At 34.1% G+C, this 106,515-nt stretch overlaps 6 protein-coding genes, 2 non-coding genes and 1 pseudogene across 12 annotated transcripts; 5 read left to right on the top strand and 4 right to left on the bottom strand.

The window, feature by feature from the left end:
• Positions 1-14,741: 14,741 nt before the first annotated feature.
• Positions 14,742-19,819, bottom strand: LOC147394630 (cytochrome P450 734A1-like). The gene is made up of 5 exons (XM_086454562.1): positions 19,457-19,819; positions 17,807-18,027; positions 17,059-17,300; positions 16,218-16,575; positions 14,742-15,280 (listed from the first exon to the last, which is right to left on the bottom strand). The coding sequence occupies exons 1-5, from the start codon at positions 19,743-19,745 to the stop codon at positions 14,855-14,857; spliced, it is 1,536 nt and encodes a 511-aa protein (XP_086310688.1). The 5' UTR covers positions 19,746-19,819; the 3' UTR covers positions 14,742-14,854.
• A 1,647-nt stretch (positions 19,820-21,466) lies between these two features.
• LOC147394629 (hexosyltransferase GAUT11 pseudogene) lies at positions 21,467-28,711 on the top strand (annotated as a pseudogene). Its single transcript, XR_015181315.1, has 3 exons — positions 21,467-21,505; positions 25,027-25,183; positions 26,986-28,711. The product of XR_015181315.1 is annotated as a hexosyltransferase GAUT11 pseudogene (transcript).
• A 1,470-nt stretch (positions 28,712-30,181) lies between these two features.
• LOC147394628 (ACT domain-containing protein ACR4-like) lies at positions 30,182-33,363 on the bottom strand. The gene is made up of 8 exons (XM_086454717.1): positions 33,139-33,363; positions 32,494-32,566; positions 32,331-32,376; positions 32,126-32,240; positions 31,976-32,043; positions 31,305-31,898; positions 31,064-31,168; positions 30,182-30,828 (listed from the first exon to the last, which is right to left on the bottom strand). Exons 1-8 carry the CDS (start codon positions 33,140-33,142, stop codon positions 30,517-30,519), a joined length of 1,317 nt encoding a protein of 438 aa, XP_086310843.1. The 5' UTR covers positions 33,143-33,363; the 3' UTR covers positions 30,182-30,516.
• An 11,039-nt stretch (positions 33,364-44,402) lies between these two features.
• TRNAS-CGA (transfer RNA serine (anticodon CGA)) lies at positions 44,403-44,484 on the top strand. Its single transcript has one exon. It is a non-coding gene; the product is annotated as a tRNA-Ser (tRNA).
• A 76-nt stretch (positions 44,485-44,560) lies between these two features.
• TRNAI-AAU (transfer RNA isoleucine (anticodon AAU)) lies at positions 44,561-44,634 on the top strand. The gene has a single exon. It is a non-coding gene; the product is annotated as a tRNA-Ile (tRNA).
• Positions 44,635-45,039: 405 nt separating this feature from the next.
• Positions 45,040-62,344, bottom strand: LOC147394625 (UBQ, helicase-c and DEAD-like helicase domain-containing protein). Of its 4 annotated transcripts, none has more exons than XM_086454191.1 (27): positions 62,107-62,344; positions 61,340-62,011; positions 60,802-60,919; positions 60,593-60,666; positions 57,948-58,109; positions 57,586-57,654; positions 57,369-57,491; positions 57,135-57,284; positions 56,867-56,998; positions 56,689-56,768; positions 56,381-56,475; positions 56,209-56,276; positions 54,894-54,995; positions 54,692-54,762; positions 53,923-54,030; positions 53,650-53,725; positions 50,477-50,613; positions 50,225-50,384; positions 49,882-50,061; positions 49,640-49,756; positions 49,142-49,297; positions 47,224-47,388; positions 46,833-46,945; positions 46,069-46,192; positions 45,565-45,660; positions 45,411-45,473; positions 45,040-45,301 (listed from the first exon to the last, which is right to left on the bottom strand). In XM_086454191.1, exons 1-27 carry the CDS (start codon positions 62,263-62,265, stop codon positions 45,227-45,229), a joined length of 3,645 nt encoding a protein of 1,214 aa, XP_086310317.1. In that variant the 5' UTR covers positions 62,266-62,344; the 3' UTR covers positions 45,040-45,226. The 4 variants fall into 4 exon arrangements, with proteins under 4 accessions (XP_086310317.1, XP_086310316.1, XP_086310318.1 ...); XM_086454190.1 differs by having other exon boundaries at positions 60,593-60,690; positions 62,107-62,343; XM_086454192.1 differs by lacking the exon at positions 53,923-54,030 and having other exon boundaries at positions 60,593-60,690.
• A 5,292-nt stretch (positions 62,345-67,636) lies between these two features.
• On the top strand, positions 67,637-72,099 carry LOC147394624 (large ribosomal subunit protein eL8y-like). Its single transcript, XM_086454196.1, has 7 exons — positions 67,637-67,747; positions 68,806-68,853; positions 69,250-69,451; positions 70,435-70,604; positions 71,355-71,483; positions 71,590-71,682; positions 71,780-72,099. The coding sequence occupies exons 1-7, from the start codon at positions 67,745-67,747 to the stop codon at positions 71,909-71,911; spliced, it is 777 nt and encodes a 258-aa protein (XP_086310322.1). The 5' UTR covers positions 67,637-67,744; the 3' UTR covers positions 71,912-72,099.
• A 148-nt stretch (positions 72,100-72,247) lies between these two features.
• Positions 72,248-76,261, top strand: LOC147394623 (protein BREAKING OF ASYMMETRY IN THE STOMATAL LINEAGE-like). Its single transcript, XM_086454195.1, has 5 exons — positions 72,248-73,348; positions 73,859-73,988; positions 74,093-74,203; positions 74,871-75,013; positions 75,933-76,261. Exons 1-5 carry the CDS (start codon positions 73,284-73,286, stop codon positions 76,039-76,041), a joined length of 558 nt encoding a protein of 185 aa, XP_086310321.1. The 5' UTR covers positions 72,248-73,283; the 3' UTR covers positions 76,042-76,261.
• A 361-nt stretch (positions 76,262-76,622) lies between these two features.
• Positions 76,623-83,300, bottom strand: LOC147394622 (protein MICROTUBULE BINDING PROTEIN 2C-like). Its single transcript, XM_086454194.1, has 5 exons — positions 82,962-83,300; positions 82,793-82,876; positions 78,793-79,137; positions 77,379-77,597; positions 76,623-76,966 (listed from the first exon to the last, which is right to left on the bottom strand). The coding sequence occupies exons 1-5, from the start codon at positions 83,148-83,150 to the stop codon at positions 76,766-76,768; spliced, it is 1,038 nt and encodes a 345-aa protein (XP_086310320.1). The 5' UTR covers positions 83,151-83,300; the 3' UTR covers positions 76,623-76,765.
• Between the last annotated feature and the right edge of the window lie 23,215 nt (positions 83,301-106,515).

The raw sequence follows: 106,515 nt of genomic DNA, 5'->3' as shown, positions 1-106,515 counted from the left end.
AGTTCAGAATAAGCTAATTTTTTTGTGAGGATGATCTTTTTGGTGAGGGGGGTAAAAAAGTTCAAAATGAGCTGATTTTTTGTGAGGATGATCTTTTTGGTGAGGGGATCATTCTTGCGAAAAATCAGCAATTAAGAAACTTCTAATCTCATCAAAAGTGATTTTATAAAAATCAAATGGTCTACAACTCTTCAACTTGTAAAACTAGAGTTAGAAATTTCGAAATGAGCTGATTTTTGGTATGGATGATCTCTTCACCATAGAGATCATCCTCACAAAAAATCAGCCCATTCCGAACCCTTTTGCCCATATAAGACAAAACACATTGTAATTTTATGAGTAACTTTATGTGTCTACGGATCCTGACCCATACATATATATATAAATAATTAATTCTGAAAATTTTTATGTCCAACATCATTGCACCATATAATTAATTTTTTTTTTTTTTTTACTCAATTGTTGCAAAGAGAGGTAATTCATCATTAAAAGATCAATAGGTTTTGGGAAGGAGAATCTAAATTCATGAAGGTTTTGAGAGAATTGTTTCAACCAAATTTACGGGAGAATCTCTTAATAGCATTTGGATTTTTTATTTGCTCAGTAAAAGACTATTTAAATTGGAATAGCCTAATAATGACATGGGATTTAAATTTTTGTGTAAAATTGGGTCTAGCGAGTAGGTGACTTCTTGTCGGGGGTCTTATTTTTATATTATATTTTGATGATAAAAATAATTGTAAAGCCCTCTCAAAAGAAGAATATGTGACCATCTTTATAAAGTTGGTTTGGAAAGAATTTTCTGAAATTGTATCTTCTTTTGCTTTAAAACTCTGTAAGATTAAGGAAGAGAGCTTCTATTGATACACCAACTTTTAATAACACATCAATCTACATATAAATTTGTTGTATTTTCAAAAGGATCAGTGTGTTATAAGTAAAATTTATTGTGCCAATAAAATCAATCTTAAGATACTATGGGCTACTCTAAAATAAGCAAAATAAAGAATTTTTGTTTTTATGTAATTGTTTTTTATTTTAATTATTTTAGTTGTTAACTTAATGATGAAGCAACATGTGATGGGACTAAGAATAAAATTATTTCACACCTGTTAATTATAAAAGAGAAAAAAAAAATGTTATCACAACTCTATAAATGAAGGTGCCATCTTGGCGAGGTCGTAAAGTCCTACGTGGGTACTAGGTAGCATGGTAGAACTCGGATCAGAATCCTACCTTCAAATTAAAATGTCTCTATGATTTGGTTTAAGTTATTAAAAATTATATACTTAATAAGTATATATCCCATTATATATAAAGCTTTCGGATCAGGCCCTACAAAGAGTCAAAACATTTTTAAATATATAAGCTAGAAATTTCTGATTTTTTGTGAGGAGATCATTCTCACCATCACATTCCAAAACTTCTAACCCCATCAAAATTGGTTTATAAAATAAGACGATCCACGATGATCCACGATTTTTCAACTTATAAAGTAAGGTAAAAAGTTTCGGAATGCAGGTGCAGAGCTAGTAAGGAGCTTGTGGGGATAATTGCCCCCATAGAACTTTGAGATAGTCATGTATTTTCAACTAAATATAAGTCTCATTTGCCCCCACTCCCTCATCTCCCTCCTTATTTGCCCCCACCCCATCACCTCCCTCTTATTTTGTTCCCCAGTCCCCTAACAGTTTTCGAAGATGACATTGTCTCTTGATTGGGTCTTCTCTCATTGATTAATTGGAAAATACCTAGATAATTTTTCTTCAACTTCCAACTAAAAATCTTTGAATTTCTCTCTAAAACTATTCATATTCAAGCTTTTCAACTGTACCATTAATTATAGTTTGGCCTCACTACAATAAAATCCTGACTCCGCCTTTGCATGTCATCATCACAAATGACCATACATATTCAAGCTTTTCAACTGGACCATTAATTATAGTTTGACCCCACTACAATAAAATCCTGGCTCCACACAATGTGAAAAAGCCCAAATTTGACGGCCTTAGGCCATCAAATTTCATAAAATTCGATGGACCAAGAAGTCGAATTTTTCATTGTCACATTTTTTTTTAACAAGTCGAAACTGTCAAATTAATGAAGAATGGGAGAAATTCGACAGCTCTAAACCATCAAATCTGGGAACATCAAGAATTTTGACAGTCCTAGACCATCAAAATTCAATTTTTAAAATTCGTGGGCCTTGACCCGTCAAACTTTTCAATTTTCACATAGTGCCACCCCTGTCGGAATGGGCTGATTTTCGGTGAGGATGATCTCCTCACCATAGAGATCATCCTCACAAAAATCAGATCCTCTTGAGACTTCTAACCCATGTATTGAAAATTGATTGACTCTCTTTAGGGCCTCCAAACACTTTCCATATATAAAACCGTATACTCCATGAGACGTTTCTCATGTTTGCCAATATTAATTTTTTTATTTAACATTTTTCTTCAAAATTGACTTTTTACAGAGAACTCATAGCAATACTCTTATTTACTTATTTATGTCTTTCCAATTTTCATTTTTTCTTAAAATGTAAATTTTCATTTTTCCTGATTTTTATAGTTAAAATACCATGACTTTCAACCCCAAAGTCGACCATCTAAATATTCATATTAAATATAATTATTAAAATATTGTTTGCTTTTTTATCAAAATAGTGTTTGTTATTTACATTAATATATAATTTTTATTAAATAACAGTAGAAACTTTAACCAAAAAATTCCTATTAATTAGGATACTAGGCCCTTAGCAAAATTTGCCCTTTTGCGTTTTGTAATAAAATTGGTTTGGGTTTTTGATGGGCAATTTTGTAATTATCATCATTCTATGAATAAGTAAAAGTACTTACTAAAAATTGCTACTCATTGAATAGAATCAGGGTCCGACCAGGCTGGACTAATTTGATAAATATTTGGTCCAATCATTGTTTAAATAAAAATTGATTTAAAATATATGACTTATTGAAAGAAGAATTCATAACGAGTTTAACCCAAAGGGTTGGAGAAGATGCATGACTAGGACCACATCTCATGAAGCGGAGGTCTTGGGTTTGAACCTTCCCAAGAGCCACACTTAAGGATTTATCTCAGAAATTACCCGGTGAGGATGTGTGGGTGTACGGATGGGGCTGAGGGTGTGCAATGCCCGATGATTAGTTAGATGCTCTAAGAGGCCCGAACAGCTCGATTAAAATTAGAAAGGAAAAAAAATAATAAAAAGGAATTTATCATGAGTTGAAAAAGTAGAGCTTGAAGTGAAATATTGGATTTTTTAAGGATAAATTATACTTTGGCCCCCTAAGATTTGGCATAATTCTAGGTTGACCCCCTAACATTTCAACAATTGCACTTATCTCCCTTACTATCTAATAGGCTCATCGGCCCTTTTCCATCTAGTTGCAATCATCCAAAAAAATGATTTTGTACTTTTTATAAAGATCATTTTACCTTCTTTTTAAAAAAAAATTATATAAACAAAAAATATCCCAATGAAATGTGAATTGTTAGACGGGGATATTTTTATAGTTTTAAAATTTAATTTGTTTGAATAAAATGATAAATTAAAAGTGAAAAATAATAAAAGAGTCGTGATGAATGCATACAACCTTGGTACACGGTTGAAGTGGCAAGGTCACAAAATCATAGATCTTTTTTATGGGGATACACAAGAAAAAATGTGTGATTTTACGTCCTTGCCATACCAGCCAAGTACCAAGACCACATGCATTTATCATTATTCGTAGTAAAATAACATCTGAACTTTAACTCTGTCTGTGAAAAGGTGAGTAAGTGCAATTATCAAAATGTTAGGTGGTTAACATGATATTATGCCAAATCACAAAGAGTTCAAGTGTAATTTATCTTTTTTCTTTTATAACTTTTTAAACCAAAAAGAAGAATTAAGAGCTAAAACTCAACCATAATGTCTCGGGCAGAGAATGATACCAACATGACTCGAGCGAATCATTTTCAAAGAATGCAAAATGCCTTGGTTGTGTAGCCTTAGAGGACATATTGAACATGTAAAATAAAGAATTTTTAAAATTAATGTAAAAAAACAAAATCAAATCAACAGCAAAATATCTCAAACATTAATTACCATGTAAACTTAGATAAACAGAAAGAGAGAGAGTCCAAAAGAAAACTCAGAGTAGAGAACCAAAACAAACACTATGTACTTATACCAACATCACACCCTAGTAAAAACACTATGTACTTTTACTAAAATTAAAATCACACCCAAATACTCATCTCCCTCTCTCTTAATAATACTATAAAATATTAACCTTTGCGCAAGTCACGAAAATAATCTTTTGGGCTACGTTCAAAGTCTTCCCTGTACATATTGTGATCCCGTCCAGGGGCTTTCATAATTTTCTTATTGCTTTCGTGTCCCGAGTCAGATAGTAGACTGAATATGCCCCAACCAACAGCAGCCACACCAGCTACAACTGCCGCAGCCACACCAAGTGCAGAGGATACCCCAGTACTAGTGGTCACTCCTTTGTCCTTCTCTTTCTCTGCCTCCTTAATTGAAACGTTTTTTTTCCCTGCTTTATCCATTTGGCTTCGTTTCCTTTGCCTATCTGATGAACCTCACTCTCCAAATGCTTTTGCTGATTGAAAATGCGGATGAGGTGGTTTGTTTAAATAATGGACTTTGAGAGTGTGTGTGTGTGTGAGAGAGAGAGAGAGATGCCTTTTTTTTATCTTAGCTCTTAAGTATCGAATATTTGTTGCTTTTGAAAGTACTAGGTTTTCAATTCATGAGTCATAAAATGCTTTTCTCAGAGGGGAGTGTCATATTATTATGGTTCAACCAATAATGCTTGAATTCAGAACAGTAAACGACCAAAAAGTAAAGAAAAAACAAACAAATAAAAGAATACCTATGTAGAGATTGATCTTTTATCAACTTTAAATTTAGGAAAGAATGATGATTTTCACTTTTTGTGGCTGTGCATACAACCACAAATTTTATTCTCGGGATACACAATTGGACGTATCTAGAAAGATGGTGCAGTTGTATACCTCGAGGAAAATCTATGGTTCTAATCACAGCCACAAGTGGGGGTAAACAAATCAGGCAAAGAAAATGATGGACTGCCTTCGTTGGATATTGTGTACAACAATGCGCTGAGGTGGCAATGCATAAATAACCATTGATTTCTTAACTTATATCTCAAGGAAAGAAATTTATAAGAGTTGTGCTACATTGTCTTCGTAGGACATCGTGTTCAACGCTGTGTTGATGTGGCATTGCATAGATAATCATAGATTTCGTTACTATGTCATGTTAGCACAGTGTTGAACACAATGTCCAATGAAGGCAGACCATCATTTCCCAATTTTTTTAATCATCGGTGATTTGGAAAGCTAACACTAAAGCGTTGTATTCAACAATCAACGTTGAGAGACAAAATTTGTCCTATATGTGTTAGAAGTTTTGGAAGGAGTTGATTTTTTTTCTTTTAGGATGATCTCCCTGTCATAGAGATCATCCTAAAAAAAAATAACAAAAAAAAAAAAAAAAACCAGTTAATTCTTAAACTCCTAACCCCCCTGTCATAGAGATCATCCTAAAAAAAAATAACAAAAAAAAAAAAAAAAAAACCAGTTAATTCCTAAACTCCTAACCCTATCAAAAGTAGTTTATAAATTAATGGTAAAAAGTGAAGGTCCACAATTCTTCAACTTATAAATTGAGGTCCTCACAAATAGTTAACCCGTACTTCTAACTCAAATAAAACAAATTTTGACTTCCTAATGTTGGTTGGCATACATTGCCCAACATTAAAAGATTTAAAAATAATCAAGGAAAAAAAATAAAATCAAGTTAGGCAATTGCTTTCACACAAACACAATATGTATATGGGTAGTTTTCAAGGGCCAAGCATTTTGCCTACATATTTCGTTCCATATATATATATATATATTGTCTGATGTTTTATTAAAGTGTTTTGTCCTATGTGGGGTAGAAGTTTTGAAATGGACTGATTTTTTGAGTTCATCCTCATAAAAAATCAGATCATTCCAAAACTTCTAACCCCAATTTACAAATTGAAGAATCATGGACAATTAATTATTTATAAACAAACCACTTTTGATTAGGTTAAAAGTTTCAGAATTGTCTGATTTCTAGTGAGGATGATCTAGTCAACAAAAATCAGTCCATTTCAAAAGTTCTAACCTATATATAAGTAAAAACACGTTGGATAAAACATTGGAAAAATAGTTGGTTTTTTGTGAGGATGATCTCCTACATGGGTTAGAAGTTTCAAGCTAAGCTGATTTTTTTAGGATGATCCCTATGATAACGAGATCATCCTCATAAAAAATAGCCAATTCCAAAATGTCTAACCCCATACTTATGAGTTGACAAATTGTGGATCATCCATGTAGGATAAAACGTGGTGGCCAAATAGTTGGCACCCAAACAGTTTCCATATATATAGATCGGGATAAAAGCCAACTATCTGGCCAATGTATTTCATCTTATATGAGTTATAAGCTTTGGAATGAGCTGAATTTTTTGTGAGGGTCATCCCTTTCCTATGGAAATTTAGAATTTCTTTAGTATTGCTTTGCAAAATTCAGTGTGGATAACTTGATAGCACATTAAGGTCTCAGGGGATCTAGTTTCTCATGTTTAGGGGAGAAAATGTAATTTGTAGTAATTGGCTTTATATGCCTTTGGGGTAGTAGACCAATGGGAAACTGTTAAAAAGAATTATAAATCTAATATAAAAATAAAATTAAATCAACAGAAAAATATCTCAAAATTCATTCCACCATGTAAACTAAAAGAAACAGAGAGTCCCAACAAAAACTAACAGAGAACAAAAAAACCTCCATTTTTTTTTTAAACCACACCAAAATAAAATAATACTCTCTCTCTCTCTCTCTCTCTCTCTCTCTCTCTCTCTCTGTCTCTCTGTCTCTCACTAATATTGTAATTTAGAAGTCTTTGCGCAAGGAACGAAAGTAACCACTTGGGTTACTTTCAAAATCATCCCTGAAAATATTGTAACCCCTTCCAGGGGCTTTCATAGTTTTTTTAATACTTCCATGTCCCGAGTCGGACAGTAGATGACTCAACCCCCAACCAATTAGAGCCACACCAGCTACAGCAGCAACAGCCATGGCCACCTCTCTTATTTTCTTCTTCTTTGCCTCCTCAACTGAAAGGTCCTCACTATACTTACTTTCACAGCTTCCCATTAGGTGTCGTTTCGTTTTGGAACTTTAATCGATTTTTGTTTCGGTGGGTGGAAATGGAATAGAAAGTTGTTTGTTTAAATAGTGGATATTTTGAGACCTTGAGAACCGTAAATGTAATTAATTTCATTAATCCCTCCTCTAGATTTTCTTGATTGGATGAATGGTGATTCCCAATTTTTAGATTTTCGCTTTTGACGTTTCGACTTTCGTGAGAAGAGATTGTATTTATTTAACAAAGATACGGTGGAGATGGTTAAAATTCATCGTTCAAGAGGTCCTAAGAAAAATAAATATGAGTTTTGTTTGCTCACACACCAACATGTGACGCTGATGACATAACCAATAATTAAGATTAGATAGTAAAAAAGTATATTTTATAGTTTTGAAAACTACTTGGAGTGAATTTAGAGATATAAGATTGCAGTTTTTTTAATTTTTGACTAAAATGTCCTTGATTCTATTACGTTTATATGTTAAAGTAAGGGCATTTTTAAAATCAAAAATTTGGTGTTGAACCACTTCTACTCCGCCTTCTCTCATTATAATAGTAATAGTAAAGAAGTAAAGATTATATCAAGAGAAGGTGGGGTAGACGTGGTTCGAGACCAAAATTGGATTTCGAAAATGTTTGTTCAATGCAGATTATAGATATAATAATAAACAAGTAAGACTTTTGTAAGTAAAGGTCGATCCATAGGGACAACGACCGATTCGATACTTCTTTCAACTCAAAACCAATGCAGATTTTTTAATAACCAAATTAAAACAATTTTAGGAGAAATTACAACTAAGAAAGAAATGAAATGCAGTGTAAAGATTAGAGGGGTCAAATCCACCCTTGCAAGTTATCTCGATATCTTGACGGTTCTATTTTTATCTCAATCCACACAATAAAACTATTGCTTGTGGATTAGAATGTAAATCGATTAATTTTTTATGTCAATCAAATGTATGTGAATCCTTAAATAAGATGAAATTATCAGATTTTATCCCATGTTTGTCACTGAGTATGATTAAGCTTGATCTCATTTAAGTATGAATCATCAAAGTTAGAACACTAGATATATAATTTGATAATCCCAATCTTAAGAGTCTTCACAAAAATACAATAAAGCAAAGACAATAGAATTGATTAGACAAGATTAAGATAAACTCACTTCAACGTCAATGACCTCTCTATGGAGAATCTAGTCGATCATCGGGAGGAACAAATTGTAATAAAATAAAATAAAGAGAGCAAAGTGGAGAAGATAATGAAAGTTTCTTTGTTGCTCTTTGATTCCAAAAGTCAGTTTGAATATCTTTGATTACACAACTTTGAAAATATGCTAAGAACTATACTTCGATTATAAGAAGAAAGGAAAAAAAAAATGGGGAGAGAAGGTTCTTTAGCACTCACTCTACAAGAACTCTCTTTCTCACAAAATAGAAATTGAAAGACTAAAATTAGTAAGAAGGGAGATGGACAATTTCCTTTAAGACAACCCTTCAATTTATAGAGTTTTCTTTCGGATTTTCGGATCATATCCACTCTAGTTACTGTGAGACAGTTCCATTAATGTGAAGGCAATACGGCCAAAAAGTTCTAGCGCGAATCTCAAGGTTGTCCCGCCTGAGACTACCGCGGTGCACCACACCCTTATTGGGGCATAATGATTGGGGGGAATTTTGTTTTGCATTTTTGGCATCTAATCCCACTTGGCTCAAGTATTGTAGTATTAGTTTTGCTTTTTCCATTTGTCTCTGAATAATATCTTTTTACCTACAATCAATAGAAATTCTTTAGTTTTAAAATTTTTTAAGTGATTTATTTTTATTTGGGAAAACTAGCCATCAAGTGGAGATAAACTCTCTGTAATTATGGTTCCAGAAAGTCATTTATGGGACCTAATCAATGCCCTCATCTTGACATTCAAAATTAATATGACCAATGTTATTTTAGTAAAAACTCAATAAAATTGCAATCTCATGTCTCTAAAATCACCTTGGTTTTCAAAATCAGAAAAATAACCTCTTCTTTTACTAATGTAATCTTCAAAATCACTCTTTATAAATATTTAAATTATAAATTAACTTTTCATTGGCATGTGGGTTTGTACATGCCACCTTCTAGTTACCTATTACAAAGAGAAAAGGCGGAATAGAAGTCAGGGGAGGATTTAGAGTGGGGGTTGTGGGGGGCACTTGCCCCCACAAGAGTTTTCAAATTCTATGGATTAACATGCTATTGAGACAGATTTTAGCGGTAGATAAAGAAATCTGCCACTATTGCCCCCACAAATTTTTTTCCACTCGCAGTTGCCCTCACAACTATTTTTTTCACTCTTAATTCTCCCCCACAAAATTTTTTCTACTCTTGGTTGCCCCCCACACAAGAGCAAAATCCTGGCTCCACCCCTGGTAGAAGTAGTAGGGAGTAAAAGTGGTTTAAGACCGAGTTGTGGATGCCACAAATGCCTGCACTCTTACATTTAAAATTAATATAATTAAGGTCATTTAGTCGCAAACCAAGAAAATTGCCACCAAAGACCATAAAATCACATTAGTTAGTTTTAAATTTTACAAAAATATCCTTTAACTATGTAATATTCAAAAATCCTTTAACTAATATTTTAAGTTATAGGTAAGTCCTTTTGATACACACCCATTTGCACATGATACCTTCTAGTTCCTCTTAAAACAAATTTTAAATTGTACTCGAAATACCCTTTCTCATAATTTTTACCTTATATTACTTTTTTAAATATTCATTCTGATGATTTGTGATGGCAAATGATTAATAGAGAACACGATCATAATTTCAAATATATTGACTTAACTATCAATCCATTTTCATTTCATTAGACTAAAGGTTTCATCAGGCATTTCAAGTATTTAGGAAACTTTTATCCAGTGTAGAGCTCGTCACTTTTGAAAATTGCAAGCTCGTCACTAGATAGATCTTATTAAAATACTGAAAATTCATATACAATAATAGAAAACCAGATATTAAGATAAAATATTAATCAAAAAAAGTGTGTAATTGTAATCAATAGTGTTCATTTCGCCAATATAACATATACATTTCAGGAAGACTTTAGAAAATAGGCAATCTCGCTACTAGGCAAGTTATTCTGAAATACTGAAATGCATATGATATAAGAATTGTGATAATGTCACTTACCCACATGGCAAACTCAATCGGCACCCCTGACATGACAAGCTCTGGAATGGTAGATCTAATCTCCTCAGGATACAGAACTACAGTTCCCCATAAAAGGTGCAGTTTTGTATCTCGAGGAGAGCAGATCTATGGTTCCCGAGCCTGTCATATTATGGGTGTCGATTGAGTATGCCACGTAGGTAATTCAGGCTATCACGACTCACAATATAATGAAAAAACAGACACTCAGATCAAACATTATGTCTAAACCTTCAAATTTATAATTATATCACTGTCTGTTTATCATTCGTCATTACAAATCATAGAAATAGTCCAAAAGTTACGTCTAAATCTTTGAATTAAGAGTATGTTGTTCTCCGTCTATTCAACCTTTCCTATCATAAATCATTTGAATGATTTGCAATAGATATTAAAAAACTATCGTAAGGGCATTTTGAGTACTTTAAAATTTGACCAAGGTGAGGGGCATTTAGATAGAAAATGAAAACCTTATGCTAGGATCTATCTAGTAATTTTTTTCTCACAATCATGATCACGCCTAGCAACTTTTTTTTTTCTTTTTTTTTTTCCTTTTTTTTTTTTTTTTGTTGGGCTAGGCAAGCATGGGTTAGTGATTAATAGAGAAGGTGGGTTCTAAGGTCTGAACCGAGGAGGCAGGATCAACACTCCACAGTCCACACTTCTTTGGAACTTAGGTAAGTTTATATCGATTTTGTTGTTCACTTTATTACAACCAATCACAGCCCACAAACGTGCCACAAGTTTTCTTTATTTATGAGAGAGAGAGAGAGAGAGAGGGGGGGGAAGTGTAAGGAAGTATATGTTGGAGAAATTAAAGGAGATGAAAGGCGAGTGTAGTGCAGTATCTGTCTGAGAAATTGAAGGAAATGGAGGGAAAAAGTGTAAGAAAATATATGTTAAAGAAGTTGAAGGAGATGAAAGGAGAAAGTGCAATGAAGTATATCTCAGAGAAATTGAAAGAGATGGATGGAGAGAGTATGAAAAAGTATATGTCAGAAAAATTTCAAGAGATGGACAAAGAGAGTGTAAGGAAGTATATGTCAGAGAAGTTGAAGGAGATGAACAGTGAGAGTGCAAGGAATTATGTCTCAGAGAAGTTGAAGGAGATGAACCGTGAGAGTGTAAGGATGCATGTGTCAGAAAAGTTGAAGGAGATGAACACTGAGAATGTAAGAATGATGATTACTAAGTTGCACTATTTGTTCAAAGTGGGTGCACCTATAGCCTTGATCATAGTCTTTGTTCTCTTGTTCTTATGGTATTTTGGCGGATGTTGTTCTAGATTTTGCTTCTTGAAGTTTTGGTGTTGTTGGAGATGCTGTTGTATTTGTTGTTGTAGATGTTGCAGGAGGAGTTTTAAGATGATGAAGGCTCCGGGGAGAGGTTATATGATGCCTAGGAGTGTGTTTGAGGCTAATCCAAGATCCTATTTCATTGATCTCCGTACACAATAAAGAATACTTGGTTTGATTTTATTTCTTATGTTATTTGGTGGGTTTGATCTAATTAATAGTTTTTTACTTTGTTTCTTATGCTGTTTCCTATATTTGCAAATATGTGGGTGTTTTATTAGATTGGTTTGATATGTGTGGGATGTTGATGTTTTTCTTCTTCTAATTGGCACAAAATTATTTATTGGCTTCAAAGGTATTAAAAGTTTTGTTCATCTTATTCTTTGCTTAATAGTTCTTTTATTGGTTCTGATTTCCTTTGCTTTCATGTAAGTTTTTCTTCAATTCACATGAAATGTGATTCAATCTTTTTGGAGGTTTAAGGATCAATCCCACCATTGGCCAGCCCCTCCCTTCCTATCCTCTAAACTAAGTCAAGCAATATTCTTTAAACTTTTTATTTTATTTGTTCTCTTGAAATATTTTATATCTTTTAGGGTTAGTGCTTATAAGTTCTAACAGTTGATCAATATAAGTTTATCTTATTTTTTCTTTTTTTTCTTTTTTTCTTTTCTTCTTTTTTCTTTTCTTTCCTTATTTTATCATATATACCCCATACAATGTTTAGATTTACCGATTAATTCTATTATCTTACCCCAAGTGTCCCCCCATCAAGTCATCAACTTTATTAGCATGATTTCATATTATTCTCCATGGAATGACCCCACTAATACCTTTATTTTCAATCAAAAGATGCAAGTATCTATCCCAAGTAAAAAAAGTAAAAAAAATAAAAAGGAAACCGAAAGTCATTCCGATGAAGCAGCTTGGCCCTATTGATCATATAGACCAACACCATTACATGATGTTATACATTAGCTTTTCCTTGTTTTTTTACCCGAAAGCCACCGTCTTTAACTTCTTAGGTAAAAATAAATAAAAATACTCCTCATTTATACCTAAAATCTATCCCAAAAAAAATTTAATTTCTATTATCAAACAAGCTTGAAGAGATTTGATAGGTTAAAAATTATCATTTTCAAGACATATAGGAAAAAATATTATCTTTAAGAGGTATGATAGGTTAAAAAATATTATCTTGAACATAGTAGTTTCTCATGCAAGACGCAAGTCATTTGGTATGTAATTAGGTAGTCTATATTATTCTTGTGCCCTAGTGAGGGCTAATCCTTTCATGTAAAATAAATGATGTTTTGAAAGAAAAAAAAAAATTTAAGGAAGTTGGTAAACTTGGGTTTGTGGAGAGTTTATCAACTTTATCAGATAAAATGTAAATAATACTTGAGTTCAAGTTAGAAGACTGTGTTTAGGGTTTGTCAGTCTTACTCTTATAGACAATATCAGAATTTTGAGAATGAATTCAGAATTGCAAAAATTAATATATAAAAAATAAACAAAATTAAATAACAGCAAATCGTCTCAACCATTCATTGACATATAAACAAAGCGAGCCAAGGTTTTGAAAATTGACAGCTACCGAACTTCGACCTAACTCCTATATTTAAAATTAGGGTTGTTAGTGTGTGCCCTTAGGGCACACGTTAAAATGCAATAAATACGCTTAGGAAATTGAATTTTATATCGAAAATGCCCTCATATTCCAATTTCCAAAGTGTATTTATTGCACTTCAACGTGTGCCCTGACAAAATCCTTAAAATTAAATTCCAACTGTGAAAACAAACTTTTTTTGGAAAATAAAACTTTAAAGTTGATGGAATTTTATAATCTACAACCTTTTTGAGGGTGAAATGCTTACTAACTTAGAAAGATGCACGAGCAGGGGGTCATTTTGATCCCATCCCATCAAGTAACTTTGCACCACTTATATTTTTATACACCGGGATCTAGTGACAATCCTTATTTGACAGTCCAAGTTGACAATCAATTGTTTTGTAGGTTGAGTTTTGAAATGGGTTGAATTTTTGCAAAGATCAACACATTATGAAACTCCCAACCCCATGAGAAAATGGTTTACAAGTTGAAGAATCATTGACCGTCAATTTTTACCATTAAATTGTAAACAACTTTTGATGAGGTTAAAAGTTTCAGAATTGGTTGATTTTTTGTGAGATTGATCTCCTTGCCATAGAGATCATCCTCGCCAAAAAATCAGCCCATTTCAAAACTCCTAACCCTATAAAACAAAGGATTGTCAACTTGAATCGTCACCAACCCATTTTTATATCTAAATTTTAAAGACAAGAATTTGATGAGATAGTGATGATGGAATAGTAGAAAATTAAGACTTAAAGAGCAATGAGTGCAAAAATGGGTCGGATCCAGGTTGAATCCAAGTATATCTATATTTAGATCCTGATAAAAATCCAGATCTGGATCAGGAATTGAACTGGGTCATACTAACTAAGACCATATCCAAACCCATCATGTCTACCAATCAAATCAGATTGGGTTGAACTTCATTTCACATTAGGAACATCCCTAGATTCGTAAAAATCATACCTAGATTAGGGTTAGTCGATTTGGGTAGGGTAATGTCAGGTCAAGGGACATTACACTATATTTGACCCATTTTTATTCGGATCTACTCTAAGGCTCCAAACCCATTAAATTAGATTTTCAAATCACTTAGATTTCGGATCGAGTTTGACCCATTTTATACCCTAACAACTGATGTGACTCCCTGCAAGTGAATTCGAGTATTTAATTGGGCTTGGGCCATTGTTCTCATCTTTTTGGGGCGTATTATGAAGCCCATGATTAAAGAAGGGCTCTTAGTCATATCAAGCATCTATCTGAGGACTACATTTACCATGAACCAATCATCAATGGAGTTATTGGGCCTGTAAGTAAGTACACCCTTGTGCCTTTAAGCCAATGTGGTCTCTACCTTCAGCACAAAATCAATCTCTGGATTTTTAATTTCAAGTCAATTTTTATGAAGTTAGAAAAATTGGACTAAACAACTTTTTATTATTAAATGAGTAGCATAGTATAGACCCCAGGCATGGAAAAGTACAAATACGAAAGACCCCGTACGATAATATTACGTTTGATGTTCTTAAATCACAACTTATGAAAAATAATGTGCGCCCCATGTTGAGGAATTGTTAAAACCAAACAATCTGGCAAGTGTTTGTATGTCGGAGAGATAACGAAGGAGAAACGTTGTAGAATCATCACAAGAGCAATCTTAGCTTCCATCATGGCAAAATTCATTCCTATGCAAATCCTTGGACCTAACGTGAATGGCACAAAGGCCATGGGATGTTTCGATGCCTTTGAAACTCCTTCAGCGAATCGGTCTGGATTGAATTCGTCAACATCGTCGCCCCATTGTTGTGGGTCATGGTGAACAGCTATCAAGGGGATCTCTAAGTTTGTTCCGGCCGGGATTGTGAGGTCTCCAAGCTTTACTTCTTTCTCTACCACCTTCATGACAAATGGAGCGGGCGAGTAGAGTCTTAGTGTTTCGTTGAGTATCATATTCACCTACAAATCCATGTTTTCCATTAAACTCATTCTCACATTGAAAATCATTGTCAAAAAAGAAAAAAAAGATTCAATCTATTCTAACATTATTATTTGTATACAAAAAAAATTTGATTAAAAAAGAATGACTTTAAATTAAAATCCAAAATTATAATTCTAATATTAACCTTTTATTAGATCTTGATTGTTAGAGTGGATTGATTTTAGAGTCATGCTAGAATGACCTCATGATTGGACTCATATTGCACATCTTGACGTGAAAGTGAATAGGAACCATAGATGTTTTTTTCACTCGTATCTTGAGGAAAAACATCTATGGTTCCCATACACTTTTTAAGTCAGGGTGTGTGATTTGAGGTCCAATATTGAGGTCACTTCAGCATTAATCTTGATTTTGTTATGAGGATAGTCTCCAGTGAAAGAGTTATAAATGAGTCATCTAAGTGAGAATATTAATAGGGAGTAAGAATGGTGGCTCTCAAGGGTTTGGATGTTGGTAAGCCCTAGTCCGGACCAGAATGTATGGACTTGAATATTTCAGGCCTATTTCACTTTGGGGGCTCAAGATTAAGGTTATAGTGCTTGATTTTCCAGACTATGAAGGCTAAGTTAAGGTGCCAATTGTGCTACTTCTCAACCATCGTTTTAAAACTCATTGTGGTGTCTCATCTCGTCCATGAACTAGACCGAGTTGTCTCAGACGAGTTTTCAGATACTTTTGAGTGGTCTTGTTCAATCATGAGAAAAAATGAACTGTGGTATTAAATCTCGTCCGTTACGTTTGACTTATCAATCTGTCTCGTTGGTGGCCAAGACATATCGGACGAGTTGTCTCAGTCTCGGTCTCGGACGAGATTTAAAACCATGTTCTCAACCCATTTTCAAATATCAAACTTAAAAATGTTAATTGTAGAATATGAAGGAGAGTTGAGCTTACTATTTTGAGACGTCCAAGGTCTTCAAAATCAGGTACTTTTCCCTTGAGGACTTCTTCGACTTCACTTCTTGCTTTGTCCTGCCAATGAGTGTGGATTCCCAATAGAACACAGGCCCAAGTAAGAAACAAAGATGTTGTTTCAAAGCCCGCCACGAAGAAAGTTTTGCACTCATCGATCAGCTCTTCCATCGACATGGCCTTCTCCGTGTCTTTGCTCTTTGTCGCCGAAATCATCAATCCAAGAATATCGTTATCTATGTTTTCCATCAACTCTCGGCTTTTGATCAGATCTCTAAATAATTCATCCACCTCTCTTCTCAGTCTCCAGCTCTTTATATTGAAGGGTGTAGGAAGGAACCTGGAACCAAGTTTAGGCTTAGTAGACCCATATTTGTAAGCTTAGTATATTGGCTTAGGCCTATTCTAAGGCATCATCTGAAAAGCCCATCTAGTGTCTCAAAATGGGCTGTCGACAAGTTGGTTTTGGCTCGGTTCCATATATACCAAGAACCGAAACCTAAATAAAATATCGGTCCCAGTTTTTATTGGTATCGATTTTCATTTCAACCATAACCGACCTTACAAAATACCCATTACCCATCCGATACCCGATAAGATAGACAATCGTTTTTTTCAATTAAAATAAATGAAAAAAAAAAAAAAGAAGGTTACCTGAACGAGACCCAATTCTTAACAGGTCCCTAATAATTGGTCCACGATGGTGACCCAAAACCAACTAATCAATTTCGGAGATATATTGGGTAATCAGATAACTAGGTACCGATTGAGACTCTTTATCTCAAAACCATTATAGATAAACCTTAAGAAATAGAGCCATTACCTTGAACCTGGGATGTAAAACGTTCTGAGGGCTTGTGTTAACATGGACATTTGTTCGATTTGCAGCTCAACAATGCGATCTACTTGCTTGAAGCTGCTTCTAAATGCGGTTCGAGCAATAATATCTTTGGTGAGATTCAAGAATTCACGATGAACTTCGAATTCAAATCCACCTGATTGAGTTAAATCCTCCCACCTTTTGATCATCTCATTTGTACTACTCACTATAGTTTGCACATATCCCTGTTAAGTAATATTATTGGATCAGGATTTGATGATTATGATTATGATGATAATGAAATAATTTAATTTAGGGGTAAGAATGGGCTGGGCTTGGGCCTAAGCCCTTATGTTTCATATTGGGCTTTGTTGGCTCTGGCTCTGATCCAGGCCAACTCCAATCACTCTACACCCTCTAGGGATTGTTTGATTGTTATTATAGTTCAAGAATTGATTCTTTCAAAAAAATTATGAGACAGAACAACAAGCTTTTCCTTCTCATTCTATAACATTTCCTCAAATTTGGTTCCTCAAAAAACAACTTTCTTTTTTTTCAACATTGACCAATTTCTAAGAATTTAAATGTTTAAGATCTATATAAAATGAGACTTTGTGATTAAACAAACTCAATTTATGATAATAATAATTTTATTTAAATAAAAAATATATATTAACAAATTCACCGAGACAGAAAATCGACAATAAGACCATGATTACAAGAATGGTAAGAGAAATATTGTTGTAATTACCTTTAAGGCTTCAGTAGTAAAGAAAGGACTGATAATTCTTCTATGGCGAGCCCATTTTTCCCCTTCGGCAAAGATCAAACCATTACCTACCATCTCGAACACCGCTGGATGTGGTATGGATTTAAAGTACATTCTCGGGTTGTTCCACATCTCTTTGATCAGCTCTGGTTCGGTGACCACAACTCGTGGCGATGGACCAAACCAGTACAAGAACACTCTTCCTACATTCATTCCATATACATACCCATCAACAACCAATGAAAACTAATTTGGTCTTATGCCATGTAAATCAATCTTTCTACTTAAACAAATAATGCAGAATTATAAAGAAACGAAAACATATAGGACAACAATAAGCGATTAATGCCCGTAGGAAGAATGAAATAATTGCTCATATTTAGGAGTGTATCTTTAAATAGTTATTTACACTCAATGCTATAAAAAAATTAATTTATTATATTATAAGACAATAATAATTCCAGCTATATTAATTTATAAAACGTTTAAATTATAATTTTACTTTTGCAATGCCGAAATTTTGAACTTTTTCAAAAATGAAAACAACAATTATCTTTCGAAGGTCAAGGGTAAGGGTGTCAATGGGTCAATTCTTGGTCAGTTGCACATCCAATTCCCATTGATTTCGGTTCTAGGTACGAGATCCTTGGAATCAAAACGGACCAGACAAATACCTAATACCCATCAGGTACCCGTCGGGTGCCCACTAAGATGAATTATGTCTTGTGAATGAGAAAAAATTATGAATATCCAATAAAATAGACAATTATTTATAAATGTAACAATTTTTCTTGTAATTCTTCAATTAAAAGTTAAGATGAACAATAAATTCTTCAAGCAAATCAAATTTTTGAAAATAAAATCATACAAGGTATGTATAGTATGAAACATTTATTTGTCATTGGAATTATATAAAAATATGAACAATGAATGGAAGTATATGTAAGGAAAAGATAAAAATAAAAGACTTCACATTTTCTTTATATTTTTATTTTACTTAAGAGTCGTGATAATATGACTCACCAGGTGACATACTAAAATGACTCCATGACTTCGACAAGTTCGGGAACCGTAGATCTGTACGTCTTGGGATACACAATTCCCTCAAGATACACTTTTTATGGGAAATTACAATCATGTATCCCAAGGCATATAAATCTTGGGTACCCATTTCAGTATGACTCTTACTTTAAGACAGCTCTTTGCAAGCATTTAATTAGATTATTAATTTTAGTATATTATTATAAATTTATCGGGTAATCATCTGATGTACCCGATGGGTCTATCAAAGGAGACCCGATTATTATTGGGTCTTGAGATAGTTACCCAACCCAAAAATGATCGGGTCCATATTGGTTAGACCCAAAACCAACTAATGGGTTCAGGTACATCGAGCACCCTAGGCAAGGGAGGTGTCTCGACTCTCAAGCTAATTTTATTCCTCACTAATTATGGCTGATTGGTAATTAAGAGAACTGATGGATTCCCATCATCTGATGATCACATCTTACAAGTGGGCCTCACAGTAAAACTGACCATCCGATCTTCATGAATCATGATGGGCGAGTTTCTATATATTTACATCAAAATTAACATTTACTAAACATAAGGAGAGATGAAAGAAGAAGTTACCATATTTCTCTCTCCAAAGATGAAGGTGAGGTAAGAGATCTTGAACAATGGAGTGTTTAATGTTGTTTGTCACACTTTGTTGTGGAGAAGGTTTAGTTTGAGAGTATATCTTAGCCAACTCCTTGAAATTACCAACAAGAAACCTATATGGAGGACCTGTAATTCCTTGATTCCTGAAGTGTTTCTCTATCTTTTGAGGCTTCCACCAAGCAAAAATTAAAAATTTCTTCACTAAGAAAATGAATATAAACAATCCCAAACATAAACACACAAGATCTAAACCATCCATCTCTCTTTCTATTTGAGATCTCAATGGAACTGTTGAGGCTTTTTTTTTTTCTTTTTTTTTTTTTCCAGAAAAGCTGAGAAATAGAGGGGAGGGAGAGGGGGGAGGAGAGAAGATTGACTTCTTGAGTTTATGAACAGTCGTGGGTCGTTGGAATGTAGATCCACTGAGACAGTAGTTACTCACTTTACCCAACTCCATCCATGTCTCCTTGCTACCACGTGTCACACTCTTTTGACTACGTTTATTGGAACTAAGAAACAAGCTTACTAACAGCACCCCTATTGCCACACCAACTTTTACTAACGGCACCCCTAGATGTGTACTAATTATTTAATGATTTAAATATGAATTAAGGTTCAATTAGCAAAAGTTGGTGTGGCATTAATAGAATCTCTGTTTTAGATTATGGGTGAATCTCCATTTCGTGAGTGTTGAATATGACGAAATTTCGAGTTTAGTACATTATTCATTTTAATTCTCAAAACAATCGTTTGTAATTTTTATAACTTACAAACTTGTGAGTCCGTCATTTTAAATATCTACGAATTTATATAGATATACAAATAGATTCAGTGATTATAAAAGTGTCGAATTCATGCATGTTTTGAGAATTAAAATAAATAAACAGTATATCGAAATCAGAATTTGGTCAGAAGTTGTGGACGTTTTGGGACAAATCCTTTAGAATATTCAGATTCAACGGGCAGAAATCACCAATCAGACCTAAATTTGGCACCTAGATCCACTAGGTGAGATAACGCTACTAACTCCCGAAGTAGAGGATAGGCACTCAAATTAGATGCGATCAACACACGGCGAGGCCTATCGTTTCCACTGGTGATTGTGATGGTCTTCTCTGTGTGATTAAGTCATGGGTCGGTGGGCCTAAAAAGTATAACACGTGGAAGTTTGTGATTGGGTGTGGATTGTCCACCACTGTGGTCACTCCAACATGACTCAAATGAAAAATGGTGAAGTGGTGAAGTAATATTGAAATTGACATCGTTCCACACATTGGTGACGTGGATGTGTATATAACCACGGGTCCCTTTCAACAACAAACATTTTTCAAAACATGGGTTAGAGGTTTTGGAATGGGCTGATTTTTAGTGAGGATGATCTCCTCGGAATGGAGATCATCCTCACCAAAAATCAGCTCATTCCGAGGAGATCATCCTCACCTCCAAAACTTCTAGCCTCATGTGTACAAGTTGAAAAATCGTGGACCGTCCATTTTTTGTAAATCATTTTTGATGGGTTAGAAGTTTTGGAATGGGCTGATTTTTGGTGATGATGATCTCCTCACCGTAGAGATCATCCTCACTAAAAATCAGCTCATTCCAAAACCTTTAACCCATATTTTGAAAAATGTTTTGCCAAAATGTTTATCAAAATGTTTGTTGCTGAACATTTCCCTATAACCACATATGCATTACTTCCATATATGAGTGAGAAGTATCTATGGTTCTATGCACAAGTGTGAAACTATGTTAGTTGCAATATTGACGGAAATATAATAAGAGTTGAGCTAGAGTGCATCAGGAAGGAAACTCATATTACACTTCTTGACGTGAAAGTGGATAGGAACCATAGATGCTTTTTCACTCGTATCTGAATGAAAAGCATCTATGGTTCCCATACAATTTCACGTCAAAAAGTACAAATGAAGTTCTAGCTTAAAGTCACTTGAGCATTATTCATCAAATAAGGAAGGTGAGGCCATGAGGGCGCTGCATAGGAAACCATGTGCCATGTACATGGTATGTGTGTCAAAATGGGTTTGAGAGACATTAATAGCTCGTTTGGTTATTCGACCCGGTTAGACACCCTACTTGGGAGGTAGGCGAGTTCATTAGGTAGCCTAGCCCAACCTGAAAACTTACATTAAAAATTTATTAAAATATATTTATAAAAAAAAGAGTCGTGATAATTTGACTTAGGCACATGGCATACTCAATTGACTTATCTGACATGACACTCTCGAAAATCGTAGATGTGCTCTCCTCAAAATACAGAACTGCACCTTTTTATAAGGAATCATAGTTTCGTATCCTAAGGAGAGCACATCAATGATTTCGAAGCCTGTCACATTAGATAAGTCAATTGAGTTGCTATTTGCCTAAGTCAGATTATTAGCACTCATAAAAAAATTGTCATCATAAATAGGCCGAATACTTTTGAACTGCAGAAATATTTTTTAATTGGCTTGGCCTAATCATTAGTTGGACATGTTTGGACTTGGATTTTGAGTTCCAGTCAGGATCGGGTTATTTGTGACCCGACCCATTGACAGCCTTGGGTGCTTGCTGAAGATTTAAAAAAGGGAAAATTATTAAAAAGAATTTAATATTTTAATATTAAAAAAAATAAAAAAACTATGTTTTCAAAAAATTATCAAAAAAAAATTAAGTCACTAAAGAGTCCAGTGTTTTAGTAATTTATTGGATTGTCCAGCATTTTAATCATTAAAATGATTAACACATTAAAATGCTGAACAGTCCAACAACTTAATTTGTTTTTGATAATTTTTTAAAAATAAGTATTTTTCTTAAGTGTTAAAATATTTAACCCTCTTTTGATAATTTTCCCTTATAAAAACTAACGTAAAAGAGATCATCTTTTATAGTATTTGAAAGATAAAATGTCACTGCAAGTCTTGGAAAATCAAGACTTTTGGCGAATCACGACACTAGCATGGGCCTCATTTGATAAGATCATCCAATTGATTTCATTTTTTGTATTAATCGTGTCCTGAGAAATCATCCATCCTTATAATAATTTTTTGTACCCATTTGGATTTTTTTTTTTTTTTAGTGCAGTTTTCACTTCTCAAATTGCTTCTCACATTTAAATCGCTATTTGGGAATGTTGTGGATTATCTTTCTAGACAAATGCATGGATGTTTAAATTTTTGACATCTAAAATTAGTTCTCACATTTGGATCAACTTCACGTTTTCAACATTTTGAGGGAATCTGACGAAGCGTAAAATTACAACAACTTTTTTTTTTTTTTTTAATTAAAGAGGGGTTAGTCAAACCCCCAACCATAACAAGATCAATAGGAGACTAGGAGTTACACTCTTTCATTCGAATGTTCACCCCCTCTCAACAAACTAATATCATTGGGTTTTAACATAGAAATTGACATTGTAAGGACATTTCTGACGTGGATGTGTGTCAAAATCATAGATGCTTTTCATCGAGATACGAGTGAGAAAGCATTTATGGCTCTGACACACATCCATGTCAAAAATGTCCCCCATGGTGTCAGTTTCAATGTTACTCCAGCATGATTTGAATTTAAATTACAACATTTTTCCAATGAAAATACCTTTTTTTTATTATACAAAACTTAGTTAATGATTTAAATATCCCTTAAAATATTAATAATTAATATATATCAAATTAATGATAAAAAAAATTAAATCTTTTAATATAATTATCAAAGGAGTCATGCTGGGGTGACACAAAGGGAGACACAAGCGTGACAAAAAGCCGTGATATCGTGCACATTACCATAGATGCTTTTTCGCGAGATACGAGTAAAAAAGCATCTACAATTATGTGCACGCCACCACATCATTTTTGTTACCTTTGTGTCTCGGTTTGTGTCATTCCATCATTTTCCTTATCAAAATGTTAAAGTATGCAATTTTCCAAACACACCTCTTAAATACTTTCAGTTTTTAGAAGGGTAAGTAGTCTGCAATCTCGAGGAAACTTCGTATAAGTTTCAAAAGAACTTCAAGTCAAGATGTCTTCTAATCTGGTCAAATATTGACTTTGGAGATCCCAAAGATGCTAATGGTACTAAATGAGTGGTGGGCACTTCCCCAAACATCTAAGACACGTGTACCTCTGCATTTCCATTTCTAAGAGTAATTCAAGTCGTGTTGGAGTAACAATGAAAATGACATCATTTCACACATTAGTATATACGCAACCACATATGCTTCTGACTCATATCTCAATGAAAAGCATCTATGAAGTACACACTTGCATTAGCAATGTGTGAAACGATGTCAATGTTGATCTTATTTCAGCATTAATCTTTTCATTTCTATTTGTACGTAGCTGAAGTGATATTGAAATTGACATCGTTTGAAATATTAATATGCACAAAACCATATATAGGTGCAACTTGATTCAGTTCAAACCAAGAACCATCCAAACGATAGCTTTGGAGTGATTTGGTTCGGTTTGAAACAAATTGTGATTTGATTCCGAATTACAAAAATGGATTATAGATCAATTTGATTCGATTCTTAGATTAAGCTTGTATAGAACCGAATTAAACCGAGAACCAAACCCCTATGCAATATATATATATATAATAATTATTATAAATTATTATAAATTATTTTAGGAGTTAAGAAATAGATTAGTGATTTTTTTTATAGATAAATTAATGATGTTTTATAAATAGATTAGTGATTTATTGTATAAAATTTTATGTTAAATATATATTTATTTTTTTGTTAAAAAATATTACTTACAATTTATAAAATATTAGCATACGTAGAGTTGAACCGAACTAAACTAACTTGAATTCGATTTGGGTTGATTTGGTTCCAATGGAATTTGGTTCGGTTCTGATTCTCATTTTGTGGAATCGACCTATGTTGGTTTGGTTCCAATTTGACCTCCAACGAAACCAAGTTGCACCCTAGAACCAAAGATATTTCTCACGTATCTCAATGACTAGCATCTATTATTCTATAATCACATCCACGTCAGCAATGTTTCAAAGGATGTCAATTTCAATTTTACATCAGCATTTTTCTATTAAATATGAAGGAAAATGATGAACTGCCTTCGATGGACACTGCGTTGCTGACGTGGTAATATAAAGAATTATTAATTTATTAACTTGTATCTCGAGGAAATAAATTAGTGGTTACGTATGCACTACCACGTCAGCACAGTGTACAACGAGGACAGTGTAATTAGTATCACTCTAATATGAACTACTATGAGCTTCTCATACATAGTCACATACGAAGCATTTTTCAAGATCTTAAGAAATCCTCCATTTTCATCACTTCTTTCTCTCCCAACCCAATTCTTGATTTCCTCTATAAATAGATAAAGACCAGGCGAAACCCCTCTGTTCTTCAGCTCTTGATACAAAGGTTCTGGAGTTCATAAACAAGACCCAAGAAATCAAAATAAGCTGAGACTGTAAGAATTTATATTTCAACTCTTCTTTCGTACAATCTAAGAGCTGGGTCATTCTGAATTCTTGATTTGATTGTAAATTGTGGAAGAAATCAGTAATAGATTGAACAAAGGGTAGCCGAGCATCGGCGCCCCGCTTCGAAGGTGGTTTCCTCATTGGATATTTGGGCTTCTAGTGTTTATCTCTGCTGCAAGTTTAGTGCTTTTTGGTGTTCATCTTCACCATCAATACCAAATTGAAGTTAAACAGCCAATACAGGTGAGCTTAGAGAGAACCCATTTGTGATTTAGGTTCAATTTACTTTGGGTTTTTTTTTTGGAATTTAAAGGTTTTAATTTGATAAGTTCGAGTAGTTTTACAAGAAACCCATTAGTAATTGGAATTGGGGTAGCTAAACTATCTGAACAAATAATCTTTAGTTGATAGTTGTAGAGGACTTTCTCGAAAATTTTATTCTGATTTTTACTTAATTCTTAGATCATTATCTGTTCTTGTATGATGTAATTGCATAAAGGACTTTTCTTGAAATGTTTATGCGTAATGACACTTAGCCACTTAATTCTTAGATCTTTATTGTGGTCTTGTATAATGTAATTGAATCCGTGTATTTTAGGCAGCTTTCAAATTAAAATATCTGAAGAGTGCTCCAAGTTGAACCGTGTGTAGGACAGTGTTAAAGGTTTCAGTGAGCCTTACCCATGATCCTTATTTGACATTATGACATTTCTTGTATAAAGTGTAACCAAACAACAACAAAAATGACATAAAAGCAACAAAGAAAACAATGATCACACAGAAAAAACACAGAATTTACGTGGTTCGGTAGCGTGTCTACTGTTGCAGTGCAAAATGTCAGCCATTTGTTTTATGGGCTAAAGTCGATCACTTAACATCTTCGTATAAATCCACTTTTTATTGGGGAGCAAGAGTAGAGTTCAATTGTATTGGCCGGGAAGTGGTCCTAACTCCTTAAATACTAGGTTTCATTTCAACCAGAGTTGTCATTGTATGTTCTTAGGCATACAGATGCCCAGAATATTATAGTTTACCGTTGATTAGGGCACTCTTTATCTAGCGTCTAGAATTGTGTTATCATCCATCCGAGCATGATCTTATTTATGCTAAATTTGATTGTCCCAACATACCAAAAACAGATTGCCCATCTTTTTTTAAATGTGAAATGAGTGTTCATATTTAAGAAAATAGGGAACCCCAAGGGGTTGGCCTAGTGGCAAGCCGAGCCTTCATAAGCTCCTCAGGAAGTGTAGGTCAAGTGTTGTGAAAAGGCTGGTGTGAGAGCTGCCTCATCAGCTCAATACAAAGAAAAAATGTCAACAAATAGTAGCTTTTATCGTTGTGACGACCGTAATGTTGGTACTATACTTGTATTCAAAGATACACTCGTTCCTTTCCTTCCAAATGCACCCTCCCAGAAAGACATGAACATACTTACTCTGCTGTATGCAATGGAGGGCTGAGATTGAGGAATTTTCTGTCTCGGAGGGTTGGTCATTCTGTCCATTCCTATCTATCCTTATAGCTACTTGGATGAGGGGTGGATGTAGCTCGGTCCATGTCATTTTCTTTAATATTTTATTTACTGATTTCTAAGCAGTAGTGATTTCTAAGCCCCTTGTTTCCTACGATTAGTATCGTTGCCCTTTTGTTGTTGATGTTATTTGTTATTTCTAGTTTTGAATGTTATGTACATTTTGTTGTGTACCCATTGACAACAAACTGCTTCAATATTTGGTAGTCAAAGGTTTGTGTCCAAGTTCCACGCACATTTCCTGAAAATACAGCCAATTGAGTACAATTCAATTGCAGAAAAAGCATAACCCATATGAACCAATCCCCACCATTTACCATGCCTTGCCAACCATGTTAGTTTTTTTCTTTTAGAACTTGGGCATTTTCCAGGATTTAATTTCATCCGAATAATTGCTGCTGTTAAAGAATAAATATGTATTATATTAATTTGTCCGTATGTTTGCTTGGCTAGTCCATGAAAACTATCTTCATAGGACTTACTCAGATCCTGTATTTTCTCCTTTTCCCAGGAAAATATCATAAGGATCGAACAGGTTTCCAATACGACTTCAAATTTTGCCAAAGAAATTTTAAGTGCGACCTCATTTGCCAGACAGTTAAACAACCAAATGACACTAGCCAAGGCATACGTGATCATCACAAAAGAACACAATAACCTTCAGCTTGCCTGGGAACTCAGCTTAAAGATCCGGAGTTGCCAAATATTGCTCTCGAAGGTCGCCATGTCAGCAAAACCCATCACACTTGACGAAGCACAGCCCCTTGTTGAAGGCCTATCATTGCTTATCTACAAAGCAAAGGATACACATTATGATATTGCAACCACAATCATGACAATAAAGTCCCTCATCAAAGCCCTCAAGATGCGTGCAAATGCGGCGGCAGTGCAGAGTACTGTGTTTGGACAATTAACCGCTGAGGCACTACCGAAGAGCCTTTACTGCCTCAATGTCAAGCTCACGTCGCATTGGCTTAGAAACCCCATCTTATGGGGTCTTGCAGACGAGGGAACTCCCCTCGACTTGTAGACAATAATGTCTATCACTTTTGAATATTCTTGGATAATGTGCTTGCAACCTCTACGGTCGTGAACTCCACCATTTCCAACGTTTACCATCCAAAGCAGCTTGTCTTCCACATCGTTACGGATGGAATTAGTTATGGGGCCATGCAAGCATGGTTCCTTGGGAACGACTTCAAGGGGTCTACTATAGAAGTTCAAAACATTGAGGAATTCTCTTGGTTGAATGTCTCCAATTTCTTTGGCGATTCTCACGATACGGAAGATGAAGCAAAGTTCGAGAACCCAAAGTACCTCTCTTTGTTAAACCATTTTCGATTTTACATGCGGAATATACCCATTGTTGGAGAAGGTGGTCTTCTTAGATGATGATGTTGTTGTCCAAAAAGATCTAGCCACACTTTTCTCTCTTGATTTGCACGGAAACGTTGATGGAGCGGTGGAGACTTGCCTCGATTCCATTCATCGTTACTACAAATACCTCAATTTTTCCAATTTGATCATCAATTCGAAATTTGACCCGCATGCCAGCAGATGGGCATTTGGACTGAACATCTTTGATTTGATTGCATGGAAGAAAGCTAATGTGACTGCACGGTATCACTACTGGCAGGAACAGAATGCTGACCGGACACTCTGGAAGCTTGGGACTCTTCCTGTTGGACTTCTGGCATTTTATGGACTGATTGAGCCACTCGATCGGAGATGGCATGTGTTAATGTTGGGATACGACTTGAACATCGACGACCGTCTCATCAAAAGTGCCGCTGTTGTTCACTATAATGGGAACATGAAACCATGGCTAAAATTGGCTATCAGCAAGTATAAACCTTTATGGGATAGGTATGTAAATAACACTCATCCTTTCTGTAAATTTTGAAGTTTGAAAGGAAAGATTCTCATGGGGTGTGGGAGATTCATTTTTGGATTCTTCATTCTGTAGCATATTTACAATAGTCTCTCTGTTCAGTTGGATTATAATGTACCTTGGATTCAAAATTCTTTGTAATTCAATCATATAAATCAGTGATAATTGTGAAACTAGTTTTACTATCAGGAGTTGTTAGTGCTCTGTGCTTGTGTGAATTCTGATGGTGGCTTCTAGTTTATAAACTCTGACATGTCACATCTTTGGCTTTGGCCTAATCAAGCTTGATGTTGCAAACTACTTACTAAGTGTATCTTTGGCCTGGTTGTGCAATGGTTGTTATGGTTATGGGGGCTTTTTGGGAATCCATTTCTCCCATATGCCCTGTTTGGTACCACGCAAATCATTTGCAACTCATTTTGGGCTGCAAACTATTTGCTAAAATTTACGAAGGGCTTAAGAGGTCGAAGCAAATAATTTGCAATGCAAAAAAATTTCAGAATGGAACCAAGCAGCTGTAAATTAGATTCCAACAAATCATTTGCATTTTCAAATAATTTGCTGCATACCAAGCAGGGCAATAGAAACAAAAAAAGTTGTGATTTTTTGAGAAATATTCGTCTTGCATCTCTAACGATTAAAACAATTAAAAAAAGTGACTTTTTCATATGTGACAAAAAATGTCATTTTATTTCCGGGGTTTTTTTTTCACATAAAAAAGTTTAACACTTTCTTGTTTTTTCAATGTGGGATTTGATACATCATAGAAATTAGTGATTCATAAATGTAAAAATATGGGATTTGATGATAATAACTTGATTTTATTAATTTTCATTTATATATATTCATAACTTTTAATACATATTTTTTATCTTTTATTTTTATCATTTTTTTCCCATTTTCAATGTTTTTTTCGGAAGTTTTCCCTTGTTGATTTAAACCCGTACTCCAACTTCGTGACTATGATTTCACCTGCTCAAGATTTGTGTCATGAATGGTTCACATCATGGTCTTCTTCTTTTTTTTCTTTTTTTTTTTTTTTTTTTTATCTCAAGTTGAGTATTTATCAAAAATACTGTGATGCTTAAACCAAGTACGTGTTGCAAGAAAACAAAGCCACGGGGTGTAACTCCATGAACTCAATCTCAGGTACACGAGCCAATAATCACAAAGCCAATCACAACTAACTTGGATTTTTTCCTTTGCTTTATTTTAGATTAATGATTTTTGAACTCAACCCGACAGCCGGACTCAAAACTCATCTATGTGTCACGCGCAAAAAATCCTAGATTCTTTTGCTCGGGATACACAATTGCAGATGACAGGTCGATTGTGTATCTGGAGAGATAGAATCTACAATTCTGTGCCCATGCTACGTCAGTGAGTTTTTGAGTTTTCCTGTCAGATTGAGTTCAAAAATGAGCACTCTTTATTTTATTGTTATATTTCAAAAGTCAAAAGTGATGCAACTGCCTTTAGATTAGTTTCAATCCAACTAAGACATTAAACTCTTTTATTTGTTCTTGGTATTAAATGAACACTGTTGTAGTCAAAAGATCAGGATCTTTAGCTTCATCTAACAAAACATAAAACAAATCACATCTTTCTCAAATGGTTGTTCTCTGAAATCTGGTTGAATAATTCCTTCTTTATGTTAAATTAGAAATCTGTCAACTTTCACAAACATTGTGGAGAACCACCATGACCCAGTCAGTCAAATGCAGTTAGTCTCCCCACCAACACTGACCAAAGTAAGAAACATGATCTTATTGTCCAAAGAAACTTAAACGAAAACTTCAAGAGTAAGCAAGATTAAGATGATTCCAATAAATGAGATGAAAGGAGGGAATTCGATTAAATGCAAGGACCTTAAGAGTCTTATATACACAGTGAGAATCATACATGTATTACTTGGCCAGCCCAGTCGTCATGAGTAATCTAAATGGATTTGGATCTCTTAATAACAAGGGATTTGTACCATTGTGTTTTTACAGACTTCACTCTTTGTGTGTATGTGTGTGTATGCTTCTACTTTTGGTCATTCCTCTCTAATATGCTGATCTATGATGAAATTTACATAGTAGGTGTGTATGTACACGATCAACAGTGAGAAACCGACGTTGGGTCTTATAGCTTCCAACCAACCTGAAATTATAGAGACATGGACTTGAAGAGACCGCCAAAGAGGAAACTTGTTGGGGATTTTTGTGGTGGAGACTTGGAGTACTCAGGGCTGCCTTTCACTTGTAGGATTGTCTGGCCTATTGATTGCCGGATGGAATCAATTGTCTTGGCATCAACAGGATTTCCAGAAGCATCACTGACGTAGAAGTTGTTGATTGCCTTCCCTTCTCTTGTTGTCACTTCTGCCCTCGTAACAGTCAAGCTGTTTTCACGAAAGATGCGTGTAACATCAGACAGTAACCCAATTCTGTCATCCGTGCACAACTCTAGCTTCAATCCCTTATGGTCAAAAAATGGACTATAAGCTTAAGATATGGCATGATATTTAAAAACATAAGTCATGATCTAATCCTATTTAGTGATGTTTGGTACAGCTCAACACACTGTAATACAATACAACTTACAGATTCTCTAACAAGTATAATCTATAATACTAGTGTGAAAAGCTAATATAAGTACCCACTAGTATATAAATCAAACAAGTCGAGAACTATAAATACAAGACAACCCTTACCTCAGACACTCGTCTCTCTATAGCTGCCTCAAGACATTGGATCAATCTTTCTCTTTCTCCTTCTGAGTTGACAGGGAATCCATCTATATGCCTAATAAAGTATTCCTTCAAGATCGACCAAAACCCGATTTCAATCTTAAGGAAAAATATCCCTTCAAATGAAATATAAGTTTAAGAAAAACATATAGTTATACTTATGTACATACACAAGGATATAAATAAGAAAAAGAAGTTGAGATACCTGATAAGCTTCAGGCCCTTCTGCATCAATCTTTGCATGGAAAACCACATATTGCATGTCAGTTAAAGTGCAAACCGTGTCAAAGAGTAGTTTAGGCCTGTCTTTACAACGAATGGTGACCACCGAATAATCTTTGTCATGCCAATTGTCAACCGTCACATTGGGTCTAAGCTTCTCACCCAAAACATCATCATCGGATCGCTCATAGTCCCGATCCGCAAACATCATCTGGTGAAGCCTTCTCTCGGTGTGGGTCACACCGAGGGAAATTGCAGTCTTAGCTCCCCTAATTTTATTGCTACCTTTTAGTACATTGCAAAGAAGTATCTTAATCTTAGAGAGCCTCTCGGGATCAGTAATTGCCGCACCCGTAATCTCATCTGTCACATGCATCACGGCTGCAGCCCGAGTGTTGTGGCTCCAGACCTCGGCGTTCACCACATTACATTTCAAGTCAGTGAGAATGGCACTCAATTCAGAAAGCAGTCCCGGGCGATCAGTCCCGGTTAACTCAATTGACGTGTGGTCAATCGATGGTTCGACACCCACAGATCTTCTTATCGAGGGTAAAAAACATGAATCTGCTCCAAGAGACTGAAAATAAAGTCGAAATATAAGATGGGTTTGTTCAAAAATTGCATGAAAAGAGTGAGATTCGGAAAATGACCCACCTTACGAATATAATCAAGAATCCCTTGATCTCTAAGCTTGTTACCATCGCGGTCGACGACATTAAAAACTGCTGACAACCCACAGCATTAAATTTAAAACTAGATTTCTTCTAACGGGAAAACAAGGTGATAAATGGGAAAAGAAATTACCATCCATGAACCAATCTCCATCAGAAGATATATAAGCTTTGGTTATAATAAGGTTTAGATCAGTAAGAATTTGTACAACTTCAAGAAGTATTCCATGCTTGTTTGTACTGTCCACCTTCATCACAAAGTGAATAAAAATATCAAACAAATCAGAAACAAAGGTAACTGTCCAAGCCAATAAAAATGGAAAGAAAAAAAGACTTACCCTTATAACTGTTGCAGTCTTGCAAGCTTCATTGTCCATTTCAACCCTATAAAGGTAAAACAAAAATTGAGAAAAAAAAAAAAACAGAGTTGTAAAACTCTGGAATATCTTGAGTTGGGTTTAAAGTGACTTTCTGATACATTAAATGGAAGAAATTACAGACCTTGGTGGATTCATTCTCCTAATGAATTTCTCATACTCATCATCCATGTCCCATGAGGAGGTCAAATCAGCCTCTGGATAGAGCAATCAACAATCAACGAAGGAAAAAAAAAAACAGAGAAAATTAATTGAAACCCATGAAAGAAAACAAGCATTGGCCCTCAAAAAGCTAAAATGAAGACCAGAAAAATCTCCTAAGAATCTCAGAAGACGAAAATTTTCGAAATATCGTGATTTAAGATAGATAAACGGCCCCATCAAGCAAAAACATTAATTAAGAACAAAGAAACCAGATAAGGAACGAAGCCCATCACTCAAAACAACTAATCAAGAGAAACGAAACCAGAAAATCACCAATACCCATTAACCAAAACCATGAATTATGAACAAATGAAGAAAAACCCACACGAAACCATCACTAAGAATCGCCAAATCAAACAGAGAAAACCCACTCAAAGAAAAAAAAAAATTCCTCAAAATCACAAACAAATCAGGAAATGAGATAAAATCACTAAAATCACAAACCCCGGTATTCAATAAGTTAAATATTGAAAATTTAAACAAAATTAAAAAAAAAATTAAGAAAAAAGAAAAACAGAGATGCCAATCCAAGAAACAAGAAACGAGAAGAACAAAAGGACCGTACCCATTATATCTCTAGAGGATTCGTGTTTTTAGAGACCGAATTCCTTGATTCTCTGTTGCAACTAAGATATTTCAAAATCACTAAGAACAGAGAAAAATTTATCCAAGACCCTCTGCAAATTGAACCTTCCCAACAAAAAAATCCAAACCTGCAACTTCTTCAACGGTACAAAAACAGAGCTCTCTCTCTCTCTCTCTCTCGCTCTCTCTGAGCTTATATGAAATCAGCTCGTCTCACTTCTGCAGTTCTGCTGCTTAAATGAGATGCCAAAGACTAGCGCATGTTAGCAACAACTATTGCTAAAATGCAGCCTATGTTAGCAAAAAATTTATTATTAGTTGAAACTAAACACGTGTTATTAAACCTATCAAAACTCCTACATTTGTGGAGGGCCGTTACTTGCTTTGGAATCTTGTCTTACTCACAAACGGAAACGGTTTTATTTGGTTTGAACAAGGTAAAAATAAATAAATAATATAAAACAATTTGGGAAAAAAAAAAAGTTCAATATAGAGCTACGCTGCCTTCATTGGACAATGCGTTCAATACTGTACTGATAGGGTAGTGCACAGATAATCATAGATTTCTTTTCTCGAGAAACAAGTCAAAACTTCAATGGCACTGCCACATCAGCACAGTATTAAACGAAGTATCGAATGAAAGCAGTCCAACATTTTCCAATGTGCAAACTTAAATCAAATTATTTTATAAGCTCATGCACATGCACTATCGCTTCAACCCATTTGATTCGAGGCCCTGTCGAGGTAACCCAACACTCATCACGAATTAAGGTTCATTACCTGAAACACACCTAAAGAAATTTGATTTTATTGATAATTCTTCAATGAATATTACATAAATCCCTATATGTATTTATAAACATTACATATAAGAAAACTAGTCTAATATAAATATTCTAGAATATTAATCACAACCTTGCATTTGAGATGAGATGCACTGGCAATGGCAATGATACAGTGTATCTCATGCATCTTAATACAATGTTTCTTATTCTCTAACAACACTAAGGAATACCTCAATCTCATTATAGGTTCCTTAAATCCTTACAAATTTAAAAGTACTCCCCCTCGAGAAATCAAGGTACCTCGACTCTATGAGGGCTAAAACTATAAGGTCCCTTGCTTTGAAATTATTTAACCATTCCAGTTTGAGTTGCTTGTTGAGTAGGGAGACTAGCTTAACTAATTGGCTTCACCACCAAGAAAACCAAGTAAATGAGTCAGAGATTTCCCCATGAACTCTATTGTTTGGCCTCAAATACTTCAATAGCAATCATGGTTTAAATCTCATCCGAGACTGAGACAACTCACTCGAGTCATCTCGGTCCATTCAAGAACAATGCGAATAAACAAAATGTCTTACCACTCACATCATCTCATGAGATATCTCAAACGATATTTTGAAATTTTTAACAAATTGTAAGTAACACTTTTATCTTCTAATATATGTTCATTTTATATGTTTTTCTCAATTCTATTCAAATTTACGAACTTTGTCCAAAGCTCTCTTGCCTAATCATTTCCCCACATTGATACAATCTTCTAGATTTCATGAAAATGTTCATATTCAAAAAAATAAAAATAAAATATATATATATATATATATATATATATATATATATAGTATTTTTCAAGTTTGATCTAAATTTAAAAATAAAATTAAATGGTGAAAATAATTATTTTTTTTCAAAGTTCATATAATTTTGTCCTCTACAACTCCCTTGCATCGGATCATGTTTTTTTAGGTCACAAGGTGAAAAGTTTTCTTTTTTCATTATGGGCAGGAGAGAGAAAAGTACGTTAGTCAAAAATTACGTCAGATTATCAAAATTCTCCCCAAAATTCAACTTTGTCACTATGTTAAAGAATATCTTGTAAATATAAAAATTACTTAAGATTTTAATAAAATATTATTTAATGGGAAGCGTTCAAGGGACATAAGTAAAAAACATATGTAAAAACAATCATTTTTCAAAATATGGGTTAGAAGTTTTGGATTGAACTGATTTTTTGTGAGGATGATCTCTATGATGAGATGATTATCCTCACAAAATATAATCCCAATTTGAACCTTTTAACACCATCAAAACTGATTTAGAATATGGATCATAGATTTTTTATCAATAATTTATAAATCACTTTTGATAGATTTAGAAATTTCAGATTTGACTGATTTTTTGTGAGGATAATCTTCTCATTATAAAAATTATTCTCACAAAAAATCAACTTAATCTAAAACTTCTAACCCATGTTTTGAAAAATGATTGTTTTTACATATATTTTTACTTATATCCCTCGAAGAGCCACCTTTCTTAATAGACTTATCTATCATTAATAGACTTATACATTTAAAAGAAGAAACAAATGTATGATACGTACAACCGTAAATCATGAGTTGCTATTTTCGATATAGTGGCCGATGTAACATTAGATGTGAGTGTGACCTTAACAAGTGGCAAGTGTTACCAAATCTCATCCAAAAATCTAGCAAAAAAATATTTTGATAAATCTAAAATCTTTTGGGCCCACAGAATTTTATATAACTTTTCAATGTACTTGCACACCAAAAATACTACATTTATCCCTAGATTCAATCATTGATTTGAGTTTGTTTTTTATCCTAGAAAGAGGGCTTCTATAAACACACCATCTTTTACTCATAACACCCAATCTATATAAAAAATAATTGTTCAATTTTAAAGGATGGTCTGTGTATAAGTAAAATTTGATGTTCTAATAAAATCTCTCTTTAGAAATACTTAGATAGTGTTGGTCGATCACGAGAATCACACTCAAGGTTGTTAGTTGGGTTAGGGTACATAGAGTACTATAATAAATTTCTTGTCTCCCCAAGTAGTTAGAAGGTTGGGCCTCTCTCACTTAACAGGTGTATCTCGTGCTAGGAACATAACCGACACTCACCCTAAGAAAAAGTATAGTAAATTAATAATTAACTAATGATCAACTTATGCGTTAAAATGTATGTGACGATGACATGGCAAGTGCACATAATCGTAGATTTTTTTCCTAGTATATCCTGAAGAAAAAGATCTATGGTTACGTGCATTTGTCATGTCAACTTCTTAATGACAGTGTATATTTTAAGGGATGTCACTGGATCTAATTGAATTTTTATCGGATCAAGTTTTTATTGATTCTTAATATTAAGATCTAAATCTGATCTAATAACAATTGAATCAAACACGATTTAATGTACAAAATCTAAATAAAATTTATAGGTAAAGCAGAATACATAATATAATTTGTTTACTTATTCACATTTTATTGGATTGGGTCCCATTTTATTTGGACATGGTTGGTCCAATATCGATCTGATATATTATTGGATCGAATCCTTATTAAAAATCCAAATCCTTGACTTAGATTCAAAGTTATCATATTGGATTCCGGATCTGATTAGGTTTCTTTCACTGCGTTTGGATAGAGCTTCTTGACGACTTCTGCTCCTACAGGGAGCTAGCAAATGTTTGGATAGATTTTTGTTTTTGCGCAGAGAGGTTTTTGCTCTTGGGGGGAGAGATTTTTTAATCTTTGTTAAGAAGCTCTAAGGACCTGCTCTTTCACAGAGAGGTTTTTTGCTCTTGCAGGGAGCGATTGAGCTTTTGTTCTTTGCACAGAGAGATGTATCCACACTTTATTTATCAATTTGGGAAGTTTACTTATTTTAGGAATCTGCTTTTCCTAATTCATTGGAGTCAAAGTCCTTACATATTGGAGAATATAGTACATAATTCTCAATGAATAAAAATCAATAAATTAATTTGGAGGACGACCCTTTTGAAATGATCAAAATTGTTCATAGAATCAAATATCCAATCAAATATAGTGTAAGAATAAGATTGAGATATAAAGTAAATTATTTATTTGGATTGAAGTATAATGGGATTACAAAGTACTAAACCCTAGCCTAGTCTAGATTTATAGGGTTTGAGAATTATGAATTCATCTAATACCCAATCCACCCAAAAAATCAAGTGTTAGGGTCACAATTTTCCAACCCATTAAATCGGGACCAAATCCAACTCGATCCACTAGTATATTTTATATTTGTACAGTTAGGTTAAATGTTTAGTAGTTTTTAAATCAAATCTCTAAACATTTGTCAATTAGGATGAAGATGGGACCTTTATTTTGATGAAAAACAATATTAAAATAACTTCAAATGATTATCAAAAGTGCATAAATTTAATTTTATTTAAAAAAAAATCAAAAATCAAAAAATGACCCAAACCCATTGCAATCAGGTTATAGGAGCGGTCTAAGATACAACCTATATCTTAAGGATCGGATTATGGATCAACCAAATCTGACCTGAACCCACCCCCATTCCTCGAGAGTCAAGACCAAGGTCATAACAGGTTGGGTTGGCGAGTCAACCCGGCCCGTTTGAAAGTTGCACGTGCTTTGCCGCCCTGTCATCACGTTCGCGTGTCAGTAAACATATTTAAAGTAAAAGCACCGATTTCTGAAATAAAATTATAAAATAATATTTTATTTATTATTTTTCTTAAATATGACATTTAATGAAAGAAGGTACAGATGCACGTGACTCACGCCAGTCCGTGAGTAGACATACCGCTGGATCTGACCTGGCAGTGTCAACTTGCTTTTTGCTGTCTCATGCAAAATACCAAGAGTCACTGTAGAGTGTGGGGGCGCTGCCACGTCACATTCCAGCCTATGAGCCAACTGTGGGCCCAAAGTTGCTTTTTGAACTTTGCTTTAAAGAGCGGCAAAACGGATTCGAGACTTTGAATCCTTTACGTGTCGCAGAGATACTTAATAACGTTTGATAGAGATTGATCTAACGAGATGGTGACGTGTTGATATCCAACACTATTTACGTACTGTGGCCCACTAATACCCCCACCAATACCACAAAATCTTTCGAAATCTTTTAAGAGTGGTCCCGGAATCTCTATAGATTCGTTTCTGTCGGATCCTCTGTTCCAGGAGTTGGTAACATAACTAACTCCCACTTCCCATTTATTAACACGTGGCACGTCATAGCTGGACTGAAATTAATGACCAGCAACAAGTGGTACCTTTAGTGCCAGCTGGAAGAAAGAGCGGGAATCAGATTCGAAGAATTTTATAGTGTTATTATTTAAGAGAAATTATAGATCCGTATGTTATTTAACAGGAGACAACATCTTTTTACAATAGATTCCCACGTGGGTTGTTGATTCGAAAAGGTCACCATTGTAACGGCTTAACTGTAGATATCTTCACCCGATATTTTTAGAGTCAATATGAATTAGATATAGCCCTCCACGTTTGGAAAAATATTAGAGAAACTCCATGATTTTCAAAAGTAATGACATGCACCCCTTGACCTAGGTTTTGTCTTGAAAGACTAAGGGTATGTTCTTTACAGAAGTCAATTCCAGCTTCAGAAACTGGTTTCTAGAAAAAGTAGAAGTCCAGAATCTGAAAAATCACATCCAGTAGAAATTTGTTCGTTACAGAAGCACATAAGTTAGAAATTGATATTCGTTTGACAATTTTTTATTGCTGAATTCTTATACAATGACCAGAATATCTTTAATATTGATAATATACCCATAATATACAAAATTAGCAGAATACTTTAACAAATATATAATTACATTATATATATAATAAATTTATATTAAAAATTATAAAAATAATTATTTTAATAAATGTATAAATTTTATAATTCTATTGAAATTTCGATAGCATCTCCTCTTAAAAATGAATATATGATAAAGAAAATACCTGCATAATATACAATTTAACATCCACATAAAGATGAAAAGTATTTTGGTAATAAAGTAGTGATGATGAATTGCTTTTGGTATTTGTAGTAAAGATGAAGGGTATTTTAATAAAGATGAAAGGTATTTTGATAATTCTATTTTATTTTTTAAGGTTAAGTTTGATTGAAAATTTGATTAAAGATGAAGGGTATTTTGATAATTCCATTTTATTTTTTAAGGTTAAGTTTGGTTGGAAATTTAATTAAAGATAAAGGGTATTTTAGAAGATGAAAGGTATTTTAGAAGATGAAGAGTATTTTGATAATTAGTAAAGATGAAGGGTATTTTGATAATTTCTTTTTATTTTTAAGATTAAGTTTAGTTGGAAATTTGATTAAAAATGAAATGTATTTTGATAATTGGTAAAGATGAAAGGTATTTTGGTTATTTCATTTTATTTTTTAAGGTTTGATCAAAGATGAAGGGTATTTTGGTAATTCCATTTTATTTTTTAAGGTTAAGTTTGGTTGAAATTTTGATTAAAGATAAAGGGTATTTTGGTAAAGTCGAAGGGTATTTTGATAATTTCTTTTTGTTTTTTAAGGTAAAGTTTGGTTGAAAATTTGATTAAAGATGAATGGTATTTTGGTAAATATGAAGGGTATTTTAATAATATCTTTTCATTTTTTAAGGTTAAGTTTAGTTGGAAATTTGATTAAAGATGAAAGGTATTTTGGTAACTACACTTGAATCATTTTATGTTTTAGGCTTCCAACAAAAGTTTGAAGAAATCCTTCTTGGACGACTTCTTTTAGGAGCTATTTTTGGGCTTCAATTGAAATCTATAGGAACCAAAAAAAACCCAAACGAACATCATTTATCTGGTTTTTTGGCTTAAAAGCTAAAAAAATAAAAATAAAAAGCTAGCTCCTGAAACTGAAAAGAACAAGGTCTAAGGGTCTGTTTGTTACGATTTTTTGGACTTTGAACCAAAAAAGTCAGAAAAATATGTATGTTGATAACGATTTCTACTACAATAACTTTTGAAGGATGTCCAAAGCTGTGTTTTTGAGAAGTCTTGTTGGGATTGTTTTTGAGTGAGAGTCACTAATAAAAGTCAACACCAAAAAATATATGGGGTGAAATCGACATTTCAGTCCCCATTTTTCTTAACTCATCAATTAAACAACATAATCAATTCAACCTCTCTCTACTACTTTTTCGTTAACTTTTTTAACAAATAAGATTCTCTTGGAAGTAGCTTTCCAAACTCTGAGTTTTTTACTTCTCTTAGAGATAGAATCTTGAAGCAGAAACTAGAATTTGTAACAAACAAACCAATGATTGAAATGTCCTCGTCTTCAACCTTCTAGTCAAAAATATTGTAACAAAGTTCTGATTTGATGATTAATAGGAGGGGTTCAATTTGATTAACTTGAGAAAGTTTTCTAAAGAAAAAATAGGAAAACCTTTGAAAAATGTACATGTGATGTTTTTGGGTTTCTTAATAAAATCCATCATCTTCGACATTCCTAAAATCTCTATCTTGTTTTTGAGATTTGAAAATTGAAGAAAATAAAATTTGGGAAGTGAAGGGTAAAAATTATATCAATTTTTTTTTTTTTTTTTACAGGCTGCATGTACCAACCATTTTTCATGTGTACAGTAGTTAAATATAGTCACTTTATATGGAGGCATATAGAAATTCAAAGGTATGACTTGGGGAGCAAACTCAATCGCCCTTACTACCTCAACTAGCAATTAATTGATAAATCATCAATTAGTTTGTCAATTCACCAATTTATTGGACTAGTCTTTATTCAAAGAATATTACAAATTTTTGAAAAACTTCAAAGAATTTTGTGACTACTTTAGAAAAACTTTAAGCTTTGTCATAGAACATGCTTCGATTTCTCGGGATAACTTTCACACATATTGCGACACACATCAGATTCATATAAATTTGCCAGGTTATGCACTTCTTAACCGCAACCTTTCCTTGTTGACACGTGATATGATATCCCTTCTCAATATTGGTTGCTAACATACCTTGATACTTAGATTGTGTCTATGGTGATTATAGAGACTGATTTTCATGAAGGCATGCATTAAATTTAGGGTGGCATCCAAATCCCAAAGAGAGCTAAACATTGTGCCAAACATTTTTTCAATGTATGGGTTAGAAGTTTCGAAACAGACTGTTTTTTTGTGAGGATGATCTATATAATGTAGAGGTCATCCTCAAATCAGCACATTCCGAAACTTCTAACTCCACCAAAAATGGTTTACAAAAAATGGACGGTGCACGATTCTTGAACTTGTAAACTAGAGTTGAAGTTTCGGAATGAGTTGATTTTTGGTGAGGATGATCTCTTCACCGTAGAGACCATCCTCATAAAAAATCAGTCCATTCTAGAACTTGTAACCCCTATTTTGAAAAATGCTTGGGTCTCCGAATGCTTATCTTAAATTTATACCCTTTTCAATTGTTGTCAATTTTCAAGATTAGGACTTGAAGTCGAGTCATTAGTGTGCCTCTAATTGTGGTTGGTAAAGACCATTATTCCTAATATCATTATAATTTTGGGCCTTTTGTCAATCGAGGCCATTTTTCAAAATCAAACCTCGTAATAAAGGATTTTGATTTGGGTTCGAATGTGACCTATCCCGGGAAAGATTCATCCTCCACACCCTTTGACCTTGTTCTACTCCGAAAGACTAACAAAAAATGATCTAAACACCCTTTTAAATCTCTAGCCCAACCCAAAAAACCTTGACTTTTTTTTTCCTAAAATTAGACAATTTCAACCATAATTATTAAAAAATATTCTCTCATCTTAAATCTTAAGATTCTATATCAGAATTGGAATTTTGAAAAGTAGAAGATGATTGATTTTTGGACATGCCAAGGGTCTTTCATTGAGACATTTATGCAACCGACATCTTGAATTATACCACCGACCCATCATTGTATTTCATGCCATACTTTTGGGCCCACTACTCTTAGCTGTGTAATTCTTTCCAAAATGGGTCCAAAATTCATTGATGATTGGTCCCAAAGGAGTGTCAAATGGCTTACAAATGAGAGTTGGACCCACTATTCTTGCTATAAAAAAAAATAAAAAAAACTATTAACCTACTTTACCAGATTTGCTTGGTAGAGAATTCATGATGGGCAGATGGAATTAAATCAAGATTTATTTAATTTTCTTTAGTGGGTTAGTAAGATTTGTTAGTTGGCATTGGTTAGACAGATCTAGTAATAGATTTATAATACTTTAAAAAGCAAATCTAGTGAGAAGTGAGAACCCCACTTTAGGTTTTCTTGGAATAAAAGCAAGTTGATGGTGTTTGGTGGATCAATTATGTCATTTTATAATAGAATTGTTCCATGACTTTATCATGTTTTCAATCACCATAAATAGTCTAAATGTTCCCCCTTTCAACGGTTTCATAATTTTTCTAACAACCCTTAATTTTTCATAATTTCTAGTCTAGAACTAGACAAAGAGAGATTAAAAGAGGAAAAATGAGATTAGCCCCTAAGAAGGTACAACTACTATAAATTATTTCATAATGATTGAGTCATCCTGCCCAATTAGCATCAGAGTAAGAAACACGAAATAGTCTCTATGAAGTAAGAAAACGATAAATCAACACAGACCCCATATGTCCTTTAAGTAACGTAAAATGGGATCATATGTAACAAAGAAAGTGAGTTGCAATCAATGGATGCATGAATTGAGATACTTGATTAACCATGTGAGTAATATATGATTGATTTGAAAAATAAGATATTAAAGCGCACCGACAACCTTTGATACAAAGTATTATTGGAACCGTACTTTAACATTCATAGTAAATAGTTTCATGTAACAGTGACACTGTTGGCGTAAAAAGATGGGAAAAAAACACCACCATGAGAGGAATGATGGACAAAATATACTATAATCAGATCAAGCAATAACAGATGAGAGCTGAATAAGTGGACCACCGTTATGATCAATCGGTGATATTTGCGTGACTCAATGAGGTCGAGACACATAACTTTAGAAGAGGGACGACTTGACTTGTAAGGTTATTTTGTTTCGGAGCTTTACGCCTACTAAGTGTAACACAATTGATAATTCATCAATCGAAACTGTATAGAAATAAAATCCAAGTATAATTGGCATATAGTTTTAATATTTCCTTCTGAAAAATCATAATAGAAACCATTCTTTATCTTTGATGATCGATTAATGGATTGATTTGGTTATCTCAGACATCATGAGTTGGGTGTGTCTCACTAGAAATTACTCTGCGTTCCTAGTCAAAGTAGTGGTTTATGATATGGCGTGCGTTATACCATGATTCGGGCAATTTTGCACACTAGAACCTCGGAGATGGACCCTATATGGCACTATGAGCTCGTTAGGTGCCCGATATGAGTGACTAGTATGTTATACAATCCCTTGGTTGGTTAAAATTATAGGGCCATGACAACCTGGCTTGAGGTGTCCATTTAAGCCCATATAATTGTAACCTAACTTGTGCTCTTGATGTGATAAATCATAAATGAGAATTGATGAAACCGAGTGATTAACAGCATTGGCAAGCAAGCTTGACCTTGAAGACCCATTTTCCAAAAACTCCATTATAGAGTTCTCTAAATAAAAGTAGGATTTTTAAGTTCTCAATGGCTTAAACTTCAAAAAACTATGATGAACCAACATGACAAATATCAGGCTGAAACTCAATGGTTTAAGCATTTGTTCATCTGGAAGTTGACTTTGTACAAATAGTTATATATCATGAGCAACTTTTCTTTATATATATATATATATATATATATATATATATATATATATATATAAAGATAGTTTTCCTTCATTTTAAAAAAAAAAGAGAAAATAAAATTAGTTGCTTCTTTGAGCCTCACCAATGGAGTCACAATCTGGTACATCAGAGAATTGCGTAGCTAATTAACTCCATGTCCTTTACGTGAGTATCACACATACCAAGAACCTGGTTTCCAGATCTCTCTTGTCCAAGCACGGCTTTAAGATGGTCTTAGAGTCTGAGAAATTGATTCTAACCAGTGTATTTGTTGTGATATTTTTTTATAGAAATTTTTTTAAAATATATATTTGAGGCTTTTATTGTGAATTTGATACAAAAACAAGGAAAAATAATTGAAACAAATGGCTAAAATCACCAATCATTTTGATTTTGGTGAGCATGCAAATCCTGGGTGTGCCAAATATTCATGGGTTTGTATGGTTGAGTTTTCCATAGGACATGTATTGGATCCGTACTCTTTCATTGATAGTCAAAGTCAAATTTGCAAGGAAGGAACTAAAATTTTTAAATGTACAAGGGGAAAAAAAAAAAGATGTGCTTAGGCTAAAAGCTGTCACAATCAACAGAAATAAGGACAAATGTATCTATGATTTTAAATAAGTAAGAAATCATTTTAATAAATATAAATAAAATAAAAACATTAATCATTCACTACAAGAAGGTCGATATGTCCGAGTGGTTAAGGAGACAGACTCGAAATCTGTTGGGCTTTGCCTGCGCAGGTTCGAATCCTGCTGTCGACGATTTTCACTTTTACAATTACGAACATTTTAAAATATTCAATATTATTTTTAAAAATATCTTTCTCGCTCGTATATCGGCCTATTAGCTCAGTTGGTTAGAGCGTCGTGCTAATAACGCGAAGGTCGCAGGTTCGAGACCTGCATAGGCCATCTTCCCAATTTTTTTTTATTTTTAACATTTAATTCTTATACCACATGGTTGGCTACTTTTACTGGTTGTCCTTTTTTTAATAGAATTTTTTTTTTTTTTTTTTTTCAATATTTATAGAAATTTTGCTACATAGAATGGAGTTTCTAGAATCTCGCCATCTACCAAATTTATTTTGATTTTTGACATTTAGTTCTGATAGTAAGCTACTTCCACTGGTTTTTTCACCTTTTCTTAACATAGCCAACTATCAGGAAAAAAAAAAAAAAAAACTGGAGAATCACTTGCGGGTCCCACTACCCCTATGGACTAACAATCTACCCTTCATCATGGACTCACCATATCATTTACAGTAGCATTTTGAAGTTTGATAGATGTTGGTAAAAAAATTATGAATATGGAGGGTCTTCTCTTAATAGTTTCTATTAATTTTAAATAACAAGTCAGAACATATACATCAACTTCCATAAATCATGAAATCAAGAAAACCACTATGAATAATGAATCATATTCACAACAATGACTCAACACAAGGATCGATGATAACGTGATATGGGTAGGTTTCCTGTGCTCTAGCGATAACCTATCAATCGATTAAAGACATTCCATGTTTGCGGTCTCAGATGATTCCAATCTTCTTTCCAAGTATGATTCAGCTTCTATCACACTCTGCACGAAGAAAATCAATCCAGTTGCCATCAAGATGAAAAATATGGGTGCTTGAAGAATTCAATCCATAGGTTTCAATTACCACCAAAATGTCAAATGGAACACGAACCTGAAGAATCATAATGGCGGCATTCTTGCCTAGAACCTCATTGTACTCGTGGCAAGACAGACTCTAAAGCATACCAAAAAAATATATATATGAGAAGATCGGCAATCTTGAAAAGGGAAGGATCAAATTGAGGTGTAAGGTATTTGAAACTAACTTGGACACAATTAGGACAACCGGTGTCTCCAGAGCAACCGCACGTTGTGAGAAGTTCCAAAGCAGCAGTTAACAATTCTCGGAAACGTGGCTGCACCTATTACACAATTACGATACCATTAAGCGACCTAAGGAGTTGTGAGGTGTAACTGTTGTATTCATAACTATGTTAATCAACAAACAACCCTTTCTTTCTTTGTTAGGAAATTCAAGGATTAATGCATATCGACTCAAGAAAGAAAAAAAAAATGCTAAAGTGACTTTCTACGACACTGAGCTGACGTGGAGGTGTGCACAGAACCATAGATGCTTTTTGTCTAGATACGAGTGAAAAACATCTATGGTTCCGTGCATATGTCCACATCAGCTCAGTTTCAAACAGTGTCCTGAGAAGTCACTCTAGCATTACTCAAACAAGAAAAAGGAAGAAAGAAGAAAGAAATTCATCTTTAGATTTGACGACCCAAAATGAGATCACCATTAGCGGCACTAAGATGTAACTTGCCTGAGCTGAAATACCACTCCCTCCAGGATGCTGATCATACAATAGAATTCTTTCTGGGAAATAGCGGGTATCATGGGGATTCACACACTCTGAAGCCAAGTCAGAGGAGTTGCATTGTATAAACCTGTTGTATGCCATTGCAGTCAGATACTCAGATTCATGCCAAGTTATAGTCATATACGTAAGGTTTATGGAGAAATTAAACTTCTATGTAACAGATTTTATAATGGGAGGGGGGGCTATGAAAATAGGTAGGGTGCAACTGTACAAGGTACATGAAAACATCAGTTTTGGAAAATGCAACTATGTGTGCACATAGGTCATCACTTTGGTCCTTGGGCTCTTGTTCTTTTGGTACAAGATTTTTAACGAATTCAAAAGGGGTGTTTTTTGAGGTCTTCCTAGTCCAGTGGGACAGAGTTTGTAGTATCTTAGAGCCTTGGCTCGTGCTTGTTCTCTTTGATTTTTCTTTGTTTTTAGTTATCTCTTGGGTTGGTCACCTCGACCTTCCCTCCCTTTTTTTTTTTCCTCCTCATTAATCAAAAAGAAAAAAAAAAAAAAAAAAACCAATGAGATTAGCAGTGCCACGTCAGAACTCTCAGACCACAGCTGTAAAGTAAACAAGCAGGCTTGGACCCATAGCTCAGTTGGTTTAACACATTGCAAAGCAATTTTGAGGTCGAGGGGCTCAAGTCCAGCTTACCATAAAAAATAAAAAATAAGATAGATAGATAAAGTACACAGGCTATAACTTGAAGACTTACAAAGGAACTATATTACAAAGAGCATGACAAGCAGCATGAAGGCCTCCTCGAAATGACAAGTTCTGAATCTCCACTGCTTCTTTTATTGATTGCGGAACTCTAACCCAAACGGCCTGTTAATTGTTAAGATATGGAATCATAGGGATAAAATCAGCGAGCTTGGAAACAATAATACCATATAAAAATCCTAGATAAGGTGCATTAAATACACCTTAGGAATAAGCATTTGAGGGTATTTTGGAAAGAATTTTTTTTTCTTGAGGGCAGTTTAGGTACGAAAATCAATTCCCAAGGTGTATTTAATGCACCTTAACGTGTACCCTTAGGACACATGCTAACAAAACCCATGTAATTTATCCATTTGAAAAGTCAATCAGGCACTGGCTTGAACCTGTGATTCATAGGAGTATTGAGGAAGTGAGAGTTCCACTGTGTCAAAGATTTGGTTGCTTCCTCGCCAAATACGGTAAAAGCCGAACCAAGTAGTTGTTACTTTGCAAGTATGTGCTTGGGCAGTCGTTCTAGAATGTTGGGTCTCAACCTTTGCTGGATATGCCTAAGAACAGTAAAAAAAATTCCAGTGGCATAAATACAAATCAGATAACACAATATGATGAATGATGGATTTGTTACAACATGGACAAAACACTAAAACTGGGAAGGGACACACAGAGCAAGCATGCTGCAAACATTTGCATGCACATATTTGAAGAACGTATCCAACAAAATATAAGAAGAAAAAAATGAAGAAAAAGAAAAGTAGAATCCCAAAATAAAGAAAAAAAATGAAACATACATAAACAGGAAATAAAATGCATGCGTATATGCATATATATATTTTATATCTGTGACAAGCGTACTCCTTTCTGCTTTAGTATTAGGGTGGTGTTATGCTTTCTTAGATAGGGTAGTTTTAACAGTCTAATTGTCGCTTTTATTTGAGAGATTAAAAAGTTGGAAAGTTGGAAGTGTGAAACTATGAATGAGGTTCAATTTTAACTTGATTTTGATGAGTATAGAACTTATCCACGGATCAGAAGATGGTCATGAGTTTAGAATTTGAATATTAAACTTTGGAATGTGAAATTGTGAATCGTCTTAAAAAAAATTCAATAATTTTACCTAATTCTCTTTTATTTTTTGTTATTTATCTATTTAAAAATGCATAATTACAGCCTTGAGGCATTTGCCTCAAGGCTTTGGTAGTGGAACCCCTTGCCCCATGCCTTGAGTTTAAAACACAGCCATACATGTATCCACTTCTCAGGAGCATGCAAGCTTCTTTTTTTATTTTATTTTTCTTGTGGGGGGGGGGGGAGGCGAGGGTGGAAGAGGGGAGAGGCTTCCCTATGTTTACCTTAATTTTTTCCTTTTTAACCCTCTCAAGGATCCAAAAAAAAAATCTCAATGGTCCAAATCTTTCAAAGATATTGATGTTCATTATGCAACACAAACCTTGAGGATGGATCTCAAGATCAAAGACAATAAACCTATGAGTTATCTTATCACAAATGACCTTAATCGAGATCAGAGGATAGATAAAAGCAATCAAGACCACACAAGGAGATCAAATTTGATTGATGATGCCATTTGGGATCAAAAGATCACTGCAAGGGGCAACCATACAATGATGATCTACAACCCAATCATGGGTTGTGATGGCTAAAACACCTATGTTTGTTAGACAGAGCGTCATTGCACAATCTAAATGAGGAAAGATGTTTGTGTGATATTGTAAAGGAGACCAAGATTAATCATGATTCTGAGATCTAGGAACACAAGGAGATAGAAAAGAAGGAAAGAAAATGAAACACGGTTGATTAGATGAGAGAGAGAAAGAAAGTGTGAAAGGGAAACTAGAAAAACAGAGTAAAAGAGGACAGAGAAGGAGAGAAAAAGGAAGAGTATGCAAGGGAAAGAAAGTGAAGAGGAGACAAAAGGGGGGAAGAGGGGTTTCTCATATTTTTCTTCTTCATATAAACTAATTACTAAGAAAAGGTCAACAAGACCATAAATTCTCAGCCTAACAAAACCTCAAGACGCTAAGAAACAAAATTGTCCCTACATGCTTATTTCCCCAACCCATTAGAAATTAAAAAGGATGCCTAACTCCTTGTTTAAGCAAATCATTGTTGACATCAAAGAATGGAAAAAAATGATAGTAAAGTTTACAGTGGTGCATCAGGACATCAACCATTTCCAATATGACATAAACGTTATACCAAAATGTGTATCAATCTTGACATATAAGACTTTCTGAAAATAAAAGTGGTGCAAGAAGACACAAAATGTACAAGAGAAAAACATACAATATCTCCGCCAATGACATGTATATCTGTGTAATCACGTGTCTTTGTGTAATACTTCAAGTCAGCTTCTTGGCACAAAGCAATCTTTGCTGATAAATCCAAGACACTCACTAGATATGTTTTCCCTTGATGCATATAAACAGCACCTTCATAGACCTGAATGATGAAATAAATGATTAATTGTCAGGTATGAATATGAGTCAACAGAGATCATGATTTGTAAAACATAGTGATCTGAACTGCAAAGGGTGAAATTACTGCACATTCATTTAATCGGTAGAAATTATTATGCGTGAAAAGGCATTAAATAGTACAGTGAAACAGCAAGTGTTGAAAACTATGAAGTCTCCAGGTGTAAGAGAAAGAGGGTAAAAGACAAACCAGCAAAAGAAAAGTACTTTAAAATCCATGTAATGCAAAGTTTTCCTCGCTTACAATACCCATATAACAGTTACAAATACAGATTAAGAATTTATAAAGCAATCAAGACTCTACAACCTGAAAGAAGGCCCTGCTCTCCTCAATCTCTTCTAGTACTTCATTTTTTCTCTTGTCTATAACAGTAAATTTCTCAGTCTCTATTGCTCGAATACTAATTCCATATGAAGGCCGTTTCTGATAAAGAAGGGGAAAGAAAGAAAAGAAAAATAAGTAAATTACAACTTGCACATAGTCCATAAAAAATAGTACATTCCATTAATGAATGGATAGAGATTGTTCCATCTCTACAACTAGTATACCTCATGCCCAATATAACTCCATATTTTGGCAGTAGAATCATGGGATGGACTGGAACTCAGATATCCTTTATTCATTAGGGCCATCATTGCACTGTTTAGACCGGAACCAAAATATTTCTCATCGTAGAGCAAACTCAATGGGTGTTCAAGAGCCGCACAGACGAGGTGCTGTTCAAGCACCTACAAAAACATGGTGTCAAAAATATATTGGGTATAAACTTTTACCTTTTCAAATCCCACCATAGATCTTGTATTCAATTACAAATGTGTCAACCACAAAGTATCTGAGATTATATTTTGAACAAGTAGTAAAAAAACACCGTGGAAATAAAATTAACAAAACCTGCTTGTTTTGAGAATCAACATGACAACACTCGATTGGGCTTCCAAAGAGTTTCCTCGGAAATTTCATGAAATACTGATCAAGAGGCCCTTCAAATGCAACATATACTGCAAGCGATGGCCTTTCTCTTCTCCCAGATCTACCAGCTTGTTGCCACAAGCTAAATAACAAAAGAAACATACCCAAATTAACAAATTCAAGTACATTGATCTTACTGACAAATAAACCAAGCAGAAATGCTAGTCCACTTACCTAGAAACACTACCGGGAAAGCCAAGATGCAGAGTTGCATCAATGTGTCCAACATCAATACCCAACTCAAGTGCATTTGTTGCAGCAACCCCACGAAGCTTCCCACTGAAGAATTCACTCTCTATTCTCCTCCTATCCTGCTCTATCATTTGTGTAATATTAAAACCTAATATGTAAAATGTTTGTAATTGTACCAAATAATTGGCAGATTTGTGGGGGGTTAATAAACAAGCTTCAGAGTATGCACAGAATGTGACAAAAGGAATATTGTGTGCTATAAAACCTGGAGAAGTTGAACTACAACAGCATAAATATATCAGAGACCAAATAATTATGCATTTGATGTGCTGGACTTCTTTTTTTCCTTGTTAGTACATTTTGATTTTGGGTGGGGGGGGGGGGGGGGGGGGGGGTATGGCACTGCATCCATATGCACCAAAGAAGAGAAGTGAAGGCAAGCACCTAGAAATTAACATGATAAAGAGTACCCCTATCATAGATAAAAATGTGCAAGACATAGAATACTTACGACCATGCTGTAACGGTTCTATCATTAGGTAGCTATTATTTTACTAGCTTCATTTGTGCGAGGGATTTCAGCCAGGATCCTTTTAACTTTTAGGTCGTAATTTGAAATGAATTCTGGAATTAAGCTTTCTTTTCATAGAACAATGAACCTCAGTGAAGAGGTAAAGTTTGTGTGAGGTAATACCACAGACCTGGGATCAAAACCCTACCTTCACACTTAAACCTATCAAAAAAGAAAATAGAGCACGAAACAAAGAAAATTGAAAGCTTATGAAATGTTATGGAAGTCCTTTTTTATTAAGTAAATAGTATGGAAGTACAGCGAATAAATAGTTTTGAGTGACTACATTTAATCAGGATTAATCTTTAAATCTACTATTTGAAAAGGATAACCAATTTTTAAGCAAATAGTCAATCCATTGGCGGTAGAGCAGATTCACTAATACAATAAAAAGGAATAGATTAGTCAGAGTGGTTATTTTACAATCATCACTTGGTAAACCAACCCAATGCTTTAAGAGGTGTGTGAGGCTTACACCTCGAGGCGCGCCTCAGAATGAGGCTCATTAAAAACGTCCTAAGGCATTAGGTTGAAACGTAAAATCAGTTGAGGCTTATGCCTCAAACCATGAGGCACCTAGAAGGCATACACCAAGATCCTAAACTTTTAAGTCCATAATTTGAAAATGAATTCTGGAATTAAGCTTTCTTGTTATATAACAATGAGCCTCAGTGAAGCGCTAAAGTTTGTGTGCGGTAATACCACAGACCTGGGATCAAAACCCTACCTTACACTTAAACCTGTCAAAAAAGAAAAACAGAGCACGAAACAAAGAAAATTGATAGCTTATGAAATGTTATGGATGTCCTTTTTTATTAAGTAAATAATATGGAAGTATAGCAAATAAATAGTTTTGAGTGACTACATTAAATCAGGATTAATCTTTAAATCTACAATTTGAAAAGAATTAACCAATTCTTAAGCAAATAGTAATTTAATTGACGGTAGAGCAGATTCATTAATGCAATCAGAAAGAATAGATTAGTCGGAGTGGATATTTTACAATCATTTGGCATACCAAGGCATTTGAGGCTTGCGCATTGAGGAGCGTCATGAGGCTCATTAAAAATGTCCTAAGGCATCAGATTGAAACATAAAAGCAGCTGAGGCTTACACCTCAAACCATGAGGCACCTAAGAAGCATACGCCTCGATACAAGTCGTACACCTTTTGGCCGAGGCATACGCCTCACTTTAGTTAATTTTTTTCAAATAATGCATTCCTTCCTCTATCTTCTGATTCATTTTTCTTATACTTCTTGTTTTCTTTACTGCTACCTAAGAAAGATCTTTCTATAAAGTTCTTTTTTTATTTCTATTTCTTTGTTGGTGCTAGTCTGCAATATAATTGGAATACTTAGAAATGAATTCAATACAAAATAGTAATATATGCAAATAAAATATTTGACTGGAGTTGATTTATAAATAATTTTGTCATATTTTGTACTAATGAAGTTATTGAAAAAATAATATTTAGTTGTATTTTTTGAGGTAAATATAAAATAGTTACTTATTGTAGAGACTTTCAAGTTTCAACTATTCAAATAAAAATTATTTTTCTTTTGCTAAAATATAAAATAATAATATTTTATATCATTATTTATCGTAATGGAAAACTTGAAATTTGATTGTGTGGATTTGAAATTGAGAAATATGCAATTGTATCCTAATTTTTGATTTTCTAATATTAATTATTTTAAATATTATAAAATAATCATGCATGTGAAGCTTATACTTTAGGCCTTGAGGCTTACACCTCAAGGCACAAGCTAGCCAAGCACCTTGCCACACACTTCAGCATCTGAAAACATTGAAACAACCTACACAAGATTTTAATTATGTATAGTAAAGGGACCCTGTGGGTTTTTGCTCAAACAAGGATGTATAAGAATACGTATCTATAAATAAACATTTTTTTTTGTAAGTGCATATAGTTAATGTTGAAAGATACAGTTTGATAAGCACAAATGAAAATGTAATTAAAGATATATGGACTTTATGGGAACATGGTAATCTCCATTGCGGGGACAGAAAATCCTGTAGCCATTGAGCAGAACCTTTGAGACGAGATTCCTGCTACTAAGCTTATTTTGCTTTAAATAAATTGAATGTTCACATGCTATGGTATCTAATCCACGACACCAAATTAGTAAAATACCCTACTTCAATTAAGACAATTCCATCCCCATAAGATTTCTAGGGACCAATTTGACCAGTTTGTAAGAACTTCAGTTATGGATAATCCAATCTTGATTTCTAGGACCAGTTTGGCCAGTTTTGCAAACAATTCAGATAGATAATCTGACCAAAAACTAAAATTTGATGGGGCAAAACATTAGAAACTGCATGGATACAGAAAACATACCTAAGAATACATTTCATCTTTCAACCTATTTTTAACAAGTGACCGAACATTACAAAATCCAAACTGGCAACTATTCTCCTTGTAAAAAAGCTGGGAAAGGAGACCAAATCTATATCTATCTAACATAGAGAATAAACGAACTCGGTATTGTGCAAGGCTCCCAAAGAAATTATGAGAAATGGTAGGAATAAAGAATGCAAACATAAAGATAAATAGCAACCTGAGCAATGTAGCCAGCTCGATAAGCACATATGGAATCAACTAGATGGGGTGCAGTCTCCTGAAGAATCTCACGCCTACCATGAAACTTAAAAACATCATTATCCTTCATCCAAATAATGAACAAAAAATGTCATAATAAAAGTAAGGCTAACATAAAAGAAAACCAGAAAAAAAATAGTCTGATATGTGCCCATATAATAAAGACGTATGGTTCTATGAATTTCTTATATAGAGTTTGAATAAACATGACCATGAGGCTGGTGTGACATACGTGTAGCATAGAACAAGTTCACTGAGTTTGCGCGTTTTACAAAAAGCAAGGCATCGAAGTCCATGCTGAACCATTTCCGCAAAAAGATAGGAGACCTCCAAAATCGGACTGCATAATGGAAATAAGACATTAGGCATTGGTGCCCTCGTTTCATATAAAATCCAAAGGGAATATATAAATCAAGGATCCATCATACTAAGAGAACACAAGTTATGTTCTTGTTCTTATGTTCCAATACTGCATATTATATTTTCTTGTGTGGTTTAGTTGTAGCATAAAGATTATAGCTTTATACATGATGTTCATTTTTCACAGAAGCATGGAGGCTGTCTTTTATAAACATTACCGATATTTTGTAGCACTACCAGTATGGATTTTCCGATTATCTATTCCAATACTATAAAATGCTTCAAGAAAGGCCAAAGACTACAGTGACCATAAGGCAAGTCCTTCAAGAAGAAATCCACAGAAATTCCTAAAATAATTATTACTTGCGATCTATGTATATATATGCTATTCAGAATGATCAGTTATTATGTCCTGAAAGACATGAATTACCATAGAAGATCAACTACTGTGGAAAGCATAATTAGCCCAAAGTGTTGTTCCAATTGGTAACTCCCATCACTTGCAAAATTATGACTCAATGAATTATTCTGGAGGGATTGGATACAAAACTAGTAGTTCGGGCACCGACAATATCACGTGAGAAATGGAAAGAGAGGATGCCTCACAATTTACCGTGGTTAAAAAAAAGAGTTTTATCTACCTTGAGCGTCTGGCAATGACTTCTGTATCAGCAGATTTATTTGTATTTATGCTACTTGAAGGCTTTGAAATCTGTGGTTTGGCATGGAGTTAAATCAAATCCAAATAAAAAAGAAGCATTTTTTTCTGAAAGGTAAAAGAAGAATTTTTACATCACAGTCATTTTGATATAGCAGCAATATGAAACAAGGTGAGGCACCCACAGTTTTCAAATATAAAGGAGGATTCCACAAGACAAAAAGCTTTGGACCGCAAGGACTTCCATCGTTCTGAATCATCTCCAATGTAGGGAGGCTTGCAAGTTCCTGAATCATTTGAAATTTTATACATTAATTAAAATATACTACTTTAATCTCTTGCAATAAAAACAGAGCAATCCAAAATGATCCACATAAAACATCAACAATTCATGATGGACCTCAAATTACTAGGCATTCAAGGGTAGATGTCGGGCTTAAAATGGTACGAATTTTATCCGAAATCCGAGTGATCCGAATCCGAATTTAGCGGGTTTGGTTTCATCAAGTATATCCGAATTAAAATATGGTTTGGATATGGGTTGATGTCCCTTGACCTGGATCGGATATAGTTCCATCCCTATATCCGTCAAGATCCGAATGATATATTACTTTGCAAGATGTATTCTTATATTCTTTTAAGTCATCTTTCATCAACCAACAACGATTGGGTGTAGGGGTCAAGGCCTTTTGTTTCAAAATAGAAAGGTCTTGAGTTCAAGTCACCATTCAGTTATATTTTAGCAATTTTATTTAAAATAATCTTAAAAGGTTTGACATTATCCACCCCCAACCGACCCGAATCAATAAATTTGGTCGGACTGAATCCAGATATGATATGGACACACTCATATCCGGGCCGTATCCAACCCGTTTTAAGCCCTAGGTAGATGTTATATCAAAAAGTTCACTGCTTCTCATTTTTGGATCACCTTTCCATGTGTTCACTACAATCGCCACTCCAACCTTTTCCCATTTTACTAACTAGCTTTTTCTACATCCCTTTAAAAGCTTCTGTACTTTAGCTGCGGCAGTTCAATTTCCAAGAAAAGGAAAACCCTTAATCCTCCTCACTACGGTACCTTAAATCCTTATTCTTATTCATGGTTCAAAGTTTTATATAGTCTCAGAATGACTTCGTTCAAGACATTCTGGTTTTGGCCAAGACCAAAATGAAAATTTGACCCCTGAAACATTGAATATTTCGGATTATCTCAGTAGAGATTGTCTAGGTTTTTCTCTTGTCTGAAATGTTGCTCCAAGACAAGATTTTAAACCTTGTTCATAACAACCAATGAGAAGCTACTTTACATTCTGCAGTCTAATTCCCAAGAAAAGTAAATCCCTTAAATCCTTTTTCACAATAGTAACTTAGATCTGTATTCAGAAATGCATCGACTAATAAAAAAAAATTGTGAATCTGGTATTCTATAAAGAGGAAGAATTCATGTCTACCATAAGAACAAAACCCTGGATTGCATTTTGTTTCTTTGAGTCATACCATAGCATGCTCACGGGGATTTGCAGATGTTGCAGTACAAAATACGAAGGAAGGATCACTACCATACACTGCACATGGTAGCAAGGTGGTGAATTTATTTCTGAGAGAGAAAGAAGCATTAAATGTAAGAGAAAATCACTGGTCGTTTGTAAAGCAAACAAGGGCAATGTACCATGACGACAAATTCTGCGAAGTCTCCTCAATATAAGAGCAGTATGGCATCCAAATGCTCCTTTATAAGCATGGGTCTCATCAATGATAACAAATCTGACATGAAAACACATATAAGAAAACCTTTGGAATAAAAAGACACAAGTAATAAATTTTCATAATCAAAAACCACAAACATTGAAATGTCTACTATAGAAAGGATATGAAACACAAAGCTGATCATACTATCAATTGAGATTTCATTAAATTTGCAAAATCGTAGGAATTTTTTGGTGAAATTATAAATCATCAAAATATATCAAGCACTACCTGATATTTGACAAAATGCGCTGAAACTGTGTGTGGAATGGCAAGATCGACATGTGTAACATATCTGGATTTGTGATCAACTGCATGGATGCTGACAATAATTCAGTATCCATAGGGTTAAACAGCTAGGTGAAAATAAAAACTATACCATCTGAGGCAACCTAACTTACAAAAATACCAGTCTAGCATTATCACGGAGCCATTTCCTGTCTTCTTCAGTAGTGTCACCATCATAGACTCCTATGTTTAAGTCCATATTCAATCCCTCTGTCATCACTAACAAAGCTCTTAACTGATCTTGAGCTAAAGCCTGCATGCATGGACAGCTTAGGTTACCTTCACTTCATTAAGCAACCAAGAAAAAAATTTCTATGATCCGAAAATATTACAAACGACTTCGTCAAAACTAGATTTTGATGACAAAAACATATTTTCGTGCCATGAACCTTTGTTGGAAATAAGTACAGAGCACATGAAAATGAATTTTGGGACAATGCTTCCAGAACTGGCAGGTTGAAGCAAAGAGATTTCCCACTAGATGTCATAGTCGAAACAACAACGTTTTTCCCAGAAAGTGAAGCTTGTACTGATTCTGCCTGCAAATAGTGCCAAAAAGACAGAACTCGTCACGGAACAATGTGAGTTCACATGGGGTTAATAGTGAAGGATCCCATCTCTACCTGATGGGCGTATAACTTAGAGACCCGAATCCTTTTAAGTGCAGACTTCGTTGTTTCTGAGAGCTCATTTGGGATTTCCGCATAAACTGCCTTTCTTGCACCAATTTCCTCAACATGCACTATCTGCATGAAAAAAAATATGCTCTAGTATACCATTCAACATTGCCTTCTTATCATGCTCACTAAAGTAATAAATGTAGGGAAGTATATAAGAAACCTGTCCATGAGATCCAATGCCCTTTCTAAGATGTTCAACCATTTCTACCGGTAGCAATGGGTTTGTATCCTGTTGATTAAAGTTATCACATTGAATGAAACAGACCCTAAAAATAGTACTTTTTTAAACCTCAAAATCTGAATAAAGATAGAAGAAATTATGGATTAACACTTAAGATATTGTGAGAAGTTCAATCTTTTGCTTAGATATGTATTTAACAATAACAATTTCAATACATAACTGCTAATGATCCATTGATTGAATCACGTGAAACAACGACCATGTGAACAGATAAAGCCAATTAAAAGTTAAAATCCTGATCCATTGGCACTAAAAATGTAAAATATAGAGTAGAAACTTACGTGACACCGTGATTGTACTGAATGAGAACTTGGAGCAACAGATCCACTTTTTCTTGCACGTTTTGCTTCACTGCCTTTTGAAGAAGTGCCAACATCCTTAACAGATAAGAGTAGATCCTCCAGAGAGAATATGTTTGTCCTGTTGCGAGACTTAATCTCACCCTGAATAGTAAAAGCTCGCAATTGTTTAAGAGTCCAAATACAGATGACATAGGAGCAGAAATACTTAAACACCAGTAAAGAGGTGAGATTATTAACAGCAGTAAACTGGTTCAAGTTAAACTTAGTGTGTGTTTGGTAACACTTCTGAAGTCTGAATGGAGGTGGTCCACCTTTAAAATCCAGACTTTAGAAGCTTTATTTCCATTTGTTTTGGTTCAGATTTCACACTCCATAACCAAAATTCAGAAGTTTTGAACCAGTGATGGAGAGATGCTGGACGAAACTTCTGAAATCTGAATTTTTTTTATTCTTAAAATACCCTCCTCAAAACCTTAATTTTTATCACTTATCATTTCTTTATACGAACCTTAAAACCTTTATTTTTAACTTTTCTACTCTCATTTCGTTCCTACCTCTCCTTCTTCTACAACTGTGTTGTCAAAGTCTCTCCCCCTTCTCTTGTTTTGTGTTTGAAAACCCTATATTTTTATACGAACCCTAAAACCCTATATTTTTCAACTAGAAAATGAATGATTATTTATTGTTTGAGTATTATTTTGTTGGAATATAATTTCTCAAGTATGAATTCAAATTGAAAACAATACTTTTGGGGTGTTTGATGTGTTAGAATCAAAATTAAATGTGTGGATGGTTTCATTATGCATAACATGTTATGTTTTTCGGGTAACAATTTATTAGAATTACAAAAGGGTATTATTGTCAAAATAGCCATTATGTTTTAAAATTCTATTTGTAATCAGAGGCTTTTAAAAATGATAAACAAACAACTCTTCCAGAATAAGATTTTAGATTTCAGATTCCAGATTTCAAAAAACAGACTTCAGACTCTAGACTTCAGAAGTGTTACCAAACATACCCTGAATTATGAAGTTGTATTGCCAACAAAAAGAAATCATTATGAATTATGGAAGAGAATAAAAAGTAAAATATCCCAGATCTAATCAACCAATCCCTGTTGAGCATGAGTGCAAGGATGACCACCGTACTTGGAAAGCTTGATAGAGTAGGATTCGCATCATAGCAATTGGAAGCATTCAAAGTATTTTTAACTCCCTTTGCATAAGGTAGGTCTTTCTTTTGGTTAGATATATAAGATAGGTCTTCTTGACCTCCTTTTTCTCATTTTCATTGATAAAATTATATATATGGGCTAAAAGTTTCAGAATGGGGTGATTTTTTTTGTGAGGATGATCTCTATGGTGAGGAGATCATCCTTACAAAATATCAACCCATTCCGAAATTTTTTAGCCATATAGGACAAAACTTTGGCTACCGAATGTTGTCCTATATATATAGGGGAGCGTTCAAGGGACATATGTAAAAACAATCATTTTTCAAAATATGGGTTAGAAGTTTTGGATTGAGTTGATTTTTTGTGAAGATGATCTCTATGATGAGAAGATCATCCTCACAAAAAATCAGCCCAATCTGAAACTTCTAACCCTATTAAAAGTGATTTAGAATGTGGACCGTCGATTTTTTACCAATAATTTGTAAACCACTTTTGATGGATTTAAAAGTTTCAGATTGGGCTGATTTTTTGTGAGGAAGATCTTCTCATCATAGAGATCATCCTCACAAAAAAATCAGCTCAATCTGAAACTTCTAACCCATATTTTGAAAAATGATTGTTTTTACATATGTCCCTTGAAACCACTCCCCCCCCCCCCCCCCCCCCCTCAACCATATATATATGTGGGAAAAGGTTGCATGGACCGAGGGACCACTAGAGCATGTACTGAGGTCCACATTGAGCCATGTGGACTGCCACGTTGGTCCAAATGACACCTCATGTCGAACCTAGCTATCTATCAAAAAGAAAATTCATGCCAAACCTAGCTCAGTATCTAAAAAATGCATGTGTCACCAGTCTAGCACATTTTACTATACATTAAAGATTATAGTCCACATGTTGCTTGTGTGCATCTGTACAATCCCACTAAAATATTGCATAGATGTATTAAAATTTTATTAATATATTACACTAGAAACAGATGGGATAATAGGCCTCCTAAGAAAGGGCATGAAATCATACAAGCCTACTTCACAAATAAACAGTTGGGAGGCATGTAGAGAAGCCCAGATTCGATCTCAAGCGTGTAGCTCAATCATTTGACTACTACAACACAACCACGACATCATATATTAGGCCCCAACCCTAAAATCCTTCCCCATCCCCCATCCCAATCTACAAAGAAAATCACAAATCTTTATTTAACTAAGTCAATTTGAGGTTGGAATCCAAGTCACTTTTTTTTTTCTTGCTAAATGAAATTTGTATTAAAGGATCAAAACTACTTTACAATGGAATCCGAGTCACTTGAATTAATAGTACATGCATCATTAAATGGAGACCCAATTTTATTTTATAAAATAGATGGGGTTACTGACATCAACAACTTTATACACCATTACAATGCAAGAAACTAGATATAGCTATAGGTTGTACATAGAAAATATACCATCAAATTTTTAACAGCCGTGCATAGATTTTTTTTGAAAGCAGTCTCCCTTCTCTTTATCGTGTTTACAATTGCTGTGGTAGACACCCGCTTTATAGCTGTGAAACATGAATTGGAACCCAAAACAAACACAACCATACTTGGATGCCTATGTAATCAAGCTTTAAAATTTGAGAGAGGAAAAAAGTATCACAACTTCAAAAACATACCTGTCCTAATATTATTTGCTGACTTAGATGGATCCCCAGCTTTTGTTGAAGAATCGACAATAACAATGGCATCACCCAATTTTACAGCCTCAGTTTCCTGATTACCAAGCCTCACTACCTGGGAAGGAATCAGCTCATATACTTGAAACCAAGGTTTAAAATATCTTACCAATTGAATGTTTCAATTAATGAAAAAACCAACAGGTATCGGCTGATACATTCGATACAAACCGATACATAGCCCCCTAAACATTCATTGTTTCAGGGTCAATGTTTCGTATTGATCTCAGCCAATACCAATTCATACTGACCGATACATTTTGATACATTCCGATACTTTAAACCATGCTTGAAACTAATGAGAATACCTCTATATAATTGAATATCGAAGCAAAATTGTTCTAATTAACATAATAATAAACAGCTATAACATCTATAAAAAAATAAACTTTTTACATGAAAATTATCTTCTTTCAACATAACTATGAAACTCTAAAGACGATCTGAGAAATAGAAAATAAATTATCCAAGTAATTACCTTTGGGCAAATAACTGAAAGACGCTCAACATCCACAATACCAACTTCAAATCCAAACCCACCGAGTTGCTTCATTGCTCCCTTTAAACAATCCCAGGTGACATCCTCTCGCTGCATTTGCAGAAACCCCGAAAAAACATTTAAGAACGAAAATGTCTTCAATATGGAAATCAACCAGGACGGACAAAAGCATGAATTTGTCCCGTTCAAATCCATAATCTTCAACAACAAGCAGTTCCCCGTATCTGGATCCAACAAACAATTCGCCGACTCCGAAAACCCAATAATATTTTGAAAACCCGACTCATTGAGAACATTAGTCGAACAAAGAATACTTCTAACAACGTCATCCGAGAACTCATCTTTCAAGTCCCTCTTACGCTTCGTGTTCGAAGAACAAAGATCAGATCTTTCTTCCTCCAATGTACCCATTTCTTGATTCTCCAACTGAATCCCAGTTCGCCTAATTTCAGATAAAGATGAGAGATCATCCATTATATCAGACCACGCCGAATCAGCAAAGGATGAGGCTTTCGGTGGGATTGCACTCTGATCGAACGATTGGTTCAGTGTCCGCTTTTGATCCTTCTTGATAAAAGGGACGAGAACTATGAAATCGCTGTGTTCGATTGAATAACTGCTTATTCGACTCCCCAAGCTCATTTTAGTGCCCTAAAACAAGAAAATTTTGAACATTAAGGATGAGAATAATGAGAGAAATTGAACCCTAACAAGAATTTTTATTTTTTAATTATCGTTTTTGTTACCTTGAAGAAAAGATGGAAATTTGGAAAAATTTTGACGGGAATGAAGGATTGCTTCAGCATGAACTTTAGGTCTTCGATTGTACAGTTCGGACAAAGAGAAATTGTTGTGGATTCACCAGAGAGGGTTCTAACTTCGATTTCTCTCTCGATCTCCGCCATTTCTCCTCTGCTTCGAGAACTCTGAGTTCAAGCATTCGGTCTTCAAATCGCGGGGCTATCTTTGGTAGTTAAGTCCCTAGGTTTTTGGCGGGTAAAACACACTTTGGGTGCTAGGGCTGTTATTGAGCTTGCTGGCCCACCACTCGGCCCGGCCCAAAAGGGTTATGGCCTTGAAATGAGCCCAAAAAGGTAGAATTGGGCTCGAAAATTTTCAACCCATTAAGTTCGGCTGGATTAGAGCCTACAATACCCAGCCCAGCTGAGTCCACTCTTAAATGTTACATCACTTACATGTGTATATAATTTAGAGGCATGATAGCCCCACGCTCCTAGTAGGAGTGTCACGGTTACTTCCCTCTGGGATATGACATGTGGTATGTGAGATAAGGGGAGATCTTGGTTAGTTTCAATGTTCCATTGTAATGTCATGTGTCCTTTGTGCAGTAGTCCTAGTCCCAATACACGGTTTGGTGGAAGATTTTTATCAGATTGTACGCCTTTGTGTCTAACTATGTATATAAACTAGTTAGATGGGAGGTTTAACCTGCAAAACTATAGATGATGGGAGGTATGTGCAAGTTGGATTTGTCTCCTACAACAATGTAGTTGATTAAACGTTTGTGTTACACACAACTGTTCCGACTCATTTGTGTTTTATTATATAGATGTACATAAAAAAAAAAAGTACATCTCTCTGTTGACAGGGAAGAAACTGCAATGGCACCTCAAGAACTTCTTACTAGGGGCAGCAACATCCTGTAGGTGGGGGTGTTTGGATGCACATGTTTTGCTCATATTCCTGCATAGTTGAGAGATAAATAATCCCCAAAACCACTTGTGTGTTTCCTTGAATATGCTTAATTTGGGTCTAGATGTTATAACATGAAATTCAAGAGACTCGATGTATCCTTGAATGTTCTCTTTATTGATATCATCTTATATTATCCTTAACCTAATTCATAGGCCTCGAGAGAGAATGGTGATGATGATGGAGATGAATTACAATCTTATCTTGTTCATCACGTCAAACCTCATTCTTATGCAATTGATGTTACAAATTAGCCTAACTCTTCAAGCCAACAGCTTTGCCTAGCATCTTTTTTCTATTGTCATTTTCTTTAGCTAACTTGAGAGGATTCTAGTCACCCGATACAACATGTTTATTCTAGGCGACGATTACAGTCTATTTCCCAAGGTCAAACTACCCTAGAAGATCAACGGTCTACCCCAATAGCTTCCCTTCAAGTCGTTTCCTTAGATTCTGGAGCCCTCTCTCAGGTTCGTCAATCATCTCCTCGTTGAAGGATTTTTGTCTTATCTTATTCATCACTTTTCCCAAAATATCAAGCTTACCTCATGTCAGTCCAATCTTTAGTGTATGACTAAAATTTAGGGTATGGTTTGGAAACCACAATTATTTGGAGTTGGAGTTGTCTTCAACCTTTGGAATAATTTCGTTCAATGTATTTAAATAAGGAATACAAAACATATTTTTGGTATCAAGGGATTTTAACACCTTGCTCAATCTTCACTTGCACCTTCAAGTTTGCATATTCCTACACAAGTCATATGAAAGAGGAAATAAAACAACCCAACTCATCATGACCTTCACATTTGCAATCGTCTGTAGGAGGATCCCACAAATTATTAGCTTTCAAGCTTGGGGAATTTGTCAAGTGTTATGTCATTCCAACTCTATTATGAAAACAAATCACAACCTTTTGTTAACGTAAGTTCTCACAAAGTTATGTTTTGTAATTGCAAAAACGTTGACGTTTTCAAATGTTTTAATGAGAGGAAAGTTATTCATTTGTCTCTAGGTCCCTTTTGTCATTCGGATTTCAAAAAAAAGAAGGTATTAATCAACCGTCCACGAGTGCTTTTTTTGCTCATAATCCAACAATCATTTGACATGTGGCACAAATGACATCAGTAATAAGAGATGAAATTTCTCTCTTACCCATGGTGGAAAATATGAATTTTTTGATCAGATCACCTTGAGGCATTTAAAAACATGATCCGATAATGCCACAAGATTGTAGATAAAGAAATTTTATGAACTTTTAAAAAAAAATGCAAAAAAAAATTATTTTTCACCGTTGAATTTTAATTTTAACTTTGGATGTTCAGTAGTTGTCCATTTAAAATTCCTTAGATAAAGCTCGAAAAATCTTTTTTTTTTTTTTTTCCTTTTTAGTATGAGTTTTTTCATATAATCTAGAAAGATGTGGTGTTAGACTGACAATGTGATAATCCATGTGAGCTCAACGACACATTTTAATATTTAAAATTAAAATTTATGGATAGAGAACCAGCGACGAGGAGAAATTTTCTCTCTCTTATTGATGTCATTTGCGCCACATATCAAATGACTGTTGGACTATGAGCAAAAAATCTTTCCACCATCCACCCTAGAGAGATTTTTTGCTCACAATCTAATACCCGTTTGACATATGGTGCAGATGATGTAAGCAACAAAGATAAAATTTCTCTCTCTCTCTTGCCAGCGCATCCTCTCCCCACAAATTTTAGTTTTAAGATTTCAAATCTTAAAAAAGGTCGTGGGACTGAAATGGATTATCATATTGGCAATAGAACATCATAACATTCTAGATTTCATGACAAAAGTCATGGTAAAAAAAAAAAAAAAAATTTGAACTTGATCCAAGGTGTTGAAAATGGATGACTACCGAGCATCAAAAGTTAAAATTAAAATTCAATGGTGAAAAAAAAAAAAATTAAAGTTCATAGAGTTTCGTCCACTACAACACTATGGTATTGGATCATATTTTTGAATGCCAAAAGTTGATTTAGTTAGGAAATTTCATTTTTTTCACCATAGATAGGAAAGAGAAAATTTCTCTCTTATTATTTACGTCATTTGTGCCCAATAAATTGACCCAGAATTCAATATTTTTTTATATGAAAGTTTTAAATATTTTTTTGATTATCCAATTAAAATTGAAATTGAAATTGATGTCTTATTTAACTTATAATTGTTATTGATGAGAATTAAATTGTAATCATATAATCTATTTCACGTTTATTCAAGTTTTACTAAAACAAAAACATCAGTCTAATTAAATATGCTAGAAGGTGGCATGTGCAAAGGTACACGTATTTGAAGGGTTTATTTGTAATATAAAATATTAACTAAAGGATGGTTTTTGAAGATCATGTATAAAAAAAGTATTTTTTTTTTTTTTAAATTTTGAAAATTAACAAACGTTTACAATTTTCTTGATTTTGACCGAAACAGCCTTTGATTACATTAAATTTAAATGTTAAGATGAGGGTAATTTTTGAAATCCAAATTTTGGTGTCCAACCATTTCTACTCCATCTTCTCTTAATTTAAATAACAAAGATTATGAATATATCTATAGATATTATAACAAGTTGGACACTATTAGGCCATAACCCATGCTGGAGGGCTGGAAATTATTGGGGAAAATTACTTAAAGGACTTTGGTAGAGGAATTTTTTTCTAAATAGTCCCTAGGTTTTGGGTGGTCTCTTAATAGTCCATTTAGTAAAAAAAAAAAAAAAAAAATTATTCTCAATAATCCATGGATTTCATCGCACTTTTACAATATTTTTGAAACACCCGAACTACCATTTTCTCATCTTCTTCACTTAGTAAAGTTTTCCAATGGCGATTGTGATCATTTCCAAAGATCTTTGATCATGAATGATAAATGAAAAATAATATTCTCTTAATTTTGAACATTTAAACATATTTTTTTATATGTATTTCTGTGTTTCATTCAAAAAATGAAGAATGAAGTTGAGATTCTAATTTTTTTATGATTGTATTGTAAATTTTCATTTGCAACTATGATATATGCATTTTGGGTATTTTGATGAGATTTGTCGAGTATCGAAGTTGAAAAAAATGAAAATTTTGGTTCACATTACTGTGTTGAGTTCACTACTTTCTAATTTCTAATTCAACATTTTTATTGTTGAACTCACCACTTAGTGTTAATTTCACCACTCTTTGTTGTCCAATTCAATATCTAGTTACTATCCAATTCGACAATATTTTCATTAAAGAAAAACCATCGAACTCAACAGTATTTAAATGTTGAACTAGACAATAAAAAGTGGTGAACAAGACACTTAGTGGTGAGTTCAACAATAGAAATAGACAATAAAAAGTGGTGGACTCGATACGTGATCAAGATTTTTTATTTTTATTTTTTAGTTTGATATTAGGTAAATCTCCTCAAAATACCAAAAATGCGTAAGTCATAGTTGCAAATCAAAAATTTTAATATAATTAAAAAAAAAAAAATTAGAATCTTAACTTCGTTCTTCATTTTTTTAAATACAAATCATCGAAATAAATAAATAAAACACAATAATGTTCAAAATTAAGAGAATATCATTATCCGTTTGTCATTCATGATCAAAGATCATAAATGATGGATCGCAATCGTCATTGAAAAACTTAATTATGTGAAAAAGATGAGAAAAATGATAGTTTGGATATTTAAAAGACATTACAAGTGTGAGATGACGTCCAAAGACCGTTAAGAAAAGAACTTTTTACTAAATAGATTATTAAGAGATCACCCAAAACTTAGGATCTATTTAGAAAATGTCCTCCCATCAAGTCTTTAAGTAATTTTCCAAAATTATTGAGGATGACTTCACCTTTCTAGGCTTAATACGAAGGCCCTAACTTTTATTTTGTTAGATGGGTCGAACTGGTTTTAGCGGGTCAGTGGTTTGGATTGACATCCCTAGTAGAGACTAGAGAGAGAGTAAGACTGGCAACGGATCGGTTCAGTATCGAATTAGTGCAACTCCAATATCGATCCGAATTTTTTTAAAGATGTACCTAATCTAATCTGAATGGATTAATGAATATGCGAACCAAATCTAATCCTTTTTATTTTGTCCTTAATCTGAAACTGATCCAAACACATGCATTATTTTTAAATTATCAATGTTTAAAAAATATAAAATCATATAAAAAATTTTAAAAATCTATTTTCCTACTATAAATATAGAGGAAAATAAAAAAGACAAATATTTTATTTATATATATTTATATGAAATTAAAAATAAAAAAATATATTGAAATATGCTCGGATCGGATTAGGATACATCTGAAATTATTTTGGATCTAAGATTTTAATCCGAATCTGATTTTTCATGATTTTTCAGATCGGATCGGTTCGGACTGATTCGAACATCGGGTATATTTCGGATCATTGCCGCCATAAGCGGGAGAGTTCTCTTTATTGGTGTATTATAATAACAGGTTGATGTGGCAAAATAAATGTGTCATAACAAAATTTTGGAGTGTCAGTATAAATTCTCACCAGCTAAAATGACGGATAAGTCCCTAACTATTTAGGGTTTTACTGCTCTTGCAACAACAAAGACCACAAACCCTAGAAGTACCACTCTCTACCCTTGTTTCCGCGGCATCTGCTGAAGAGCGCTTGACGCACCTCTCTTCAATCGAAATGGTACGTAAAAATTTATTCTCTTTTTGATTCGATCTTCTACTTCAATATCTGTATCTCATTCGTACGGATTCTATGCTTGCTCTTCGTATCGATACCACTCTAAGAATTTCAAAATCTAGGGTTCTAAGACGGTTTCATTTGATCCGATACAAATTAACAGAACAATCCCTTTTAGTGTTTTTCCCCACTTACAAAGGATCTCACAGTTTTGAAACGAAATAATCGTTGCATTTCACTCTGTTTCTCGAATTTTTCTATGATTTAAATGAATCTAAGATACCCATTGAACAAAAGTTAAAATTTTTGACGCTTTGAGATGTTTGGACACCGTTATGAAAGATGTGTTGTGGTATAATTTCATAACGACTATGAAATTTTGGTCCCTTAAATCTGTAATCCAATTGCCTGGTCACTGACTTCGATATTATGAGGGATGAAAACATCGATAAAGAGGGATTTGCGGAAATGTGGGTTTAATCTGGTCTGTTAATAGTTGAACTTTTTTCAAACTTTTTGAAAAAATTATACCGTATAATGCAGTTATGTAAGTTATTGTTATTCTTTGTGACATTTAGAAACTTGGTTTGAGTTCCTCACTTAATAATGAGTTCAAACCTTGTCAAGAAAATTTAAATTGTACAAAAAAAAAATTGGTTTGCCTTAAGTGCTGTATAGATCCGTTGAAAGACTTCCATAGCTAGGAATGGAATCAATGTCTTTTTGCAGGTTAGAATTGCTAACTTCTAGTCTATCGTGATCCATTTTGATCTTTTTTCCAACCCAAAGGTTTGGCATCAAGTGACGAGTGTTCTGATGACGTTGTTATTGTGAATTTTTTTTTTCTTCCTAAATTCTTGAGAGATCATAGATATGGCCTATTTTAAGTTTATATGTTGATGGGCATTCACCACTAATGTGTTATTTCATATTTAAAAATGAAACTCTTAAGTGCAATATTGAAGGAAAACTCAGTATAATGTTACTGAATTTTTTAAATTCACTTTCATGTTTGTGGACTTTACAACTTTGCTCTCTTATCAAATTTATCCTCCTTTCAGGCCCCAAAAAGAGGTGGGAAGGCCCCAGTACCAGCCAAGAAGAAACCTGTAAGTTTTAGCTTCTTGTATAACTTTTATATAACTTCAGAAGAAGTCCTCTGTTGTCATTTCAAACCAAAGTGAGATCTTTGGTCTTGTATACAAGCTTACTTTTTATCCCTTGAAAGCATTTCCTTTAAGAGTAATTTCTACTGTTTTGGAATTTTCAAAGCAGTGGGAGTTTCTCTTTAGAGAAAAAAAATTCCAAAGTAAAGTTTTCTAAGCTTTAGTTGGTCGAGAAGGTATATGATGTTTAAATTTCTTTGAATGACTTCGATCTAATCTAAGTTTGAGAAAATCGAGCTGAGTTTATATGAGCGGTGTTTCCTTTTCTATAATATTATGTGTAATATCATTTGTCAACACTAGTTTCCAAATAGAGGGCCTTTTTTTTTCTCTTCATAGGAGAAGACTGTCAATCCTTTGTTTGAGAAGCGCCCAAAGCAGTTCGGGATAGGTGGTGCTTTACCTCCAAAAAGGGATTTGCATAGATTTGTCAAATGGCCAAAAGTTGTTCGCATTCAAAGGCAACGAAGGATTCTGAAGCAACGGTTGAAGGTTCCACCAGCTTTGAACCAGTTCACAAAAACACTTGATAAGAACCTTGGTAAGCTCCCATACATGTCTTGATTTATCATTCATGGTTAAATAAAAACTCTGAACCTAGCCTGACAAAAGCTTCTGCTCATCAAATCGAGCCCAACCCGGCCTGGGTTCTCACCTATGGTGCTCAGCTTGAGCCCAACCCGGGCTGACCATCATTCAGCTCAAGCTCAAATGGTGTTGGGTAGTTATTAGCATCTATTTAAGTATATAATGAGCAACTTCAATAGAAGGTTAGCACAGGTTAGCCTTCGACTCCTTTTTATTTATAATTATAGTAACTATGAAGGTCGGGTTTTAAATTATAATCTCAGGTTTGTGGTATTAGCAAACATGAACTTTACTTACCACCTTACCAAGTTGGCGCTTTTGGTCGGTTTTTTTTTTTTTAAAGAGAGACACTTTCCTTGCAAACAAAATCTTACTAAGGGTCGCACACACAGACTTTACTTACCACCTTAACAAGTTGGCACTTTTGGTCGGTTATTTTTTTTAGAGAAACACTTTCCTTATGAACAAGATCTTACTGAGGGTCGTTGAGCTCAAATGGATTACCAAATTGCCAATCCAACACCACATCCCTCTAGATTTCACAGAAAAACTCAGATAAAAAAAAAAATCAATTTTTTTTTTTTTGGCTTGATCCAAGGTTTTGAAGATGGACGGCTACTGAGCTTCCAAATTTAAAATTAAAATTTTACTGTGAAAAATAACCTATTTTTAAAAGTGCATTTTTTTTTTCTTTCAAGTTCATAGAATTTTGTCCTCTACATCCCCGTGGCATTGGATCATGTTTTTGGATGCCACAAGGTGAGGGCAACAACCCTTAGTAGGATTTGAAATCTTACTAAGTTAGTAAGGCTAGACTTTTTTGATAAGTACTTGGTAAGGCTAGACTTACTCTAATGGTTATGCATTTTGAAGTACCTGTTAATATTATTCTGTTAATTTCCTAGTATTCTAATTGTCTGACATTTTATGGTGCAGCAACAAATCTTTTTAAGATGTTACTTAAATATAGACCTGAGGACAAGGCTGCGAAGAAGGAAAGGCTTCTGAAAAGGGCACAGGCCGAAGCTGAAGGAAAGACCGTGGAATCAAAGAAGCCCATTGTTGTCAAATACGGCCTTAACCACATTACCTACCTCATTGAGCAGGTAACCTTGTTTTTATTGCCACTTTGTTTCAATGATGAGCATCTGTAATTGTTTTCATGATCGAGTGTGGTAATACTAGACTTGGGATCAAAATCCCGCCCTCATAAACTTATTTAAAAAAAAAAACTTAATTCTGTTATGTATCAAAAAACAGAGCTGCTATTGGCACCCCCCAACTTTTACTTGTTACACCTCAATTAAATTAAAAAAAATAAATCAATGGTTGAGAATAAATAAAAGTTGGGGTGCCAATAGAAACTCTCTCTATGGTTTAGATTTTTATTTGCTAGATTTAGGATTTTATATGGGCCTAATCCTAATTGTAAACAACTGCTTTAGTTGTGTTATTATGCTTTGTAATGTTGAGGTAATAACTTGAACAAAACTTTTAATCTTTAATTAGGGCACGATAAATAATTTTATGAAAGTGAGGTGCAATAAGTAAAAGTTGTGGTGCCAATAGCAGCTCACATCCAAAAAACTTAGTTGAAATTCTCTGAGAATTCCTCGCAAATATGAGATGCAACCAAACACTTTAGTTTAAGATATCTTTTTTTTTTTTTGTAAATATAATCCCGTGAATCGGTTTTCAATTCCAACTGCATGCCTACTTGTCAAGCAAACCCTATTGTTTTTCTAGTAAGATATCATACTGATTTTGGTACCTATGATTTGGATGCACTGCAGTAGCTTAGACTATTTATCCATGGCTTCACCAAAACATGACATATTACTTATTAATCCATGCAGAACAAAGCCCAATTGGTTGTCATCGCTCATGATGTGGACCCAATCGAGCTTGTTGTCTGGCTACCTGCTTTGTGCCGTAAAATGGAGATCCCTTATGCAATTGTGAAGGGAAAGGCGCGTCTTGGAGCGGTTTGTTTCTTTCTCAATTGTGTTGCTTATAGAAAAGCCATTTCTTTGGTCATTTTCCAAATATTCAATCCAACAATTTCATCTTTTTTCCCTTCAATTTAAGCAGATTGTCCACAAGAAAACAGCCACAGCATTGTGCCTCACATCAGTGAAGAACGAGGATAAATTGGAATTTAGTAAGATTGTGGAAGCAATCAAGGTGACACACCATAACAAACACTGATAATTGCTCATAGTTTTAATTAAATTTTCTGAAATTTATCTCGCTGAAATACGTATTTCTTTGCTATGTACAGGCTAACTTTAATGATAAGTTTGACGAGCACCGCAAGAAATGGGGAGGTGGCATTATGGGTTCCAAATCCCAGGCCAAGACCAAAGCAAAGGAAAGGCTATTGGCCAAGGAAGCAGCACAGAGGATGTCTTGATTTTTTAAATCGAAGACTGGCTTTAGTACTCGGTTCAAATTTCATTTTAGTTCTGTTTTTTGCCCTGGTAATTCTGTTGGTTTTGTAGTTTGGATTTAACTGCACTTAAGTCACTTACTGTTGCTAGTCCAGTAGAATGAATGGCTACACTTTTTTTCAGATATATAACAGTATGTTGTTTCCTACCATTCATTGCTTGGCAAATGATTGTTCTTCCTGAGTTTTGTTAGAGCATTATCAGAGTTGGATGCTAAAAGAGTGTCATGTGGGTGATAATGATGACATATTGGACTTCAGCTCACTTTATCCAAAAGGAAGTCGAGAGGACGATGACCCTGACTTCCAAAGTTGCTATTGCACAGTAATTACATGACCTCCAAAGCTGCTACTGTAATTACATCTCTAGTGGAAGGCATCTGATCTTCAATGTTAAGCCAATTTTACTGAAGCAATTATATTAATGTTATGTGTAACACCCTCACTAGTGCGCCACTGGCTGGACATGTGGCTTCAGATGCGTGTGCGGCACATGAGTTTGATGCACGTGGCTGCGGGGTGGAATGGCTGGTAGGGGGGGTGAAACTTTGTTCCACATCGGTCAGGAACTGTTTGAGATCCTAGTCTATAAGTGAGATTTGGACTTTTCATTATAACGACATGTTTCCCTGTAAGGGAAAGAACAAGCCGTGAGTGGACCCTAGTCCACAAAGCGGACAATATTGTTACTAGTGTGTGGGTCTTGGCCATCACACTATGCCATTAGGATTGTCTGCGATTTTGGAGACCCCTCGTACCCAACTTTTCTATTGGCCCATGTGTATTGAAGGGCATCCAGAATTTACAAAATACCCACATTGGGGCGTCCTTCAAAACACGTGGTCTCTATAATGCAGGTCTCCAAAGTTGAACTCATATCTCAATCTTTTGTTTTAATACGACAAGGTGTCCCCAAATTTAAAAGTGCAGATGAGAAAACTCGATTTCATGACCTTAGGGAGCATATATCACTCTAGTAGTTCTCTCTTCCATCTGAAGTGTAACTAGGCCATGTACCATACAGATTTGCACTATTTCCAAATCCATGGTCGATATGATGAGCTCAACCCTTTGATGATGCTCACGTGTCCAACATATATAGTATAGAAAATTTTGGAATTTCTGCATTTAATTTCATTTCCATATATTTCTATCCTCTTCATTCTCCTTGCTATTTTAAAAAGTAAAACCGACCTTATGGAATTAGAGAACTGTAACTCCTTTTTTCAAATTTAAAATACTCTACTGCCCCCTTTCTTTAACGTCCCCTTTTTTAATTTAAATCTCTCTCTCACACACACACATACACACACACACATACACACACTCACACGGCATGAACATTAGCAAGACTCAGGAGATGGAGAATACAGGATGTCTTCGATTTCAGCCTTCCTTCAGGTAACCAAGAATGATCTACTGTTACTCCACGCAACGAAGTATGGTGGGCAACACTGTCATTACCATTGATTTTGAATGAGAAATTCACGACCTGCCCTTCCGATCAAAATACTTTATATCTTGTAGTTTCTTGTTCATCAAGAGCTCACTTGTGGGTATATTGATCAATGGTTAGGAATAGCTTACATTCAATATTAGATGTGGCGCATCCACTTAAAATGTGTACCACTGTAGATCTTGTACACTATGGAGTTGGGTAGCTATCATACTCCAAGTCACATTTGCTCTCCACATCGCACTCTTTCCCACCGTTTGATTGACCCATATACACACAAAAATGATTGATGATTTCTAGCTGTTGGTTACAATCATCTTTCGTCAAGGGCTGAGTTAGAGTCACAGTGACCTAGTTTGTGACTATAGTTAGTGTGCCCCTATTAAAGCCAATGATGAAAATTACTCAAATCAATGGCTAGGATTCACCAACATAAATGGCTTGCCTCCTTTCAGAGATGAGGACTACATTGTCTTCTGCTTTAAAGAAGATGGGGACTTCAATGTTGTGAAGGAGAAGGAATCTGAACCATCCAATACCCTTGAATGTCACACGGTCGAACAACATAGGACGATCAACCGTAAGGTTTGTAATCCGGTTCAGAAGTTGAACCGGCCGGTTCAATGCAGTTATTGTCTGTTGCACTTCAAATATTTTGTTTACTAGTTGTTGGTTTTATTACACAACAGCTTATATATGGTGACCATGAGAGAGATGTTGACCAAAACAGCCAAGACCCTACATGGAGTGAAGATGAAGCTGACTTTGACCAAATAGATGAGAAGGAATCTGATGACAAGGTTTAGTACCTCTTCATTTTTCATCCTACTCTTGATGTTTGATTTCATAGTTCTTATATTTATTACAAGTAAATTTTGAGATTTTATATTGACACACCAATTTGTTTTATATTATAACACACCAATTTGATGAACATATATAACATTCCAAATAAGGATATAATAAGAAATGGGTTCAAAAAAAATACAAGGAAGAAGAAAAAGGAAACAATTGCATTCTGAAAACTGCCAAACTTCCATTTCTTCCTCGATCACTTTCTCGTTCTCATAATCAATCCCTTCTTGTTAGAGTAGAAACCCACCAGTTCCTATTGCCATTAAAAAAGAGAGTTTCTATTGTCACACCAATTCCTATGTAAATCACCAAAGAATTGTACACAGTTGGTGTGATGTTAGTAAAAGTTGGTGTAGCAATAGCAAATCTTGTATAAATAGAACTGTTATCCCCCCCCCCCCCCCCCCAAAAAAATATATAGTTTTTATTTGGTGTTATGAAAAAAAGTTGGTGTGTCAATATAAGCTCTTTAAGTTATTTATGGGGGCTGTCGCCCGATCAAAGATCGCCACTTGTTTTTAGCAGAGTGGGGGCCACAGTTCATTCATGCAATTTCAATATGTTTTAAGATTTTGGTTTTTTTTTTGTTGTTGTTCTAATGGTGGTTTCTAGGATGGAGAAAGCATATATTTTGATCCAGAGTCCCCAAGTAGTGGAATGAGAGAAGAAGGAAATGAAGATTATGTGAGTACCTCTCTTGAATCAAGCATCTCTACTCAGTCAGATGGCAGCACAAGCTCCTTTGCTTTCCCTGTGTAAGTTAAATTACTTTTATTAATTTATATGCTTAATTGGTCTAGCTGAGCTGATCTATACACGATTAAGAACTTTAGGGATGTTTCAAAGTGGATTGAAGTTTCGTCGTATTTTCTTTGAAGGATAATGCTCAAGTAACACTAAAATGTACATCATGTCTGTGGGGACATTTTTCTAACGTGAATATGTGTCAGAACCATAGATGCTTTTCATCGAGATACGAGTACGTTTTAATGTTACTCAAGCATGACTCTTCTTTGAATAATGATAAATTGACTCTCCCTCTGACAAAATTTAGCGTGAATTTTTTTTTTTTCTCAACATACACAACTGCACATATTTATAGGGATGTACGGTTGTGTAACCCGAGGAAAAACTTTGGTCCTTTCCGGACACTTGGGAGGAGTTGGAAAAGAGTGCTGATTTTCTAACTAGAAAGTCTTCACTTGGTTAATACTCGGCTGATGTGGCAGTCTTTTTTCCTCGGGATACATAACTGCACATTTTTATGAGGATGTGTAGTTGTGTTTCTCAAGGAAAAAGATATATGGTTCCGGGTCAGCCGAGTGAAGACTTTCTAGTTAGAAAATCACGACTTAATTTCTTATAGTGAATCTTTTGAATAAGAGTCGTGATAATCTGACTTCCCGTACTCTCCTGGCGTGGCACGTGCATAGAACTATAGATTTTATTCTTCGAGATACACAATTGCACATCCCCATAAATATGTGCAATTGTGTTTCCCAAGTAAATTTTTTTTTATTGCTACGTCACGAGAGTAGAGGGGGAGTAAGTCAGAGGGAGAGTCCGAAAATCATTATTCCTCAATGTATAAAGTTGAGGCCCTACCCATCATTAAGACCCTTTTAAACTTCCGTTCTAATTTCTAATATTGCATATGTTCTTGTTCTAATGCAGATTAAGGTGGGAGTGGAGTGGCAGCCCTGTAAAAATGCCAAAATCAGAAGGAATGCATCTCAGGAAGCACAGAGCTTGGCGTTTGGGTCTTTATTGTTGTAGATTCTAAGACTGGGTTTCACTGTTCCACAACTATTTTGTTAAAATTATGGATAGATTTTTGGTATCTAAAATTTTTGGCACATTTTTCTTTTCCCTAGGTGTGTGCTACCAATTTCTGAACCCAGAAATGATTTAACTTAACACTACTCAACAAATTTTGTGGGGGAAAAATACCTCAACTTCTTACAACCGATAAGAAAACCTAAAACTGGGCTTGGAAAAATTGTCTGACATAAAAAGTATTTCTCATATTTCTTAGGTTACATGGCAGCTGCAGAGGTTGGATCTGCACTTCAAGCAGAGATGCTTTGACTTAAATCCCTAAACTTTAAATAAGTCTTTTGTATGACGAATTTCCCACCTGAACTTAGATTTATCTTGTAAAAACTCTGGAACTTTTGCAGACTTGCACAAGACAGTACACACCATTCATAATCAATGTGAACTGATAATCTTAAACATTGAATCTGTTGATCTCTGTACATAATCTAACAGGTAATTGTTGTCTTCATCGTGACAGAAATTTTGCATAAACAAGAGCATGACAAGGAAACTTCGAAAGAGTTTTCTTCCACTCATAGATGTGAGGATGAGAAGGATAAAGAGTAAATATAACATATAAGAGACATAATTTTTGGGTCAACAAACAACAAAGTCACTGTAACAATTACATAATCTATATAAAACCATATCAAAACAGGTAATTGGAATGCATTTCAGTAAGAGGGACTCTAAAAAATTAGGTGGTTGTGACTTTCATTATTAGAGATCACATTCTGGGGTCTAAGAACGAAAGACTGAAGCCGTAACCTCGCCTTGGCTGCAATGGTCAGCGATTCCTCATCTTGATTTTCCTTTGCAGCGGCAAGGGCTGAGAGATATGCCTCTCTTGCCTCCTCCATTTCGTCCATGTCCATCTCATCCATATCATCCTGTAAAGACCAACTTTGATGTTCAGTCACAAATTGAGTATCAATCAGATAAAAGTATTTAAAACAATGTATCAAACTATCATTTATCTTTCTTAGAACAATCTTACACAATATAATCCTTACAATTCTATCTTTTATTCAATGAACGACAAATAAAAGAAGAAAAATACTGAGTGAGACAGGTCCTATGGGACCTGGCAAGTCAGCTGACAGAGTACTTGAAGGACAAACAAGTATTACAGATTTTTAAAACAAGTCAATTGTACATCTAAAGTCGGGATGAATTAAGGGTCATAATCCAACATCGAAACTAGGACAATAATTGGGAAAAAAAAATGAACCACATTATCTGAGATTTAAACCATCTAAGATGATCTTGCTATCTAAGTGAAAAAAAGGGAAACAGACTTACTATATATGGAAGCTGTCCCGAATAATACGGAGCAGTATCATAATTCTCAGTATAGGCAGTAGATTCATTCATTGTCAAGCCTTCGAATAACAACATAAATGTCGAAATCTCTCCTTGCACGGATTCTAGATCATCCTGTAACTCTTCAACTTTTCTATTAGATGTAGTTGCTTCCCACTGTATTTTTTCTAGCGCTGCTTGCTTGTCTGCAAGCTTAATCTATTAAAGAAAAAACAAACGATTAGTTTTCTTAAGCTGATTCTGTCCACCCACACAACAAATTTCTATATAAACAAATCAATACGCACATCTTGCACAGATATGGGTTGTGACAGCGAAACTTCAAACCGCATATACGAGGATGGAGCTATAATAATAGATGCAGGAAAAATGGATTTATCATTTGACTTCAGTGAGTGGGTAAAAGATGTTGAATGGCAAAAAGGAAAATCGTTGAGGCTGATTTAGAGTTTTAACTCCATTTGTGATTACTGGAGTATTTGGAAGGAAAGAAATGCTAGAATCTTTGAGGAAAAGGAACAATCTAGGCAGGATCTTTTCATTTCAATATTTGGGCTCTTATTCTCTTGGTGCAAGATCTTCAAAGAATTCCAAGGGATGTTTTTGAGGACTTCCAAGGATGGTGGGATATAGTTTGTATTATTTCTGAGACCTAGTTTGTTTTTGTTGTTTTCTTTTCTGTTTTGGGCAGGTCTGCTTGACCTTCCCCTTTTTGTTTCTTGTAATTTCTTTTCCTTTTATCAATAAAATAAAATAAAAAATCGTTATCGACACTAATGTTTGAGATTTGGAGAAGATGATGATAAAGTAAATATAACATATAAGCAAACATACTCACAACAAAGTGATTCTCAGAAATGGACAAAATCATAGAATGCCAAGCATAAGAGATGATCAGCAAAGAACAAATGTTGATTTGAAAGTATAGCACCAATCTCATAATGGCAAACATTTGATCCCAATTAAATTGATGTCAGTCATGATTAAGAGTAATCCATGAAGTCACTAGACCCGTGTGCGTGAGTGGGAGAGTGTGTGTGGAAGTTGTGAATAGATAGTAGTACCACAGTCAAATAACTCTAAACAATTAATAAATTCAATGTGGAAAAGCATAGAAACGATAGTAAGCTTTACTTTAGAATCCAAACTAAAACTTGTTGATAGAAGTACAGAAACAAAGCATCATAAATCTATCATTCATACACACAGTAGGAACTCTTATTATGTAATGTGTATAATATGGTTTCTCTATTTGTTCTAATGTCATATTCCTATTACCATAAAAATTTAGAAGGATCTACAATTGGTGATGAAAAGAACTAATGATGACACCACATTATTAAAAGGCCACACATATCACTAATAAAGATAGTGCAATTAATCGATAACATACCTTTGCATCAGAGAGTTGCAAATGAGCAGATTTAAGTAACGAGTCTTTCTCTGCAGTTTGGCGTTTCAGTTCATCAAGTTTGGCATGAACCAAAGCCATTTGATTCTTTGTAGTCTCTGCCGATTTCAGCAGCTCGTCTTTCTCTAATAGTTTGTTTTGTAGGCTCTCCACTTTTTCTTGCAACATTATCAACTCTTCCCTATCTTTTTCCACTGATGATGCTCTTGATGAGAATATTGAGAACTCATCTGCAGAGGCCTTTTTGCTCGGGTCATTGTCTCTAAGATCCTTCCGCTTTTTGGAGGGAATAGACTGAGCTAGTTTGCTGCCTTTTAGTTCACCAACCTGTAATGAACTAATAACCAACATAAAAATCCACTTGAATAAATTCATAATCAGCTACTACATATTGAAGATTTGACACTAGAACAGTATAGAATATGCAAAAGGTTGCATTAATTGATCTGCATAGAGAGGATATGATACACGTGTCAAGTACTGAGACTGCTTAAGAAATGCTTAAAGATTAGAAAAACCCATTTCATTATCACTATTAAATCATAAACTGTTTACTTTATTTTTATCAACACTAGCAGTGTAAGTAGTGTTGTAAACCAAATCTTTTGACTTTAAGTGGACAAGGTTCTACTCAAATGAATTTCAGTTACTTTTATCGGCACTTGCAATGTAAGCAGTCGTGTAAACCAAATCCTTTGGCTTTAAGCTGACAAGGTTCTACTCAATTGAATTTCAGCTACTTTGAAGGTTCAGCACATTGCCTTAAACGTAGGCCTGTCAATGGATAACCGAAATCCAAATCCGAATTCGAATTCGAAAATCGGATATTTTCCAAAATTTTTGGATATCGGATTCGAATTTGGATGTGATTGTAGGATTCGAATAGATTTCGGATATCACCACATCCGATTTGTTAATATCGATTCGAATGCCATACATAATAAAATATTATAAATATCTCTCTCTTCCTCTATATATATATCTAAATATTAATTAAGACAAGACAACACAGCTGTTTTCCTCTCTCTCTCTTTCTTTATAAGACAAGACATCTCTCTCTCTCTCTCTTTATAAGGCAAGACATCTCTCTCTCTCTCTCTCTATAAGACAAGACAAGACATCTGTTTTTCTTTCATTTAATATTTAAAATAATCTTCTTTTCAGAAGTCAAAGAGAATTGCTTGTTTTCCACGGTTTCACTTACTACAAAAATCATCTTTTCAAACTAAAGAGGAAAGACCACGGTTCATCTTCCACATACACTCATTTTTTTTCTCTTCGCCTCATCTCCCCTAAACGGTTAACGAACAATGACGGTGTTTTTCCGATGATCAAACGTCGATGTACTCTCCGACATGGGTAAATCTCGTTCTGCCTCTTCTTCTTCTCTCTCCATCTCCAATCTGAATCCAAAAATCCTTGATTTTTCCCATAAATCACGTTTTTCTTGAGGGTTTGCTTGATATAAATTGAAGATGGAGATTTAAGATGAATGGACTTGAGCAAATAACAAGAGTTTTTTAAACGAGTTGAAGATGAGGGATTTTGATACATTTTGAAGATGAAAAATCTAGGATTGAAGATGACTGATTGTGTTTGATAAAAAATCAAGAGTTTCACAACCACCTCTTCTGTAAGTTCAATATTTTTTTTAAATCAAAGATTTTTTTATTATTTAAATTCGAATCGAATATTTTCAGATATCCGATAATTCATTCGGATGCGAATTCAAATAGTGGTTAGTGATATCCGATCGGATTCAAATTTGGATATTACTATTTTTTTCGGATTCAAATTCGGATATAGCACTATCTGATGGGATACCTATCCGTTGACAGCCCTACTTAAAGGTCATCAGCTCCAAAATATCGACCATGTGGAAAACTAAGTGGTCAAACCCTGGATGTTCAGATTCAAATAATTGATAAGGAAACTTGAATAATATAGATCAGAAAATGTTGGAAAAAGCACTGCCGCACAAGAAAACTACACATTCGAGACCTGGATAAGTATCTGATTCTGCTCTCCCATGTTGATCTCTTACAAACAGACAAAACAATAATTCTCTTCATCAAGCTCAAGTCAAAATAGTGAAGGAACAAATGGAAAAAATAAAAATAAAAAATTAAATAAAGCATTCGCAACTATTTCCACTAGTGTTACGGCATTCGGGAAAATTGGACCATCCATATCAGACATTCTCATTGTTTAGTGCAACATGTAATGGAAATTTTCTTTTCAAAAAAGACACTCAATATTCTTTAATAAATATTTCATTAACTATAATGAAATTTGAGAGATTGTATTTTTTTTTTTTTAAATGGTAAAACTGGATTATATTGGAAGAGACAAAGGAGAATTTAAGTCAATGGGTGTCAGGACTAGTGGTGGAGAAAATCACTAGAGACAGGAAATGAACAACAAGCATGAAAGAAAGGCCACATCTTCTAACAAGGTTCCACCCACCTAAATGCCAGCTCACCAAAATGAGAACTCTTCAAATCAAAAAATAAAGATGTCAATAAGTAAATGATGGATCCTGTCAATGCCATCTCTACAACACTACCATCTGTACATACACACTTACAATTGGGGTAAGCACCGTACATGTCTTCCCCATAAGAGAGCAACTACTGTTTGGTCCTCTCTTCAAGAAGGCCCTCGCTCCATAATAGGTCAAGCCTTGCCTTCAAAGATTCTAGCATTGCCCTCCTAAAGAAGGGGGAAGCTTCCAAAAGATTTTGCATTCAGAGATGAATGCCTTTTGAGTGCAAACCTTCTAATAGATCTAAAGCTCTAACGGCAAACACACACTACATCTCAAACAGCTCGAAGAAACTCACCAAAAATGAGCAATGCCAACAAAAGATAATAGATTGATTCCTCCAATCTACACAAAGATCATCTATTTTGTAATCCCCCACTGATGAGGTGGTTGACTGACGATTTCATCAAGAAATGCTCTTCACACAAAGAAATGCCCCTAGAATACTGATGAGAGATCTCCAAACAACATTGCTTGGGAAGTCACTCAAATCCAAAAATGTAATCTGGGAATGGAAGGATTTGACTAAGTATTCCAATCGAGTTCCAGATCCAAATCCCACGAATATCATCTGACGAATGCATCTGTATGCCGCCAAGGTGTCTATTTCCCAATCACTGTCAACCCCAAACCCCTTTGAATGTATAACTCTTCAAATTCCCGTGCTATATGACATTCCAGGCATCTTGATGAACCGACCTCATATTTGCAAAAAATTGAGAAAAAAAATCACCTAAAGGATGGTGTGCCAAAAAAATTGGCGATTAATCGAAAAAAACCCTCCATCAATTCTCACACTAAAAGATCGCCGACCATATGGTGTGCCAAAAAAATTGGTGATTAATTGAAAAAAACCCTCCATCAATTCTCACACTAAAAGATCGCCGACCATCTGAAAAAACAATGATCTTTTCCAAAAAAAAGAAAAAAATCTGCAATATTTTAATCTATCCCTCACTCAAATTTTTCCGGCCGATCCTCCCATTCTTTTTTAATTTAAACAAATTGACTCCCCACTGAGTAATTGCCAAATCCGAATTTGGTTTCTATAACTAACCATTCTCCACAGACACAAACTTTGCATCCACTACCTTCCTCCACGATCAGTGGCTTTCTTCCCCTATCACCACAACTACTTCTCTAAAAGGGAAATAATCTTCTTCTTTCAGGAGTCCCATACTGAGATCCCCATTAGAGATGGATAGAGAGAGTTTATTGTTTTTTTTTTTCTTTTTTCTGCAGGCATGAACATCTGAACATGGCCGACAAAATTCGGCATCCGATTTGTTTTGAAATTATATTAATTTTAAAAGGAATTACTGTAGTTCAGATCAAAACTATAACCTAAAACAAATAAACAATCCACATTTCATTCTTAAGCAACCATAAAAAAGCAAAAATTTCCAAAAATGAGAACTCTTGCAGTCTTACTCTCACCTTCTTGGGATACGATTCTCTGGAAGGTGTCTTGGTGTAGATCATAGAAGCTCGACGAGTAAACGAAGTGTTAGCTCTCCGATCCTAATAAAATCGAGAACAAAAAACCAAAATTGAGTTACAGAAGAAAAACCCTTGAAGATTTCGAAGTAAAGAGAGAGAATATTACCATGAGAGATTCGACGAGTGGTACCATCTCGACGAGGTTCTTGTAGAGAACTCTGTCGAAATCACTTCCATTGCTACTAGAGAGAGGTCGTTGAGAAGGAGATGACTGTTGTTCGCTCGACAGCCATGATTTTGGATCCCCAAAGCTTTCGTTTTCCTGCAAATCGATGAAAGATTGTTGCTCGAACATTTCTAAGTCGGGATCAAATTCGATCCAAGAAACCCCAAAACCCTAATTTTTCAGAAAGAGAGAGTGAGTGAGTGAGAAACTTAGGGAGTTGTTGAAGACATTTTTCAAGATAACGTCGTCTTCCAGACACAGATCTTCCATAGAAATAGAGATTTTCATACTTCAGAGTAAGTTGGGAGGAATTTTTACAATGCACCTCGATTTATAATTAAACTACAGAATTGCCACTGTCTTTACTTGGAAGCTAATAAAACTTGCCATCATATTTATTTGAGGAAAATTCGAGCTCGTACATGTTATTAGATTAGGGGTGCAACTTGGTTAGGTTTGAGGCCAACTTGGAATCGAACTGACATAGGCCGGTTCCACAAAATAAGAATCAAAATCGAACCAAATTCCATTAGAATCAAACTAACCCAAACCGAATTGATGTCGGTTTGATTTGGTTCGATTTTATGGATTACCAATATTCTATGAATTGTAAGTAATATTTTTTTATGAAAAAAATAAACATAAAATTTCATACAATAAATCACAAATCTATCCATAAAAAGTTATTAGTTTATTCATAAAAAGATCACTAATTTATGTCCTAACACCTAAAATAATTCATAATAATTATTATATACATATATATTTATTTATTGCATAGGGGTTCGATTCTATACAAGCTTGATCTAAGAAACAAACCAAATTGATCGGTTCTCCATTTTCATAATCTAGAATTGAATTGCAACTTGTTCCAAACCTAACTAAACCGAACCAAAGTTATTGGTTTGGTTCGATTCTTGATTTGAACTGGACCAAGTTGCACCCCCACATGTTATGGAAGCTCAATTATATATATAGGAAAATGCTGAGGTAACATTGAAATTGACATCATTTTACACATTGTTGATGTGGATGTGTGTATAGAATCGTAGATGCTTTTCGTCAGATACAAATGAGAAGTATATATAGTTCTGTGCACACCAATGTGTGAAATGATGTCAATGTTACTCTAGAACAACTCTCATACATATTATGCAAGGCTATGGATTAGGTTGGGAAATTGAACTTATCCCAATTGATAGATGGGATCTTAATTTAACGGTTAGAATATATTCATTTTTTATACTTATATAAATAATAATGTTGCGATAATTTTATGTTAGATAGAGTATTTTATTTTTATGTTTTAAGAAAAATAGGGAAGAGAGGTGTATATGAATTTGGAAAATGCTGAAATGACACAGGGTATTTACTGTGATTCTCACAAGTCTGACGTGGGATGTGCACATAGCCATAGATGTGTTTCCTCGCGATACGAGTAAAAATCATCTACGGTTATGTATGTATGTCCACGTCAGAATTGTGAGAATCACAGTAAATTCTGTGTCACCCCAGCATGACTCATATGAATTGAAGGGCTTGAGTTTGGGATTTCGAATGTGCCTTTTTGAACCATTCTTCTTTGATATTATAGTGAAGAAAATTTGATCCACTCATGATTGTAGGCATCGTTGTTGAATCACATATATAAATCTTGGTCATAATCATGTTGAACAAGTATCTCCAAAATCGCAACAAATCGAATCTCAAAAGTAGGATCTAAATCCAATCCATTAACAATTGGACTAGGTTTGAAGAATCCAAATTGATATATTTAAATTGCGAGTACATTATATACTTAAACTATATATATATATATATATATATATATATATATATATATATATATATATATATATATATCAGATTGGGTCCTTATCAGATTGATACATGGTTGCTCTAAAATTGATATGATATGTTATTAGATTAGATTATTGATCGGAATCGTGGTAACCTAGTTCGGATTTAACAATTATTTGATAAGAATACTATAGAGGGTTACACGTATCCAGATACGAACAAAGCAGAAGGGTTGAGCAGAGTAGCTCTACTTTACTCAGAGTGGTACCTAAGGTAGCTCAGACTAGTTGAAGGGCAGAGTACAACATCAAATCTGCTTTTCATAGAAGGCCGAGTATGGTATAGTTGCGAATTACTACCAAATCAATCTAGACTTTTCAATTGTAGGAAAGATCCCAGGAATCTCAAAGGGAGATAACGTGATCAACACGAATCTCTTCCTTTTTGGGTAACTTCCTATAAGGGTAAGGGATTTCCTATGAAGATCCTTGGAGATCAAGGATCTTGTGGAGATATCTAATTCAAAAAGATCTATGAGAAATTCTATAAATAGAGGAGAATATCGAGTGGGAAGTGGTTCGCAATTTTTTGGAGGGTGAGAGTTTCCTTGATTTTTACTTATTGTATAAAGAGTCAACTTAATCATCAGAGAATTTTGGCAGGTACCACACCAGTATAACCACTCGACAGAGGGAGCCAGGAGCATAGAGTATCATATAGGAGCTAAGTTGTCAGAAGTAACTCAAAATCACCTTTACAGGTACAATTTAGTTAATTTGGATTGCTTAAAAAAATCATAGAAAATTATAATAAAATAAAATAAAAAATAAAAAAAAAACGATGATTTTTTTGGATTTACTCCAAAATTCATCATCTTCAACCTCCAAAAAAAAAAAAAAAAAAATAAATAAATAAACAAATCATATCATTTTTCTTGAGATTTGAATGTTGAAGAAGATAAATTTTGAGGTTGAAGGATAAAGAATGCTAGTTATCATATTCAGCAACTACACCATGACTTCTTTTTTTTCTTCATAAAATACATGTTTTGGTATCTTGATCATCCATGAATTTTTAAAACATCCGTTGGACATACACACCAACAATCAACTTGACGAGCTTGCTATGTTTAATAATCTTTTATTATGAGCTCTATGTATGAAATATTCTTTGAATAGGCTCCACGACTTCAATGAATATTATGGTTGGATCCAATGGTTAGAGTTAACCAATTCTATTGATTAATTATTGTATAAAAAGTGGACACTCATCCGTATGTCAATGGATTCAATAGAATTTCTATGCTAATAACTAGTGTGTAATGTGATTTTTGAGTGAGGGAAGAACGAAACCTGATGTTCAAAATGCTCGTGCCATAGACTCCAAAGACGGATCAATTTGTTCTTTAGCTCAAATAAAATGTCGAAGTAATATCGTCTTCTCCTTTCTTTACTTGATTCAATCAACGAAGTCCTAAAATCCACGATGGATTGATTCAGAAGAATAAAAAAACACAATGATTTAGGGATTTGATTACCCAAAAACAAAAATAAAAAAGAATAGATGAAATTGGGTAATACTCAATTCTTGTAATAAAGAGAAAAATTATCATTGGTTTTTATGGCTTTTGGGTCCGTTATTGTTATGCAATACATGAGAAAGTAACTAATAATGGATTAATACGAGTCAGTGGTAGTTTGGTAAATTTAAAATATGTTGAGGGCAATTTAGCAGATTAGAGAAAGCTATATTAAAGCCATAAGGCCGGCTGTCTCTGTTACTGTAATTTGACGTTTCTCTAATTAAAGTCAAATGGGTCAACGGGTCAACAGCCTCGTACAATCCACTCCACCGTTAATAAGCATAAACAAAGAGAGCTGCTATTGGCACCGCAACTTTTACGTATTACACCCCAATTTCTTAAATTATTTATCACCCCCGGTTAAGGAGTAGGCCCTTATAAAATTCAAAACCTAAAAATACAAATCTATCTTTAAAACAAGATGAGAGAACTTTTAATGGCACCCCAAACTTTTACTTATTCTCGACCATTCATTTGTTTAGGAGTGATGAATCTCCATCTCGTACGTTGAATATGACAAAATTTCGAGTTCAGTACACTACACTGTTCATTTTAATTTTCAAAACATGCATTCGTCATTTTTATAACTTACGAACTCGTGAGTTCGTCACTTTTAATATTTACGAATTTGTATGTATACCAACAAATTCATTAATTATAAAAGTCACGAATTCACTCGAAAGACATGTTTTGAGAATTAAAATGAACAGTTTATCAAAATCGGAATTTGGACATAAGTTGCACATGTTTTAGGAAAAAACCCTTTATTTCTTTTATTTTTAACTGGGGTGTAACAAGTGTCAATAATGGCTCTCAAAAGAAAAATGGTGCAAGGGATGTTTCTGGGTCGGTTCAGGTAATAATCAAAATCGTTAATTTTTTCGATTATGATTTGTGTTTGGTCCAAATACGATTCTTAAATAAACAGAACTAGAATTGGCATCATAAAAAAATCTCTTTAAACGATTCATGATTCCTATTGATTTTAGTTTATAACCAATTCATTTTCAAGAGACCTGACTCTAATCGATTTCAATAAAATGAGTTAGCTTGTATCCGAATTCCGAGTGATTTGAGATCCGAATTTAATGGGTTTGGACCCTTGGAGTAAAAGCGAATAAAAAATCAGTCAAATATGGGTTGATATACCTTGATCCAAATTGGATCCAAGTCAAATATAAATCCATCCTTATATCCGCTAAGATTCGAAAGATGTATTGTTTTGAAAATTATATTTTTATGTTTTTAAAATCATCAATTTTCTATTATTTTAATATAACATGAATTCTTATAAAATAAAAGAATAATAATAGTGAAATAGAATAATTTAACAATTAGAAGAAAAATATAATAAAAAAATGTTGAACTGTCCGAAACTATTTGACTCGATCAACTCGAATTAAGCAATTCAGGCGGGTTGAATCCGGATTTAACGAAAGTTAAATGATTCAGATATGATTTTAATTAATAAGATCCGAAACAGATTCAAATAAAAGATTTAGATATGAATATAGATATATTCAGATCCATCTTGAACCCAACCAATTTTAAGCCTTATACTTAAGGTATTTAGTTGAGGTTCTCCATCAACTGGTGGTTAAGATGCCAATGATTTCTCAGAAAAATGTATCCCTAAAAATAGTACTAATCCCTAGAAAATCATTGCTGATCTCTAGCAAAATTGTAATAAACCTTTGAAAATAGTCTCTTCCATGACAGGGCCTGTTTTGATGATGTTGTGGTAGATTGCTGTGATTTAAAAAAATGGATTCTACAACTTGAGAAATTGCAATTAAAAAAATCATCAACTAAGACACTAAAAGTTCAAATTTTTTTAACAAATAAACCACAGCTGACCGCGAAAAAGTGTGTTTTGACGAAAAAAATTGCACAACACAATTTCATCAAAATGGGTATTGATAAAATGATTGAAATACACTCCTTTTTAATGTTTCGTGAAAATCGAAACAATGTTTCAACGTAAAATGAATTCTCTTTGAGAATAATAATAATAATACGAAAATAAATTTCAGTAGTTTTGGGTGCGTAAGACAATAACAAATGACGATATTTTCTTAAGAGCTAGGATGGAAAATACTTTGTCTCCTAGAGGATAAAATTTTATTGGGTGGGAAAATGATTTCTGGGAAAAACACACAATCATACACATAGTCATCCAGTCGGAGAAAGGGTTAAAAGTGGCAAGGGAAAACTTAGGAAAAAACGGGAAAGAGACGAGAAAAAATCGGGGAAAAAATGAAATATATTAAAATTATGAAAAAGATGTATTTATAATATAAATTATAATACATTAGCCATTTATTCTAAGTTTACAAAATATGTTTGAGTGAAAAAAATATTGTTGAATATCTATGTATGATAACATATCCTACATATAATTATACATTTTATGATGATAAAAAAGATAGTCTTACTTGTTAAAGCCCATAGGCCTAACTCATTCTTACAAACCGGCTTGCAAGGAGAGGGTTGCCCTCGCTGTATAGATTGCACAACCCAAGAGTACCTAGGCAATGTGGGACTATGCAAAGACTCCCTCAGTGTCAGGGCTGAATATACTTGGTTCTCCCCCTCCATGCAGGGCTGGAGATACTAACCCAACCCATCCCTAAGGTAATCCTGCTTTGATTCCATGTTAAAGCCCATGGGCCTAACTTATTCTTAAAAATTGGCTTGCAAGGAAAGGATTGCCCCCACTTTACACAATCCAAAAGTACCTAGGTGATGTGGGACTATGCTAACACTCCCTCAACTAGGGCTGTCAACGGATACCTATCCGATCGGATAGTGCTATATCCGAATTTGAATTCGAAAAAAAATACTACTATCCAAATTCGAATTCGAATCCGATCGGATATCCCTAATAAACATTTAAATTCGAATCCGAAAAATATATCGGATATCCGATAATATTCGATCCAATAAAATATCCTACGAAATACTGTCATCCTCAATCTGTCGGAGTTCGCACAGTCGAACCCACAAATTTCATCCGAAAAATCACTCCGTTCAGATCGGAGAGAGAGAGAGAGAGTACCTAATGGTCGCCGACCGGAGAAGACAACAGCGGTTATTGGTTACAGAGTTCGATCGAAACCATGTGCCTGTTACGTCATCTGGGTTCTGTTCTTCATGTTTGAAGATGGTTGAGAGAGAAGATAAAGGTTAAAAAATAAAATTTTGTTATATGACATGAACACATAACACGATATATACATATAAAAAAAGTTTTGTTGTAAAACATAAATACATAATATATATATTATTATCGGAGCGGATATTATCGAATCGGATATCGCGATATCCGAATTCGTATCCGAAACTCATTCGAATATAAAACTGACATCCGAATCCGATATAATTATTCAAAAATTTCGGATATCGGATTCAGATTTCGGCTATCCATTGACACCCCTACCCTCAACGTTAGGGTTGGGGATACTTGACTCTCCCCCTCCACGCAGGGCTAGAGATACTAACTCAACCCATCCCTAAGGTACTCCCACTTTGATACCATGTTAAAGCCCATGGGCCTAACTCATTCTTGAAAATCGACTTACAAGGAGAAAGTTGCCCTGACTTTATACATGACACAACCCAAGAATAACTAGGCGATGTGGGACTATGCTAACATAACCATCAAATATCTTTTGAGTAAAATAAAAAAACTACTGAGGAAGAAAAAATTATAGCATCAAGCATTATCCTCAAATCCTACATTAAATAATGAACAAAGTACAAACAAACATAAGACCATAGAAATTATCCCTAGCCCTGCAAAAATGAGTTATTTTTGTTAAAATAAATGTATTTAAAACATAAAAAACAGGTTTTGCCTTTTTTAATTATTTTAATCGTTAGAGGTACGGAACATGTTTTAAACATGACCTTTTAAAAAAAAAGTTTTTTGTTACTATACACAACACATGTAAAACATATTTCTCAAGGAAAATAAATTTTTCAGTCATTTTCTAAGCTATACAGATCTTTTGATATTTTCCCCCTTTTTTTCCCATTTACAACCTATTTTCATGAAAATTCAGTTTTCTCAAACAATTGTCACCACTTTTGAATATTGCATTGTAAGAAGTTTTTCGACCAAAACGACCTGATTATATTAAGTTTTAATATAAAAGTGGAGGCATTTATGTCACTCAAATTTTAGTGTCCAAACACTTCTACTCATGGTTTTTAAACTCGGTATCGCGTCTTGTCTCGTTCAGCTCTGATATCGAGTCGTCTCAGATGAGTTTTCCGATACGTTTGAGACGTCTCATGAGATAATTCGAAAAATTGTACATGAGATGTAAAACTCGGTCAAAAAAATGACTTTGTGAGTTGGTCTCGTTCAGCTTTGATACCGAGTTAACTCGGAAGATACGTCTCGGTCTCGGACGAGTTTAAAAACCATGCTTCTACTCCACCTCTCGTCATGGGTTTGATACCCAGTATAGGCATTGATTCCTCAAGGGTCACTCACGAAGGCACACCCTCACTTACAGCGTGTGATATGTGGGCATTGCACGTGCCCCGGGACTAATCATTGGACAAGATCATGGTCCATGGACTGCGCAAAGCCCAGATATAGGCCCAGTCCACTGTCCACAGAGATACTCGGCCATCAAAAAAAGAGTTTATCTGATTTTGTACATCAAATAAGAACTGATACTCTCCAAATTATTATCGGATGCGATTTGGATCTTATTATTAAAACCGAGCTTTTAGAATTGATTGTGGATTTGATCCAACCTTATCAAATTGGTCCCAGATAAATCTTGATCCAATCAGATGCATTGAACAGTGCCTAAACCTATAATTGGACAACAAATAATCCAATCACGAAAAATTTTCGTCGATTCTTGCTTGTAGAAAATTTTGCATACTCCAGTGATTTCCCTTCAGAATTCCTGCAAAAATTCTCAATAGTTTGTGGTTCTCATCTCCTATATTATTTGCCACCTTTTCACAATCTTCCATCATTTTCATTTTCAGCGGTGGATATGACATCTGCAACAACCTTGACTGTGGTGGCTAAGTTACCATATCTAAACTATCAATTAAGGCTTATAGGTTCATCTGGCACCTGATTCATGCTTATGAGCTGCAATCAAAATTATTTTCATTTGTTTTTTAAAGTGATTAATGTATAGTAGGGCTTCAATTCAGTTTGATCTTCTAAAATCGGGTTAGTCCGAGTTAGGTAATTTTTGATCGAATGGGATTGTTGAAGACCCTAATTTCATTTTGGTCATCAACTAGATTTTATATCTTAAATATGAAATACACTAATAAATAAAATCGCATACAACGGTATCCATCATGGAAAGAATATTTAAACAAATATACTAAACTAAAAACCTCATTAATAATATCCAATTGTCTACAAGCCATAATATAATAGCTAGATGGAATAAAAAAGTTAAATAAAAAAAACTTTGATGATGCTTCCATTCAAATCTATGTATGAAGAAATAACTAATATACTTTTATATATATATAACATTCTGTTTGGGTTGGATTGCCCGAACATTCAACCTGAATTGAGCTCGGGTTGAGATATTTTGACTAGGCTAAGTTTGCCCATCAATTGGGTTTGGCCCAGTTTGAGTTCAAGCCAACCTGCCCAGGTTGCAGTCCTAATGCAGAGTCGTAATAGTTCATATAATTATATTAGGAGTCGTGATAATTTGACTACTCCACATGGCATACTCAATCGATTACTTGATGTGACAAGTTTGGGAATGGTAGATCTGCACTCCTCAGGATACATGGTTCCCTCGAAATACACTTTTTTATGGGGAAGTGCAGTCGTGTATCTCAAGGAGGGTAGATCTACGATTCCCAAACTTGTCACGTCAAGGTAGTTGATTGAGTTTGCCACGTGGGGTTGTCAAATTATCACGATTCTTATATTACTCATTATGGTTCAAAAGAGCCCTTTGATTTGTATGTATGTCGGGGTGTGTATGCACGTGTACTTGCTTGGAGGTGGGGGACATCGTAGTATAAGGACGAAAAATGTGCATGTGTGAAAGTTCTTAGTTGAAGTCTAAATATATGGATAGTGTTCCATATATAGATGTGTACTTGATGAGGACTTATGACTTGGAAATATTAACACGACATGAAAAAGGGTAAATTAAACGTCAAGGTCTGTTGAATTTGGTAGCCATTTTTTCACCTAGTATAAAATAGTACTTATGGACTTCAGTTGTGTCTTGGAAACAGTTTTTGTCCATAAACCCTTCATACACTCGTGGATTCAACATGAGGGAGATAAAATCTATTTTAAAAAGGAATAATGATTTTCTAAAGCCCTCCTCTAGCATACGTCCCCATCACAGAACCGTAGATCATTTCCTTGGGATACATCCCGAGGCAAATGATCTACGATTCTTTGATGGGGGTGTTTGATTATCACGACTCTTTAAAAAATTACATTTGATCAAACCTCGGTAAAAGTCTATCAATCTCTTCATCAAAATCTATTTTTCAATATCTACAATTTTTTTCTTTATTCAAATTGTTGCCACCTAAAGAACAGGCCCAAAGATTGATGAAAAGCATCTAAGTTCCTACATGCTTCCACGTCAGGAAAGTGAGATATGAAGTATAATCTTGAGGTCACTTGCACGATATCTGTATGCGGCTGATGTGGCAAGGGCACATAACCGCAAATATTTTTTCCTTGTGTATCCTGAAGAAAAAGATCTATGATTTTATGTCCTTGCCACGTCAACCACGTATGATTTACTGTGTGCATTCATCATGAATCTTATTCTTTAGATTTTTGTGTGTACACGCGTACTTGCTTAGAGATGCTAATAATACACAAATGATGTGCATGCATGTGTTCTATGTGTATGGCTCCTTTAACATTGCTTGACTGATGAATTTAAAGTCAATTATTTTGTTTAAAGATAAAGAGTTTTAATAGCTTGAACATTTGCATTTCATACAAGCCATAATAAAGATTGTGCAATTTGACTAAGAGATTGGGGTATTTATCATGATGAGGACAGCAATATTTTGACAAGAAGAGAGATTTGAAACCTTATAATTAGCCTATAAATTTAGGTCAAAGAGATGGCTTGAACTTGAAGTACTAGTGCTCAATTGTTGTGTATAATAAGAATAAAATATTTACCAAATTTTATCTAAAACATAAACTATTCTCTAACTACTTCGGACTACCAAGTAAACCTCATATTTTTGGTTTTAGTATAAGGTCATCATGGGGTGATTCATGAAAAATAATACATGGAAAATACACACACGATCGTGATTGTTAAAATATAAAATTTAATTGTCAGGATTTATATGTAATCTTGTTATTATATTTCTCTATCCGATGACATTTGATTGTTGGATTTCATTTAAGTAACCATTTGTTTATGAATTTAATAATGTACAAATAGTGTGTATGTGTGTGTACATGTGAAAGTTCTTAGTCAAATTCTGGATGAGTGCTGATTTTCTAACTAGAAAGTCCTCACTCGATCGATACTCGGCTGACGTGGCATGGTCATGGAACCATTGAATGCATTTTAGGACTATAGTTGCTAGCATTATAATTCCAACTTATGACTTGAAAATATGTTAAAGGATAATGTTGAAGTAACATTAAAATGTACATTCTTATGTTATAGTGCATGCATAGCTATGGATGTTATTCAACGAGATACATGTGGAAGCATTTATGGTTATGTGTGCACCACCACATCAGAATGTCAGAATCGATGTACATTTCAATATTACTCTAGCACGACTTTATATTAAAATAGTAAATCTAGACTTTCATTGTATCCTAGTCTCGAGAAACAATTTCTACTCTTTTTGCACACATAAATTCAAAATATAGAAAGGTCAATCTAGGATTTCATTTCTACTCCTTGTGCACATACAAATTTAGAAAAAAAAAATTTACTCATAGAAAAATTTATTCTAGATTTCTTAGAATCCTGAATCAACCAACCACACAAACATACATGTATTGAGGGCATCCCCTTATTACAAAACTATACTTAATATGTTGAGTGATTGGTCATCTAAGATTTTGTAGAATTCAGAATTGACTTTTCTGCGAAAAAAAAAACAAAAAATCTCTCGTAATTCAATAGGAGGGGGAATCAAATTCTTTTTTAGATAAATCACATTTAGTCGAGCATTGAAAGCCATCTGATTTTTCTTTTTTTTTTCTTTTTTTTTTAATTTTCTGTCTTTATAATTTTTCTATTATTAAAAAAAAATCCCAAAACACTCTTAAGATTTGTGTGTATGTGCGAACGTGTGCTTGGACTGTTGGACATATAGTGAACAAGTAGATAGTAGTGAATGTGCATGCATGTGAAGGCTCCTAAGCGAAGTCTGAATTTCAATGTATTCACACGCAGGGATGGATTTATGGTGGGTGCACTTGCCCCCAAAGTCTATGGATTAGTGAGTTATTGTGATAGAATAAAAATCTATCTTCATTGCCCTCATAATTTTTTTTTTTTTAAACTCTTAGTTGCCCCCACAACTATTTTTTTTTCCACTCTAGTTGTCCTCAAAAAAAGAAAAATCTACTCTTAGTTGCCACATGGGCAAAATCTTGGCTTTCACATGTATGTATTTGAAGATGAGTCGTAATAATCTGACTACCCCACATGGCACACTCAATCGACTCTCTTGACGTGATAAGTTTGGAAATCGTAGATTTGTATGCCTTGGGATACACATTTTTATGGGGAAGTACAATTTTGTATCCCGAGGTAAACAGATCTACGATTCTTGAATTTATCACGCCAGGAGAATAGATTGAGTGTGCCACGTGGGGTAGTCAGATTGTCACGATTCATTTAAAGCTAGTTCTTGAAATACTTAAAATTTTCAATCTCGATGCATGTCACATGCAGATCTATTTGTAAAAAATTTGAATTCTTAAAATTGTTAAGTTGTGGCTCTTGACATAATTGAATGAAAGAAAAAGATTTGGTCAAATGAGTCCACATCTTTGGGATGAGAATTCCATGATATTGATGGCTTTTGGTTTGTTGAAGAGAGTATTGTGATGCACAAAAGTAAATAAATAAATGAGTCTAGATAATATGACTCATCAAGTGGCATATTCAATCGACTCCCTAACATGGACAAGTTCAGGAACCATATATCTGCACACCTTAGGATACACGACTCCCTCAGGATACACTTTTTTATGGGAAAGTGCAATCATGTATCCCGATGCATAAAGATCTATGGTTCCCGACATCAAGGAGTCGATCGAATATGCCACTTGGCGAGTCATATTATCATGACTCTAAATAAATACATAAATAAAATTTATCAATATTACTTATCAATGAGGAAGAAAAAAAAAACATGAAAGTTGGTTTTATTTATCCAATTTTTCCTTTATATTCATAATTTATTTTGTTTTGACTTGGACTTCCTTTCTCAAGTGTTAAAGTATTTCCCATGATTTAGGGTGTGAAAACATTGTTATTTATTTTATTTTTTTTAATATTATTTGTTTAGTTGTTTACAAGTTGGGATACTTAAGTGGATTCATGAAAAGGAAAAAAAATTCATTAAGGATCACAAAATCCTGACCCTTAAAACACAAAATCCAATGATCAGGATTTACCTTAACGACATGTAATGTATCCTAAGGATATATTTATGTATTTTATTCCAATAGTTGGATTTCTTGTTTTTAAAATTAAGAACTAATTTTAAGTTAGCTTTGGCACTTGGCTTTGAAATCTACTAAATATTTTATGAAAAGTTGGAGCTGTTTTTGATTAAGACATGTTTCTTCAACTAATCTTGCTTAAATTGACTAAACTAATTAAAGAAGATAAAAAAGAATTAAAACATACTCAATGTGCACATGACTTAGTATTTTTTTAATAATCTAATTTTTTCGAATAATGGGAATTTTTATAAATTTTTCAAAAAAGTAAATTCTATATTATTACAATTTTTAACTTCATACAATATATGTTTGATATGGTATTGTTGTAAAAATCTTGATGGGCCCTTTTTAATAATGATATTTTTATCATAAATAAAGTAGTTTATTAAATTCAAAGTTCAGACATTTTCTTAAAAATGTAAATAAAAATGAAGTTATATATCATTTTAATATAAGAGAAATAATAAATATTTTATTTTTTTATTTTTTGTTTTGGTGGGCCGCACATACCATCTATCTGCATGTGTACAACAGTTAAATATATTACTTTATGTGGAGGGGTATATAGAGACTTGAAGGTGTGATCTGGGGAGCAAACTCAATCGTCTTTACCATCTTAACTACTTGAAATAAAATATGAGCAGATACAGTTAATTGGAATACAATATTTTATAGTTATTGTAAATTTAAGCAACTTAAGAAATTAAAAATATGAATCGTGTGTAAATACGTGATTTCGTCATTACGATGACCACATCTACTAATGTTAGGAGTCACCACCATTCATATTGTTAGTGGGTGTGAATGGTCACCCGATGTGCATTTTTTTGAAAAAAGTGACATTTTGGCGTTTAGTGACTCTCGATGGATAAGATACAGATCAAATCTTGAGATTCGGGGTAAGCGGCTCGATTGGAGAAAAGGGAAGCTATTAGGCACCCTTTTCTCCCCGCTAAGTGACGGTAACCTCAACTCAACTCGATCATTTTGATTGAAAATACAAGAATAAAAACGAAATGCCACGTGTTGATAATGTGTACCCTAAGTAGGGATTTATTTTTGGCTTGATTATAAGATCATCCCATTGAAGGGGATGATCCTTATAAACCTTTGCCTTGAGAAGAGAGGAGGGGATAATAGAAAAGGGAGGAGGAGAGGGTAGAGAGAGAGAGTGGGGGATTGCCTTGAACCCACCTTGAAGCTTCAAAGTTTTCTTTTCTTTTCTTTCCTTCCTTGAGTCTTCTTGAGTCCTTAGTAGAATATGAGAGTATAAGAATGGGAAGAGGTGAGTAGAGAGAGTAGGGATTTTTTTTTTAATGAGACTTGGTGTGGAGTTAATAAGAGATGATTGGTAGACTTGGTGAGAATTGGTGATAGTTGTTAGTAGTGAGAGTTGGGGGTTTTTTTGGGAAGAGGAGGAGGGTATTTATAGATGTTGGGGGGTTATTTTAGGGATATAATGGGGTAAAGTGAAGAGAAGTGGTAGAATGGTGTAGGGTTTAAGAAAAAGATGAGGGTAAATTAGAGATGATTAAATGGCATTTGTATAAGAAGGGTAAATGGGTTGGATATTTCAACCTATTTGGGTTGAGTATTAGATGGAAAAAAATAAATGAGAGTGGTTGAGAGGATGAGATTGTGTAAGAGAGTAATTAATTGGTGAAGTGAGTTGAGATGATATGTTTTTAATTAAAAGAAGGGTTGTGTAAGAGGGTGGTTGATGATATTTTTGGAGGGTGTAGGAGATGATGTCATGTGTTAAATGGGTGGAAATGAAAGGTAGAGATGGGTTGATGGGATAGGTTGAGTGTTTGACTTGAGAAGATGGGTGTAGGTTTAGGTTGTAGATGTGGATTTTGTAGAAAATGATGAGGGTAGATTAGGGGGAGATATAAGTTAAGGGTGTGGGTAGATTAGATTTTTTTAGAGAAAATGTGATGGGTTAATGTGAGTAGATTAGGAGAGGTATAGGTTAAGGGTGTGGGTAGATGTATTTGATTTGAGAGAAAAGGTGATGGGTTGATGTGTGGGTAGATGAGGTTTAAAGAAAATTAATGGGGTATGTAGTTGGATGAGGGAGGTGAGATGGGGTGATGACATGTGTCATATTTGATTATCAATATGGTGATTGATTGATGTGGGTAGTGGTTTGTGGGTTAGGATTATGAGTTAGTTGTGAATTGGATATGGATAAAGGTTTGTGGGCTTTTTAGTGTATTGGGCTTGGGTTATGGAATGATTTTAGGTTATTGGATTGGGTAGAGTTTGTTTTGGATTGGATTTGGGTATGTTGGAGATATTTTGGAGTTTAGGTTATGTGGAGTTAGGTTTAGGTTAAGGGGTAAGATGAGGGATTGATTTTAGAGAGATGAAGGTTAAGGGCCGTAAATGGGCTTAGAGTATTTTTGATTTCGGCGATGGAGCGGTGAGGATAGAGGAAGTGATAGATGTCCCAAGTCTCACATTTTTAGTTTTATCCATTTTTTTGAGATTTTAAAATTATTGAATTAATCAAAATGCCACGTGTTGGCAAATCGGGCTTTTTAGGCCCGTTGGTGAACTTTATTGAAAATTTGGCGTTTTTTGATTTTGGAAGCGGAGTGGTGAATATTGGGAAAGCGTAAGGTAGGCCGAGTCCTTTTGGTGGGCCCCCTAGACCCTTAAGGGGTCTTAAGGGCCTTGATTCGATCAAAATGTCATATTTCGATTGATTTGGGCTTTTGAGGCCCGTTGGCAATTTTTATTAAAAAATCTATATTTTTGGGCTCTTTCGAGTATGGGCCCGTTCAAATTGGGGTATTTACATCGTGCAAATAATAAAACTTCTCAAAATTTTAATATTATCATGAGTTGTAAAAAGGGTTTTTTGGAAAATAAAAGTATTTCATAGGATGAGTTTCTTTTTATTTCTACGACATACAATGTATTACAATTTGAAATTTTTTTAAATGAAATTTATTTTAAGAGTTGTGAAAATTTGACTCTCTTTTATATATGCTCCCTTCATAGAATTGTAGATCCCCTTGCTTCGCGATACATAAGGATATATCTTTATGGTTTTGTACGGTTCTGTGAAGGGAGCATACAGAAAAAAAAAAGTCAAATTATCAAGACTCTTATTTTAAAGTCACGATGTCTATGTATTCAATTTTGCAAATAAAAATTCTTTAATTTATTTATTTTCTTGTATGGAAAGAACTAGGAAGGTTCCTAGAAGATATATTTAAGGGTTGTTTGTTTGCGTTTATTTTCAACACTTATGGCAGAAAAATAAGTGGAAAAAAAAAAGTGAAGTTGGGTCACTTAATTTTTTTGCTGAAGTGGTAAGCACCGATTTTTTTTCGGCACAGACAAATATGCTCTTATACTTAAAATGATATTACTTCTTATGTCCCATGGATAATTATATAAGCACCTCACAAATTAATAAGGCTACTCACACCATAGTTGAATTGTTTTGTCTAATATGGGTTATATGTTTCGGGATAGGCTGATTTTTGGTGAGGATGATCTCCTCATTGTAGAGATCATCATCACCAAAAATCAGCCCATCCCGAAACTTATAACCCCATCAAAACAAGTTCAAGAAATGTAAATCATCTATTTTTTTTTGTTTTTTTTGGAAACCAGTTTTAATGTGGTTATAAGTTTCAGAATGGGCTGATTTTTTGTGAGGATGATTTCCAGACCATATAGATCATCCTCGCCAAAAATTGGCTCATTCCAAAAAATTTAACCCATATAAGACAAAAAACAAATTTGGCTATGGTGTGGGTTGCCTTTATTAATTCGTGAGATGCTTTTATAATTACATATCCTTCATTTCCATTGAAAATTATTCATCCAAAATTAAGTTCTTTTATCTTTGAAATAAGATGATGGGATGTTCCAACTATTATTACGAGAGAGAAGATCGTGCATGTTGTATGAATAAATTTAAATTTGGATGAGAAAATTATTATCTTGTAATTTAAAATTTGAGTAAAATGAATTGTGTACGTAATTTAGAATATCAAAACATATTATCTTTTACATTTATACTTTGTTTATTATGTGTGATGTGAATTAGCATTTAAAACAGTCAAATAAAATATATTGTGATCGAAAAGGGTAATGTAGTTATTTTATTAGCTCTCAATAGTAATTAATAAATAATATTCTATGATTACAATGCTTAATTTGAATCAGTTTAATACAATTTAAATAAGTAAACAGATAACATTTTTAGCACTTAAATTCAACACTTATACAGTTACAACAATTATAGTCTTTCAACACTTATTTACCCAGTTTAACATTACCTCTTACTTTCTTTTGACTTATTAACCTCTTTAAAAGGTTTGACTAAAATATAGTTAATAATTAAATTATATAAACTATAATTTAAAATAATTTTTGTGTGATAATATTAATAAATAATGTTAGAGGTGTCTTTTGTCACGTAGACATACATTGAGTATGTCTTCAACTTGTATAATTTCTTATCGTTTATATATTTTAGGGGCTTATTTTTGGAATTGGTCAAAATCCCTCGTCATCAAGGAAGTATTATTTCAAAATTTAGGGTTGACTAAACGAATTTTGTTCTTCTGTTCATACATTATTGAAGGATTGTGAGTCTTAATCTTTATTATTTAGCGGCTAATGGAAAATTATGTTAAATAATTGGAAATAATAATACGAAAAAAAAAATTATTTGAAAATAACTATATATTTGTATAATAACTATTGGGTATCAATTGGTCAACACTAGGTTTGGCTCATCAACCAATTCAAATTGGTGTGCAGGGCTGATGGTTTACGTATAGCCACAGTTAAAAGTCTTGTTAGGGCTATTGATGGATTAGATCATACTCAAAATCTAATCAAATAACTTCATGTCTGGATCAAGGATTTGGATTCTCAATAAGGATCCAATTTGATTACCTTTTGGATCAATTTTGATATTTCCAAGATATCCCTACACCTTTTTGGGATGAGTGGTTGTATGTCCCAAGTCCACTGAAGTTACCCAACATGCAACAAATTAAGTAAAGAGACCACCTAATTACGAATGCAGGATCAGAAGAAGTAAACCCGTGTTGCTAGTTTTACTATTGAACCAAAAATGTCAGTCCTCGTCTTAGAGTTTCTTCCAAAGCTTGTCATTGAAACTTGCTCGAATACAAATAACTTCCCTTTGTATTCTACTACCATTGTTACGTGAATCAATAAGTCCATTCTTAAGTAGCTCAATTCTTGATATGGATTTTAAATTGTCATACTTTATCATCTCATATATATAATATGAGTCATAATTTTCTGAGTCAAAAATTTCATTTTGTGTATACGCGATTGATGTGGCAAGGGCGTAGAACCATAGGTCTTTTTCTTTGGGATACAAGGAAAACGATCAATGGTTTTGTACCCTTGTCACGTCAATCGAGTACATATTGAGAGAAAAATTTTGAGTTAGAAAATCATTAGCGATAGAATTTACAAGTCAGATACTAATGGATATGTATCCATTTCTTGTCATTGAAAACTTGACTCAACTCGATTGTCCACTCAAGTGAGTGTACTTAAAGATCTCACAAGCCAACTAGGGTGAATCAAATGAATATATGTTAGTTTTCTTAAATATTCAAAAGCAATCGTTATCATTTTAAACTAGAGAATAATATTAACTTTTAATCTTCCACAAAAAAAAAAGTTAATATAATACGATAATTGTTATATTTTCTAGAGTCCTGATGCTATGACTTGCTAGGTGACATACTCAATTGACTCCCTGATGTGGATAAGTTCAAGAACTGTAGATTTATACAGCTTGGGAAACACAACTCCTTCGGGATACACTTTTTTATGGGAAAGTGCAATCATGTATTTCAAGACTTACATATCTACAATTCTCGAACTTGTCACGAGAGGGAGTCGATTGAGTATGCCACCTGGCGAGTCATATTATCACGACTCTAATTTCTAACGTGACTCGTTAGCCCGAGTCGTGATGGTGAGGGTCACAATGAGGTATGGTCGATGTCAGATTTGTGCCTCCTTTACAACTATGAAAGCCAATTCAAGATTAGGGTCAAAAGAAGCCAAAAAAAATAATAATTGTACAAGCTATGGTAGTGCTTGGTATGGACAGGGATAGTGGGACCATAAATATACCTGTAAATCGACAGCTCAACTGATGGGCCCACCTATTTACTCAACTAACTGACATAACTAGTAAGCCTATACAATTCGGACAATTAGAAGTCCCAAGAATTCTTCCTTTCATAGTGAAAATTATATTCATTTTGTCGGCCCCAAATAATTGGGATTTGACATGTATGTCATAGGAAAATCTTGGGTGTAAATCAATCCGGGTCAGTTTTCTTGGGCCTAAGCCCAATCCCCACATGGTGGGCTTCAGGTTAGGTCAATTTAAAATAAGAATAACGCATTGTGTGTGTGTGTGTGTGTTTTATTGGGCTCGGGTTGCTGTTGAGTTTAATAGAGTCTTGTTTGGATTGAGTTAGGGAAAGGTTTGACCTTATATGAGTCTTGTTTAAGTTGAATTCGTGGAAATGAACTTATAGGCTCACACACAATTCCAATCGTGTAAAAGAGAAATCGAATTGTCAAGATTACCTTAGAGATTTATAATGGATTCTTGGGATACGTTTCTTATCTGTCGGGTTTCAGATTTACATGGTTGGAATAGGTGTGAACATGTAGTTCTTTTTCAAAGTTTAGTGACCTTGACCCATAATATATATATCATTATTGATAACGGTGGCATAATACTCTTTCGTTGATTGATGAGGAGGAAGTTCACTTCGAGTTCTCTTGATTATAAATATAATTACATCAAACCTAATAGAATTTCCATGAAAAATAATAAATAGTAATTTTTATTATAAATGATTTTAATGTAATCATATGTATCAATACACCATTTAATAATGAGAGCTACTATTGCCGCACCAAGTTTCACTAATGCCACACCAATTCCTTTACAAATTACCAAAGAATTGTATGTAGTTGGTGTGGCAATAGCAACTCTCTTAATAATCTGAAAATGAGAAGAAAAAAAAATGTATTTTGCGTTGGGATCTGTGTTTCTTCGATTCAATCAATTTCATCTTGATTCTAACTCATCAAAAATCAAGGGTGTATCTGCAAAATTACTTCAATGCCCTAGTTATTAAGCATATAGTAAGAAAATTTTGGCTATCTACCTATATTACAATCTCCTTTCTCTCTCTTAACGTCCAAATCCTCTTGAGGACATTAATATTATCCATCAAATTCACTTTTTAATAATACCCCTTTTCAATTTGTCTTTTAATGAAAAAGACAAAGGTATTTTGCTCTTTTAAATAATAATTGCTTATTTACATAATGAATAGTAAGGGCATTTTAGTCTTTTGACGTAAATGTCTTTTATTATAGTAAATGATATAATAAATACATTTATTAAGACTATAATAAATATATTTATTATGTAAAAGACCAACATACTCATATTTTTTTACTAAAAGACAAACTGAGAATGAGTGTTATTAGAAAAAAAATGTTGTGGACAATGTTAACAACCTAATGAGGTCTTGGACGTTAGCATTCCCCTTTAGGAATATATCTACTTACTACAATTATCTCACGAGGTTAATCGCATATCATGCCCATGACTTTCAACATTTTATAACTATTGAGTGATTGATAATATCATCACGTATCTGTTGAGAGTGGCTTGCGATTCTGTTGCTATCTTCTGAGTTTAGCCTAACCTAACCAAACCTTGGCTCTAGAGAGTTGCGGTCAAATGTTTTACTCAACATCGATTCTATTGGCATCTCTAGAATTATTTAATGATTGGTGCATCTAGTTAATTATCAGTCTAATCAGACCCTAGCTTTAAAATGGTCGTGAGCAAATGTCTTATTCAACACATAGTACCAACTCCAAGAGGTTCTGATTTCTTATCTCATATCTCGAGGTAACATGTGTTATTACTATAAGATATCATTTTATTCAATAGGTACTAGTTTAGCTTAGTTGGTATGGTCTTTGAGTGAGTTACTAAACTCACTAAAACATGCTTATTGACACACAAAAAAAAAAAAAAAATCCTTTAATCCACACATAATGTCTCGTAAATTTTTTGGCATACAAGTAGGGTTGCAACTTGGTCCAATTCAAACAAAGAACTGAATTAGAATCGATAGCTTTGAGTTGATTTGGTTCAATATGGAACAAGTTGTAGTTCGATTCTCAATTCAAAACTTGTATAGAACAAAACCAAATCAAGAATCAAACCCTTAATGACTTAACTACATTTTAAGAGTTAGGACATAGATTAACAACTTTTTATAAATGGCTAGATTAATGGAATGATTTTTACGAGTATATTACATTATTTATTTTTTTCATTAAAATTATGTTATCTCCAAAGAGATTTATAAGATATTTGCAATCTATTGGATTGAACCCAACTAAATCAAATCGAACCAAGTTGCACCCCAACCTAAAAGTATACATCTTATAATAATTTATATCTAAATCTGACATTAGAGAGAGACCTATCTTGAACCTTTAAGAATCCAAGGTTGGTAGATAAATACAAGAAAAGTAGAGACTGAGAGAAAATTCTTCTGTGGAATAGCAAAAGTTCAACTCTAAAATTTTCTTCTATAAAAATGACAAAAAAAAAAAAAAAACAAAGAAAAAGAGGTCTTAATCTTTAGTACAAGGAATTTGAATGGTAATTCCTAAACCTATGACCATCCAAAATTCCTCCCACACATCTTCTTCATAAATTACAAAGTACACCTAAATTATGAGAATCCAAAATATCTTTATCACCCTCTTTTGACTTGAGTTTGTTTGGACATAGAGATAGATGAAGTCCACATCTACAATGACCTTGTCACGATGACCTTGGCCCTTGGCAAGTCATGATAGAATGAAGTCATGCATGGTGATGCCATACCATTATATTATGATTATATCCTAATTTATAATATAATATATTATGATTACACATCATCCTAATATAAAATAAAATATATAAGTGAAATTATTATTTTTAATTAAAGGTTATATAATCACACTATTTATTCAAGGTTGGGTAATTTTGAAAAATGTCAAAAAGTTTTAGTGAAAAGTAGAGATACTTCTGTCTCTTCAAATTGTTGATATACCCTTTGATTTCGGTCTTTCATGAGAAACTAATATAAAATGATTGAAATACTCTTGTACTCATTCTTTCTCAAATACTCTTGTTTTTTCTCACTACCTATCATCTTTAACTTCTGAGGTAAAATTTCTTACCCTCATCTTCAATCTAAAGATGTTCTCTTCTTCTATCATCAAAGTTCATGAGCAAGAAATGATTTTTGGGAAGGTTGAAGATGATGAATTTTTTGGGAAAATTTCAGGAATTTTTTCCTAATAGACTGAATATGATGGGTTGAAGACAATCTTGAAGATGTTTGATAGGTTAAAAAAATTATCTTAGAAGTTAAAGATAATGAGTATTTTGGATAAAAAAAATTAAGAGTTTTGTCATGAGGTTGAAGATAAGGGCATTTTGGCATTTTGAGTTAAATTGGGTGGCATCTCTAATTGGGTTATACAGATATTGTATTTTTTGAACCCGTTTAATGCTACTTTTCATTAAGGGTGATAAAGATATCTTTAAGGGTTCTTTGTCATGAAGTCTCCCCTCCCCCCTCACTTCTTGTATTTTTCGAATCCGTTTAATGTTACTTTTCATTAAAATAAGAGTTCAATCTCTATTATGGTCGATCGGTTCGAGATACAATTAAATTCATTATTTAATGGTTTTTGTTACACAATCATAAATCTAATTATGTAACATACATATAATACTGAATAGATTGATTATTGCTCGACTTGAATTAATGAGTTGAAAACTTTTGAACCAGACCAACCCTTACAAGTTCAAAATCAAGGCTCTGAGCCTCTAATTTTTTTTATTGATTTTTTTTTCTCACACAAAAAGTCAATCCAAGATTTCGCATAATCTTCGATCTACCAATCACACGAACCCACGTGTATTAAGGTCATCCATAATTTACAAAATTATCCTAGTTAGATTTTGTGCGATTGATCATCCGAGATTATGTGTAATCATGATTTAATTTTTAGTAAGCAAAAAATATCTCTATTTCAGTGGACGGATGGGATTAGAAGTCTATGTTAACATCATTCTTCAATTAAAAAGGCATTTCTGACTTAAGTTCATGGTCAGTGGAATTTGGAAAAAAAAAAAAAAAAAAAAAAAATTGCCACGTGGCATTCATAGAAGTCTTGTAGCACAAGTCCAGTACTCCTTGACTTATTCATATTTCTATTTCAACGGTTATGAAGCTCACGTAAACTTGGGTTAAATTCATAGAAGAGCTATGGACGGCTAAAAAATT

This window comes from Akebia trifoliata, chromosome 9 (assembly GCF_017979445.1).
Source record: "Akebia trifoliata isolate Shusen 1 chromosome 9, ASM1797944v1, whole genome shotgun sequence".
Lineage (NCBI taxonomy): Eukaryota > Viridiplantae > Streptophyta > Magnoliopsida > Ranunculales > Lardizabalaceae > Akebia > Akebia trifoliata.
The sequence above is the reverse complement of the archived record's forward strand: the minus strand, read 5'-3'. Positions and strand labels throughout refer to the sequence as shown.

What these genes read in the sequence shown, in the direction of transcription:
- LOC147394630 (XM_086454562.1), bottom strand. Translation starts at nt 19,745, where the DNA reads ATGGATGGTTTAGATCTTGTGTGTTTATGTTTGGGATTGTTTATATTC. An exon ending in TTACTACTGAAGCCTTAAAG is followed by an intron (nt 17,301 to 17,806) that starts GTAATTACAACA and finishes ATTACTTAACAG; the next exon opens with GGATATGTGCAAACTATAGT. An exon ending in ACCTTGGACGTCTCAAAATA is followed by an intron (nt 15,281 to 16,217) that starts GTAAGCTCAACT and finishes ATGGATTTGTAG; the next exon opens with GTGAATATGATACTCAACGA.
- LOC147394628 (XM_086454717.1), bottom strand. An exon ending in TGGAGATTGGTTCATGGATG is followed by an intron (nt 32,044 to 32,125) that starts GTAATTTCTTTT and finishes GGTTGTCAGCAG; the next exon opens with TTTTTAATGTCGTCGACCGC. An exon ending in TAGAGAGACGAGTGTCTGAG is followed by an intron (nt 30,829 to 31,063) that starts GTAAGGGTTGTC and finishes TTTGACCATAAG; the next exon opens with GGATTGAAGCTAGAGTTGTG.
- LOC147394625 (XM_086454190.1), bottom strand. Translation starts at nt 62,265, where the DNA reads ATGGCGGAGATCGAGAGAGAAATCGAAGTTAGAACCCTCTCTGGTGAA. An exon ending in TGTACTTATTTCCAACAAAG is followed by an intron (nt 56,999 to 57,134) that starts GTTCATGGCACG and finishes CCATGCATGCAG; the next exon opens with GCTTTAGCTCAAGATCAGTT. An exon ending in GTTGTCCTAATTGTGTCCAA is followed by an intron (nt 45,474 to 45,564) that starts GTTAGTTTCAAA and finishes GGTATGCTTTAG; the next exon opens with AGTCTGTCTTGCCACGAGTA.
- LOC147394624 (XM_086454196.1), top strand. An exon ending in TTACCTACCTCATTGAGCAG is followed by an intron (nt 70,605 to 71,354) that starts GTAACCTTGTTT and finishes TAATCCATGCAG; the next exon opens with AACAAAGCCCAATTGGTTGT. An exon ending in AGATTGTGGAAGCAATCAAG is followed by an intron (nt 71,683 to 71,779) that starts GTGACACACCAT and finishes TGCTATGTACAG; the next exon opens with GCTAACTTTAATGATAAGTT.
- LOC147394623 (XM_086454195.1), top strand. Translation starts at nt 73,284, where the DNA reads ATGAACATTAGCAAGACTCAGGAGATGGAGAATACAGGATGTCTTCGA. An exon ending in CGATTTCAGCCTTCCTTCAG is followed by an intron (nt 73,349 to 73,858) that starts GTAACCAAGAAT and finishes GCCTCCTTTCAG; the next exon opens with AGATGAGGACTACATTGTCT. An exon ending in AGAAGGAATCTGATGACAAG is followed by an intron (nt 74,204 to 74,870) that starts GTTTAGTACCTC and finishes GGTGGTTTCTAG; the next exon opens with GATGGAGAAAGCATATATTT.
- LOC147394622 (XM_086454194.1), bottom strand. Translation starts at nt 83,150, where the DNA reads ATGTTCGAGCAACAATCTTTCATCGATTTGCAGGAAAACGAAAGCTTT. An exon ending in CACTCGTCGAATCTCTCATG is followed by an intron (nt 82,877 to 82,961) that starts GTAATATTCTCT and finishes CGATTTTATTAG; the next exon opens with GATCGGAGAGCTAACACTTC. An exon ending in CGGGACAGCTTCCATATATA is followed by an intron (nt 76,967 to 77,378) that starts GTAAGTCTGTTT and finishes TGGTCTTTACAG; the next exon opens with GATGATATGGATGAGATGGA.